Below are 144,179 nucleotides of genomic sequence, written 5' to 3' on the forward strand. Positions count from 1 at the left end.
AAGAAAAAGTCTAAAACTTCTTAATTTGTAGTTATATCCGACGAAGAAAAAAATTGTCACTTGTGTTCTGACTGTCTGTCTGTCCGTCTGCCTGTTAAAACCCCTTTTTCTCAGGAAAGTGTAGCTGTATCAGGTTGACATTTATATCCCACAGGAAGGTCTGTAGTCCCTTGCAGGTGTAATAACCATAAGCTTCTAAGTCAATGCAGTCTTAAGATATAGCTATTTGTGTCACATATTTTGAAACTTTCATCCTCACTCATCGAAACCTATAGGGTATTTCCCGTTGTCTTAGAGACATAAAATTTGGCAAGAAAACAGGATTAGAAGTACAAGCAATGGAAAAATCCTAAATTATTAAATTATATTTTTATTACACTTCTTTTTATGTCTGACTCCGTGTCAACACGCCTATTAGGACGCCTTTTTCTCAGAAACGCGTAAACATATCAAGTTGAAATTTATGTCACAAGCTAAGGTCTATGGTCTCTTCGCTGTGCAATCAAAGTAAATTTCTAAGTCAATGAATTCAAAAGACACAGCTATTTGCGTCACATATTTGGATACTAGCAGAGTATAGGGCTTTTCTCGTTGGCCAAGAATCATGGAATTTGTTAAGAAGCAAGGTTTCCCAGTACAAGTAAAGGAAAAATATCAAAGCTGTTGATCTGTTATTAGCTCACACGAAAAAAAAAATTGTCACGTATTAACCGATTGTGTGATTATTCGTTGGTAGGACACATTTTTTTTCATGAAGGGGAAGATGTTTACAGTGATGTCACATATTAATGTTCATGGTCTAAGGTCTATGTGGAAAAGTTCGGCCAGTGTGGCCACGCGGTTAAAGGCACTTCAGTCTGGAACCGCGCGACCGCTACGGTCGCAGGTTCGAATCCTGCCTCGGGCATGGATGTGTGTGATGTCCTTAGGTTAGTTAGGTTTAAGTAGTTCTAAGTTCTCGGGGTCTGATGACCTCAGATGTTAAGTCCCATAGTGCTCAGAGCCATATGAACCATTTTTTTTTGGAAAAGTTCAGGTTCAAAGTCAATGCAATCAAACGACGTGGCCATCTATATCACATATTTCAATTACCCTCAAACACATTCATCAACAGCTAGATGGTAGTTTTCTTCTTCCTAGAATTATGAAATTTTGAAGAAGCAAATCTTACCCAGAAGAATGAAGGGAAAAAATCAGAAAATTGTTAATTTATAATTATATCACACGAAAAAGTATTTCTTTTTCTCATTTGTTATCCGACGAAACAGAAAATTAAAACACTATCGAAAGTTTCGAAAATCGTAGAACCTATTTCTTGTCAGCATCAATGTCAATAACACGCAAAAATCATTGAGGTTGTGACGGGACAGCCTTCTCTAGCATTACATTTCCACAACAGTAGTTGTCGACACCATTAATATTTTTCGAATTTTGGACAGGTCAGTATTATCTCAGTTGCTTTTCTGAAAACTTTCATACAGTTTTATACACGGTACGTTATATTTCACGCTAAAATTTATGAAAACGAATTACTTTATAGAATGTTTTAGTCTCGATTTTATAATCGATAAGTGCTAGTTCCGAATGTACAGTTGAAATTATTTCTTTAGATATATTTGAAATTACGAACTATTGGCACACTTAAAATTTCTATGATTAATTACGCAATACTGTGATGGTTCTACGTTTATTTTCTTGATTCATTTATGAAATAATAATCGAAAGTAATAATGTAACAGAAACTAGTAGACATTCATTTGTTACGAAAAATTGCAAACCCTTTGGAACATGGTTATTTCCGCAGAGTGAGAGAGTCGTACACATGTCTCAGATGTGATCGGACATATTTTTGTATTTTGTACGAACAATGTGATTTCGGCTTTGTTAGTTTGAAAAATCAGAAGACTGTATGACATACTAAAATGTGAAAAAATAGATTTACGTAAAAATAAAAATTCTGCAAACAACAATCCTCAAATTTATTGAGATCAATCAAGCAGCGACAACATAAAATATGACATTTACAGCTTCAAGGACGAGGCCCCTAGACAAGACCAGTTGGGCCAACTCAACATGCAAGCTAAGTAAACCAGAAAGATTATTGTAATACTCGCTCCTCTCAAGTTTTCACAAAAGACTTTGCTTATTGTGGACAATAATTTCAAGTAGGAAGGAGGCGGGGTAGATTGTAAGCTTCTCGATTCCCAGGAGGAACGAACCGGCAGTATACATAATTACACTACTGGCCTTTAAACTTGCTACAGCACGAAGATGACGTGCTACAGACGCGAAATTTAACCGACAGGAAGAAGATACTGTGATATGTAAATGATCAGCTTTTCAGAGAATTCACACACGGTTGGCGCCGGTGGCGACACCTACAACGTGCTGACATGAGGAAAGTTTCCAACCGATTTCTCATACACAAACAGCAGTTGACCGGCGTTGCCTGTTGAAACGTTGTTGTGATGCCTCGTGCAAGGAAGAGAAACGCGTACCATCACGTTTCCGACTTTGATAAAGGTAGGATTGTAGCCTATCGCTATTGCGGTTTATCGTATCGCGACATTGCTGCTCGCGTTGGTCGAGATCCAATGACTGTTAGCAGAATATGGAATCGGTGGGTTCAGGAGGGGCCGTGCTGGATCCCAACGGCCTCGAATCACTAGCAGTCGAGATGACAGGCATCTTATCCGCATGGCTGTAAGGGATCGTGCAGCCACGTTTCGATCCCTGAGTCCACAGATGGGGACGTTTGCAAGACAACAACCATCTGCATGAACAGTTCGTCGAAGTTTGCAGCAGCATGGACTATCAGCTCGGAGACCATTGCTGCGGTTACCCTTGATGCTGCATCACAGACAGGAGCGCCTGCGATGGTGTACTCAACGACGAACCTGGGTGCACGAATGGCAAAATGTCATATTTTCGGATGAATTCAGGTTCTGTTTACAGCATCGTGATGGTCGCATTCGTTTTTGGCGACATCGTGGGAACGCACACTGGACACGCGTGTTCGTCATCGCCATACTGGCGTATCACTTGGCGTGATGGTAATGGGTGCCATTGGTTACACGTCTCGGTCACCTCTTGTTCGCATTGACGGCATTTTGAACAGCGGACTTTACATTTCAGATGTGTTACCACCCGTGGCTCTACCCTTCATTCGATCCCTGCGAAACCCTTCATTTCAGCAGGATAATGCACGACCACGTGTTGCAGGTCCAGTACGGGCCTTTCTGGATACAGAAAATGTTCGACTGCTGCCCTGTCCAGTACATTCTCCAGATCTCTCACCAATTGAAAATGTGTGGTCAATGGTGGCCGAGCAACTGGCTCGTTGCAATACGCCAGTCACTACTCTTGATGAACTGTGGTATCGTGTTGAAGCTGCATGGGCAGCTGTACCTGTACACGCCATCCAAGCTCTGTTTGACTCAATGCCCAGACGTATCAAGGCCGTTATTACGGCCAGAGGTGGTTGTGCTTGGTACTGATTTCTCAGGATGTATGCACCCAAATTACGTGAAAATGTAATCACATGTCAGGTCTAGTATAATATATTTGTCCAATGAATACCCGTTTATCATCTGCATTTCTTCTCGGTTTAGCGATTTTAATGGCCAGTAGTGTATGTTTGTGCGCAACGCTAAGAGCGCGAGTTCTACTCGCAGCTGGCGGAAAAACCAACAATAATTAACGTAATCAATTAAGGTATTGGTTGTAGAACAAAAGAACAGCTCACTCTAGACAACGACTTTACATGAAGAGATCGAAACCTGTTGTCAGGCGAGCGAGCCGATGATTGTGCGGCGCTGGCAGCGGGCGAGGCGTACTCACCTGCGTCTCTGGGATCTGGCGGGTGGAGAAGCGCTTCAGGAAGGAGTCCTCGCGCTTGAGGGGCGGCTTCTTCTGCGCGGAGGTGGAGATGGCGCTCGACAGCTGCACCGTGGTGCGCAGCTTGAGCCAGCGCTGGTTGCTCTTGGTCCTGCAACAGCGAGTCTCGTCACATTCTGCACCCAGTGCGCCCAGATCCACCGGAACTACCTCGCCGCAGGCCGAACTAGCGTCTCCACTTGTATCCCCCAAGGGAAGCATACACCGATTTGGCTCGTCCTTACCGCGGTTGTAGTATCTAGTCGGATGTAGCCTCTACTACTCTAACACGATAATCTTTTCTAGCCTTTACAGAAGGTTCAGAGACTTACGAGCATATTCAACAACATTCAAAGAGCACCAGCCATCGAGAAAAGCGTTAGCGCAGTGGGCTGATGTGCCGTATCACAAGTTTGCACATGATGCGCTAGACTCTTGTCTTTTCTCATAATGTTTCACCAAACAGTACTTGTTTAGCTACTAATAATAAATACTCATGCATGGTCTTACAGCGATAGAAACAGATAAAGTCTTCTGAAGCCTCCACTTGCGTCAAGTCGTTAAAAACCCTCGAACTTTCGACTGGACGCTCATCAGCCAGCATCGAGAGGTGACTGTCATGTGGTTAATGCTGTCATTCTCATGCAGGGTGTTTCAGTCTCTCTGCGTCAAGGTTCCAGTGGTGCTCAATCACGTCATGGGGAACAAAGTTTGTTAGAGACCAAATGTTAGCTGATGCTTCCCTGTGACGCTTGTTTTTTATTACTGTTAGGCCCCCGCGAGACACCGAACTATCAGAGTCTACTAGCCCGGAGTTGCATCTGCGAACTGCCTACCACAGAACATTGACAGACTGATTTTCAACAAGAACACATTAAGAATGAATGCCTCCAGGCTGAGAAAGATATTTTAGAAGGGAATTACAAACTTCAAGTTTCCTCGGTCTATCGCCTTCCTCGGAAAGCAGATGACTGGATTGCACGCAACATACATTCCAAAAGCTTCCTGCAGAGTGCCTACCCTCTCCAGTCTCTCACGGGTACAACCAATATTAAAAAGACGTCTAGCGTTATCGGAAGACGTTAGCGGACATTTTGTGACGAAAAAAAGTTGTTCCCCTTGACGTGACCTATCGGACCTAGAGGCTTTATGCAAAGACTCTGAAACACCCTATGTAGTCACGCTACCTCCTATGACCTTACTAGAAACCAGTCCATTGCCATGCTTCTTTATTCTTTCGATAGCTGGATTCCAAGCTGTTTTTAACGCTAGACCGCAGTCTTTCTTGAGGATGTCGTCAGGAAACTTTATCTCAATCGATTCTTTTATAAAAACTTCTCACGACACTCTCGGTAAAGACGGCGGTTACAGTCCGATAAAATTTCTAACATTTATACAGTTTAAATAAAGCATTACATGTTCACTGTAAAAATAATATACTACCGAAGCACAGCTTGGGACTTGTCTATCGGAAGGCTAAAGTAAGCGCGGCCGATTGAGCACCAGTGACGTCAAAGCCTGCAGCATGGCTGTATAATGACGGCAGTAACAACCACACGGCAGGCACTACTTGACAGTGACTGAGGAGCAATAGGACGAGAGTTCATTGGACGCAGCTAGAACCTCGAGAAAATTTTTATCAATAATAGTAACAATACAAATTGCAGTGTTAGATTTGTGGAGAGGTTTTATAAGGAATCGTGATAAAAAGAGACATTTATGTATCGATACATCCATGTATCGTGATTGAGTCACTTTAGGCTATATCTGCCTTCTGCTGTATACATTTATCGTCATATGAAAAGTTTTTGAAGCCTATGCAGAATGCGTCTACGTTGTTACAGGGACAAAGATAATTTCAAGAGATTACATTACGCTTCACTTTCTGGTGCTGTAACCATTTGACAACTCCCGTATTCGTATGTATGTTTAAACGCGTATGGCTTGCGTCAGAACCTATTTCTGAACGATCATTCTTTTAAGATGATAATGAGGTGTGTTTTCTGCTATTACTAATAAAAATTAAATCAGCTTTTCTCTAACTGGCATTCAGAAAACATGCCTGGTCCAAGTCTGCATTATGTGTTCTATATTTTTATGTTGTATATACCACCTCAAACGTGATCAGGCTACCAATGAAGAAGTGTAAGTGTTACGATTTCACTGAGATAAATTTTCAGTACCGGTACGCATTTATCATTTCATCACCTTTTCTTATCATATCTCGATTAGGCTATGATTGTTTCACCACAGTTACCACAACTATTATTGTTCTTTTTCGAAGCAACTTTAGTGCTTTTAGCGATATAAGACTTTGGAGGAAGATCGGTAAAGAATGCGACGAGACTCGAAGTACGGGAAAACTTATAATGTGGCACTGCAGCCGGTTGCGCTAAAGCTACTCTTTAAAGGCTGACGCTCTCATATTCAGTAGGATCGTGAATTTTGTTACGCGAGTTCTCAAAATGTTCGGAGTATCACATCGTACTATAGCAGCATTTGTGACTTATAAACATGTGCCATAATCGTGAAAAACAGGTAACACATTGGGTATATGCTTCTCTTCCTACTGAACGTGAGGTGGTCTTTACGAATATTCCCAGAAATTATTACACATTCCACATTGAACTACCAGTAGACGGACGTCTTTCACTTCGTTACCTTAAATGAGCCACTTTTCTTGGTGAACCTTAACAAAGGAAGAAAATTGTTATTGTCGTACGTGGATGTCACAGGAGAATAATATCTACAACCTTTTTAACCACTCAGCGTGCAGTCTGCACCAGTCCATCATGTAACAGCTATTATTCTTCAACTTCGTACTAAATGTAATAACATGCAACATCTAAATCGTGGTCTTGGTGTCTAAGACACTGTGGCGAACTCTGTACAGTAGTGTTGTGTCTGTTCCTAAACTATTATTTACGACACCAACGATCACTTAAGTAGTTAGTTCTATAGTGAAAAGGCCTAGTGTTGTAAAATCCCCCTCACTAAGTGTAAACTATTGTTCTTTATATCTAGTTTGGAAATAAGTGTTAATGCAAGCATCTAGCAAATTTAATCCCATATTATGCACGTAACTCTCTCTAAAACCATTTATTTATCCAATTACAAAAGTAAGATCGACAAACTGAGCAAAATTTATACAGACTTACCTCTAACTGGCTTATCGCCATAAAAAAGTCATGCAGGCATCAAACTATTCTATCTGAGATAACACTAATGCAACGATAATGCATCTAACTTTTGTAAGTCAGGTAGAAAAATTAATCACGGCTGAAAATTTTAACGACATCAAAACCAATAGAATGGATCTCCTGTGTGGATTCCAGGAGACAATCTGTAAAGAGACTTAAGACATAAGTATGTCGTCAGCGACTAAGGCTGCACCAAGTCTTACTACAGGGCAGCCGAAAAGGCCTTACACATTTCTGTGAAAGTTACATCCCCCCGTTAGTGTACGAATTATCAGTCACTAACGGGAAATTCATTTACTGTACCCAGACGACCGCGACTGTGAATCTGAAATAAAGGACAAGTTCATAGTAAATAACAGAAACGTAACAGTAGATTAATGAAATTGAATTCTTTGTACACATTTTGAGTAAAGTTTTTTCTTAAGTAATTTTCTGCTGTAGTAAGGCATGAAATATAGATTACCTATGAATTGTATGCCGTAAGTCATTCAATGAGACTACATTAACGTATTGTTTCATGCAATACTGGTCTAACTAATTATATGTGGGGAAACTAGGAGCGATTGGAATATGGGTCAATCTGTCTCCTTATTCCCGTCTGTCTGTTACGTAGAAGTAGACCCTATTTTCAAGGCTGCGTGTGACTACAACGCATTCTTCGGCTGCTGGAGGAAGCTACTCCTGCAGAAAGACAGCGACTGCAGATTATGCGCAAAGGGATACCAGCCATTTTCTGTGTATAGTGCACTCAACCTCACCGCATCGTTACATGGGAAATGGTTTGGTCGAAGAGCTTCGGTAGCATGGGCTCCCCGTTCACTGTTCCTGAAGCCGCTGGACTGCTGGCTATAGAGATGTTGAAAATAATTGGCGTACGCCCAAACCGTCGGCAATGTGCAGACTTGACAGGGAAGAATGTACGTGAGGCAAACCGAATGGAGCCAGGTCTATTTGAAATCACTGCGAAGAACAGCTGAATGACGTTTTAATATGTTTGGTAACAAGTGCCTGTAGTGTCTACTTACGCATAACGTACGTGGAGATGAGAGAACCAATTGACCTATGCATGTCACATCAAACACCATTCAGCCGTCTAATTTCCAAACAGTCTAGACGGCTGAAAGGTGTTTGATTTGACATCCTGTATCGAACAGCCGAGTCCCGCGATCATCTGCGAAAAGATGGACATACAGAAACTGACCCATATGTCAACAGGCATTGGTTTCAGACATATCATACAGGAGTTTTTCTTATAGTTTCGACCAATACTACCTCTTGCAGAAATATATGACACATCCTGTATTTGAAGAACTGTTTCACGAAACAGTCAAAAACTGATGTCATATTGGTTTACTGACAACGAGTTTCGGTCAAGTGACGGATACCGTTACATCAGATAAAAGGAAGGTCCCTTGGCAAGAAATAGATAACTTATATAACATGATGCATCTGATAATAATTACGCACATGGCGCCAAGGAATCTTCTTTTAACCTGACCTGGTATCCGTCAATTAAAGATGGTCAATTGACCAACACTTCTTGTCGATGACTAAATATCCACTCAACATATTTTGCAGATTTCGTAGCCCCTTTCTTGAAATACGTTAGTCATGTTAATCGGGCAAGAGCTTACGACAGTAGGAGATGTGAAAGGAGCTTCTACATGATACCTGAGGCGCTGTAAATACATTTCTGGTGTATTCCCGTAAGACTTTATGGGAAGAGTGATGCGATTTCATTTTTTTGAGAGACTTTACTCGATGACAATATTGCGTTCTTTTATTTTCTGGTACTCATCATTGACTAAGTAGCCAATTATTCTTCGATAAATGATCTGACAACTGTGCAAGATAATATGTGACTTAAAGTGAAAATAAATATATTGTTAATATTTGCAACAATTTTTTCTCAGTTGCTACTTCAATTATGTATTCCACGTAGATAATGTTTTGTAACAAACGTTTTTTTCTTTTCTGCTTTTCCTAATCAGACATGCTTCATCTATTCGCACTAGAAATCATTGGTGCTTTTCAATTTTGTATTCTTTTTATTATACACATCAATTCTTTTGAAAGCACTAGATACTCGCAGGTTTCGAACTGATGGTGGGTTGGATTTTCACATTTCTCTACATATAAGCAGTGGGCAATGTGAAATGTTAAATGTGTCCTGTCGTCAATTAGAAAACTATGCAGTATGTAGCTAGTGTCAGCTGATGAGTGAATGAATACATGAAAAGAATATATAGTTGGAAATCACTGATAAAACCTCGTATGAAAGAGCGAAACACGTTTTGTTAGGATAAAATAAACAATGAGTTACAAAAAACGTAACTTTTCTAATCGACAAGATAGACGTAATTGGAAATAAATATTTGATTTTATCACCCATTTTAAAACGCCTTGGCGTTAGAAACTAATTAGATATAGGATTTTGTGAAAATGGTGTAAGATGTTTTTTTGAGACATTTATGCGTTACTAGCTTTTGGTAGTGGCTTGTGACTGAAGCCGCGCAATGATTTATGGTTGCTTGGGTACCACTTTGTTACGGCATTCCTACCTCGAATTGGTAGGAACAATGTCTCGACAGGAAAAGTATCTGGATCAGGGTATCAACAAGCACAGGCGCCTGTTACAAGGGTACTGCTTCCAAGAGTCAAGCAGAAGCCGCACAAAGTAGTACAGCATGGCAGGTGACATTGTGGAAGATTCCTCATAAATTATTCCTACACCTCCGAACTGCTACTTTTTACGGCGTTTTTCTAATGTAGAACAAATCAACTGACAGGCTCTGCGCTACGCTGCCGTACGTTTTATAGCAAACCCAAATGTTTGGCAGGGCTGTTATTCCTCGTGCGCGGGCGCGAGGGCGTGAAAATGGAATCTTTGGTAAACGTAACGTAACTGTTTATTGTGTACCCGTAATACTTCGCGAAGTCCTTTTTATCTCGGAGAATATTGGGAGATAAAATCAAACGGTTTTCTGTATAGAGCCCGTGTCTCGTAACAGTTGCTTTGATTGAAGAATTCTCACCTCCGTAGTGTTGAATCAAACCAGATGAGTGGTATAAAAGAGCAGGGTCAGAAAAAGAAGTTGTACGACTGTCATGTTTGAAAGACTAAGAAGTACTTCATTGTACGATGGTGGTGGCGCAAGTTTTCAAATACATACGCCTACACACACACACACACACACACACACACACACACACACACTCACGACACATAATTGAAGACAGTAAACCGAAGAGCGATTTTTTTCTCGAGTCATCAGTCTTCTGACCGGTTTGATGCTGCCCGCCATGATTTCTTCTCCTGTACCAACCTCTTCATCTCAGCGGAGCACTTGCAACCTACGTCCTCAACTATTTGCTGGATGTATTCCAGTCTCTGCCTTCCTCTACAGTTTTTGCCGTCTACAGCTCCCTCTAGTACCATGGAAGTCATTCCCTCATGTCTTAACAGATGTCCTATCATCCTGTCCCTTCTCCTTATCGGTGTTTACCACATACGCTTTTCCTCTCCGATTCTGCTCGAAACTTCCTCATTCCTTATCTTATCAGTCCACCTAATTTTCAGCATTCATTCGTAGCACCACATCTCAGATGCTTCGATTCTGTACTGTTCTGATTTCTTCACCATGTTTCACAACAAAAAAATGCTGATCACCAAACGTACATTCTCATAAATTTCTTCCTCAAATTAAGCCTTATGTTTGATACTAGTAGACTTCTCTAGGCCAGGCATGCCCTTTCCGCCAGTGCTAGTCTGCTACTGAGGTCTTCCTGGCTCCGTCCATCTTGATTATTTTGCTGCCTAGGTAGTATAATTCCTAATTTCGTCTTCTCTTGAACATTTCTTTTATTTCCATCATCTTCGCTGTACAGACTGAACAGGTGGGCCAAAGACTACCTCTGTCTCACACCCTTTTTAATCAGAGCACTTCGGTCTTGGTCCTGCAGTCTTTACTTTCGGCTTGTGCGTATTGTATATTACCTGTCTCTCCCTATAGCTTACCCCCATATTTCTCAGAATTCCGAACATCATGCACCATTTCACATTGTCTAAAGCTTTTTCTAGGGTGACGAATCCTATGAATGTGTCTTGAGTTTTCTTTAGTCTTGCTTCTATTATCAACTGCTACGTCAGAATTGCCTCTCCCGTGCCATTAACTTTTCTAAAGCCAACTGATCGTCATCTAACACATCTTCAATATTCTCTCCATTCTTCTGTGTGTCATTTTTGTCAGCAACTTGGATGCATTAGCTGTTAAGGCGATTGTGAGGTAATAATCACCCTTGTCAGATCCTGCAGCCGGTATACCACGAGACTAATAGAATCTACAACGTCAATAGTCGTTAAATTAAGACTTCTCTCGATGATTTTAGAAATTCTAATGGGATGTTATCAATCCATCTGTCTTATTTGATCTTGAGACTTCCAATGAACTTTTAAATTTTGATTCTAATACCGTATCTATTAACTCTTAACATTTCCGCTTATAGAGGCCTTCAGTTTAAGCTTTCTACCTATCGGCTCCCTGCTCTGAAACTGAATGTGGATTTCCCGTTGTACTCTTACTGTTGCCACCCTTGCTTTTGATTCCATCGAATGATGCTTTGACTTTTTTATATGCTGACTCAATCTTTCCGACAATCATGTCTTTTACAATTTTTTCACATTTTTACGCGGACATTTCGTCTTAGCTTCTCCGCAATTTCTACTTACTTCGTTCCTTCGTTACTTCTACATACTTCGTTCCTCAGCGACTTGTATAAGGGGCGTTCAAAAAGAAACGAGCCGGAGGCATACTCACAGAAACCGGTACCTGTACGTTAGAAGTATTGATTCAAATGGCTCAAATGGCTCTGAGCACTATGGGACTTAACATCTAAGGTCAACAGTCCCCTAGAACTTGGAACTACTTAAACCTAACTAACCTAAGGACATCACACACATCCATGGTCGAGGCAATTCGAACCTGCGACCGTAGCGGCCGCGCTGTTCCAGACGGAAGCGCCTAGAATTGCTCGGCCATTCCGGCCGGCTAGAAGTATTGACCCAGGCTGTTGAGACACTTGTCCCACTGTGACACAAGGTGGTGAATGGCCGTCCCATAAAATTCCCGGGGCTGCGATGTTAACCAGTTCCGCGTGTACAGCTGGACGTCGTCTTCCGAGGTGAATAGTTTTCCACTCAGATTTTTTTTAAGGGGACCAAAAATGCGTAATCATAGGGAGGGAGGTCCGGACGATATGGACAGTGACCGAGAACCTCTCATTTTAATTTATGCAGGAGTGCCGTGACTGTGTTGGCCGTATGAGGCTTTGCATTGTCGTGGAGCAGATTGTCCCCACGAGTGAGACTGCCTGGTCGTTTTGATATGATAGCTTGGCGAAGGGTGGTCATGTTTTGCGAGTTAAGCTGAGCATTCACTGATGTCCCGTTCTGCAGGAAGTGAATCAGAAGGGGGGGGGGGGGCACCTTGATCAAAGAAGAACGACAACATAACCTTTCCTGCGCTCGTGTGGACGACGAATTCCAGCTGTATGTGTGGAATTGGTTAACATCGCAGCCCCAGGAATTTTATGAGACAGTCATTCATCGCCTTGTGTCACAGTGTGACAGGAGTCTCATAAGCCAGGGTCAATACTTCTAACATACAGGTACTTGTTTCTATTATTATACCGGAGGTTCGTTTCTTTTTGAGCGCCCCTTATATTTCTGTAATCCTAATTACTTCCTTCATTCACCGTTCAAGTGAAGTATTTCTTCTGTTACCCGTGGTTTCTTCGCTGTTACTTTTTTTGTATCTATGTGTTTTTCTTTTCAACTTCTGTGATTGCCCCATTTTAGTGTTGCCCACTGCTTACTGAGGAGCTATTCTGTGTCCAGTATATATAGCCTCGGAGAACTTTAGGATTATTTCTTCATTCCTTAGTGCTTCCATATCGCATTTCCCTCATTTATTCTTTCTGATTACTCTATCATGGTTAAGCCTTGTGTTCATGACTACTAAATTGCCGTCCTAGGTGTATCTGCTCCTGGATACGCCTTACAATCCAGTTTCTGAATTGGAAATCTCTGTTTGGCCATGATGTAACGTGACTGGAATATTCATGTATCTTAGCCGGCCGAAGTGGCCGTGCGGTTAAAGGCGCTGCAGTCTGGAACCGCAAGACCGCTACGGTCGCAGGTTCGAATCCTGCCTCGGGCATGGATGTTTGTGATGTCCTTAGGTTAGTTAGGTTTAACTAGTTCTAAGTTCTAGGGGACTAATGACCTCAGCAGTTGAGTCCCATAGTGCTCAGAGCCATTTGAACCATTCATGTATCTTTGGAGTGGCCGAGCGGTTCTAGGCGCTACAATCTGGAACCGCGCGACAGCTACCATCGCAGGTTCGAATCCTGCCTCGGGCATGGATGTGTATGATGTCCTTAGGCTAGTTAGGTTTAAGTAGTTCTAAGTTCTAGGGGACTGATGACTTCAGATGTTAAATCCCATAGTGCTCAGAGCCATTTATTCACGTATCTCCCGGCCCTTTCCAAGTATACCTCCTCCTCTTGTGATTCTTGAATGGAATATTCAGAATTACCAGCGGAAATTTATTGCATAACCCAGGTAGTATTTCTCCCCTGTCATTCATAGTAGCAAGCCCATATTCTCCGGTAAAATTTTCTTCTAATCCTTCCCGTACAACTGCATTCCGGTACCCCATGAGTATTAGATTTTCATCTCCCATTACGTACAGAATTAGCCTTTCTGTATCTTCTTATAATTTCTCTATCTCTTCATCTTCAGCCTGCGACATCGGTACGGATACCTGAACTTTCGTTGATGGTATTGTTTCGCAGTCAGTTCAGATGAGAACAATCCTATCACTTAACTGTTCACAGTAATACACTCTCTGCCCTACCTTTTTATTCATAACGAATCGTACTCCCGTTATGACACTTTATCCTGCCGTTGATATTAGCCTATTCTCATGTGACAAGAAACTCTTGTTTTCTTTCCATTTCATTTTGATGACCCGTACTACATCTAGACTGAGTCTTTGCATTTCCATTTTCAGACTCTTAAGCTTCCCTAATACGTTCAAACTTCCAATAGTCCACGCCCCGACTCGCGGACCGTAGTCGTTTCGTTAGTTATTCAGACTTTTCATCATGGTTACCTCGGCACCTCGTCCCTGGCAGTCGCCCCCCCCCCGGCCGAGATTCGAATGGAAGCTATTCCGGAATCTTTTGCCAATGGAGCGATCTTCATAACACTTTCCCCATGCCATGCTACATGTCCTGCTGATACACGTTATGTGTCTTTAATGCAGTGATTTTAATTGCTTTCTGCATCCTCATCAATTATTCATTGCCGATTCCTTCACCTTTAGTCGCTTATTCCCACCCCAAGGGCAAGTGAATGCCCTGAACTTCTGTCTATTCCTCTGCCCTCTTTGGGAAGGCTGTTGGCAGAATGAGGGCGACTTCCTGTGCCGAAAGGCGTCGGCCACCAGTGGTGATGATTTTTATTCAAAAGTTAAGGCGTGACCTGGTTCGAAGAACGTTTAGATTACTAAAATAAAGACGCTACCCCTAGACCAGGTGTGTCAGCGAGTACCGGATAGAGCAGCTACGCCTCCAAAACAACAGAAATTTTCAGTGTGATATTCCACGTTGTGTATTCCATGTTTTCGGCCGCCGGATCTGAACGAGAAAGCCGGAAATTAAAACCACTGTATCTTGTTACAGCAGGTAGAGAGTGTATCGAATAATCTCCATTATTTTTACAGTATTTTACTGTCCTTGTTTCAATCAAGAGATCGTAATGATTTATGGATTCTGCCCACGCAACTAATCATTTACGTCAATTAAAATTACCACAACCGGAATTGTTGGATTATGTTTTCTCTTCATATCGGATCCACTTAAAGAAGTAAGTTATTCTGTCGTTTAGTGTGTTGTTGCTTTATGACAGGTCATAGTTGAGTTTTCGTAAGGTACTTTTTAAACCTGAAATCGCTCAGTGTACTCACCTGCTGTCGAAATCTAAACCGTAACAAGACCATCAGGAGTACTTCCTTCTGTTATTCTAGCTGTTTGTTTATGAAATATGATTTATCTCTTGGATGCTTTTCATAACCGATTCCCAGTTTGTTGCCGGATAACTAACTGCAGTGTTACGTGGAGAATCGTAATCACATTACTTGCTATCGATGCAGTTTCGTATCACTGAAACAATAGCTACAAGGTCTTGCGTTCAATAAATGACTTGTAATTTTTAGAACATCTTATCGCCAAACAAGGGTCAGTTACAATAAAGGAAACGGATCATTATAGTCGAGGCAGAGGTAACAGAAGAATATATTAACCGTAATATCCTCTTTGTTCTTTGAATCCCGTAAACCCTAATCGTTGTAAGTCGTTCTCCACAACTTTTCTGTATCTTATACGTGGTACATTATACTCCTATAGCTGTGATGTACGTGGTTAGCTTGATGATATACAGGAGTCGATATAGAAGAGATAAGGTATCCGGTATTAGAATCAAAATTTAGAAGTGCTTTGAAAGAGTCAAGATGAAATAGGGCAGAAGGGATGGACAACATTCCATCATAATTACAAGGTAACACACATATGCTCGTTTAATGTTTTATTTATGGCCATAAAACAAGGTACTAGAAACAGAAAATTATCGAACAATTATATGGAACATCTTTAGCAGAATAGAAGACAGATTAGTGGAGTAACCTCCCGAACAGGACAAGTTAAAATCGTAGTAGAAGTAGTATAGAAAGAAGAAATGATAGATTCAAGTGCCGTGTACATCGAAACCATCTAACTCGCATAGGAGAAGGATATCGGCTAGTTTACGGAACCATCTGTGCATTCTTCTGGATCCGGAAGGTAAGTACGGATTTTACGCCCTCCTCTCCCAATTAAATTACGCATATCCGCCTCTAAGAACAGTTGTGTGGAGCAATTTTTGCCTAGGAATGATGTCATTAATGCAGATTGTCAGGATGTTGGATGCAGAAAATGTACCAAGTGCGTTATTAGACTTTCATTTGGATTTCAGTCTGAAATGTGCATGCCATGTGGTTGTTAAGAGATGAGTATTCACATACCACTATCTCATCAGTTAATTTTATTATAGCAATAACTGGCCATTAAAATTGCAACAAACGCCAAAATCGCAAGATACGCACTTAATCACAACATGCTTCGATGTGTAAATTATTAATATTTCAGCGCAGTTCCACCAACCAATTAGGAGTAGCTCAATGTGCATTCTGTATACATATATACTCTAAGTTGAAAATAATAAAGCGACACACCACGAAGGAATTATCCAATTGAGACAGAAATCGATAGATGTAAAGGACATATAAAGTCAAACAAATGATTACAATTTCAGAAAAATTTTATGATTAATTCTGGAGAAAGAGCTGAGCAAATCACTAACGCATTGGTTCACCCTTGCCCCTTATGCAAGCAGTTATTCGGTTTCGCTTTGATTGACAGTATTTTTGGCTCCTGAGAGATATTGTACCAAGTTCTGTCCAATTTTTATGGCAGATCATCAAAATCTCGAGCTGGTTTGGGGCACTGTCCATACTGCTGCAAACGTTGTCAACTGGGCAGAAGTCAGACGAGCTTATTGTCCAAAATAGACTTTGATTTTGGTTTAAAAAGTGGTTCAAATGGCTCTGAGCACTATGGGACTTAACATCTGTGGTCATCAGTTCCCTAGAACCTAGAACTACTTAAACCTAACTAACCCAAGGGCATCACACACATCCACGCCCGAGGCAGGATTAGAACCAGCGAACGTAGCGGTCACGTGGTTCCAGACTGAAGCGCCTAGAACCGCAAGGCCACACCGGCCGACTTTGATTTTGGTAAGCATGAAGACAAGCAGGAGAAACTCTCGTCGTGTGCGAGCGGGCACTATCTAACTGAAATGTAGCCCCATGGTTGTTTGCTACGAAGGGCAACAAGGAGAGTACAATATCGTCGTTGTATCGCTGGGGCGTTTCCAGGCACTTCGACCTGGAATCTCATTGAATGGAGAAGAGTTGTCTTCAGTGAGGGGTTCCGCTTCGAATTTAGCCCCGACAGCCAGCAAGGATGTCTCTGGAGACGCCCTGGACAGCAATGGAATAGCAACCTGACTGTCGCCTACCTTGTGGAAGAAATAGAAACAGACCAGTACGTATCTGAATTCGGCTGTAGCAGGACCGTGCTCTACTGAGACTGCGGCTTATTGTTTCTCTATTTTTCACGTCACCTTGGTTGCGATACTAAGAATTTCATAAGAATATGAAATCAATGAGTTTCGTACGGCCGTATTCAATGTCATATGGGATATCAAATGCTCTACGCGAATAGCGCCCGACGTTAGATACATACTGCTCCCTCGGTCCGCTACGTAACGAACCTTGAGTCTGGAAGGGGCAGTAAGAAGAGGATCCACATAGTCAGTATGAAGACGTCTGGGGCACCACAAACCATCGGCACTGCGACCATTTCTGGAGTTTCCCGTAACGCAGCAGCAGAGATTTGCTCTAATCGTGGTGTAGCCCCAAGAACACTGAACACAGGTGTGGCACGAAGTCCTCTCCGTGTACAGCATCCCTGTGGATGTAGCTAGGCGTGGACGTTCTGCAGAGAACAACCGTGACCAGGAAGTATTCGTCATCGTCTCACAAGGCTAGCTCCTAGGCTGAAAGGTTTGAGATGCTGAGGGCCTCTATCTTGCAGGTATCCGTGACATCACCTTGAAAGAAGGTAACTCAAGATCGCATGTGGCCAGTGCTGTCCTAACTTGCCTGATTACAGTGAGTCTTCAACTGTTACCTTGGCCAGCACGTCCTACAGATCTTCCTTGGATTGAAAACACATGGTGGTGAATTTACAAGAGATTGGCACGCATCTACCCACCAGCCAAGACGACTGCTTCACACTGGCATAGAGTAGGAGAGGCATGGCAAGACAAGCTGTATCGTTCACCCAAGTCCAGCTGATACCCACTCTCACTAGAGCCATTGTTGCTGCCCAAGGTGGAAGTTCTGTGTTCTTAATGTCGCACTTTGTGTACATCCAAATCGCCTACACATTTAATCATAAACGTATTTTCCCTGCTATACTTATACGTACAGTATGTAACATTTTGCTGTGAATGGCGTGTGATGAAAGTAATGAGAAACTTCCTGGCAGATTAAAACTGTGTGGCGCACCGAGACTCGAACTCGAGACCATTGCTCTCCTGGAAAGTAATGAGGCTGACAACATTGTGAGTGATCTGGCAATGCTGTGTTGCTCTACTTCTCTAGACCGATGTGCTCGTCCATTCCAGATTCTCGGAGTTTTACTTTCGTACAGCCTTCTTGTGATTTTTGAGAGGGTCATCAGTAAAGTCGTGTTTTTGACTTGTCTTACGAAACTCGAACAGCAGAATTTTAAGCAACTTTATGCTATCAAATTTTGTGCTACACTTGGGGGATCCGTGAGTGTGATCTCTGGAAAGTTCCTACAGACGTTTGGGGAACATTCCTGATTCAGAGCACACGTTTTGCGCTGGCTCAAATCATTTTTGGAAGGCCCAGAACGCTTCCAAGATGAATCTCGCTCTAGGAGAGATCAAAACAATGCTAATTTGCTTATTTAACGGTAGGGGTATCGTGCGTAAGGAATTTGTTCCTCCAGAACAAAGTCAACCAAATGTGTTATAATAGTATGTCCTTGAAAGGCAAAGAAAAATGGGTGAACTGAGTGAGATCGGACATTACAGGCAAGTGGATGCTACAGTATGAGAATGCCCCGAGTCACAAGCCTGCTTCCGTTACGGAATTTTTGACTCAAGGACATTATTTTTGTTTCACAGCCCCTCTGTTCACCTGATCTGCGCCCTTGCGACCTTTTTCTTTCCCTGATATTGAAAAATGTCTTAAAAGGACAGTCATCCTAAGACTGTTGAGAACATGGGAAAGAATGTGACCGTTGAAGGCTGTCAGCGCTGCTACCAAGAAAGGGAACAATGAGTCCGCCGGTGTATAGCTGCCGAAGGGAACTTCCTTAAAGCGGACGATAACATTGTTTAAAAAAAGTAAAAACTCGGGTCATTACTGTGTCATTACTGTGTCATTACTCATCTCATACACTTTGTATGCTATTCTTCATGGTGTCGCAGTTATAATGACAAACATTATAAACTATGCAAAACTGTTAGTTTATTGAATCTCAGTAATTGTATATCACTGCGACGCAGAAGTTTGAAATTTGGCTCAAATGTGTTAACAACATTCGTATCTAATGGTGCAAAAGCGTGGCGCCTTGCGACGTCACTCCCGGACACGGTGACGCTTCAAGCAGCAAGATATTGATACATGCGAAAAGAACGCTAGAACTCAGAAGTTCATGTGAGGTGTGAAGTGGTTAACGACGTCACACTGGTACCAGATCTCACCAAAACTCTCCCGCCGCAGCAGTGGAAGTGTCACACGATTAGAAGGTCGTGACAACCCCTGTTACCCACATGGAAGTCAGAACCGCGACTTTCAGCGTTGAAATCACGCTGTTTTCTTACTGGTGGCCGAGGGAAACATTTCAGACACAGTGCCATACAGTATCGACACTGGAAGGCCTTAGGGGGAGACATAAATGGCGTCAATGGAACGACTCCTGCCCTTGAGGCGTTGATCACCAGGTATTTCTCGCCCGAAAACGACAGTTCGCAGTGTGTTGAGCAACCTTTTACGCTGCTGTCACCTCCCGACGCCCGACGCTCCAACTCTTCTCTAAGGATAATATGTAGTTGGATCCCCATTCAACGTGGTTTCAGATTTCGCTCTCGTATTCAGGTGGAATAATTAGGAAGCAATCAAAATAAACTCTACGAAATTTGAAAGTAATTCGAAGCAGCAAAGGACACCTATACATCTGAAGCCCTCCAGTGTCGCGCCCTTTTGTGATGTAACATCGGGGGTCTTGGGGGGGGGGGGGGACGCTTGCTACATTAACATATACGTGAGTAATGTGACGAATTCAATGGCACCAATCTTTATTGAGAATTTTAAAAATGTGCCTTTGCATAGACGACCTGCGTAGTAATCCTAAGCGCCTGCATCAGGCAAGCATGAGGAAATCGGAGGGGTATCAAGGGGTTTCTAAAAAGCATTTGTCATTTACATTAGCATAAATTCGTGGTGAAATGACTGGCAGTTTCTCTCAATATTAGCAACTGTGACCTACTGCGTATAACAAGGCGAAAAATCCAAATTAATGTACGAGTACAAAATGAATGCCCAGTCATTGGAATCGGTAACATCCGTCGTATCTGGGTGTGACTATTCGAAATTATCTCAAATGAAATGATCAGATTACAGAAGTAACGGACAAGGGGAACTCTTGATTGCGGTTTATTGGTAGAATCCTGAAGCGATGCAGTCCTTCACCAAAGGAAGTTGCTTACAATACGTTAGTTCGTCCAGTCTTATTGTTCGTCTGTATGGGACCCTTACCAGTTGGGTCTGATTCAAGAGGTTGAGAATGTTCAAAAAAGAGCGTCAAGATTCGTGACTGGTACATTTAGTCATCATGAGAGCGTTACAAATCTCATTAAAGTTTGAAGTGGGACACACTTCCACATAGACGAAGCGCTAAAGGGAAGGAGCTGCTCACTAAATTCCGAAATATGATCTTCGCCGAGGTTGTAGAGCATATATTATTACCACTAACTTTGAAGTCGCGCAATGATCACCATTCACAGATAAGGGAAATTAGAGCGCGTACTGAGGCGTTCAGACAGTCGTTTTTCCCTTGCGCGATCCGCGAGTGGAACAGAGGGATGGGAGAAATACGTCTTTGGCGCGAATTGCGCCCTCCGCCACACACCGCTTTGTGGCTAGCGGAGCATATATGTAGATGTAGATGTAGACATCATCAGCCATTAGACCGCGTGTTAGCTTGGACTATGGAATTATGTGTAGATAGTAATATATATGTTTTGTATATGTATATGACGTGTTCTTGCATATGCGTCGCTGCAGGTTTCGTCCCTGTAGGTTGCTACGAATAAGTCATAAGCTAATTCGGAGTGGTCGAGAAGCACCTGTGGAAAGGCTAGACAGCAGCTACTGAAACGAAATGAACACCGGAACATACTGGCATCTCGTAGTACAGTCAGCTTCCTTCTCCGAGGAGACCAGACTCACCGAAAATCGTATTGTGTGCTTCCACGGTGGCCCTCCACTATCTTCTAACATGACGATGTAAGAGGACACCGCACTTTCCTCCGTGCAGCTTCCAAAATATATTTGATCTCGTAAAAATTTCTGGGTAACAAATGTGATGTTCCCGGAGATTCACGGATACAAAGCTATGTAGTTCATGGTCTCCTCTGTCCAGTGCTACCAACTACAAACGGCTAGTACTCCATAATTCAAGAGTTTTCTTGATTTTCACTGTGTCACCTTGAAAAAGACATTTTGTAAATATTCTTTCCTTATTTGGATATCTTGCACATACGGTTGTACACGTTTCCGGTCTGCACATAGGCTGGGGTATCCTTGTAAGTTGTATGCCAAACCCGGTGTGACCAGCAGCAAAGTAGACTGCTGTCTCTGACCTCGTTGCAGACCGTGCAGACACACCGCTGGCTACAAATTGCTGCATGGTTGCAATTAACGCCTGAGGCGAAATCCGCGCGCGCCTCTAAAGCCACGCTCGGTAGACTCGAATGAATAACACGCACTGTTTCACGAACAAACAACGTAGCAGCGCCGTGGGCGCCGATGCGGACGCAGTATCAAAGCAGCCTGCTAGACACGGCTGCTAGTTAAAGAGAGAACTCTGCACGCGGTCTAACAAACGGTCTGCACGTGGTGCTTTGCCTTGCATACAGGAGAACACAAGGCTCCTATTTGGCAAAGTATTTTTAGTTTTGAATAGTGTGCTCCTTTTGTGGTGTGCCTCACGACAGATCAGTGAGGTACTGCGGAAATGAAGCCATTGAGAGCGTTAGTGGGTCATAGTGGTCCCTGGACGACTAATTCGGTAAGCCGATTGATCGTGACAAGAAAAGGTCCGGAGATCGAGTTTCGATCTAATATACCGTTTTAATCTCCCAGCTTGTTTCAAAACAGCAGATACTCCACTGTTGAGAGAGGCAAACAATTTGGATAACGTCTAACCGTTGACCAAGCCGTTCCCCCGCAGTATTCTTTCTTCAAGTGTTAATAATTCTGCTTGGTGCGCAGGAGAATTTCGTAGAAGTTTAGAAGGAAGGAGAGACGTACTGGTAAATATCAGGCTGTGGGGGTGCGTCAAAATCTAAGCCTAGATAGCTCAGTCGGTTTCACATTAAAATCTTGGTTCTGGGTTCGTGTTCTGGTGTGGGACACAGTTTTAACCTACCAAGAAGTTTCTAAACGCTGCACATATCACTGCAGCGTGAAAATTCCTATTGGAAGCGTTCATCAATATTCATAGAGATATTGTACACGCTCAGTCTTGATCACGTATGAGTAAGCAGCATTCGGTTATGAGACCAGTTTAGCAAGTAAAATATATCACCATAAGACAGTAATAATGGTCTAAGATTGTATCTTCACCTTGTATACTACGTTAATTGTCCCCTTTTATTTTACTGTCCGGCTGCTCCCCGCAGTGTAACATAAATTTAGTTGGGAATGATGGAGCTGTATCTTAAAATTTAAAGTCATACTGAATGATAATCGAACATTCGACCGTGGCAGTTTCAAAAATATGAAAAGTTTCAAATTCTTGTCGGATCAAACTGTCATCTGCGCACAATGTTTCTGCGGTACATCTGGCCGCTATCATCAGATGAGAAAAGCAAAGCTGCTGTCATCAATAACTGATTCAAACCGGGAACGACGGAACCTTTATATGCAGCGGAAATACAAAAGTATATGCGCTAAGATAATCCGCAAGCGCTTAAACGTTGCTTGCGCATTACCTTTGCGCATGCGCTTTTGTATTCGCGCTACATATAAAGGTTCCATCGTTCCCGGTTTGAACCAGTTATCGGTGAGAGCAGCTTTGCTTTTCTCATCTGATGATGGCGGCGACGTGGACTGCGGAAATATTGTGTTCAGATTACAGTTTTGATACGGCTGAAGACCCGACAAGAATTTGATCTGTTAATACGCTGGGAAAGTCACATATGAAAAGGTTCCCAGAGATCGCTAAAAGTCCCAAAACCAGTTGATTAATTCAATTATTTAATGAAGCAACGTGTTTCGAGGTATAAAACTCATCTTCAAGTTATAATGGCAATACTAAAACATTTAACAAAAGTACAACAAATGTTAAAGTTGTTCTGTACAGTCATGGCATGTGCTGTGGTCATACTGTGTAGAAAGAGAATGATAACCTACTGTGAGGGAATATTACTTTGTTCTAAGAAGTAATTATTCACTTCGTTCACATGAAATGGCATTTTTCTTGTGGTGTGTACAGGTACCTCCATTGATATGTCCCCTTGGATGTTGTTAATCACTGTTCATAAACTTGAAACAAATCATAACCTACTGTGCACTAGAAACCATATGGCAATCAAAACAAAGCTTATATAGATTTGGCTATTGATATGTGGATACTGTTTTTGTCAGCTCTTGTAATCTCTTCCGCACATCTTGCTGTCAAATCTCAAATCTCTTACGCTGATCGACGAAATACGTGACAATAACAGAAACTGCGATGGTTAGATGTTGAAAATGAGAATTTTAAATTATTTCAAGTAATTACAAAGTATTGCTGCAACAAGGAACCATTTTTTTAATTTTTACCTATTTACTATTTTAATAGTAAGTAATTGAAAATGGCGAAGGGATTTGAGTTCTTGAAGTCTGTAATATCATTTAGGATTCGTTTTTCCAATTTTGGGCATGGATAGCTTTCCATTTCCTCCAAGATGTTCATTTTCAAGCTCTCCTCTAAATCGCACAGCACTTTAACATCATTGCAACACTGTGTTTTGTTTCGTCTGTATGTTTCGCTGTAGCTGATTTGTCACTTCTATCAATTCTGAAATACTCAATGTATTGTTTAAAATGGGTTCTAAAATTTCTTCCCGTTCGACCAACGTAGCGTTTGTTGTAATGACAACAAGTTAATTGATATAGTCCTGATTTGCTCTGTTCCTCAGCTGGTTGTGAGATGCAACGGTTTCTTCCTTAAGTTGTTGGTGGTGGCAAAATTTAACTGATATCTGTTTTTATATAGCTTGGCTATTTTGTCTAAAATAATTCCAAAATTTTTTTAGTTAAATACGGTTCGTAAGGTTTTGTATGTTGTGTGTGGTGGCCGCATCGTTTTGTTTGCTTTTCTGTTTGTTACACATTGTGAAAGTACATCTATTTCATGTTAGTGATAGCCATTGTTATGTGCAATGTAGCTAACTGTGTTCATCTTTGTCTCGTAGACAGTAGCCGTAAATGGGAATTTCTGTGCTCTGTTTAATGTCTATGTTTGTTGGTTTTCGTGTGCATTGATGTTCAGGGTCTGGTCTGAACTAATTATTAGACATGACCTCAAATCATGTTGCTTCGTTAAATAATTTAAATAGTCAAAACCTTTTGTGGTTGGTAGTGTCTCTGAAAAATGATTTCATAGATTTATATTTTTCACTTCTTGACTTTTCGAACACAGTGTTAATCAGTAACACCTTTTCAGATATCTTTACTACTAATACCGGTGTGAGAGGAGATTGAATTTTCTCTCCACTATTGTTCAGTGCACACAATGAGGATATTACGAGGAGGGTTCTTGAAGAGTCGTATGACGGAACAGTTGTAGGCGCAGAAAAACTAATAACCTCATGAATACATATGACATTGTAGCAGTGATTGCAACAGACGAACATTAGCGGGAAACTTTTATGGGAAAATCGGCCGAAAGCAGCAGGGAATAGAGATTTCGGGCCTAAGATCCGTAGGCGCTTTTCGATTGCGAAAAATTCTACAGCAAAACTTGATCGGGTCTGGAAGGATACCTTGGTAATTGTCAAGACAAATTTCACCAACGTCCGAACTCTAATCTTAGCTACCGCGACCTATGCGGCAGAATCTTGGACGGTAACGCCGGCGGATCGTCACAGAATTGATGTACTGGAAATGGATGCTGTAGAGGATTACTTCGAATACGATGGAAAGCAACTCGAATTAAAGAACAGGTCCTGAGGCAGCTCGGGATCAGAACGAGACCGTTGGCTTTTTTCAAACAAAACCAGTTGAAATATTTTGGCCACGTTGCCAGAAGACAAGTGGCAATGGGAAGAGGGAAAAATTGATGGTCGAAGACATAGAGCACACGCACAATTGCGGTGGATAGACCAGACTAAGATCATGACCGTAATTGACTTGCAGCAAGCAAGTCACCACCTCTTGGACAGAGCTTCGTGGGCACAGGCCTTCAGGGGATTACCACTTGATGATACTACACACTTGAGTAGGGTTAGACCAGATGGAGAGGGAGAGAGATTTATGTTTCACCTTTTAAATTCACAATCTAAGACTGAATCACCTATCTCTTTTAAATTGACTCCTATTTCTTCGTCTGCCACATGAGACAAATCTACTCCCTCATAGAGGCTTTAAATGGGTTCTTTCCACGTATTTGCTCTCTTTTCCTCATTTAGCATTGGAATTCCCGTTGCACTCTTAATGTTACCACCGTTGCTTTTAATGTTACCGTATGCTGAGGCTGTCCTTCCGACAATCATTTATTTTTCGATTTCTTCACAATATTCATGGAGCCATTTCGTCTTAGCGTCCCTGCACTTTCTATTTACTTCATTCCACAGCAACTTGTATTTTTGTATTGCTGGGTTTCCCGCAACATTTTTGTACTTCTCGTTTCATCGATCAACTGAAGTATTTCTTCTGTTACACACGATTTTCCTCGCAGTGACCCTCTTTCTACCTACGTTTTTCTTCCCAACTTCTGTGATGACCCCTTTTAGAGACGTCCATTCCTCTTCAACTGTACTACCTACTGAGCAATTTTTTATCTATGTCCTCAGAGAACTTCAAGCGTATCTCGACATTCCATAGTACTTCCGTATCCCACTTCTTTGCATATTGATTCTTCCGGATTAATGTCTTCAACTTCAGCCTACTCTTTATTACTACTACATTGTGATCTGAGACTAATCTGATCCTGGGTATGCCTTACAATTCAGTATCTTACTTCGGAACCTCTGTCTGATCATGGTGTAATTTAACTGAAATCTTTCCGTATCACCCGGCCTTTTCCAAGTATACCTCCTCCGCTTGTGATTCTTGAAGAGAGTAATCTTAATTACTAGCAGAAACTTATTACAGAACTCAATTAGTCTGTCTCCTCTCTCATTCATTGTTCCAATCCCGTTTTCTCCTGTAACATTATCTTCAACTATTTCCAGTCCACCATTACAATTAGATTCTCATCTCCCTTAACGTACTATCTAACCCTCTGCGGATCCTCATATACTTTCTCTCTCTCTTCATCTTGAGCTTGCGACGTCGGCATTTATATCTTAAGTACCGTTGTCGTTGTTTGTGTGCTGTCGATTCTGATAAGAACAACCATATCACTGAACTGTTTACAGTAACACGCTCTGTATCCTACCATCATGTTCGAAACGAATCCTACTCCCATTACACCATTTCCTGCTGCTGTTGATATTACCCCATACTCATCTGACTAGAAATTCTTGTCTTCTTTCCATTTTTCTTCACTGACTACTACTATATCTAGATTGAGCCTTTGCATTCACCTTTTCAGGTTTTCTAGTTTCCCTACCACGTTCAGGCTTCTGACATTCCACGTCTCGATTCGTAGAACGTTATCCTTCCGCTGATTATTCAATCTTTTTTTCACGGTAACTTCCCCCTTGGCAGTCCCCTCTCGGAGATCCGAATGGAGGACTATTCCGGAATATTTTGCCAACGGAAAGATCATTATGAAACGTTTTCAATTACAGGCCAAATGTGTGTGTTAATTCATAAGGGACCAAACTGCTGAGGTCATCGGTCTCTGTTCTTACACACTACTTAAACTAACTTAAACTAACTAAGGATAAGGGCAACACACACACACACCCATACCCGAGGGAGGACTCGAACCTCCGGAGAGACTGACAGCACAGTCCGTGGCATGGCGCCTCAAACCGAGGGGCCACTCCGCGCGGCAGTTACAGGCAACATGTCTGTTGATACACGTTACGTGTCTTTAATGCAGTGGTTTCCATTGCCTTCTGCATCCTCATGGCGTTGATCATTGCTGTTTTCTTCGCCTTTATGGACAGTTTTACACCCCTAGAACAAGAGAGTGCCCTGAACCTCTGTCCGTTGTTCCGCCCTCATGAGAAGGCCATTGGCAGAATAAGGGTGACTTCTTATGCTGGAAGTCTTCGGTCGCCAGTACTGATTATTAATCAAATCTTAAGCAGTGGCGGGATCCGAATCTGAGACGCTACGCCCCTATTTTGCTCGTTGTACTTGGTCGCAGCGAACGGAACGTCACATGACATCCGTTCAAGTTCGTTGTTAATCCCCTCACTCAGTTTTTTTTTATTATTTTTATTACGGAGACCAGCCAGCCCTCTGACCGAACACGCTGAGCTACTGCGCCGGCTTTCTTGGACAGGGGTGCTCTTACGGTACAGAGAAATAATCACTGACAAATCGGCTTTGACGTGACCAGTCATGCCAAAAATGCAAATCTCTGTGGTCTGGTCTATCCGGACCAATCGGGAATATCGGTGCGCCGTGTCATCCTCTGCAAGTGGTGTCGCTGGATGCGGTGTGAAGGGACAAGAGGTTACCCCACCGCTCTCCCGGTTGTTGTGGTCTTTCTTGATGGATCCGTTACTTCTCACTCAAGTAGCACCTCAGTTGGCATCAAGAGGCTGTGTGCACACCATTCCAGTCCTCCAAACAAGGAAAAATTCCTGGAAGTATCGAGAACAGAACCTGTGTCCTCCATAGCAACCAGACACGCTGATCACTTAGCTGCGGAAGCGGAAAACCAGCAACAGACAGGAATTTAAAGTTTCCCCAGCTCAGACAGTTAATCTGAGACGGTTATCTTCAGCTGATTTAATTACTAAATGCGCTCTTTGCTAATAGCTGGGGCACGTTTTCTTAGAGGTACATGCTCCCGAGCGCTTGTCGTTAATTTTTTGTCGTCTTATGAACGTGGTGGCTCCACTACAAAGCATTTATAAGCTACGGTTATTTAAAAAATTCAACTCTCTTTTAAATCACCCTATCCGTATCATATCATTAGGTTGGCGCATCAGTTCGTAGCGTTTTTCCATTAGTTTAATAAACACTGCAGATACATATGAGACTTCAGTTACCAATAATACATTCTCATTCACTATTTACAACAGTCAACACCGGAGTAACTTTTTGATTCCCCGACTCTAGAAATCACATTGTTTTGAGCCTAAGAACTCGTCGAGCCATGTTCAGAGCGCATATTCATCCGGAAAAGAAATTTAAAAAAAATGGTTCAAATGGCTGTAAGCACTATGGGAATTAACATCTGAGGTCGTCAGTCCCCTAGACTTAAAACTACTTAAATCTAACTAACCTAAGGACCTGACACCCATCCATGCCCGAGGCAGGATTCGAACCTGTGACCGTAGCAGTAGCACTGTTCCGGACTGAATCGCCTAGAACCGCTCGGCCACAGCGGCCGGCGGAGAAAAGTTCCTTGAAGGTTATTCGATAGGGAAAAAGTGAAAATTTGAGGGCACGCGATGAGCTGAATAAAATGGGTGCGCGAAGACAACCCAAACAAACTCTTGTGTAGTGCCTTTTGTCTGTCTAACAATACATGGATGGGCGTTATTATGGAGTAGCAACACTTCAACTGTCTTCCTGACAGTTTCTCTTGAACTGCGGTTGCAAGACGTCTCAGTTGTTGACAATAAATGTCAGCAGTGACGGTTACACCTTGGGAAACCAATAGGTAATACAACACACCATCGTCGTTCCATCAGTCGCATAACATTATCTTGTGTGGATGCGGGCAGGTCTTTGTACGGGAGTTGCTGCTTTGTTTAGACTCAACCTTATCTTTCTTTTTCTTATGTTAGCATAAAGATATCATTTCTCGTTACTTATAATGATACACCATAGGAATGGTAGGTGCTGTTCACAAGCCAACTGATTATGAGCAAGCAGAGTAGCGCATATGGCTACTACATACATACGATTTTTGAACCATCCTCATTGCGTGAAAGTAGCACACAATGGTGGGATGATCACAGTCCATCACATTTGGCAGTTCTCGAGTACACTGACGTAGACAATCGTGGATTAACGCGTTTAAACGATCTTCATAAGATCCCGAAGATCTTACTGAGCGTGGTTATTTAGTTACCTACATGTTCCATGGGATATTTTGCACGAGAGGTCGTAATGATGCGGAATGAGTTATTTCACATTCACATTACAAATCAATCTGTACGTTTGGTTACATTTGTTTTACTCATTAAAGTAATAGAAATTCTTCTACAGAACAGAAGGGCTTGTCAGGGAGAAACTTTCTAAAACTGTTTTTCAAATTTTACTTTGCTGTCTGTCAAACATTCTGTATCACTGGATAAGTAGCAAACCTTTTTGTCCCAAAAGCAACCTTAACGTCGGACAATGAAGGTTATTTTTCCTTCTGGTGTTGTAATTATATACTTCATTGTTCCTTACGAACTGTAGTAGATTATTTATAACAAACTTCATGAGGCAGTAAATATACGCCATATTATGGATTTGTCTCTTCGCAAGAGTTACAATGATTCTAAGTGCAAATGTGACTAAACTAAGTTGGTTTAGGAGTTCCCAAATGTGTTTTTTACAATTTAAATTCTTATCGATATGGGCACCTAAGAATTTTGAAGTTCGCGCCGTATTTATTATTTCCTCGCCATATGTGACTTTTATCATTGGTGTAGTACACCTAGATGTGCAAAACCGAATACATTGTGCCTTTTTAAGTTCGAGTGTGAGACCCTTCCCCGAAACCAAGTCAGTATACTTTTAAGAACAATGTTTACCATTTCTTATGCCCTGTAAGAATTCTTGGATTGAATACAATGCTGATGTCATCTGCAAAAGGGACTAATTATGCTTGTCGTATATTAGAAGAAACATTGTTACATATATGATGAACATTAGTGGACCTAAAATTGAGCCTTGGAGAACCTCATAAGTGATTTCTGCTTAGTCAGAGTTATGTTCCTGAACTATATTACTCGAATTACTAAGTACAAATTTCTGCCACTAAGGTCTAAACCATCCTCCTTAAAACGAGAAAACCATCTTCTCACCGTGCTCTGTACAATGGCGTTATCCCCATACCTGGTGTAAATGCTTATGGCTGCTTCCGTATAGAATTCAAACGAAAGGATATGTCTATGTCGAAAATGTTCCGATTTCTCCATTTGGCACTCCATTTTCTAGCGTTCACAGCTCTACTGTTTACCTCCATATGACTAAATGACTCTATGTAATCTCAAATAGCAAGAGTGAATTACAAATAAATATTACAGTCGATAAATCAACCAGTAGCAGCGGCAATGCCAAAATGCAAAACAAAAACGGTATGAACTTACGCACCAGCCTACTAGCTGGCCGTTTATCTCCGCTCGGTTTATGGATTTTCCTTAGTCCGACGTAGTAATGATTCAGATCACACTTTTAGCTCTATGACCGTGCTATAATCATTCTAGTATTCGCATTCAGTTGTTTGCTGCGTTAACCAGGGGAAACCAAAATCATGGTAGCCGGACAGTGACAGGAGTCAGCACTTCCCAATGGCGAATCCACTATCTTAAGGAATGTACCAAGACAAGCATAAACAGAACAATATAAATTCCGTAATTTTGTTTTGTGTTGCTACATTCAGTGTTTACTCCCCGAGACGGCAGTCTTCTACGAAAAGCAACAAAGAAAAGAAAATGTTGGAAAGTGGGAGTAACCATATGATAAAACATAGCATTTTCGGCAATATAGGTAATATTTAAAGTGAAAGGAAGAATGATATGTTCGGAAATGACTGATGTTATTTTACGTGTTGAAAAAATAATCGTTAGATACATGTTTCACGGCATTTCGCGGCAATACTCTTTTCAGCACCCTGCTTATTGTTTTGACACACTTCTGTACTACTTTCTCTATACATTTTGCATTGGATGCGTTTCCAAACTGGGAGAGTTTTTTGTGCAGTAAGTTATCTTTCTAGAAGATATGTATGTTTCGCGCTACCGTCATTTTGTATGTACAAGTTATCCCCTAGTTGGAGGGACTTCACACTCCTTTCACATGTCACGGCGAAACATTATCAAGTGTTGTGTGGACTGTAGACTTGGAATTTTTAATTCGTTGATGGCGCTACAGGTCAGTTTACTTACTTGGATTTGAAAAAAAAAATGGACTGTTACTTACGTGTTCAGGTCAACAAGGTCAAACTGACATGTGAAAGGAGTGTGAAGTCTCTCCAGCTAGGGGATAACTTGTACATACAAAACGACGGTAGCGCGAAACATACATATCTTCTAGAAAGATAACTTACTGCACAAAAAACTCTCCCAGTTTGGAAACGCATCCAATGCAAAATGTATAGAGAAAGTAGCACAGAAGTGTACCAAAACAATATGCAGGGTGCTGAAAAGAGTATTGCACGTTTTGAGAAGTGGTAGAACAGGTCACAAGAAGACAAAAGCGTAGAATAAACGTGGACTCAAAAACGTACCGTATACCTGATCCTCTTCGCCACTGTGAAACACAATACCTTTGCTATTACGAACAACAGAACGCAGTAAACAAAAGAGGACACATTCCTCTCTTTTATTCGTGGCTACAACATTTTTTAGTATCGTTACTGCAAACCGTATTCACATTTCTTGGTAAGTGCAGCGTGCACATTAGTTCTAATGGAACCTCGTTGTGTTTTAATAAGTCTGTGTAACGCTTTTACTTTGTAGCATTATCTTCGCAGTTACCAGCATAATGGAAACCAATTATTCCATACGGTAAACATCTGGCACGATGTTCAGGGACGGCTCACAAATGCAGGTCGTATGTGACAGCAAGCAGATGACATTAGAAGCTCTACCATTTTACAGTAACAGAGTACTACGTTCTCATTTGTGTAAAGCATTCGGTAACAGCAAAGAGCTTGCTGCAGAAAAGTTGTGTTTCAGAGTCGTGAAGATAAAGATGTGTTTTAGCTCTTAAAATATACATTTTCGGACCCATGTTTACTGGACTTCTTTGTCTTGTTTTGGTCCATGCTATCACGCATGTAAATATAGACTACTGACGCTACTAACACTATATACATTTTCACTGTAATATTTTTTTTTCATTTTCTTCGATCCTTCGGGTTTAACTTAAACAACTTTAGTCATAAGATGAAAACTTGCATTGTAACATTCGCACCAAGAAGTACGTCTTCAGCTCACGTTACTACCTGCAAAATAGTGTCGTACTCTCACTCCACAGCATCCTACACAAATCACTGTTTTATTATTTCATTGCATAAAATGAGGTACTGCCTTCAATTTTTATGCAGTAACTATCAAATTGCAAAAGCGTTGCTCATATCTAATTCAGTATACCATCTATTTCTGTATTTCCCATACAGGGAACATCTCTTACTCCCCAATGATAGTTCACAAACCTTGATTCTATTTCAATTCAATAATCCCTAATCAACATCCAGATAATTAGAAATGTTCAAGTAAAAAAGGGTGGGACATTTTGTCGCCCAAGATTTTTTAAATGTAATAGTGTCGCATTAGTCTGAAATTCTTTAGCGAAACCAAGGAAAATCTGAATGGTAACAGGCATCAGAACTCCAGAAAGTAATCCAGTGTTTTAAACATGGCTCCATTCAGGGATATAGGTGTTTAGTGATAGAAATTGCTGTAAAAGAAAGTGTTCAAGAGGAATTTTTTTTATGGGGATAGGTTTTTCTGTCGTTAAGGACACATTTCTGTTGTCTCCAAGACTCCGAGATCATCGCAAACTGATCCTTCAGCATTCAGAGGCAAATTATCATCTGAAGGGTACGAGGTTTCCATTCATTTTTTCATGAACATGTCGTGCAACAGTTCTCAGATAGTGTAAGTTACTAATTGTGGGACACTCTGAGGAGCGGGATGGATGTAAATAGGTACTAGTGGATCAATAGTCAAATATTCAAAGTTTCTTCGCACTTCTGTTTAATACTAATGTTTAGTAATGAATTCATCACGAGACTTCGCTGGTATTGAGAATGGCGGAAATCATCCCACGCGTTATGTTAATTATTTATTGCTGGATGTAACTAAGATTTATAATGTTTGGTTAATACCCATTTTCTGAGGAACACCTGCATGCAATTGTCAGTTTTAAAATTCCGATTTCTGTGCAAATCTATTCATTACTGTCATTCCGTAACGATAAGTGTGAAAAAAAACTTACATTCTGTTGAGAAATCAACTGATGCTGGCGAGCTGAACGAAACGCCACTTAAAATCGCATCATACTGAGTGGCGGCCAGATCTTCACTAATTAAGCTGAAAATTAATGTAGCCAACGTGAGGACAACGTGGGGAGTTGAGACGGCTCATAAGAGAGCTAATTTAACTCCAGCAGCCTCATGAAAAAATCCGATAAGCTGGAATAGTGTCTTCCAGGATACAATTTTGTTTCTTAATCTGCTCTATTTCTTCAGTTAATTTTAATGGCAAAATAATGGCATTCAGAGTACTATATATTTCAGTCCACCCTCAGTGGCCATTGTCTGTAAGAGACATGTAAACGGTTGCGAGCGACGCAAAAGTAGCCATTTCGATTCCTACGGTCGGATGACGTTACCATTGACCAATGAGTGGAGGAGAGATAACAACACATAGCTGGTTATAATCAGATGGCGCTCTATCGTTTTTTGTTAAATTACAAACTCCTCCATAATGGTGTGCGAAGTGAGAGAAAATTAATTAGAAAATATTCAGGGTGTTTCATAGTCTTTGCATCAAACGTCTGGCGGTAATGAATCACAAGAGGGGAATAACTTTTGGCAGACAAAATGTTAATTACGCTTCCCGGTGACTGTAGATGTATTTTTATTCAATTCATCGGTCCTGAGACGACAAAATTTCACTGAACTAGCAGGGTCTACTAACCAGGCTTGCTGCATCTGCATGCTATCTACCCCAGTATATTAACAATTTTCAACAACAAAACTTTAGAAATCAGTATGCGGAGAAATGTATTTTAGAATCGAATCATGTATTCGCTCTACCACTTTCGCGCAGGGGAGATGATTGAATTCATAGGCAACACACAACCCAAACTCATACTGCTACACATTTTTTACCTTTCCAGTCACCTGTTTTCTGCCTGGTTTTATGCGGTCCGTCGCCAATTCCTCTGTTCTGCCTAACATTTCATCCCAGATAAGAATTTTTAACCTACTTTCTCATTTATTTCCTGGATGTATTCCAATCGCTTTCTTCCTTTACAGTTTTTGCCCTCTACACCTTCCTGTAGTACCAAGCATGCTAATCCCTTATTTGTTCACAAATGTCCTACTTTTCCGTCCCTTCTTCTCGTCTCTGTTTTCTATTTATTCATTTCCTCCCGATTCTGCGGAGAACCTCGTCATTTCTTACCTTATCAGTCCCCTTTTTTTCACCATTCATCTGTAGCACCATATTTCAAATGCTTCACTACCAAACGTACATTCTTAGAAATTTCTCCCTCAAATGAAGATCTTTGTTTGATACTAGTATACTTCTCTTGAACAGGAATGCACTTTTAACAGAAATAGTCTGCTTTTTATGTCGTTCTTACTCCTTTCATCGCAGGTTACTTTGCTTGTCTATGCAGCAGAATTCCTCAACTTCGTCTACATCTAATCCCCAATTCTGATGTTAAGTTTTTGCTGTTCTCATTTCTGCTAATTCTCATTACTTTCGTCATTCTTCGATTTCCTCTCAATCCATATTCTGCATTCATTATACTTTTCATTCCATTTAAAACATCCTTCAATTTTCTTCTCTTTCACTGAGGATAGCAATGTCGTCAGTGAACCATTACCATTGATATCCTTTCTCCATAAATTTTAATTCCACTCTTTAACCTTCCTTTTATTTCCGTCATTGCTTCTTCGATGTATTGATTGAGCTGTAGAGGCGTAAGACCACATTCCTGTCTTACACTCTTTATCATCCGAGCACTTCGTTCTAGGTTTTCCAGTATTACTCTTCCCTCTTGGTTCTTGTATATATTGTATGTTACCGGTATTTTCTATAGCTGACCCCTATTTTCCTCTGAACTTCGTACATCTTGCATCATTTTACATTGTCGAACGCTTTTTTCAAGTCAACAAATCCTGTGAATGTGTTTTGGTTTTTGTTCGATCTTGCTTTCTGTAGTGCTGGCAGAAGAGCCAACACTGTTTTTCTAGAGGAGGCCGCAATGCACGCGTTTAATTACACGCTGACTGGCGTGAGGTCTGGAACAGGACAATATCTTGAGAATTGCAAATAAAGTACGTAGTTGATATAATACTGAACTTTAATTCACAATTGTAGAACATCGCTCTTGATGATACATGCTTCACATAATAAATATCAATTGAATACGGCGCCTTGCTAGGTCGTAGCAAATGTAGCTGACGGCTATGCTAACTATCGTCTCGGCAAATGAGAGCGTATTTGTCAGTGAACCATTGCTATGAACGTCGGCTGTACAACTGGGGCGAGTGCCAGTACGTCTCTCTAGACCTGCCGTGTGGTGGCGCTCGGTCTGCTATCACTGACATTGGCAACACGCGGGTCCGGCGTATACTAATGGACCGCGGCCGATTTAAAGGCTACCACCTAGCAAGTGTGGTGTCTGGCGGTGACACCACACTTTCTTTATCAACCGCATCGCCAGAAATACCTCCGTGGTGCCTTTATCTCTCCTAAAGTAACACTGATAATCATTTAGCACATCCTCAGTTTCCTTTTCCATTATCCTGTACATTGTTTTTGTCAGCAACTTAGATGTATGAGCCGTTAAGCTGATTGTCCGTCAATTCTCGCACTTGTCGACTCTTGCGGCCCTTAGAACTGTGTGGATGGTGTTGTTCCGAAAGCCTGATAGTATTACGACAGTCTCACATAATGTACACACCAGCGTTAATAGTCATTTTGTTGCCACCTGTCGTAAATCGTCCAGAGATCTTTTAAATTCTACGTGTCATACTGGATCCCCCATCTCTTCCCTGTCAACTCCCGCTTCTTCTTCTTCTGTCACGTCATCAGGCAAGTCCTCTAATAGAGAGCTTCAAAATAATCTGTGCACCTTTCCGCTCTCTCCTCTACGTTTAACAGTGGAATTCCCATTGCCCTCTCAATGTAACCATCTTCCCTTTTAATTTCACCAAAGGATGTTATAACTTTTCTGCATACTGAGTCAGTCCTCCTTCATTTCTTATTCGATTTCTTCACATTTTTCGTATAGCTATTTCGCCTTAGGATTTTCTATTTATTTGACTCCTAAGCGCCTTGAGCCGGCTGGGGTGACCTAGCGGTTCTAGGAAGTTGAGTCCCATAGAGCTCAGAGCCATTTAAGCGACTTGTATTTCAATTTTTCCAATTTCCCTCAACATTTTTTGTACTATCAAGTGACGTATTTCTCCTGTTACCCATGGTTCCTTAGCTATTACGTACCTTGTACCTATGTGTTTCTTACTAACTAGCATTAAAAGACTCGTAGTGTTTCCTAGAACTATCAATGAACGTTTTGTCTCTATCTAAATTTATTTCACATGACGTGACCTATCACTACCAGGTATCTGACGCAAAGACTTGGAGACCAACGTCCTGTATATTTGTTCGTCTGACGAGAGTTTTTAACATTACTTCTCTTGCTCAAACCCCTCCCCTTTCCTCCGCTAATCCTTCTCACAGGATTCCAGAAGCGTGCCAACATCCTGTTTTACTCTCTTCTTTTAGTTATTCCATACTTACACCTCGTACACAACACTACATTGCGTCGAGTATATATTTTGCAATGTCTGAGCAACACCCTATGTTTTCTTACCATTATGTGACATGATGAAGAAGGGACTACTGAGTTTGGGATGGGAGACCCCCCAGCCATTTAATAAAAAATTATGACTTTCAAAAACCGCATTCACATCATGACCCACGACACAGACCTAAGAATTCAGTGTCAGAGGAGACCCACAACTAATACTCAATATTCTAATAGAAAATGTATCCAGAGCTGTTTTGTGGTTATTCCCCTGACAACAAAATGTGACAGATGGTTTAAAGCTCGCAAAGTTTTCAGAAGTGTTGATTTTCACTGTTTTTCTGTGGTGTTATCAGCCAATGAAAAAAACTACCAAGAATGTTAATATGAAAACTGTTTTCAAATATGTAAACGCTACAAGTGTGACAGCAATAAAATTTGTGCGAGTCGTAACTAATATTCCACAAAAAGATCTCCCCTTTCATGGGACTAAAATCTGGGCCAGCCCTCCCACCCCCTACTCCACGCAGATCTTTGGTACTGACTTGAATGGTTGATTGGGTTGCAAGTATGCTCATTTGACCGGTTATAATATACCTTTATGTTTACAGTGGCAACAAAGCGAAAGAGTTAATCGTCCAACAGTTTCTTTGTCGACTGTTACGATCAAACAGCTATTCTTCCAGTAATGAATGAATCTGTAGCATTTGGACTGAGATTGGAAAGAAGTGTATATTACATGCCTGCAAATCTCTGTTCCACAAGTCTTACGTTCTAACGAGTGCATGATCATCACAAACAAAGCGCTAGTGCGGTTCAGAAAGAACTGGAGAAAAACCTGTGTTGCTAGAACACCAGAATGCGCACAGACAAGTGCATGAAGTGCCATACGGAAACTGTGTGATACCTTAACCACGACCTCAGCACAACTTAACCAACCACACGTCTTAAGTAAATGAAGTGATTATTGTTTTATGAGGTAAATGGCTCTACTTCAAGCTAGCAAAAAAGCATCAATAGTCCGAAACAAACTCGACCAGAAATGGCTGAAATATGAGATCCTCTTTATGGTGATCGAAAGAAGGAGGTATAAGATAGTTGCCGAACAACAATAAAAGAAGTAGATCTATCGATCAGATTTAAGATAATTCCGGCTAAGGAAAACTATATGAAAAGTAAATCTGAGGGAGTGGAAGGGCTCGATAAAGTATATACTTTTGCCGTCCACTAAAAGATTAAAGAAGTTACAGGAATGGCAAGTAGGAAATACCAACGTTTAATCAAATATATGAAACGCAACATAATTCTGGATACCTCCAAGAAACTTAGAAAAGGAGAAGAATACGTAAAGGGACTTTTTGAAGACCATAGAGACGTGCTGAAAGAGGAAGTAGCAGTACAGTCCACAAATTAAAAATACGCACTGAAATGTGCAAAAACTAGGATATCCCCTGGTTTGGACGACGTAGCAGCGGAACTCCTAAGGCTCATAGAAAGTGATCAATTGCAGATACTAGCTGCTTTACATCCTGTCGCCGGAGTTCACTAATTACGAAAACGCTTTTGACAAAATGAGGTATGATAAATGGGTGAGTGCGCTGGACGAAACTGAAATCGGCCTGCAGGATATTAGGATACTTAAAAACTTATAGTGGCATCAGAACACAGTTATCGGCTGCGACAGATAAACATGAGAAGATATTAAGATAATGCGAAGAATAAGACAATGTAGTTTTATGTCAGAACGCCAAGTTAACTGTTATATGGAGGCAATCTTCAGACAAGCTGTATCAGAAATAGATATGAAAGTCTATAGAGAATTGATTAATGAGAGACGGTATGTTCACGACACACTAATATTGCCAGAAAACATTTTGAAGAAATTAATCGAGTCAGCAACGATTTTCATCTCAAAATGAAATTTAGCAAAACAAGATACATGATTATCCATAGCCACTGAAATGGTATCAAAATATAAATATCTCGGCATATGGATCAATGGTGAACTCGATCAAACGCAGGAAATCAATATCAGAACTGAAGAACTCACAGCTGTCATTTTTAACAGAGGATTCTCGTTTACGAACTGTAAATTATACTTGAAACTAAGCCTCCGAATGATTAAATGTTACGTAATCACGGTACTCTCGTATGTAACGGAAGAATGGACAGTTAATAAGGCAACAATGAAGGATACGGATGCTTTCAACGATAGTGATTTGGGGAAACAATCAAAACCATACATCTAACATATTTAGATGATACCGTGAGAGGAGGAAGAAGTATAATATTTTAAGACTGATGATGGAAGGGAAGGTTGTAGGTAAAAGATAAACATTGCGGCCACAGAACTTGGGAGAGTGGTTTGGATACATTTCCATACAACATTTTAGATCCAAAAAGCCAACAACTATGTTAACCATAATGATAGCCTACCTCCAGAGGGTGACCGATACTGAAGAGGAAAATAGGTGGTGATCTTGTTTCATGGAATTGTATAAAAAGATTTCTTCGGCAGGATTTATTTCGTACACATACTTAGGAGAACAATGTTTCCATATTCGATGGTTAAAGCATAACTGCTGTTTAAATACTTCAGAGTAGTAGAAGAGACTGACATGATTCTCCATTTAGTTTGTAGGTATAGCGTACTAAATATTTTCGACTACACGAAGCACGTCCAGTAATACAGTAGAATAATCTGTTTCCGGATGTCCACCCCGATAGCTGAGTAGCTTGCAAGGACAACTGATACACAAGCTAACGACTGATCTTCGCGTGAAACTCTGCTTCACCGCATTTAATCTTCACCTGGCGACGGTCAACGCAAGGAGAAGCCCGAAGCCTTTACGTACCATGAGACGATTATGATTATTCATAGAGACAAATTGAGTAATATATGAATGATTGATATTAGTACTGTAATTAGTTATATTTTGGTCACGATACAATTTATATGTAGGTTTTGCACTACTGAAAGTTTTCTAATACGTGGTATTATCTTGTAGTCAGTGCGATGGAATGCTATGCTAAGGGTCCCAGGTTCGATTCCCGGCTGGGTCGAAGATCTTTCGCTTCTCAGGGACTGGGCGTATTACTGTCTTGATCATCATCTCATCCCCATCGACACGCAAGTCGCCGAAGTGGCGTCAACTAGAAAGAATTGCACCAGCCGACCGGTCTACCCGACGGGAGGCCCTAGGCACAGGACATTTCATTTTCTTCAATTTCCGGATTTTTTCCTTTCTTTGGGGGAGGGGGAGGAGGGGGAGGAGGACCAAGGAGGCGCTTATTTTGTCTGATCTTCCAGTAGACGAAATTCTTCTGTTTCTTAGAGTTCACATAAACGAGTTACTGTGGATCTGGACGTCAACTGATGGATTCAGTGCAGTATGTTACACTGTTGGGAATATTCCATGATTATGGATTTTTCCAGAGAGCAACCAGTAAGCATCTTCCTAGTTATCGGTACTTCTGGTGAGGTATATGTCATCAGGTTTCTGACATGGATGATTTCAATGGCCACTACCAAGACCATAAATTAAAAAAGAGGGCTTGTGGTCGTAAAAGGTGTCACTGTACACTGCTCGCCCAATAAGAACTGATACTGATTTTTAACTCTGGTGTATCCGTAGTCACTACAGACATTCTTAAGAATGTTTTGTGGAAGAGAAAGGTGTGTGCGAAGTTCGTCCGCACCCTTTAAGTTCCGAACAAAAGTAACGGCGTGCAGTGTACGCCGCAGTCTTGAATGAAAAGGAAAACACGTACAATTCATTTCTATAAAATTCAAAAAGGCTCACAAGACTTGATTTTATCACTATACACCTACTACAGAACGACAACGTGCAAAAATTCACGTAAAGGGTCAGCGTTTTTACGACAGAACAGATGTTCAAGGCAACGTGACGCGATAATTGATCAATACCCCAAAGCAGGACTTTTCTGACTGTTTCGCGTTGTTGTGTGAAGGTTCTGTGCGTTGTACTGAATTGGAGGGAGACTACACCTGAAGCATTAAAACCATCCTCTTAATTTTTCTGTATTTTTTATTGATTGTTAGGGCTTTCTGTTGTAACACCTTTTCATATCAGCCGCGTTGCTCTGATGATACTACAGTGATTAAGTTTTATTAATTATGTTGATTGAGTCACTGGACCAAGTAAGCATTATCAGAAATACGTACACTGAGATAAGGCATCACATGAGTTTTAAAACTGAAAATATATCCCATGTATAATAATGGTCTAGCTATACAACAATTGTTCTTTCAATTACAAATATTTTGAAATATAATTAGAGAAGTGGTAAGTAAGATGCAGTTATTAGAAAAGTTCCTCAATATGGAAAGATAATTATCACGTAAATACACATGACCTTCTTTTGATGTATCATTTAGCATCTTAATATATTTATTCGTAAATAGTGACACTGATCTAACATCGTAAATCACAAACTCCAATTGATCCTTTTAAAAAGCCATGGTCCTTAAAAGTAGCAAAATTATATGACAAGTATGATAAAGTTTATCATAGCTATATTACAAATAGATTAACTATACTTCTTTTATACTACAATAATAACAGGCTGTAACACAAATAACACGTAATAAAACAAAACAGGCATGAGTTCTGAACAAGCAATTATGAAACACATAATCACCAGAAACACAATTAAGAACACCCATATATGTACCTAGAATAAACCAGAAAGATTATAAGACACCACAAGAGAATAAAACGTTCCAAAAAGAGATGAAAAACAGACAGCGAGAAAACGGTATCTAACAGGGACCAATTCAACGAAGGACGACCAAAGCAGCTATATACCCGTAACATCAAACAGTCCATAACAGTCCTGATGGAGAGAAACAAATACATAACACGAGAGAAAGGAAGGTAGAAATATACGAAATGAGATTCAATAGAGTGTTTACGTGTATATACACATATGCTAGACAGGCGGAAGTGGTACTCACGAATCTGTACAGTTAAAAGGGCTTTCTTCATTCAAACATGCCTCAGAAATCATTCAGATTTCAACGACAATTAAGTGGCGTTTCGCTTATATCATATTAAGCAGTTGCATTAGTAAAGTACCTTTTTCACGAAGTAGACATGTTAGTTTATCTAAAATTATAAGAAATTCTTTCATATTATATTAATGAACAACTTGCAAGAAAATGATTGCACTGTGAGTCTATAAGTGCGGGGCGAACATTGCAGAAAGTTCATGAAACGAACCTGACGTATTGTGGATTTGTACTGTATCACAACCACGTACATAAGAATTCCGCCTCTCCTATCATCATGGTGCTTGTAACCCATGAGCAGGACGCATAAGCTCAACAAGACAATATTGACTCTAATAGGCGCTACAGTACTTCTGCAGAACGGTGATGCAGCTATACACAGAGTCAAATAAGCTGCACTACCAAAATGGTTTAAAGGCAGTGTTTCATTGCGTACTTAGTGAGACATTCTGCAACAGGAAAGAACACAATGCTAAATAGTAACTTCCGGCTCGTGTTAATCTTGAATTTCTTCCTATTGTATCTGGGATATAAATGGAGACAGCATACAAATATTTGTCATAGTTTGAAGTCAATTATTTGTTCATGGACCTTCCTGTGCCTTAAGCATGTTCATATTTTCAATTACAGAGCTGCTATTTTATTCTTACTTAACTGCTTCGTAAAAGAGCCTGCAGTAGCTCATCTAAATAACTATGTAAGGTGTAAGGACGTTATATACGAGCAGTGTACCGAAAATAAACCACTTGAATAACGTACTTGTTAATTTTATTGTCAGTGATTGTTTTTGTTCTTTCCTTTGTAAAAACCTCTCAGCCGTAATAGTGAATTACGCATGCCTTGACAGAAATCATTAATAAGTGAACTGATAAGATTCGTCCTCTTGAATTTCACAAACATATTCCAATCCTGATATACATATATACAGCTTCCTGGGATCATAGAATGGTCATTAACAAGTGAACTGATAAGATTCGTCTCGTTGAATTTAACAAACATATTCCAATCCTCATATACGTGTATACATCTTCCAGGGATCATAGAGTGGCCAGCTGGAAACTTGTGATCATCGGACTTGTCTGCTGTTGAGATGCATGACAGCTACAGTCGTGAGTTTTTCTTTATGGCAGACCATGTTAACGGCAGCCCAAAGTTGATGGTATAGTGACCATGATAAAGCGAGATTAGGCCGCTAGACTACTGTGAAACTTTAAGCATCTAATCTACAGGAGTTCTCTAACAAACGATAAACGGCTAGTGTGTCGTGGACTTATATTACATAACAGGTTGTAATGTATTGTGTTACGGAAATGTACAAGAAACTCTTGATGAACCATACACTAATCAGACACAAATACAGTTGAGTAATTGCAGACTTCAAGAAGTGTAATTCCATAAACTGGCACACCGTATCGTATCCTGATGGAATGAAACACTAGGGGAAGACACAGCAACGACGATGAAACAAGTTTTGACAGACATAATTGCTTGATGCATAAACTGAGTAAAGATACATTTTGATGCTCTCAATCTCAAAGGTCTATAATATTGAAGTGGTTATTGCCTTTTACGGAACATTGTGAAGAAAACAGTAATAAATGCAGCCATTGCTAGTCTCACTGATGCCAGGGTCCTAACCAAACCAATACCAGAAGCAAAAAAACAGTAATAGATGAAACGTAGCGATAGTAACAGTGTAATATTAATATATTAATTATCAGTAGCATTTAATGTAGCATTGGAATCAAGTAAGTTGTCGTATAAAAAAGAACAGTCGCTAACAGCAGTAATGGTAGCAGTGATGGTGTTGGCGGTAGTAATTGTAGTAGTAGTTTGTAGTTGTTGTTGTTTTTTATGTTACCATGTTTCACAGAAATAGTATAATAGTGACCTATCTAGTACAAGGTACAATCATTGAACTATACGAAATACAATTGTCAAACTTCTGAATGATTTGCGTTAGGACCTTCAAACTGCACAGTTCGCCGAGGAGCATGATGGGCATTAGTATGTGCTGTATGGTTCGGTTTAGCGACGATGCACATTTTCATTTGGATGGGTTCGTCAATAAGGAAAACTGGCGCATTTGGGGGACAGAGATTCCTCATTTCGTGATCTAGAAGTCTCTTGAACCTCAACGGGTGTCTGTGTGGTGTGCAGTGTGCGTCACGGTGTAATCGGTGCGATATTCCTTGATGGAACGGTGACTACATCAAGGTTTTGGAAGCTGATTTCTTGTCCATTATTCAAAGTGACCCTGATTTCGACAAGATGTGGTTCACGCAAGGCGGAGCTCGATCTGATAGAAGCAGACGAGTGTTTAATGTCATGGAGAAGTACTTTGGGGACCACATTCTGTCTCTGGGGTACCCAGAGGCAACTGACATGGGCCTCGATTGGCCGCCGTATTCTCCGGATCTGAAAGCATGCCAATCCTTTATGTGGAGCTATATTAAAGACAAGGTGCACAGCAATAGCCCCAAAATCACTGCTCAGTTGGAAACAGCCATTCAGGAGGTCATCGACAGCATCGACGTTCCGACAGTTCAGCGGGTCATGCAGAATTTCGCTATACATTTGCGCCATATCATCGACAATGTTGGCAGGCATATCAAAAGTGTCATAACCTAAATCTCAATATCTGTAGTAACGTTTACATGTTGAATAAAGTATGTGCATGCCGAAGTTTGGAACTAATTTACGTTTAATTTCGAATAGTTCAATAATTGTCACTCTGTGTATCTGAGTAGTGTTCGCAGCTCGCGTTCTCGGGGCAGCGTTCTCAATTCCCGAGCATGGGGTCTCGGGTTCGATTCCCGGTGGAGTCAGGAATTTTCACATGTTCGGAGGTGACTGAGTGTTGTGTCGTCTTCATCATCATAATTTATATCATTGCGGTCGGAGGCAGGCAATGGCAAACCACCTCCAGTAGGACCTTGCCTAGTACGGCGGTGCCTGTCTCCCGCAAAATTCCACTATGCTCTGTCAAGAAGCATGTGACTTCATTTCCATTTTCCATATCTAAATAGTAAAGTAGCAGTAGTAGTATAAAATTACTAGTCAAAGTTGATGTAACAGATAGTTAAATAGACAGAGAGTAGTAGCAATAGTAGTTGTAGCAGTAGAAGTAGTGGTCCGCCAACTAGTAGTACTCGTAGTCTAAGTAGCCTATTTACTACTAGAGGTAGTAGGAATAGTTTCTGTTGATGACGTGTTGTCATTTTATAAGCGTCTGCAGACATTATTGTTCAATTAGCACCATGATTTGCACGCGAAAACAATATGGGTCGTTCGTTTATTGTTATGCCTGTCAAATCAAGACCTAAATATAATTACATACTAGTAAACGATTCAGGACAGACAGTTCTGCAGACTGAAATTGGACTTATAGCAGTAAAGGCCCGTCTTATTCGTAATTTTATATTTGCGCAGGTCGTTGGTGTTTCCTTGTAGAACTCTTGTATTAACTATCCACACAGATAAAAGTCCAGTTCATGATTTCCAAATCATCGATCTAACAATCTCAAAATTTTCTGTCCAGAAAGCCTATAGTTGTCTATGTGAAATGAAAATGATACCTATCATACTGATACTACATGGACTCCCTTATTTACAGTGGAATCTCTTTCAGTAACTGCGGCAGCCTATCTGTTAGAAACCAAGGGTACCAGTGGCTATTTAGAGTTCTATCTACAAAATAGTGACCAACTACACAACTCCTGAAAATATCCAATAGTTGTTGTTATACCAAGGATCACTTTGTGGTTTTGTAGACTTCATTCAGGAAACTCTGACTGATTTTTGAAGTTATAGTAATGAAACTGTTGGCACAACGAAATTTGGAAAGGATGAAATGTATTGGAACGTTGTAATCGAGGAACACTTCTTTGGCTGATTCAGCCGACACATTTGAGCTTGCACTTTCACAGAGGTTAATGTTCTCTTCCGTTGGCTTCCTTTGTTTTTCAGACTTTCGTCATCCTGATCTTTTATTACTGCATCGTGGGCATATGTCTACTCTGCCGGCAACTCACATTATATTCAAGTTATGTGGGCAGCCTGCTTCCTTACAGATGACATTTGAGGTCTGACACGTAACACGCAGCCACCATATAGTGAATGAATCGCCAGCTGAGATCGTTGGTAAAACGGACTTCTTTCCTACGGATACGTGAGAGGAAGCAAGACTATGTCCTGGAGGCGAGGGCTGGACTTAGGCTGGCACGTGGGTCGTGAGTGAGCTTCCTGGACCAGGTGCCTAATGCTAATGCATTCCACCATTTGCGATACTCCGGACTTGACTGTGTTTTTGTTGTACTGAGACTAAACATGGGACTGTCCTGTCAAGGCTAGAGCACTTTTTGGTCTAGCGCTTTGAGTAATTACCAGTAAGTAACTTTTTTCAACAGCGTTTCTTTCCGTTCTAGAGATCTTCTGCCATTGGATTATATTTATGGGAGCTCTATCCTGTCACCTGCTTCATGGACTTGTCATGTTTCTATGTTTGTCATTAATTTGGTGGTGAAGGACTTTTTCTCATTGTGAACTCTGACGCTAACTGGTCCTTTCCAGGCCTTGTTCCTGCATTAGGTGCAGCAAGAACTTTTAATTCAGAAATTTATGTACTCCATTACTAGACCTTCTGTCTGAAATGCTGCAGTGTTCAGACCACAAGAGTTTATTTGATTCATGAGTGTTTCAAGACTAGTATCCAAGAAGAAAGTAGTCTTCCCTCGATTCAAAGAAACGCTGTTTTCATTGTTCAGTGCAGTGTTCAGACCACAAGAGTTTATTTGATTCATGAGTGTTTCAAGACTAGTATCCAAGAAGAAAGTAGTCTTCCCTCGATTCAAAGAAACGCTGTTTTCATTGTATGACTGGGCCTCTACATTTTGAACCGTCTATGACGGAGAGTTAGCGTTTCATATTATAGGTAATGTTCGCCTTAAATGAATACGATAACAATTTTTTCGTATATGTCCTGAGAGGCTGAATAGCTTCACAAGCATGGTGCTTGTTCGGTACAGCATAAGAGCACACACCGATGGACTTCAAGTGCACAGGCAAACTCTCGAACCTTGCTTCAGTTACGTGTTTGCTTACACAGAGTGGTGGACATTTGCGGGATGTCAGCCATATAGCGGTTTGCGACACTGTTGTGTTGTTATTTTTTGATTACGTGCCAGCCATGTTTTACCCAACCACTATATAAATGGCCTGTGCCTCCCATGACTGTTATCCGAAACACTTGCTGACGCTACTGTAAACAAGTACAGAGATGACCGCTGACAACGCATAGCACGGTCAATACTTTCGGATCAGTTGTGTTTGTATTTTAAAGGGATCCAACCCGCCCTCGACAACAGCACTGCAGTGCGGTATTATCCATAATCAAGAATACCCCTGTAAGTGGAAAACGGATGAGAATATTGTGGAAGTGGACACATTCAGGTGAAAACGAGCTTGTATTCAAAGCTGTACAATTTTGCCAGGAATGAAGAAAACCACAAAAAAGTATGTCTACAGAAAGCAATCTCGAGGGTGGCAAAATAATAGGTATGTCAGAAAGAACAGTAAAAAAAAATTCTGAAAGACTTTAAGAAACTGCAAACAACCGGCGGAAAAGACAAAACTCTCAAAAAAAAAAAAAGTTCCAGAAAAGTACTTTCTGTAGAAGACTTTCATAAATCACTTACCCAAAGAAAATATTTGGTTTTAATGGGCACAATAAGGAGATCCAAGGTTGAGAAGCTACTTCTATTCTAAAAACAAAGATAAATTCTCAGAGAGAAGGGAAAAATTTCTGAAAAGCTTGAAAGAGATGCGATTTTGTTTCAGAAATGTAAAAATAAGAGAACCGTCCTAACAGAATGATCCGATATCGTTGCAAAGCGTGCAAAATACTTCACAGCAATCAGAAATAATCAAAAGAGGCTAAATAAAACAGTGCTATCCAAAGACGAAAAGTGGGTGCATACCAATTACAGCTACCATGAAAAAGTGCTGTCAGTGTGAAGAAGTTCCACGTGTGATGACTAATGGGAGTACAGGCGATAGAAGTATTGTTGTCTACGTTGCAGGAGCAATGGGTTTCATAGAGGTAGCCTAATTTTTACGATACGAAGTAGAAATCCCTAGATTATCACGGTGATACGAATGGGTAGAATTATCTCAGCTGGTTAGAAGAAAAACTGATTCCTAACATCCCACCTGGTAATATGCTGTCCTTCATAACGCACCGTATTGCACTATTCAGACAAATAAAGCCCCCACTACTGCAGCTCGTAAAAAAGACACAACTGAGTGGCTCATTCAGAACAAAATAGGTTTTGAACCGAGTTCAACAAGAAATGAGCTTTTACAACTTGCGCGTTATAATAAGCTAAGGCCTGTCACTAAAGCAGATGCCGTTTTAAAGCCTAAGAAATATATTACTCTGAGATTCCTATATTTTCACTGTGATTTGAAACCCATAGAGCTAATCCGACATATAATGAAAGAAAGAATTAAGGGAAAAACATGTCTTCCGTTAATTTGACTACTCTAAAAGAAATAACAAATGAGTCTTTGGCTAAGATTGTCCAAGATGATGGTTGAATGCTTGTGAATTTGTAAAAGGAACTGAAAATGAAAACTGGCGCAGAGATAGGTTAGTGGAAGAACCAGTAGAGAATATAATAATCAGTGTTTGCTTAGAGAGTGAAAATGAATCTGCAGCACAAGACGACGACAGGACATGGAAACGAATCGGACGGATTCCAGTGAAACGGGTAGAGCACATCAGTTTCTGATGTACTTAGTGGCCATAGCTCTAGTACATTCCTCTTGTTATGTATAAATATTTCTTTTATATTGGGTAAATATCGCTGTAAATTGCATGCGTATTTCCATACGATAAATAAATAAAAATAAGCACATGAGAAACTTGGCGCCTATCCATTGTGTGGTGGACTGTTCACTTCATAACTCTTAGCGAAGTATCCTTTGCGTAACTGTATCTGTGCTAAACTTCCTTTCCTCCAGAATTCCCATTAAACGTTGACTCGCCATAACCCGACCGAAGCGCTGTAAATTCCAGTTGCAATAATATTGTGGTCAACTAATAGTGTCACTGAAGTCCTCTTCGAACGCCCTTTCCAGTACCACAGGTTAAGGATTATAGTTCCACCAAAGATACAGTAGTAGTAGCATAATAATTCGGTAGCTGTGCAGGATGTTCCATAAGTGCATGCAAAAATTTTACGGGGCATAGGGGCTGCTTCATTGAACAATTTGAGCTATGGAAGCTGGGGTCGGAGAAACCAGCTTAAGGAGTTAATAGGAATAAAATCACATTACTATGTACTTTTTATTTACATTAGTTACACTGAACTGCAAATACCAAAACTGACACAATGAACGTACCACTTGTACTTTTCCTAAAAAAATGCGCTGAAACTGACGGCCATCGACCTCAAAACAAGCATGACATCGGCGAACAAGATTCTGACGCAACCTGACAAATATCCCTGGTGTATTTACAATAACATCACAGTCAGCTACATTTCTGGCAACTAATTCCATCTCTGTATATAAGGCATCTCATACACAATTGATTTTAGGTATCCCCATAGGAAACAATCAATAGGATTCAGGCCAGGTGACCTCGCCGGCCATAGAATAGGACCTCCCCTTCTACTACAGGGACGAGGAAATACAGTGTTGAGATGGTTGCGGACACCCACACTGAAGTGAGCCTGTTCACCGTCTTGTTGTATCCACGTCCTCTCGCGGACACCCAAGGGCGCGTTCTCCAACAACTCAGGTAGAACTCTTTTCACGAACCTCAAGCACAGGTGGAAATTGAGACGACCAGGTAGTAGATACTGCCCAATGAGGTTTTCACCTACAATGTCGGCCCAGATATTCACAGCAAAACGTACATGATTTTGTGGCTCTACTACAGCGTGAAAGTTTTCCTCATCCCATACATGGATCTTCCCGCTGTTCGATAAACCATTACATTACATGAGGCCTCGTGAGTAAGCAGCATGATTTGGAGGAAATCTGGCCGATAAATCCACCGTTGGAGCAACCACTGACACAATGAAACCCTTAGTGCAAAGCTGGTCACAAACAGTGCATGAACTCATCATGGGTGATAAGGGTGTAATTGTTGTTCGTGGAGTACTCGCCACACATATGTATGAGCAGCGCCAATTTCACGTCCAATACGACGAGTACTTGTAGTGGGGTCCTTTGCAACATGTTCCAGCACCTTGTCTTTAAAATCAGGTGTGCGAGTGGTCCTCATGTTTCCAGGTCTCTCGTTTATTGTTTCCAGTGAACCAGTCTCATGCATTCGTCGATCGAGAGAAATAAATAATCGTCGTGTCGGATGATGCCTGTTACGGAATCGTTCCCTCTACAGCCTTTCCATAGAGAGAACATTGCAAAGCACTTCCCCATACACAAGGTGTACTGGTACTGCTCCATCGTATTGTATTGCACATCTTTCAATGGCACTGAGTAACGAATGAGTATGTCGTTGCTTTATAGCACGTTCTACAATGGGATAATGTAAATACGATGAAACACAGCAAATTTATGAACAAGTAAACAAAACCTGCATCATGACTTCCCAGAACTCAGGCTCGTCCTCCTTGCTTCATTGCAGGAAATAAAGAATGTATACGTAAATAAACAGCACACTACGTGTGAGCTTGTACGGATGCTAGTTGTAAATAATGTGGAAAACAGTAATGCTAGACAAAATGGTAGACTAGTTTACTTCCATACCTCTCTAAGCTGGCTTCTTCGACCCCAGATTCCCTACCACAAGTTGTTCAGTGGAGCATTCTCTATGCCTTGTTTCATTTTTGCACGTTCTTACGAAAACAATCTGCAGGCCTCATAAAATATTGGCGTATTCCTGAATATTTTAAACGTTGTCAGCTATGACTTATGGAAGATCACTATTCAAAGTAATTATTCGCCTTGGACAGACACGAAAGGTCGTAAATATTCACAAGAGGCAGTAAACATTTTAGGTGGTGGTAGTTTGGACTAACATTAATAAAACATTCCAAATAACATGTGGCCATTTTTACTGGTTGCGAAGATACAGCTAATAGCTGTATGTCACCCAAATAAGTACACACAGAATGTGTTAAACAAAGGCAAATTGTTGAATGCACTTTCGAATTCTCTTCACAAGACCACGTTCCGCTCGTTAGGGGTCATTGTAGAGTTATTCTATGAGAGCAGCAGTATCCATCATACCATCTATCAATCCGTCTTTTCTGTTTGCATTTTATTTACAAACTTCTCCTTTCAGGCCTCCTCTCAGGCAGTAATCTAAAGCGGTGAGGTTCATGAACCCAATAAATGTGGTCACTTATGCCCATTCATTCTTTCGGGAACAGTAAGTCACCTGATGACCTGATGACTAGAAGCTACACCGACCACATCGTGATGGAAGAAGATACCCTTGCAGGTAGTGGAAGAAACCTCTTTTATTATACTGGAGGCTCGTTTTAAGGACCGTCTAGTAAACTGGCCCTGAAAAACGATGTGGTAGAGCGTAAGACCCAAGCGCTGTTGAAAATTTCTATTAAGTAAGCACAACTTCGAAACATGAACTTAAGGCTACAGGGTACTTATAAATGGTGAAAAATACAATTTTTTTATAGTCTTTCCTGATTACATTGATATATATATATATATATATATATATATATATATATATATATATATATATATATATATGCATTATAGGGCTTCAAATGAAAAATGACCTAAGTATAACAAATTTTAAAGTTACATTGACGTATTCTGCCGCGCCCCCTTTATTTCTGTTACAGAAGCAAGTATTATTTCGGAAAGAATTGCGAACTTTCTGTTTCCAGCGATTATACGTATGATACATTGTATGTGTCGGTAACAATGCAGGTTTCTAGTGTCTGTAAATGAATATCTTTGCTAGTATTTACTTTTGTTTCGATGATGCAGTTTGTTGACGTGTTACTCAATGTTTGTTGCGCAAGTGATAGATATATTTGTGGAAGTACATATCCTTTAGTGTGCAATAAATACGAACTATGCCACATATCAAGAAATTCCACAAACGTAAATTCCGTGGTAACCAGTTCACAAACAAAGCAAGCCACACTATTGAAAGTAACGTATGTATCAGTTCTTCAGGGAAGAAACTCCTACATGGCGCCCTTCCTGGTGATCCAAATTTTTGTGTTAACAATGACGCTGTTTGTAGTGGATTTGTTGTTGTTGATGTGGGCATCTTATCTTCTTTGATAAGGGAAGTGGCGAAATGTAAACAATGTGATGGTGTAGGCTGTCTGGAAATATCTGAACAGCAAAGTAGCAGGAAGGGTTTAGCGTCAAAATTAGTTGTTCTGTGTAGATCCTGAAATAAATCTACCTCGAAAATGACTTCGAACTTTGTGCATAATTCATATGATGTGAATTTTAAGTTAGTGTATGCAATGCGCGCAGAAGAAAAAGGAAACAAGGCTGCTTAAACGTTTTTTGGTTTGGGGGACCTTCCTCCTCCTCCCAGTAGGTTCAGAAAGTACATTACTTTTAGGTACCTAGACAGTTGTGTCTAAAGCATCTATGAAATGTATAGTAGAAGGAACTGTAAATATTGGTGGAACTATGGACATTGCTGTTGCACTTGTTGGGACATGGCAACGTCGAGGACATCGTTCACTGAATGGTGTTGTAAGTGCTGTTTCTCTGGAGAATGGAAAAGTTGTTGATGTTGAGTGCTTGTCTAAGTACTGCCACACCAGCCATGGTAACACCGAAGGACAAATTGAACATCAGTGTTCTAAGAATTATGATGGCTACAGTGGAGATATGAACTGTTATGGTGCTCTAAAAATATTTCAGAGGTCAGTGTCCGTTTATAACGTTAAATATACGAAATAACTAGGCTTTCAACAAAATTAATGAGTTCAATGTTTATGATGATACCTTAGTAATAAACCTGGAGCGTTTTGGACATGTGCAAAAGAGGATGGGTGCTAGATTGAGGAAGCTAAGAATAGAAATGAAAGGAAAGTTACTATCCGATTGAAAATCTCTGTCTGGGCGAGGCAGATTGACAGAAACTGAAATAGACCTTCTTCAGAGTTATTATGGACTGTCCATTAGACAAACTGCACCTCTGAATGATGTTACAGCAATGAGAAACGCTGTATGAGCCACCTACTTTCGTAAGTTTTCCACACATGACCACCCTGTTCACAGACTTTGCCCTAAACGAGCAGATTGTTGGTGTGGTTACCAAAATGCAAAAGCAAGTGGTCAATTATACCACCATAAGCATTCTCTTCCTGAGGCTGTTATGAATGAGATAAAATCAATTTTTAGAGATGTGAGTGACCCTGTTTTGCTTAGTAAATGTCTTCATGGGACACTCAGAATACAAATGAAAGTTTCAACCATTGCATATGGGAAAGATTACCCAAGAATGTTTTTGTAAGACTAAATACATTAAAAGTTGGTGTACTAGATGCAGTGATATGATTCAATGATGGATTGATAGGAAGGTTGGAAGTCCTGAGAAATTTAGGCATAAAATGTGTCTCTAATATGGAAGATCAATTGCTTGTGTGTGACAGACAACCGGTGCATGAAGCTGAAAGATTCACTCTTCAAGTTACCAAAGAAGCAGGAAGTACTAAAAGGAATGCCAAGAGGAAGCTTCAAGATGAAGAAATGCTGCAGGATGAAGACTAAGCTTCAGGAATGTCCTGAGGCACAGTTTAATTGGACTCATATCTTCATTCGCAATTTCCAACCAGCTGTATTTTTCAGAATTCAGGTACAAATAATTCCTAAAGTTTATAAAGCATTGGTCTAATTTTTTCTGTAACTTCCAATAGTCAATAATTATGTAGTAGATGTAAGCTTTATTACAAAATTAACTAAATTATAGAAAAATTAACGTTTTTATTAGGAAGAAATTTATAAAAATTAAAATCTAAGATGAGATATTTTTGTATCCTTGTAATAAACATAATAGGTGGATTTAAATAGGTCTAGTACCCCAGCCATCATGTCATGCATATCTGGTAAAAATTTGGTCTCCTTTGAATGTATAACATTGGATTAACAGGTACTTCAGTTTGAGGAAGCATTTTAGAAAAAAAGAAAAATTACATCAATTTCTTTATAAATTTTTTTAATAACCGTAAGCAGGTTCATTAATATTCAAAATACTTCTACTTGTTTAGAAAGTGTGCTGCATTACCTGTTACCAACAAAAAATCTGTAAAACATATACATTATAAACAGTTCCTGAAAGAGATAGGTGTTGATTTTTACGTAACATTGAGCCAGAAAAGTACCCTGTATCCTTAAAATGACAATTGATATATGAACCCACAGTATATGGAATACCCCCATGTGAAATAAAAACTTACTTTTTTAACCAACTATTCCTCTGTAACTAATAATAATCTGAGCCACATTACATGAAATGTTTCATTCGAATTAATCTATACTGGCACCTCGTAAGGTAATACTTATTCCTCCTGTACAATCCTGTATTTGAATTGGTCTGTCCTAGCTGCCTCATCGTGTGCTCACTACTGCGGACCAACACGGTACGGATATGGTGATGATGCTGTAGCTGACCACAGTAAGTTAGCAAATACCTCACAATTGCTTTGCAGATTACAAGATAGCCCTGCTATGAGTACTGGAACAGAAGTAAGGAATTACGAACTGTAACATGACAAAGGACAGCATCCTGCGGGTGAATTGTTACTATATTTATTTAGTCGCCACAATCGTTATTTCGGCTTATTAAGCGATTTTCCAGTGATAGCTGGAAATAAAATGGTTTAGAACATCGTTCCTTTTAAGGAAACATGTACTTGTGTCATCCGTCTATAAGTAGTCCATGTGTGTAAAGATCAAGAATCTTCGTCTGATAAAAGAAAAGTGAAGCACCAATTTAACATCGCAGTCGTACATATTAGTGGCGGGTATGTAAAAGATTAAAGTTATAATTTGCTGTGGGATACAGAACAGTCATCAGAGTGCATTACAGTTGTTCGTGTTTAGCATGGTTACCAAACCTTTTAGGGAACGTTAGATGTTGAGTGTGCGCCATGAAGGACACGGACATGCCCCGTACTTGTTTGACGCAACGTTATCAGCATCTAACGGAGTCTGACAGGTACCTCATTGTGTGTTTCCATTTGGCCTTATAGTAGTATCATGTAATATTCAGGTTTTTGGCGCATTCTTGTGTGATAGTGGCCCGATGTTGGAAGGGATGTGAAAGTGAGGGCAAGCACTCGTGCCGTCAGTGTTCTGGTGAACCACGTCTGACCAAAGAGGGTCACCTTACTACGCGTGAAACACGTCGTAACCCCTTCATATCTGCGAGAACAGATAATGGACTCCCGATAAAACTCTGTTCCAACCCTCGCCATTGTTCAAAGACTAGCAACAGACGAACTAAGGAATGCCGTCTCATGCGTAGGATATCATTAACACCACAACAGAAACGGCTGTGTCTGGAATGATGCAGTGACTGGGAAGCAAAGACTTCTGATGAACGGAGCGTCATTGTGTTCAGCGATGTATTGCGGTTCTGAATTATTGTGGACGACCATTACAGACGAGTATACCGCCGACCTGGGGCAAGATCCCGTTCTTCAAAGGCTTTGGGAAGGCAGAGCGTCATTGTGTGGAAAGCCATCAGGCGTCTCTTCACGGCTGGCAGTGATTGACAGCTGTGGCGTGTCTGTGAACTGTCTGAGAGATGTTGAGGCACTCTGTGGCCAACAAGATCCCTTGACTGTCCCTACAAAACACGTGTGAGACAAGATCAAACGTCAGCTCCGTTCCATTGACAGGATACCAAGGTGCAGAACAGCTATGGGCTGGCTAACCTGAGCAGAGGATGTTCTTCTTCGGTCTTCTCCATCAGGTTGGTTAGCAGCTGTTCCCACCCATTTCTGTCTTCAACCCCCCTCTCGAAAACGGTCTTGGTGGTGCATCTGGTATTTTACATGATATAGATGAAGTATTTTAATCTGAGTCTGCCTGTTACCTTCTTCGTTTCTACAGTTCTGGGGACACTATCATGTCTCAGCAGAAGAACGACTCCTTCTGTGTTTGATGAGTTTCCGGGGACAAGGCGTCTCTTCCTCCACTCTGTGGAGCACCTCTTCGTTTGACATCTTGAGCATTCTGCGGTAGATCCAAATCTAGAAGGCTGTTATTTTATATTACCTTGCTTCTCCAAGTGTCCGTGTTTCACTTCTGTACAGCAGCAAATTTCAAACAACCATCTCTCTCAGGACTTTACAGCTGTATTTCTCTATGTTTCTGGATGTGAAAAATTTTCTTATCTCATTAAAAGCAGTTTTTTCGTGGTGGATTCGCTTGCAATATCTTTCCTTGATCTTCCGTCTGATGTAACTTTACTCCCTAGGTAGGCAAAGGATTCGACAGTTTCCAGTCGTCCACTGTTAAGTGACCACTGCGCGTTGGCGTTTTGTCTACTCACTGCTGAGGTTTTTGTTTTGCCTTTATTAACTTTCATATTAAAGGAACAGCTGAGGATTGATCCCAGCTGATCCAGCATCGCTTCTAATCGTTCTGTATCTTGACTTAGCTGGGCGATATCATCAGCAAATCTCAGCATGTCTGTTTTCTTACCGTGTATTTTCATTCTTGCTATAGCTCATAGTTTCTCCATAGCTTCATCTATTGTCGTCCGAATGTATCCATTGAACAAAATAGGAGAGGCGAAACTGCTCTGCCGTGCGCCCTGCTAGAAGAGGATGAGACGGCTTTATGACACCCTTCCCAACCGAATCAGTCCGCACATGTGGGCTAAAGGTGCAGGGCAGTTTTAGCGTTAAGAGGGCTCAAACTCTCAAGTTCTTTGTAATTTTGAGTCGCGATTAGAATTACAGGCCCTCTGAACCCGCGAACTTTCATTTTGTTTGCTCCCCGTCTTTTGGGTGCTCCACTTTTTTATCAATCGGAGTACATAATAAGACGATATTACTTGACATGCTACGTTGTTTTATGCAGAGTATTTCCGAAAGAGCGTGCAAATGTTTAACATGACATAGAGGATGCTCCACTGAATAATTTAAGACAGGAAATCTGGGGTCGGAGAAACCAGCCGAAGAAGGTAATGGAATAAAATCACATCATTGTGTACTTTTTTACTTACGTCGGTTAGAGTTACCTGTAAATACCGTCTCTGAAACAATAAACGTATGACTTGTACTGCATCTTACAGAACGTGCTGAAATTGACGGCCATTACCCTCAATGTAAGCATGACATCGGCGATCAATATTCTGGCGCACCCTAACAAATGTCCCTGGTGTGTTTCGAATCACATCGCAGGCAACTACATTTCTGACAACTAACTCGATCTCCGTATCCACTGGGGTCTCATATACAAGTGACTTTAGCTATCCTCATAGGAGATAACCAAGGGGATTCACGTCAGCTGACTTCGCAGGCCAGGGAATAGGACATCCCCTTCCAATCCAGCGACCAGGAAATACAGCATTGAGATAGGTTTGGAGATCCACACTGAAGTGAGGCGGTGTACCGTCATACTGTGTCACGATTCCATCACGAAGAGCCAAGAATACGTTCTCTAGTTACTCAGTTAGAACTCTCTGAACCAACCTCAAGTACAGGTGGCCATTCAGTATGTCAGGTATTAGATATGGGCCAATGAGATTGTCGCCTACAATCCCAGCCATGATATTCACAGCAAAACGTACATGGTGGTGTGACACTATTGCACGATAAGGTTTTTCTCATCCCTTCATGACTGTTCATGATCAAACGAGGCCTCGTTAGTGAACACCACGATTTGGAGGAAATCTGGTTGGCCAATACATTGTTGGAGCAACCACAGACACAATGCGACCCTTGATGCAAAATGAGTCACAAGCATTGCATGGACTCGTTGTGGGTGATATGACTGTAATTGTTGTTCGTGGAGTAGTCGCCATTCGCTACTATGTTCAGCGTTCATTTCATGTGCAATAAGACGAGCACTTGTAGTGGGGTCCACTGTAACATATTCCAGCACCTCATCTTCAAAATTGGGTGTGAGAATGGTCCTCATGTTACTCGTTTCTTCTTTCCTAAGAACAAGTCTCCCGTATTCGTCGATCGTGAGAAATAAATACTCCTCGTGACGGATGATGCCTGTTAGGGAACTGTTCCCCATAGAGCCTTTCAGCAGCGAGAGCATTGCCCCACACACAAGGTGAAAGTCAGTTAGTTCTCCGAAACTGTACTGTTAATGCTTCATTGTATTGTACTGTACATCTCTGAACAGCACTGAGTAATGAATGGGTGTGTCGTTGATTCATAGCACGTTCTGTAATAGGAGAAGTTTCTGAATAGCTCTGAGTAATGAATGGATCTGTCGTTAATTCATAGCACTTCCTGTCATGGAAAATGTAAATATGGTACAACAGGGCTATTTTACGGACATGTAAAATAAACAAAACCTGCATCATGATTTATTTGTGATCAGGCGCGTTCTCCATGTTTCCTTGGAGGAAATGAAGAGTGTGCACATAAACAATACAATATTTTGAAACAAATGAGCCCTCTGTCACAATTTTTTTAGCCTTATTGAACAGGTTTCAACACTTCTAAGAGTGCCTTCATCAGGATGTATACATTTAAAGTGGTCTAAAACATAATTACAAATTTATGGGAAGAAAAAATTTATTTATGTAAGAAAGTGTACTTACTGGCTAACAATACAAGATAGAGACAGTACTTACATGTCACGCATAAAATACATAACAGGCCAGAAGGGCTTTAGTCACAAAATATTTAAAAGGAATGTGTGAAGGCGAGCCTCTAAGGGCTGCTCATACCTGTATAGCCACAGGATGCAACGGACTGAGGCGCCCAAGTTAACAAGTGCGGCAATGAACATGACATTCCAGCGAGAACGTCATCTAATAGCCGCAGGTACAACTTGGCTACTTAACATTCAAATGTATACAGGCGAAAATTATAATGAATATTATTCAGCACATAATGTAAAAGGCAATATTTTGTTTAACGGTGACAGATAAAGTAACATTTTGTCTACATCAGATCTTAGAAGTACGGTTTGAAGCATAAAAACGTCATTATAAAAAATGTAGAAAGGGCTGTAGGAAACGATATAACATGAAATACAGCCAATAAACCTTTTAATAAATGAAAAATTATGAGATGACTTAGATGGAAAAAAGAAACATTTTGGTGAACTCCATGAGGAGACCCGAAATTACACGTCAAGTAACGCCTTTATACCGTGGAAGATATTTTTGTTACGCAACTACAGCTTCTAATTGAGAGTGAGGCTATCATTTCAAGAAATATGTTTAAAAATATCAAATTCTTGAAGAATATCTAATCTACCCCCTTTCTTCTCGGTGTCCAAGATGTTGATATCGGAAATAGCTTTAGGTGCGTGACCTGTAATCAGAAGATGGTCAGCAAAAGACGAATTTTGGGGACTAGTGCCATTTTTTCCCAAGAGGTGTTGTTTGTATCTGATTGTAAAGGCACGTCCTGTTTGTCCTATGTAGTAAGAAGAGCAGGTATCGGAGAAAATCTTATAGATGCCAGAACTTTCTAAAGGGGAACGAATCGATTTTAAGTTATGAGTGACTTATTTTTTGAAGTTGTTATTGGTAGAAAAGGCAATGTTGCAGTTGTACTTATTACGCAGAAGACGTTGGATCTGATAGGAGATTTGCTCCAAGAAAGGAATAGAAAAATATTTTTTTGGGTTAGATTCAATGTAGAGATGCCGAGGGTAGTAATTCTTTTAACAGTTTTCTTTCTGAGCATGCTGGCTACTATGCCAGGTTTATACTCGTTATGAACTGCTATCGTTTTGAGTAAACTGATTTCGTCGTTGAACTTTTCTTTCGAAATTGGAACTGAAGTAGCTCGGTGAATAGCAGAGTGAAGGAAGGAATTTTTATGAAACTGTGGATGCATGGAAGACGCAGGAATGATCTGATCAGTATATGTTTCTTTACGAAAAGTATTGAATGAGATTTTATTTTCTTCTGTTGTAAGCTTCAAGTCAAGAAAGTTTAATGTGCGGGCCTCGTTTTCAAGAGTTCGATGGTAAAAGATATTTTCTCATGATGTTCCCTCTTGAAAAGATTATAAATAAGGTCAGTGCCATCAGCAGGTCCTTTGTAGATGACTAAAATATCATCAACGTATCTGAGATAGGAGAGAATGCCTAGTGATGTAGTTGAAAAACAGTTAAAACATTTTCTTGTAGAGAGTTGATGAAAATATCGGCAAGAATACCAGCTAAGTGATTTCCCATAGCAGGACCGTCGGATTGCTGGTACAATTGTTCATTAAATTCAAAATAGTTGTACCTGACTACGACTGTGATGAGATTCATGAAGTCAATGATTTGCTTGTCTGACAAATCGTTTTTGAAATGACGTAAATGTTTTTGTCCGATTGTAAGCGTTTCCTGTACAGGGACGTGAGTATAAAGACTTTTGATGTCTAATGAAAACAACTTAGTGTCTGAACTGTATTATAAATCTTTTATTTTATGGAATATGGCGTGACTAATGGGACTGGAATAATTGTTCTCGAAAACAAATAATTTTTTCAGAGTTTCATGTAGAAATTTGGCCAAATCACGATACGCGCTGTTCATACTATTAGATATTACCCGTAACGGATGGTTAGGTTTATGAAGTTTAAATTGAGACCAAAGTTTCGGGGGCTGAGGATTCATGTTAATAAGCATTTTCTTCTGAAAAGGTTTGATTAGAAATATTGCCTTATTGATACCCGACCTGACTCCTTTTTGTAATTCAGGAGTCGGATCCTCATGAAGTTCTGAAATATTATTGTCACTAAAAATCTAAGGTTTAGGAAATACATTCAGAATTGTGAGCAATAACTAAAGAGCAACCTTTGTCAGACTTAGTTATGAGAGCATCAGCTTCTTTAACTTTATTATTAATGGAAGTAACCAATTTTCTATGGTTATGCGTAACACTATGAAGAGAGGCTGCATTTTTGCGTAGTGTGTTAGCTGGCTTGTTATTTATTTTATACGTGACATATAAGTACTGTCTCTGTCTTGTATTGTTAGTCAGTACTTACACTTTTTTACGTAAAAAAAGTTTTTCTTCCCATAAATTTGTGATTTTATTATAGACCAATTTAAATGTCTAAATTCTGATGTAGGCACTCTTAGAAGTGTTGAAACCTGGTTAATAAAACCAAAAAATTATGACCGAGGGCTCATTTGTTTCAATTTAATTTTATAAACGGTCACTGAACAAAGCAGCCATGTTCAAAACTTTGCAATACAAAGTAAACTTGTGCGCATATTAGTTCTACATATTGCGGAAAACAATGATGCTGGACAAAGCGGTAGACAAGTTTACTTCCATATGCTCTTCTGCTCCAGGTTCCCTGCCTAAGTTGTTTACCGCCGCTTTATCTATGTTCTGTAACATTTTTGTCCGCTCTTATTGGAAAATCCTTAAATAATGAGGGCTCCTGTCTTGTTATACGGGTGCAATAATTCGACAATTGTGGCATACGAACAATGTCTTCTAAATACTCGGACACGCTTCATAATTAGCTATCATTTGAAAATGAAATCATATGCCGGAATCACAATCACGGTGAAAAAACAAATTTATTAGCAATGCAGGCAGTAAATGTTGACCTTTCTAAAGTATTGGGTGGAGTTGGACTCAGGTAAACATTATATAAGTACTGAAAATTTGTTGGCTTTTGGGATACGTTCTTGTACTCGCTGTTTCACGGGAACGGCGAAACGCCACTTGATTGTTCGTGGAAATGACTATACTGGGGTGAGAGGACACACCGAATGGCAGGCAGTGGGAGGCAGGCAGTTGAGCAACAAACCGAGACAGGAGACAACACACTCCAGGCAGAGAGAGAGGGAGAGAACACAGAGAGAGAGAGAAGGAGAGGAGAGAGAGAGAGTGCAGGCCGAGACCCGGGTACCTCTTGATCTTGCGCAGCCGCGTGTAGAGCGCCATGACGGCGCGCACGTTCCGCCACTTCTGCTCGCCGACGCTCCTAGACCTATCTCGGCTGGGGAGCGACGGCGGCCGCCCGTGGCCCGAGCCGGAGGCGCAGTCCGCGTCGAAGCTGCAAAAACAACAACAGCGGCGGCGCGCCGCGTCAGCGCACCCTCCGTCGCCATGGCAACCGCTCGGGACGAAGGCCAGCTACCTACCGTCCGCAGGGGCGCTCCTCCCGACTGGCAGCGGAGAACGCCCTTCTGCTTGACAAGCAATATTCAACGCAGATTCTCGCACCCTGGAGAGCAACGTAGACCTTCGTATGAAAAGCACGTGGGAGACGCACTTGTGCATGGAATTGTCAGACTGTCATTTCAGATTCGGATTTGGAAGTGACAGTAGGAGTTTTTAAATGTTAAGTTGCAACTGTTGAAATTTCAGAAAAAGGAGCTTTTAATTGTAATGGGCGATCAAAAGGTTTCCGTTTGAAGACGTTACGGAAATGAAAATGCAACTTAGTGTGACTCAGGTGCGTGTATACGGGGTGGTCCACTGATCGTGACCAGGCCAATATCACACAAAATAAGCGTCAAGCGAAAAAAATACAAAGAACGAAACTTGTCCGGTTTGAAGGGGGAAACCAGATGATGCTATGGTTGGCCCGCTAGATGGCGCTGCCATAGGTCAAACGGATATCAACTGCTTTTTTTAAAATAATAACCCCCATTTTTATTACGTATTCGTGTAGTACGTAAAGAAATATGAATGTTTTAGTTGGACCACTTTTTTCGCATTGTGACTGATGGCGCTGTAATAGTCACAAACATATGGCTCACAATTTTATACGAACAGTCGGTAACAGGTAGGTTTGTTAAATTAAAATACAGAACGTAGGTACGTTTGAACATTTTATTTCGGTTCTTCCAATGTGATACATATACCTTTGTGAACTTATCATTTCTGAGAACGCATGCTCTTACAGCGTGATTACCTGTAAATACCACATTAATGCAATAAATGCTCAAAATGATGTCCGTCAACTTCAATGCATTTGGCAATACGTGTAACAATATTCTTCTCAACAGCGAGTAGATCGCCTTCCGTAATGTTCGCACATGCTTTGACAATGCGCTGACGCATGTTGTCAGGCGTTGTCGGTGGATCACGATAGCAAATACCTTTAACTTTCTCCACAGAAAGAAATCCGGGGACGTCAGATCCGGTGAACGTGCAGCAGGTGCTTCGACAACCAATCCACCTGTCATGAAATATGCTATTCAATACCGCTTCAACCACACGCCAGCTATGCGCCGGACCTCCATCATGTTGGAAGTACAGCGCCATTCTGTCACGCAGTGAAACATCTTGTAGTAACATCGGTAGAAAATTACGTAGGAGATCAGCATACATTAAACCATTTAGATTGCCATCGATTAAATGGGAGCCAATTATCCTTCCTCCCATAATGCCGCACAATACATTAACCCGCCAAGGTCGCTGATGTTCCACTTGTCGCAGCCACCGTGGATTTTCCGTTGCCTAATAGTGCATATTATGCCGGTTTACGTTACCGCTGTTGGTGAATGACGCTTCGTCGCTAAATAGAACGCGTGCAAAAAATCTGTCGCCGTTCCCTAATTTCTCTTGTGCCCAGTGGCAGAACTGTACACGACGTTCAAAGTCGTCGCCATGCAATTCCTAGTACATAGAAATATTGTACGGGTGCAATCGATGTTGATGTAGCATTCTTAACACCGATGTTTTTGAGATTCCAGATTCTCGCGCAATTTGTCTGCTACTGATGTGCGGATTAGGCGTGACAGCAGCTAAAACACCTACTTGGGCATCATCATTTCTTGCAGGTCGTGGTTAACGTTTCACATATGGCTGAACACTTCCTGTTTCCTTTAATAACGTAACTATGCGGCGAACGGTCCGGGCACTTGGATGATGTCGTCCCGGATACCGAGCAGCATACATAGCACACGCCCTTTCGGCATTTTGATCACAACACCCATACATCAACACGATATCGAACTTTTCCACATTTGGTAAACGGTACATTTTAACACGGCTAATGTATCACGAAGCAAATACCTTCCGCACTGGCGGAATGTTACGTGATACCCCGTACTTATATGTTTGTGACTATTGGTTCAAATGGCTCTAAGCACTATGGGACTCAACTTCTGCGGTCATTAGTCCCCTAGAACTTAGAACTAGTTAAACCTAACTAACCTAAGGACATCACACACATCCACGCCCGAGGCAGGATTCGAACCTGCGACCGTAGCCGTCTCGCTGTTCCAGACTGCAGCGCCTAGAACCGCACGGCCACTACGGCTGACTGTGACTATTACAGCGCCATTCATCACAGAGCGACAAAAGTGGTCCAACTAAAACAATCATATTTCTTTACATACTACACGAATATGTAATAAAAAATTAGTGTTCCTATTTTAAAAAAACGCAGTTGATGTCCGTTTGACCTATGGCAGCGCCACCTAGCGGGCCAACGTTAGCGCCATCTGGTTTCCCGCTTAAAGCTAGACGAAATGCGTTCTTTGTAGTTTTTTCGTTTGATGCTTATTTCATGTGATATTTGGCCCGGTCACAATCAATGGACCACCCCGTATAGGCACAGACATGTAGGCAACATATTAGTATTGCATTTGTGTCTTTCCCACATGACGAAACGTGAAGTAAGGCGACCAGACAGGAGCAACGTACTGCTACTCTTTTCTAGGCTGCCGAAGGATGTACTCCAGAAGACATCCATTGGAGAATGTAGAATGTGCATGTGGCAGCATGTCTGTCGAAAACACCGTTGTGGAATGGTGCACCAAATGGTGCTGCTATTTCCTGGTAACGCATGTCGCAAGATTTCTAATGTCGTGACGCAGAAGGTTCGCCAACTCAAGTGGGAGACAGTCGAGCACTCACTATGTGTAAGTTCTGATCTCCCGCCATGGAATTACCCCTCCTTTGGTCCCTTAAAAAACGCTTTAAATGGTCAACGATTCCTGCCTGGCGAGGATGTGCATTAGGTCATTACCGACTTCTTCACGCAGCAGGACACGATGTTCTACCAAAAGGGTATCTTCAGCCATGTGCGTTGGTGCGATGATTGTCACAATGCTTATGGCGATTTTGCTTCATTGTCATACAGATTCTGGACTTTAAGGCCTTCGAACTGAAATTTTTTGATCGCCCCCTATGCAACATAAATAAGGATTGCTGTATTCATAGACGTTTAATCCAGGTAAATTAAAATTTTGTAAGTAATATTTAGCTTATGATTATCTCGTGGATAAGAAAAATTCCGTATGTTGTAACTGCATGTTTATTTTGTATGTAACCAAACATGATTCGCTTGTGTTGCTTGAGGCTTTCCCGACGGACATGTTGTATGTATGGTTCTCGGGCGAGACGTCGGATGTCATAGTGAAAACTCCACAATATTTCGTCGGCGCAACTGGCCGACATCTTCAGGTGCGACGAACACACTGCTAAGGCAGCACCAGGGCCCCTATTTATGCCAGTTTTAGGCAGGAAGTGCGCATGCGTGGAGGCGCCAAATTCGATGGCCAATAGCGCTTATTCACACTAGGCGTCATCACTTCCCTGTGTTGTGAAAAAAATTATCATTTATATTTTGTTAGGTGACCCGAAGTGTTTCTTGGCAGCATTTATGAACAAACAATTAACAAATATACATTTGTGATGTATCACTGCTTTTCATTTTACATTTGAAATGGTAATTAATGGACACCCTAGCTGCAAAGAGGCGTCGATATACTTCCTTGCGGACATGTTGAAAATGTGTCCCCCGACCGGGACTCGAACTCGTGATCTCCTGCTTACATGGCAGACGCTCCATCCACCTGAGCCACCGAGGGCACAGATGATAGTGCGCCCGCAGGGACTTGTGCCTTCCACGCTCGCCGTGAGACCCACATCCCAACAAGTCCACACCACTACATTCGTAGTGCGCCTAATAGATGTTTGCCCATCATTACTCGTGGCAGATTAATCTACCAAGTCCCGTACGAGTTCAGGCATAGCGCGTGCTTTCGCACAAGAAGGTCAATGGCCGGGAAGCCATATTTTAACTACAGGGTTATTACAAATGATTGAAGCGATTTCACAGCTCTACAATAACTTTATTATGAGATATTTTCACAATGCTTTGCACACACATACAAAAACTAAAAAAGTTTTTTTAGGCATTCACAAATGTTCGATATGTGCCCCTTTAGTGATTCGGCAGACATCAAGCCGATAATCAAGTTCTTCCCACACTCGGCGCAGCATGTCCCCATCAATGAGTTCGAAAGCATCGTTGATGCGAGCTCGCAGTTCTGGCAGGTTTCTTGGTAGAGGAGGTTTAAACACTGAATCGTTCACATAACCCCACAGAATGAAATCGCATGGGGTTAAGTCGGGAGAGCGTGGAGGCCATGACATGAATTGCTGATCATGATCTCCACCACGACCGATCCATTGGTTTTCCAATCTCCTGTTTAAGAAATGCCGAACATCATGATGGAAGTGCGGTGGAGCACCATTCTGTTGAAAGATGAAGTCGGCGCTGTCGGTCTCCAGTTGTGGCATGAGCCGATTTTCCGCGGGCTACGCGTGAAACATGCCCGCACGCGTTCAACCGTTTCTTCGTTCACTGCAGGCCGTCCCGTCGATTTCCCCTTACAGAGGCATCCAGAAGCTTTAAACTGCGCATACCATCGCCGAATGGAGTTAGCAGTTGGTGGATCTTTGTTGAACTTCGTCCTGAAGTGTGGTTGCACTGTTATGACTGACTGATGTGAGTGCATTTCAAGCACGACATACGCTTTCTCGGCTCCTGTCGCCATTTTGTCTCCCTGCGCTCTCGAGCGCTCTGACGGCAGAAACCTGAAGTGCGGCTTCAGCCGAACAAAACTTTATGAGTTTTTCGACGTATCTGTAGTGTGTCGTGACCATATGTCAATGAATGGAGCTACAGTGAATTTATGAAATCGCTTCAATCATTTGTAATAGCCCTGTTAGAAATGAAACAAAGCTGCATGGTCATCAACGGTAACTGCTCTTTCGGGAACAGATACCACCGTCATATATATATTTTACATTTCTTTCCATGCGTCCATCTGTTCTTTTGTAGGCAACAGTGGCACACAATATAGATTTCCAAGTAGTACTAGGGTACATTCATTACTGACCTTTACAGTGTGCATCTAATACCTATAGAAGAACCAATGATTACATGAAAAGAGCAAAAGACTAAAAATAGGTAACACATCACAGCCATATGTTTCTGAATATTTCCAAAATCCAAATGTACTGCCAGGAAGTACAGTGGACTCTTTCAAGTGGGCACATGTACTCTTTGCATCTTTTGCCTGCAGAAGAACTGATGAGTACATGAAAGTAACAACAAAATGAAAGTAAACGATAAATCACAACAATGTATTTGTAAGAAAATAGACAGCTGAAATGTGCTGCTAGGAAGTACAAAACACACTATCAATTAGACACCTGTAATGTACGCTTATAGTGTCTACAGAAGAACCGATGTGTACCTGAAAAGAACAGCAAAATGAAAACGTGATCAATCACAATCATATATTTGTAAATAGATTGATTATTTATCTGTGCTGTCAGTGGGCACCAACACTGATCTTCTAACAAAATATGCATAATTAGATAATTTCCTTTATATTATGGACTACTTGTAAAGGTTAGTATGGTTGGGTGAAATAAGTCTGGTTCGTTAAAAAATAAATACTCACTTTACTCATTTTAAAAAAAAATCGGAATTTGTCTTTACTGTATGATAAACTTAACTGAAGAAACAACTGAAGGAGACTGTTTGCAAATATTAAAAATTAAGGGTACGTGTCTGCAGCGTTAGTACACACATATGTTAATCCCAACACCACAGCACAGTATCACGCCGCTACAAGAGCTCACACTCCACTGCTCAGTGTGTTGCACCGTTCCTCTTTCGTTGCTCCAACCGCCCGCTGCAGTGTAGTGGTGCCGGTATTTGTACTGATTGTTCGAAAATTCCAGTTACAAGCTGGTAGGACTTGTAGTGTTTCCACAAACACCTATCACTACAGGTGCATTCACTGTCTGCAAACTTAATGTGGTAGTTCAACATGAGGCATTTATGCATATCCTAGTGGCGTCTTTTGACTTGACGTGAGTGTGTGAGAAAACGTGACCATCCTGCATTGTTCTTTAGTACGACACTTTCTGAGCACTCATAGGAACCGATGAAGTTTGTGTACCCGTTCACTGATTACTCACTGGCAACAGTTAAAGCTGTGTCATCCGTAGGAGAAAACACCGGAAGTAATGTATAGTGGAACTAACACGTAAATGTACCTGCTGGGAAGCCACATAGAAGTGTGACACTTATACAAATATGTAGTTAAAAGTGTTTGACTGACGAATGAAGTCGCTTACAGAATTCTCGTTAAATCCTCTGTCCACCGATACGGGACGTTTATCAGCTTATCTGAACTGAAGATATAGGGAAGATTCGAAGGAGAGAGAGATTCCACAGTATTTGCTTGACAGTCTAAGATTGTCACAGACGTGGGTCGCTGACTCTATATACTTATTTCATTTATTTAGTTTGTTGTTTATTTAAAATGATCTGGTTGGGGCCATTACATCCTGTCTTCATATATTACTTCATATATTACTCCAAAGTACGTTGGTTAAGTGCACAGGTATGCCTGGAAATATTTTGTCATTTAAGACTTGCTGTTGTCGAATTGAATTTATAAAGGAAAAAGGAGTGCAGGAACGAAAATTAGAACGTACAGAATGGAGTGCAGACTTCGCATTTTTAGTGGACTTCACTGCACCCGCCCCACAGTAGGGCTTGCAGGTAACTTCTTTCTGATTTAATGAGGATGCATTTAAAAAAGAAGTCGCATTGTAGAAGGGACATATCCTGACAAAGACAACCCACTTCCCAAAGATTACTGGCGTTAAATAAAACGTGAGGTTTGAAAAATTAATTGTGGCCTTGAACGAATTACGAGGAGAGATTTATAAAGATTTTGGGGACAATCTGCTCACGTGCAGATGTAACTGATTGACCTGAAAGGGAATTCCTGTTTTAAAGACAAATCTATTTATGTTGAAACTGTACGGAACTTCAACATGGCTTTCTTCAGGCAGAGCCAAAAACTGTCCATAATGAGGTTGCCAAAGTGCAATAATATTTCTATCGACATATTTTTCTGAAAGACTTTTTTCGATAACAAACCTAAATCAGTCGCGATTACGTGACAACGTGAGTGCGATACTTTGTGAAATTGTCTGCATCTGTCCTTATATCGACAGTTTGTACCAGTTAAAAATTGTATTATGTCTTCAGCGAGTCAAAAATAATTAAATAATACTGAACCTTTTTTTCTTTGTGACCTACGTTGTTGAGGAATGTGAAATATATTACTAAGTAGTATGTAGTCCGACTGCCTTGTCTTATAAATACTGCACGTTCACAATTTTCCTTCCTTCCCTCTCCTTGTACTCAGACAGCGAAAGACAAGGCCTTGGCCGCCCTGCTGTAAAGCATAACAACCATCACCTCAGGACCGTAATGGATAACATTAAACCTCCACAGCTGAAACAGGCTTTACGAATACAAAGTGCACTAAGCTCTCAACAGGTCTCTGTGCTGTATATTACATTGAAATATCTGAACTCTGCAGTCAATATCATTTGACCCCACCGCTTGCACCTGATTTTTTGGTATGGGGCCATATACTACTCGACTATTTAATCTGCTAATTAGGCACGTAACAGCGAAACTGCAGAGAGTTCCTTGAACAATTTTCTTCAAAATGATAGAACGGCATGTCCTCAAATTCTGCTGTTAGAACAATACTTAGTCAAAAGCCTCGGTCACCTCTTTCTCCTACGATATTGCAGTGCCTTTGTTATCTGAGTTACGATGCTAAGTTCCTTTGGCATTTCCCCAGCCAGTAGAGTGATAGTAGACTATCATAACAGAATGTGCTGTCGGGAGTACAAATCCTCCCAGCGCGGATGGCAGCGTTATGCCTTCAGCATCGTGCATTAATCCAGTGTGTCCACTCTCCAAAGATCGGTAGAATGTACGGCTATGTTTCTTTAACTAGGTGAAGCCACTGATCTATGAGCCATCAGATAGCCCTGATTGTTCTAGGATTTGAACTGGTTTCGTCACAGCGAATCTGCTCAATTGGTGCCATCGCCTGACACTTCATCGAGTCTCCAAGGGTTGTGGTTTCGAAGCGAGTCCCGTACTGGTACAGCGTTACAGGCCACCGCAGTATTCGGCCGCCACCTAGCTAGGCCTTGGTACACCAGCCTGACGCAGTGACTTGCACCAGCAAGACCACATCCCCACTGCCTGTCACTACTGTCTCAGCACAGCACACAGCTGAGGTACGGCACTCAATGCCTGTTACCCACGACTGGTACCCGCCCTGCTACTGCCACTGTGTTGTATGAATGCCACCAGTAATAAAAAATGATCCTACTACGTAAGCATTCTCCTCTGCACACTCGCCACTGTACTGGAAGCCCGTCCCACAGTTTCCCACACACGCAATTTCGCAAAGAAAAAATAGAGGAGAAAGTGTAAGAAGGGGTGCTATTGTAAATATGGCCTTCTCTGACCAAGCGTGTATTGTGGGGGGAGGGGGGGGGGCGCTGCTGCTCATTGGCCGGGAATGTAAACGATGTAGCTTGTTGCAGATAGCAGAGAGCAGTTTGAACCTTTCTTTCAAACAGCGTGGATGCTGCGTCGATTCCTGTAAGGCCCGGCTTTTGTTCTTGGCAGTAAACCTTTGTCAAATATGTGAAATAATTTTCTTTTCATGTCCATATGAGTAGTTTAAAGTACGTTCAGAGTGTTATTCGGAAAGCAGATCCTACGTTACTCCTAGAAACATTTCTTTAGTCACCCATGTCTTTAGATAACAGGGTACATCTTCCTTAGATTAGGTCGGTGTAAATAGGCCACGCATTTAGATACCGCATTGTTTCTTAGGGACTTAAAATGCAGTTTCTCTGTTCGACGTACGTTCTGTCCCCAACATTAAGAAGGGAACCATCACTCGAAGTCCCATAGCAGCAAATGTTGCACAGCCTCATTACTGCAACGCCATACGAAAATCAGCAGTTGACCAAACAACTTGATGAAAGTGCTGTCGAGAAGGGACTGTTAGTGAGCAGGTGTGAGAAGACCAACGCTTTCATAAAAAGAAAATTTATGCTTTGAAACAGCGATAGCTGCTCGGATATCAGCGATAGGGATATACCAGACTTCAGTGATGTAATCTGCGTGTTTTGTAATGATAGTTCTGGAAAGATCCATGCGGAGAATTGTGGGTTGAATGTGTCCTTTGCCAAACGTCGAAGCAGGGGCTTAAGCACCAATTTGAGCTTGCGATTTCTGGAAATAAATTTCGATTCATCGTCAAATTGAAATGCTTAAGTACAAAAGCTGCTCTCTGTAGACTAAACTACAGTTCTGTATTATTTTATCTCGTTTTATTAAAACATTTGAAAATATTTTTGTGAGCTATTTTGGGAGGATTCATACTTGCACGGCTACTTTTAGTGCTATTTTACAAACTTTTACAGACTCTTGATTTTGGGATATAAATAACTGACAGTAGTCATAGTTTCGCCTCCCGCCATTATTTAACTTGTTATTAATGTTAATGAAAAAATAGATGTTTCTCAAAAGAAAGTAATTTAAAGTCAGAAACAAAATAAGATACACATATTTACATCTTTTCGTCTAATCAGGGTCATCTACTGTCTGTATAATGTTGACCCCAAGGTTTTTGGACATACTGTATCAAAAACAATGAAAAAGTGGTTCATTAGATTTGTGAACGAAGGCAAACAAATACAAATTTGAATCTAGGACGCTGATTCATTATTTATTCGCAATTTCCATGTAGGTCACACGCATCTTTGTTCAAATTCCATGTTTCAGCCATCAGCCATCATCATATGAGAGGATAACATTGTCTTGACTTACAGTTAGGTTTCACGCTTCATTTCCAACGTATATCTTCTGATCCCAAAAAAGTTATTCTAACCGAAGTATAGCGAAATGCTCTTGAAGAAGAAGAAAAAAAAATGGGAATACTGCATACTTCGACCTAAGCAATAAAATTACTTAAGCGAACATACAAAACAATTCTAAACCAGCAGCGTAGTTCTAATGATAACGTTACAGGCTTAGGTCCGCATTTTCTAAGAACTCTTATTTGTACGTTTTCATAGTCGAAACTTGTTGATATATAGTTCGTTATGTAAGTGTGCGATTATTAATTAATAAAATTTAAATACCTACGGCATACTCTTACTGTTCTTCTGCATTTCATCTACAAACTTTCTTTGGTGAATGACTCTTTTAGAAAACTTATAGGAATTGTGTACTCTAATAAATTTGTGTATGATCGTAACAAGTATTATCCACAGCTAAGAAGAACGGGTGTTCCAATTATGCGTCTTTGAGTCGGTTGTGCAGTGTGATGTTCTATAGACTAGTATGCACCATTCTAAAAGCATTTTCGGTATTGTAATCATATCATCATTGTAATTATGACTGACTTAAATAGGTTAAATCGTCTCACCTCTCCAGTGTACTGATATTTAAAAAATAAAATTGGTTAAATTATTTTTACTTCTGTAAATGTCGTGTCAGTGTTTTTACTGCTACTCTGTATGGAACAACTCAGATCCATATTTCGCCACCTTAAACGCTTCCTTATATTCAGTTAAATCAGCACCAATGGAAGTCTCCTCTTGTTCGTTTCTTGCTGATGCAAGCTTCGCTGGAACTTGCTCCTTTGTCACTGATGCTGAACACAAAAAGTATTATCAGCTGGGACACCGAAACAGAGAAGAATGAAACACAGCAAGGTCGACGACAATGACCTCTACTGGTAAGGCAATATTTTTCCGACGGCCAATCATACAGACCGTGGTCAGCGGCAGGGGGCGGGGGGGGGGGGGGGGGGAAGGGCTAAGAGAGTGGGGTTTGCGAATGTTTCCCCACTCCTCGCAGGCAATCCTTCCAGCTGCCTCCTGTGCCGGTTTTCAGTCTGTTACATTTTCTGTTGCTCGAGGATTCATGTATTCATTGTCTGTCACCAGGGGGTACCGTTGACAGGGTAACGTAATCTGCTAGCCGTTTTAATTTTCAGTCATCTTCATGGGCTAGTTCTGGGGTTGTGGAGTATTTTTAATATTGTGGAGGACGAATAGCGACTTGTAAGAAGCCATAAAAAAATGTGCATTTCCGACCCTCTGGGATACCTGTGAAATGCCGATATTTAAATCATTTTTTTGAAAGAGAAACACCTAGCTACACAGGCTTTTTCATTTCCCTTACAGCTAGGAGTGCGGGGGGGGGGGGGGGCGGTAGCGAGGTTGAGGGTATGACGCCCCTTTGCCCCCGGTATGGGCGCCCGTGCAAGCGTGTTTTATATCAGCTACCCTAACTCTCGGTTATGAAGCAGCTTGTGGCTGTTACAGGCGATTCCGTATAATACTAGCATTCTAAAGGCGTTTTTCATTTCTATAAACTTCTCTCACTTTACGGTTGACATGATCGCATGTATCCTGTGTCATTTATCATGACTAGAGGTACATGTACGACACAATATGGCCACCTATTTGCATACAAATGCCTACTCAATATGGAAATCACCTGTATTGACTAGTGTCAAGACAACACTGCACGAAGTAAGGAAGGACTTAACACGTCAAGGCAAATTTCATGTTATATTTCAATAAGCGTTTTACGTTAATCAAAATTACATAGTAATGGATCTACATGTAGTTTATAGAATGTATTGAGTTACACTACATTGTCATTGTGCAAGTCTACAAATTATGTAGACTGTTGTCCGTTTTTCCTCACAATATGTATCAAACTGGTTATAGTCATTTATATCAGGAGTTTATTCAGCAACTGTACCTCTAAAATAGCAAAACAACCCCATCGTAACCTTTTTGACAATTAGTATAATAAAACTATCGACTGCGAGACCTTACTTTGGCTTGAATTGGTTATCAGTGCAAGACCCGTGAATAAACATGTATTAACGAAATTCGTCGAAACTGTTTCCAAGATATTTATTTAAAAGTTTACTATCCCGCTAAATGAAAGAAGATCACATACCTAACACAGTATGCAACAAACTGCCGTCCTTGGAAATTAGTCATGCCATCCTTGATGTCGTTTATATGGCAGTCTTTATCTATTCTTGTATAATACTGCGCGCTCGCAAATGTATGTATGTGTGTGTGTGTGAGTGTGTGTGTGTGTGTGTGTGTGTGTGTGTGTGTGTGTGTGTGTGTGTGTGCGAGCGCGGGTGTGCACATGTAGGTGTGTGTCTTTCTTTACTTAAAACTGAAATGCAAAGAGCGTCAATCGGTATTCGCTAAATATTTGTGATAAACAACAATTTCAAACCAACGAGAGTAATCATGAAACAAAATATAGAATTCCGGGAATAACATAAGTTATTTCAGTGAGGGTAATAGCTACGAAAAAAGGTGTTAACGGAATCACTAATCTGATAACCTGGATTGAAAGCGGTTGTCGTGGAGTAAATCACGAAACAAAATATTGAATTCCGGGAATAATGTAAGTTATTTCAGTGAGGGTAATAGCTACGAAAAAGGTGTTGACGGAATCAATAATCTGATAACCTGGACCAAAAGCGGTTGTCATGGAGTAAAAGTAAAGACGCAAAACACTAATCACATCCTTGCCAAACACACAAATCAAGACAGGGAAGTCTTCGAGAGAAGGAGATCCTTATCGCTTCTGAAATCATGGAACTCTGGCGGTAAAAATCGCACAAGATGTAACACATAATTCATTAATTCATTCATACATCATGCTTTAAACGTCCCACTATGTTGGAGAAACTTGAGTGATACGGTATGACTCAAGATATAAGTTATGAAATAGACATAGCCATTTGTAATTAATTCTGTGTACTAACAATCATCTGTCACTACAAGCCTATCATCAAGCGATTAGCAATTGTGCTTGAAAGCACATCTGATAAAGAATGGATGGCAGCATATTTATCTGCCTTTGTTCACCAAGTTCTTGGTGATCAAAAGGAGGGGTCCAGTCCTGCACACAGTTTTATTTCTACTGCGTATCGTGCTTCGCAGCTCGTACAACATAGCTTTCCCAGTTTTGTGAGTATTTTCGACCCCATTGAGCAACTTTCCTGATCGAGCACTTATGAGTCCAATGAACGAAGTGGCGAGATGCTTACAATAGAATAGAGGACCCATTCGTCACGGGAATGAATTAACTTCTATCGCTTCACGAAGTGGGCATCCTCAGTATCTTTAAAGCGACCCTGAAATACTTCGCACGGTGGACAGTAAGGATGCAATAAAGATGACTGATAACAGTTTAAAGCCGTTCGTTTCGAGAGAGGCACTATCGACCGGGGCGTGATAAATACCGCAGCAGTTTCGGGATCGGGAGTAACTACATAATTCACTCTGGGTGCTTTACACGTCATCGTGTTACCGCGACAATTATTTGGAATGGATCTATATGGAATAAATGCAAAGAATATGTCCGTTGCATTGATCATTGAACGGGAATAATGGCTAGTTGCTATTTGTGGCTTTAAAAAGTGCTTTGATTTTGTTGGAGATTCTACCACGGTCTTTCGAAGTAGGAGTGATTTCAGGTGTGCCGCAGGGGAGTGTCGCAGGACCGTTGCTATTCACAATATAGATAAATGAGATTCTACCAAGGTCTTCCGAAGTAAGAGTGATTTCAGGTGTGCCGCAAGGGAGTGTCGTAGGACCGTTGCTATTCACAATATACATAAATGACCTTGTTGAATGACATCAGAATGACATGGACTGTCAGACCAATTGTGTGATTGGATTGAAGAGTTCCTAGATAACAGAACGCAACATGTCATTCTCAATGGAGAGAAATCTTCCGAAGTAAGACTGATTTCAGGTGTGCCGCAGGGGATTGTCGTAGGACCGTTGCTATTCACAATATACATAAATGACCTTCTGGATGATATCGGAAGTTCACTGAGGCTTTTTGCGGATGATGCTGTGGTATATCGAGAGGTGGTAACAATGGAAAATTGTACTGAAATGCAGGAGGATCTGCAGCGAATTGACGCATGGTGCAGGAATGGCAATTGAATCTCAATGTAAACAAGTGTAATGTGCTGCGAATACATAGAAAGATAGATCCCTTATCATTTAGCTACAAAATAGCAGGTCAGCAACTGGAAGCAGTTAATTCCATAAATTACCTGGGAGTACGCATTAGGAGTGATTTAAAATGGAATGATCATATAATGTTGATCGTTGGTAAAGCAGATGCCAGACTGAGATTCAGTGGAAGAATTCTAAGGAAATGCAATCCGAAAACAAAGGAAGTAGCTTACAGTATGCTTGTTCGCCCACTGTTTGAATACTACTCAGCAGTGTGGGATCCATACCAGATACGGTTGATAAAAGAGATAGAGAATATTCAACGGAGAGCAGCGCGCTTCCTTACAGGATCATTTAGTAATCGCGAAAGCGGTACGGAGATGATACACTCCTGGAAATGGAAAAAAGAACACATTGACACCGGTGTGTCAGACCCACCATACTTGCTCCGGACACTGCGAGACGGCTGTACAAGCAATGATCACACGCACGGCACAGCGAACACACCAGGAACCGCGGTGTTGGCCGTCGAATGGCGCTAGCTGCGCAGCATTTGTGCACCGCCGCCGTCAGTGTCAGCCAGTTTGCCGTGGCATACGGAGCTCCATCGCAGTCTTTAACACTGGTAGCATGCCGCGACAGCGTGGACGTGAACCGTATGTGCAGTTGACGGACTTTGAGCGAGGGCGTATAGTGGGCATGCGGGAGGCCGGGTGGACGTACCGCCGAATTGCTCAACACGTGGGGCGTGAGGCCTCCACAGTACATCGATGTTGTCGCCAGTGGTCGGCGGAAGGTGCACGTGCCCGCCGACCTGGGACCGGACCGCAGCGACGCACGGATGCACGCCAAGACCGTAGGATCCTACGCAGTGCCGTAGGGGACCGCACCGCCACTTCCCAGCAAATTAGGGACACTGTTGCTCCTGGGGTATCGGCGAGGACCATTCGCAACCGTCTCCATGAAGCTGGGCTACGGTCCCGCACACCGTTAGGCCGTCTTCCGCTCACGCCCCAACATCGTGCAGCCCGCATCCAGTGGTGTCGCGACAGGCGTGAATGGAGGGACGAATGGAGACGTGTCGTCTTCAGCGATGACAGTCGCTTCTGCCTTGGTGCCAATGATGGTCGTATGCGTGTTTGGCGCCGTGCAGGTGAGCGCCACAATCAGGACTGCATACGACCGAGGCACACAGGGCCAACACCCGGCATCATGGTGTGGGGAGCGATCTCCTACACTGGCTGTACACCACTGGTGATTGTCGAGGGGACACTGAATAGTGCACGGTACATCCAAACCGTCATCGAACCCATCGTTGTACCATTCCTAGACCGGCAAGGGAACTTGCTGTTCCAACAGGACAATGCACGTCCGCATGTATCCCGTGCCACCCAACGTGCTCTAGAAGGTGTAAGTCAACTACCCTGGCCAGCAAGATCTCCGGATCTGTCCCCCATTGAGCATGTTTGGCACTGGATGAAGCGTCGTCTCACGCGGTCTGCACGTCCAGCACGAACGCTGGTCCAACTGAGGCGCCAGGTGGAAATGGCAAGGCAAGCCGTTCCACAGGACTACATCCAGCATCTCTACGATCGTCTCCATGGGAGAATAGCAGCCTGCATTGCTGCGAAAGGTGGATATACACTGTACTAGTGCCGACATTGTGCATGCTCTGTTGCCTGTGTCTATGTGCCTGTGGTTCTGTCAGTGTGATCATGTGATGTATCTGACCCCAGGAATGTGTCAATAAAGTTTCCCCTTCCTGGGACAATGAATTCACGGTGTTCTTATTTCAATTTCCAGGAGTGTAGATAAACTCCAGTGGAAGACTCTGCAGGAGAGACGCACAGTAGCTCGGTACGGGCTTTTGTTGAAGTTTCGAGAACATACCTTCACCGAAGAGTCAAGCAGTATATAGCTCCTTCCTACGTATATTTCGAGAAGAAACCATGCGGATAAAATCAGAGATTAGAGCCCACACAGAAACATACCGACAATCCTTCTTTCCACGAGCAATACGAGACTGGAATAGAAGGGAAAACCGATAGAGGTACTCAAGGTACCCCCCGCCACACACCGTCAGGTGGCTTGCGGAGTATGGATGTAGATGTAGATGTGGGTAGAAGGTAGAGTGCTGTTGTATTATTATCTGTGTCGACGATATTTCTCGAGTCAGACATCTCTCGATATTTATTCTGTTCTGCTTTGATGCCTTACATTTGTAGCATAATTTTGTGATTATGTTGGGGCCAAAATCATTTCAATAGGCTTTATAACGAAGTACACTAAGTTCTTTTTGAATTGTTGGCTTTTATAATGGTAGGTTATTTACTCTATTAGTCATTGAATGGAAAATTGCTAGTTTATGAGCCACTGGATGACCGGAATTGGCCACACATTTGATAACTATAGAAAAATACCAATGCTGTCAATGTTATAAATGCCAATTCCTGTCATCTAATGGCGCTGAACTAACAGTTTTCCTTTCAGTGATTGATCGATTAAATAACCTATCATTAGAAAAGCCAGAAATTCAAAAAGAACTTAGCATACTTCGTTATATAGCCTATACAAATGTTTTTGACCCCAACATAATCACAAAATTATACTACAAATGTAAAACACCAAAGCAGTACACAAAACATAGCGAGACGTGCCTAACTCGAGATGTATCACCGACACAGAAAATAAGACACGTACCAGTAGTCTACCTTGGTAGGATCTCCAAAAATATTTTGCACTTTTTAAAGCCATAACTATTCAACTAGCCTTCCGAACCAATAACAAACTTTCTATAAAATTACGTTCCGCCACCACTAGAGCATGAATCCTTTCTGTCAATGAACAAACGCTACGCAATAGGGAGAAGTAGAGAGAGTTCACAATTTTTTGCATCATTAGAAAACTACTGCTATGGCTTTAAAATGTCCACAATATGTTTCGGGGAATGACTGTTGTCGCTCAAAAGACGAATATAATTTAACGCACCTAAATAGGGAATAAGATAGCTATTGACAAAAACGTTGCTAAGTAATCGTAATCGTTATATAAATTTAGAGCAATTTGCAGTAGAATGACCACGTAAACATATTTTTTTCTAAACGAGGACAGAAAATTTTATTGGGCGAATGCTGAGAAAGTTTAATTCTTACAGAAGAGCTGTTATTTTCACAATTCTCGACCGACCGGCTCTTCATTACTCTTTATCACTCTTGGCCTTTACAAAATTGGATGACCGGAGCAGTTTTTAATTACCTGCTAGAGTAATTATGGATTTGTTTGATCCGCTTCTGTCGTAGAAATGCTGAACTATTATTGGTGAAAGATGGGACAGAAAAGACACCGTCAGATACACAAGGATTAATTTTAAAATTTAGATATCATACAAATAAATGTTCATGCCATGAGTACCACAGTTGCTGGTTCTGCTCTCGAAAAGGATAGCCTGAGTGTGGTTCGCAGGCAGTTTTATACCTTACTCTCACAAAATTTTACCGATCCACAAATTCATGTATTTTAATGTTTCATGTCTTTCACTCGAAAAGGGACAGGGCATTAGTTCTCTCGCAGAACCAAAATTCAAACCACCGCTCGGTCATCCTTATTTACGATTTCGGTAGTTTACCTAAACGAATCAAAGCATGCTAGTTTCCCCGAAAAAAAAAAAAAATCCACGGACGTTTCCCTTACTTATATCTCAGCTGGCACTATGTCTCTTCCTCTTTTCAGAATTATTTTAGAAGAAAATTAGTGTTACTGTTAGAGGAAACTGATAGTTAATTGCTTACTGTATCTTCCGAAATTCACGATCTTATTTCATGAAATTAGCTTAAAATCCGCAACTTGTCGTTTCATTCCTCATGCCACTTTAGGCACATCATTTCGCTCTACGTACTGTAGTCTTTGTGTCGCAAGTGTAACGGGAACATATCAATATTTTGGTGGCGCTGAATGGCACGACTGCTTTACTTCTATTCAGCTGAAGAAGGAATTCAGAAGTTATACGTATAAATGCTCTACTTCCTATGAAGGTGAATAACATTTAGGTCTCGACAGCTACGTATGAGTGAACAACGCAGAAGTATTTGTAATGAGTGTAACTTCGGTATTAAGCAATTGAATAATGTGTATTGAAAAGTGCGCAGTTTGCAGACTGACATTACAGTGGATTAGTCCGTCAGTTGGTGTGCATTTTATAGAATTCTAAAAACAATTTTATTTTTGTATGCACGTAAGTCATTGACCAGACGTTTTAAAAGTAAAGAGGCAATTGTGGTGACTAATCTCCGTTTGAAAATAAAGCATAAATAATAGCACTGACGATGCTGCATATCATTTAATACTTTCTAGTGGCACGCCGCCTGTCAATGTGTTTTTCGTACACAGTAAAAGCCTGATACAAGTACGGTAAATGTCTGCCGTAAGGGTGAAAGCAAAAATAGTTCAACTGAAGTGTGTTGATTTATAAAGGATTATACGAAAGATGTACTATAAGAATGTACTCAACTTCGTCTATTCTCAGACAACTTCTCAGTTCAGAAAAAGATTCACGTTCTCTGCAGACTGACTGATTATGGGAGATTAAAAAAAAATCAACGTTAGTTTCCTGTGAGAGGACACTATTTTTTTATACTCTCATAGGTATTTTGGCATTGTAAGAAAGGGTACTATGTTAAAAGGACAGATTGATTAACAAGCATGACGTGACAGAGGTAACTCTTAGAAGTTCGAAATCAGAGAAATTTCTTATTAGGGGGCTAGCTGCTATTGGAATACTATACTTGAAGTTATAGTGGCAGGCGTTCTAGAGGAAGACAAGAATTTCTGAAGAAACTCTAAGTGTTGGAAGATAAGGGATGGTGACGCTCTCTTAGCAGCATTTTTCCACCTTTTGCTTATGATAGCACAAGAAATCGTTTCAATGACTTGGAAAAACGCCAGTGTTATCTGCCACACCTACCCCTACTTTCCTATGAAGAAATTTTGAAGTGCCTGTAAAGAACAAAACCCAAGCCGACGATTGAAGGTCTGTCAGACACTCATTATTGTTAGAGAATGGTGCTGTTGTGAAATGTAGAATTGTAAGTATTGTATTGTATACAATCAAGATAATGTTAAAGTGAATAAAAAGGTATTTTATATGTACTTTTTAAAAGACATCAGTTTACACCATTTAATAATTTATTACGATAGCAAAATATAAAATTACAGATTCAGTGTCTTGTCTGGCAATCACTTTGCATCATATAACATAGCAATACCAATAATGATGCCCATACAATGTTATTATACAGTTTAAACAGTTTTTCTCAATTTCGCACAAATGTGTGTCTGTTGGATTAAGCTGCATTAAAAATATACGATTACCAGTATTTCGGGTATCGCTGATATGGTACGGTTATTTTACTTCTGTACAGCTGAAGAAGGAATGTGGATTTTTATTAGTAAATGGTGTTATTTCATTCATATATTCACAGTGGGAGCGAACAATGTAGTCGTATTTGAAATGGTTGTAACAACAGCGTTTTCATTTGTTGGTGAAAGGGTATCCACACTATAGAAAATGGACACGAATTACTATTTCCAAGTGAGGAACGTAAAGAGCACAATCTCATTCAATTTCACTTATTTCACTTTCGTCCAGTTCCCTAAATTACAATGCTATCGAAGTTAGTAAATCGGTACTTGATTCCAAATTGAAATTTGGAAGTAATTGACCGTTCCCGCGTCGTGTACTTTTCGCACTGCAAATCCTCGCTAGTGGCAGAGCGCTTGAATGAAACGTGCAAAGGAGAACAAAATACGAAAACAACTATTAACTCTACTGTCTAGACAAGAGTAGTAATAAATTCTTAAGTTAGTCCTACTAACGTCATCTACTATACGCTGGCATCCCGATTAGCGATCAATGGAAGCCGTTGGGTAATTAGCTGTTGTGTTTGACATCTGATGTCAAGACTGTTGTACCCTCAAACAATCGGTAGCAGAAGGCAATAACACTCCTGAATAAGTAACCCACAGAAACATCAAAACGATGTTCTAAAATCCTTAGGTGCCCACTGATACACTGATGGTCACGTATGTATGTACATGTTTCGTTTCATAATAAGGGAGCTGACGAAGGATAAAAAAGATAAGGAGAGATTATGTTACCAAATAATGAGGCGAAGCTGCAGTTTTGGGGATAACAACCCATTTCGACCTTCAAAAGTAGAGACTCTAAAATGTTACCTCTGCAGAAGTATTTGTCAAAGGACTCTGAAATATTTATATCATCAGTGGGGTTATATTCTTGTAGTAATGAGCGACCTACACTTACTTCATGGTGTTATAAAATTCACTAAACTTCACTATTTGTTTATTTTTCATTGTGTGCCTCAGAGGGTAAGGTGGGTTGAATGCGATACACTACTGAACAGGAAATGAGGTAGAGGTGCCTCCTAATGAGAATATTTTCGAGGGGTTTCTCAGTTCCGGCATTTTCCATACTGCCAAAAGAAACTTCTCGACTACCTTGACACAGAACCCACTAACCACGAAGCACTAAATACACAGAAAACAACGGCAGATTAATACCCATATTGATGAGAGGGTTTACTAATCAAAGGCATGAACCTCGACGAGCGGGAACTGGAAACGTTCTAAATGCCATTTTAAAAAAAAAAACAGTTTTCAATGCTATTATGTTCTCGGCGGATACTCTGTTACATGTCGTTAGACTTATCCCAAGTCATATAATGGAGAAAATGATTCAAACGTTCGTTACTAGAAGGTGCTAGAGCTTCGTGCCAAGCAGTGCCTCATTCAGGAATTCCAAATGTCACATTCCGGAGTCTTTGTTGATTTAGGCACGATTGTAGACTCAGCTAACGCTGTCAACCAACTTATATTGTTCCAATGGGTATTACTGATTGCTTTAATTCTAAGGCTGCCCCTGGAACATTGTAATCAATACAGGCTTGTAAGATCTCGAAATTCAGTGTGATCAAAGTGTCTCACACTCATCTATTTCATACATCCATTAGCAGTTGTTACTCTGAATCAGAAGAAAAGAAAAATGTCGATGTACTCAAAAGAAGAATGACAATTACAGATCTGAAAGACCAGTTGTGTTTGTCAGTTGCAAAATAGAAATAGCTGTTCATGATGATACATTTTTTCCTCAAAAGCGCAGGGACTTTTCCAATAAACTTTGTAATCCCTCTTGTGAAGAAAGGAGATGTGTAAGAAACAGATGTGTTTTTGTCATGAATTTAATTTTGTTATTCTCTTTTTAAAAATACTAAAAAAATGAGAAATACGTATTTGGTGGCTAAATGAAACGTGTTATTGTCTCTTGCATTGAAAATCGTCTTTTTGCTATTTAAAGCCACCAACTTGATGATGCGGTAAATATAACCGCCTTAATAGGTTATTAATTTTTTAATGTGCCTTATTACTTTTGCAGTTAAGAGATGGACAGCACAATTCTGTCGTATCGGTATACCTACTCAATATTTCAGGTACACGTATGTCATATGCAAAAGAGATACATGTTTCATGCTTCTCCTGTCAAATGGGAGACTGGTACTTAAAACGTTTCCCACTTCCACTCTTCAGTATTCCGTTTCGGGTCACATCATTTCCACATCATGTCCAATGCTCGGAAGTTGATTAGAAACTTGCTAAACGGTCCAAGTATAGGATGTCCATGAAGTTCCACATCATTTCTAAAGATCTTAACGGGGGAAACTGTTATAGATAGAGAATTATGGTTTGTTGTGGAACGTTTATCAGCTCTTGAAGCTCTTTCCTTTGTTCTTTATTACAAATGTTACTTTAAATGCAACAAAATGCCGACAGACCAGTAGACTGAGCAATGTGTTACCTGATAGGCAAAAAACAATTTTACGACATCTGTACTACGTAATTGTCGATGCTGTGTGAGAGAGCCTCCACCGCAGAACAACCATAATTTTGCGGTTCAAAGTCTTTGAAGGAATTGGTAGTGTCAAAGAATTTCCTCGAAGAGGACGTTCCTCTGTATCTCAAGCAGGCACTGAGAGCATGCAAACCGCAGTTGAACGCAGCAGCTTGAAGTCATTTGTCAGGAGGATCAACTATAACGTATTAGGTAAGCGTTTAGGCAATTTTGCGTGCAAAATGCAAATGATCCAGGCACTGCTACGAAACGATCTTGGGCATTTTCGTGTTCTGTGCTACCCTGCATAGATGCTGATAACGACTATTTTTAGAAGTGCCTTTTTTCACACAAAGCAACGTTCCACATTTCTAGACATGTTAATAGCCTCATTGTGATTTGGGGCTCCGAAAACCCACACAATTGAAAACGAGTGTGTTAATCCGAAATTTAGTGTTTGGTGTGGCCTAATGTATAATAGGATCACTGGACCATTTTTCTTCGCAGAGAAAATCTTAAAGGGAAATATTTAACTGGACACGCTCGGACAGCTTCTTCTACCACACATATAAGTGCTGCCGCAGTCCATAACCTTCGAGAATGATACTACGGCGCCTTATGGTGTTTTGGACGAGAGAGACGTGCTGTGTGACACATTTCCTGGGAGCCGTATAGTTCGTGATGGTCCCATCACACATTTCTCAGCTATCCCGATGTCATGCGCTCTTAGACTTTTTCCTGTGGGGTTACGTCAACGATTGTATGTACACAACACCAGTGTATGACATTGTTACCTTCGCACATGTGTTCAAATAATGGTTCAAATGGTTCTGAGCACTATGGGACTTAACTACTGAGGTCATCAGTCCCCTCGCACATGTGTCAATGAAGGCAACCAGAAGTGTTGATGCTGCAATGTTGACCCGTATGTGGGAAGAACTCGAACATCACCTGGATGTTTAATGAGCGCTGAATAGGTCACACATTGAAATTCTGGCATAAAAAAAAGGAGAAACAAACTTCGAGCCCTGATAAACGTGTTACGAAATACTACTATGATCTACCCTTCATAGTTTCCTAGTTATTTTGTTTAAGAGATAAAGGGACCTTATAGACACTCTGTATTACGATTAAGCTTCGTAAGTTTCTGACAGGCACCGGTGCTGGTTCAATGTCTCGGAAACTTCAGAAGAGCTACATAAGAATGTATAAGTTAATGGAAACTTTTATTCGTGCTATACATTTCAACTGCAAATGCAGGTACATCCACAGAGGACGAAATACTGATGTTGATCCTCATGGAGCGCGATAGACAGCACAAGCAGAACACAAATGCATCGCTACAGATAATACTCTCGTATTAGAACTTAGGTGCATATCCTTAGAGGACAGGGTGGCCTGTTTGAGTTCCGGACCGTTATGGAACACTGTGTTCATCAGTCAAATCACAGCGAACTGAAATGACGGGAATGAAGTCTGCAATAGGGACATTTTGGGATGGTATTTCCAGTTCAGGAACTTTCCTTACAACCCGCTGAATCTACTGAAAACCTTGGTTGTAACCAGGCATTGGTTCTATTTAAAAAATTGTTTCAAGCATAGTTTGCTTCAGACAAAAGTATGAAGACTTAGTGTGTGTATGTCAAAGTGTGTAATAGAGTGTCCTCGATGTGTGACGGCTACATGTGTGACCTGTCACATAGGTATTACTTACAATTTTATCCCGACATGCAGTTTTCCAACCTAGTGCACAGCACGACTAGATCCCACAGTTGTCTTCATAACCTAACTGTACATTATATGCCGAAAAGTCTGTAAAACGAATTCCTCACGCTGGCCATGGTGGCCGAGCGGTTCTAGGCGCTTCATTCCGGAACCATGCGGCTGCTGCGGTCGCAGGTTCGAATCCTGCCTCAGGCGTGGATATGGGTGATGTGCTTAGGTTAGTTAGGTTTAAGTAGTTCTAAGAGTAGGGGACTGATGACCTCAGATGTTAAGTCCCATAGTGCTTAGAACTATTTTTTGATTTCCTCACTTATTGCACAAAGATCCGTCTCGCAAACGAAATGAAAGAACTACTACAGCTAGTATCTAAAGAAATGTTACAAGTCGTGGTGGTTGGTAGATTGGTGCCACGAAAGCACATTATGGTCATAAACTCATATTCGAGAACGCTTCCTTTGCGTGCTAGTGTAAGTGAAATGACGAGGAGGAAATAGGAAATTTGTATCACACAAACTAGGCAAGGAGCAAAGGAGTCAATGTACATTACTGTCAGTAAATACCAGGTTAATTTACTTACAGAAGGTGCTCAATATGACAGCCATCAACATCTATACATTTTTATCATCGCCTGATGATGTCTTACTGAACTCTGGAAAGATTATCGACATGTCACAAATGACTGAAACTGCTACTTGAATTCACGCCACAAGATCTTGTCGTGATTCCACGAGTGTCTCATACACAAAGTTTTTCGTGTACCTCAGTAATAAAAAACTGTTGGCGCCAGTTACGGTAAGCGAGGGGGCCATGGGTTTGGCAAGACATCATCAAGCGATACACAAGATGTACCGACACTGGTGGTCACATTGAGCACCTCCTGTGAACCAATTAAGCTGGATTTTCCTGAGGTCATGCACGTTATCTCCTTCATTTTAACCCAATTTGATGAGGTTCAAACTGCCAACGTTCTCTTCCACTTTTCAGAGGCGTTAGCATGGAAAATAAGCGCTTTAGAACATACGTTCATTAGCAAAATATTTTCACGTGGTACCCAACCACCGCACTTTTCCACATACCTTATGGTACACCACCCTGCATGCTTTAAGTTAGAAAAATTCTCGGGTAATAACCATTTCGCATATTTCAAACAAAAGCCATGTCAGTCCCCTAATTTCATGACCGCCTCTGACCATGAACTAGGCATCTGTGTTTCCACAACGAAAGAAAAAGAAGAAACATTTTTACGCTCCTTCAGCAAGATGGTCATTGGCAACTGACGAAAATTACAGGTTGGGCCAGAATGTAGAAATAAATCGACTATATCCACTTCTATGAACGAATTTCGTTTTGTTCCTTGTGTTAGGGCACAGAAAGAATTTGGAAGGAAAAACATTTGTATACCAAGTCGGACGAGGCGAAACCGGCAGCCCAGTTAGTGCTTAGAACAGCTGTCGCTTCTGTACTTCTTGTTCCCTAGTGGTAGATCACATATTCATGCAGCAACCTAAGGCGTTTAAAACGAAAATCTTTATTATGACTGTCAGAGGGGAATTTTCATAACAAGAGTCTGTCTTAACGTTCGTCTTTTGACAAAAATGTACACATTTTCATGAATTTAAACTAAATGTCATCACAATGTTACGACACGACGCGCGATGTGCGAAACTAATGCCTACTTAAAGGGAGTTACAACAGAAATTTTTTTTTGCACATTTTGGAATTTTTATCTCATTATAAAATCTGCATTTTTCCGAATATTGAAACACGTATGTAACGCAGCAGCGATGGCGAGGCATTGTAGCATCTGTGACCAGAGAGTATGCGCTTGACCGCGCGAGTGTTGCGAGCGGTTCTCAGTCAGTAGTAGTCTTTGCGAGTTAGTTGTCGCTATGCAGAGTAGCAGTCAGTCAGTCGTTGCGAGTCTGTAGCTCTGTCTAGTTGAGAGCAGTACTCAGTCTGTAGTCGTCATGCAGAGCGGTCGGTCAGTAGTAGCAGCCCAGTGCGGTTGTGTGATGTAAGCGGTCGGCGACAATGGTCAAGATGAGGAATAAGGTATACTGTTAATTAATATAATCATTAGATAATGAAAAATTTTATTTATTGTAATTATTCTCCAACAAGTCTCCCAATAATAATTTTTTATTTCAAAAGCATTTTCTCAAAAGTTTAATTTTTTTGAACTAAAGATCTCGTTGCACTTCCCATTTCATTCCACTTCTATTGAAGGAAAATTTCACTAGAATCAAAAAAAAAAAAAAAAAAAAAAAAAAAACAGAATATTATTATTTCCAATGCAGTTCCTCCAAGCGGTGCGCAACAACAAGAGCAGATATGTGACATCCATTTATTCCGAGGTAAGACTTTAATTCTGATTGTTTTTACACAGGGCCAAAAACCGATATTTCGGTTTAATTGAATTTTCTTGTCACTGAATGGACTTTAATTTTTGAAGGATTTATAATTGAGTCAGATTGCGAATTTCACATTTGTTGCCATTGTCAGTACATTTGATTGTAGGCAGGTTACGCATAGAGCCATGTCCATCAGCATTTCTAATTAGTATCGTTATTTTCTTTTAAAATTTTTGTGGGGAGGTTACACTTGGCTCCCCATTTCTATTAAGTATTGGTATATTTTCTTTCTTTTAAAATTGCGGTAGGGAGGTTACACTTGGCGACCCTGCCAGGATCGTATTTCGTTGAGAGTCTTTTGAGCGACAGTCAGATATCTGCTCTTATTTGCTTAGATAATTAGGATTTGGCGCAACGCTTTTAATAATATTGTGACTTTCTTTCTACAGGTCAACGGCAATTTGCTGCTTTGTTGTATTTGTGTGTTGCTTTTGCATTGTGCTTATTTGTTTTGTGAAAAATTTTGACTATTGTAAAAATGCCGCGAAAGACTGTGAATAGTGTATCGCGAAGTATTGTGAATGAAATTACCGACTTAAACAACGTGACCGATAGTAATTGTGATACGCAACGTAATGATGACAATCCTGCGTTCACTAACAATCAGTGCATTCCAACCACTAATGATGACTTTCACCTTAATGATGAACAAACGAACTCAATTGTCTCGTCTGTTAACTTGACGACAATTGATGACGCGGAGCGGTCTACAGTAATGAGCGCTGCCCAGCCTAACACACCCGGTGTGAAAAATTCTCGTGACAAACAGACAAATTTGTCTAATGAAAGTGGTCAGTGTACCGAAAATATGACGGACTCGAGTGAGAAACGTTTTTGTAAATTACAGAATGACCAAATGGTCATACAAAGCGCAACAATTCCATGTACACGAGCAAACAGCACGAATAATAGAGTAGGGAAAGTTACATTGGATCAAATTGCGGCATTTGTACAACTAATGTCTGAAATACTGAGAAACGAGCGCAAACAACGTGAATTAATTGATGAAAGAAATAAACAATCGAATGAAGATCAAGACGACATTAATAAAAAAATCAAACAACTTAGTGAACGGAATGAACAGATTAATGAACAGCTTGATGCCATTGCCGCGCATTATTATTATAATACAAATCAATTACGTGAGGATACCAAGACTTGTGCTAATAACAGTAATAAAAAAGTTGGCACTGTTGCACAAGAATCAAGTAGCACACGTGTAGGTACAACAGAATCACATAAAGACAAGACTAATGAAGTCACTGAACAATGTTCAGCGAACGAAACACAGTTACATGAAATTAATGCAGTCACTGAAGAATGTCCTAAAAACGAAGTACAGATTCGCGACGAAATTAATTTGGAGTCAGTGGAAGTTTCACACACTCCGAATACGGAAGTTGACGAGAAATTTGCACGACAAATCAACCAAATTGACAAAAGTGTTACAGTAACAGAGTTGAAAACTATTTCAGTCACCAATACGTCACAGAATCCGCCACCTTGCGAGCATTTATCAGAGTCACGCAGCGTGTATAATGTGAGCAATTTACAGCAACTTCGCGACTTAAAATCCGAAAAGCCACGCGACTTAAAATCTGAAAAGCTACGCAACTTGAAATCCGAAACGACACAGACGAACAGATTCACACACAAACCTGAACGTGTTTTCAAATTCAATGACGAGAACGTAGATTACGAGCAAATTTTATCCGCCAGAAAATGTAAAGAAAGTAATAACGACAGCGTTCAGGCACACGCTTTGCACTGTATACGACAATTTATCTTTGTACATTCACCGCTATTACCTGTAATGCAGAAGCTAGCTTTGAACCAGATGCGACAATTTATTTTTGTATTTACAACAGCATTGCCTGTAATGAAGAAATTTGAATTAGCACGAATACAACAATTTGCCTTTGAAATTTTACCGCTATTGCCTGTAACACAAAAGCTAAAATTTATTTGCAGTGCGTAAATGACCTCAGGGGATTCATTACGCTTTAATGAATATGTGCCGTAGCGAGCATAGGGCCCCGAGCTGTAGTAGTGCTATTTCATCTTTAGTTTTCTGCACTGCTGCCTTCTCTTCTACTATCCTTTATATCTATCGAAACTGCTCTTTAACTATTGCTCTACCTAGTATTAAGAAACATGTAATGAAAACCGGATATGACAAACCTTTACCGAATGTGACAATTTTCAGTAGGCACTCCCGTAATGACAACTACCGCCGTAATTTTAATTACAGATAAAATCGTAATCATCAGTAGGTATAAAATTTTGAGCAATCGGAACCACATTTTTGTAACAATAGATGTTTTTCACCACAATAACATGAAAGTCAACCGCTTAGCATACCTAACCAACAATGCAGTCTACAAGGTCAACCAAACTTTAATGTTTCGCCGCGTGCACGTATAGTCCCACCCCCAACAAATAGTAACGCATGGCAGCAAAGAAATAACTACGTACAGGCAACACACCATTCCAATTCGTATCGCAATACGCCGTATAGAAATTACTATCTTGACAGACGTAAGAATAACGAGCACAATGTTCAGCGTACATTTAATAACAATCGATCTTTTCAGCAGCAACAACCTTGGCAACAACATATTATGATGAATGAAACAGACAATAGGTGTCATCCATAGCGTAACACGTCAATAAGAAATAAAAGAACAGTTCGTATAGTGGATATGCCACAACATTCTCCCGTAAATAATAACACGTACGATAAATTTTAACCAGATACAGCACAGATTGCATATTACAGTAACGCAAACATTACTTTTGACACGCAGAATTTTGTTCACGAGAATGTTATTTGAAACACACTTTGTTGAATGCTCCACTATTATCGCACCCAGATCTTACTAGAAATTTTTCCATTGCCACCGACAGTTCTAACACCGCTTTAGGCGTACACATTTTCCAGGAAATTGAAGAAGATGGTTCAATAGTAATCAAAAACATCGCATTTGCAAGCCGCATTCTGTCACCTGCTGAGCGAAATTACTCTGTTACAGAATTGGAAACATTATGCGTTGTCTGGGCTTTTACGAGATTTCGGCACTTTCTTTATGGCAGACATACCACCGTTTACACAGACCATAGAGCTATACAATTTTTTGCTTTCAGCTAAATTTACTCACGACAGATTAAGTAGATGGAAACTATATTTACAAGAAGTTAATTTTACGATTGTTCATATTCCCGGCACACAAAATGTTATAGCAGACGCACTATCGCGTTCTCTCGGCAACAATCAGCAAGACATCGCAACCAACTTCTGCAAAGCAAATTTCAGCGTCATGTACATTCAACAAGTTGCATTTGAAAATTTCATTTCGTCGTCATTACGAGACATAGTATTCTTTTTTTTTCTTTCACATGCTTTGGTCAGCTGCACGAGCTAATGCTTCTGTCCGTCAGCTGTGTTGTCTTCTGCTGTCACTACCAATTTACGACACTCACAAAACACAAACAAATGTTTTTCAGCAAATGATTAATTTTGACACGTGCAAACTATTACGGATAGTAACAAAGTAGAATCGGAACACAAAAGAACATGTCCGACCTCACTACCATGTTTTTGCTACATCTTTGTCGCTGTTGAACTCACTTCAACATTTGTTACTTTCACTCCATTACGCAAAGCTACTGCTAAAACTGTTTCAAATGCATTTATAAAACATTTTCTATCTCATGTAGGGCATGTAATGAAAGTAATTTCCGACAATGGATCACAATTTCGTAGTAGTATATGGACACGCATGTTACGAGCTAGAAACATTTCTCCGATCTATATATCCAAGTACCACGCTTCTTCGAACCCTTGTGAAAGATTAATGAAGGAAATTGGTAAGCTGTGCAGAATATACTGCCACAAAAGACATATTGATTGGGATACACACATACTCTCATTCCAAGATGTAATTAATTCCATTCCAAATGAATCCACTATGCTATCTCCGACTGTTATACTGAAAAACGTTGAACCACCGAACAAAATTAAAGAATTAATAGAATTCCCCAAAAATCGTCGCCTACGACACCACGAAATAATTGACATTGCGCTGAACAACATCAAACGTGCCGCAGAGCGCCGGAGAAGACAGCAAAAACAGGTTTGTACACGCCGCGACTTTCACGTTGGACAGAAGATATTAGTACGTACACACTATTTATCCAGCAAATTAAAAGGTAAGTGCAGTAAATTTGAACTTCTATACGCAGGTCCGTATCGGATTCGCAGTATCCCTCACCCCAATGTTGTACACGTCGAAACTTTGAGAACCAGAAAATCGAAAGGCAATCACCATATCTCAAACATTAAACCGTTTATTGAGTGAAACCACTGTATGATTCAACACACTATGATGCCATTTACTAATGCAATTAATTCACCTGACTACTTATTGATGATTATCGTATTTTTTTTTCTTGGCAAGTGCCCGGCAAGGTAAGGTTAGCAGGTCGCTCTTCTTGTCGTTACACATCAGACCGTGCATATTTTTCCAGATGAATTTACACATTTACGACTATTTCTGCAATTATATTTATGTGACTACTTATTGATGACTATCGTATTTTTTCTTGGCAAGTGCCCGGCAAGGTAAGGTTAGCAGGTCGCTTTTCTTGTCGTTACACATCAGACCGTGCACATTTTCCATTTTTTTGTGTATATGACTGTACTCCAGTTTTGTTTGTATGCACTATGAAATAGTTAAGATATAACACACACCAGTCGACTTTGACATTTTTTTTTTTGCCTTATGACATCTCAACATCGTGACTGTTTCACATTTTTTTGCTACTGCATTGTATTATTCTGTGTACATTTTTTCGCATCCGAACACTGTCAATGTCTTGGACATATTACGTTTTCTGTCATGTTATGCTGTATGGTTAATTGTGTCACCATAAACCAGTCATTATTTAGTGGGTATAGGATTTAAATGCAAGACATTAATCTTTGTTCATCAATTTCAGAAAGGAATGATGATTCTAAGAAATAAATTTAACATAAATGGGAATTTCACCTACGGAATAAACGAAAGGAGATGCAATAACTTTATGAGGAAGAGTAAATGGATCAGGATTAACAAACATTAACAAGACTATACTGTACTCATCACAGAATAGCAGTCTTAACTAATTTTTTCTTTCAGATTACAAGGTGATTGATGCAGGCTGTCAGACTGAACTACACATCTTAGTTTTAGTGATGAAATATGCTAGAGATAAGGAATAGTTAGGTAATGAGTAATGAAGTGATTTTTTGCAGATGATAGTGAATACTGATGAATAATGATGAAGGAAATGGTATTATGAATAATGAAGTTTTTCTCTACAGGTGATGATAATGGTGAAGTTATGATGATATGGATAATGAAGTTTTTTTTCTTTATGCCACGTAGTTATTTAAGTTTTTGTTGCGGTTTGCTTTGACAGCAGGTGTTACATTGCATAGTAGGATGACGGAAAGTTTTGGAAAGGACAGCTATGGAACACATTTTATACACATTTCACTACTTGTTAATTCGAAGTTCACTACTTTTCAGCATAGTGTGCGTTTCTTCTTTCAGGTCAATAATCCGTTTTTGTATTTTTTCCAGGAGAAGTTTTTCATGACACTTACTAAACCTGTTACTTATTATACCTGTTCTAGTACTTGCATTTTTATATTTTTTACCCATTTGTGTTTATCATTTATAAATGTGATCACATGTACTGCCTTGTTACATAATCTTGCTACAGCTGACTCATGACGAATGACGTTACCTATCCTCATTTGCAGCAATAGGTCAAAAGCAAAAAGTATTATGCCTCAGCAATTAATTATCGATCCCAACGCAATGCATTGCTACCAAAAAAATGTATTACCAGTCCCACATAATGTCACTAGTTTATGATAATTCTGAATAATACTGATCAACTCTGAATAGCACGTCACTCGAGTAATGACCTCTTAATGAGACTATATTCAAAATAATGCTTTGTCACTAGCTAATAACTGCCACTGTTTATTGTAATGCCTGTGATTACTAATGATTTGACTGTAATTAACTGATTTTAATAATGACTTTGTAATGATCTGAATAATACTGAATGATGAACTCTGTTTTATTCTATTCAATACTTGATGGCCACTGAGTGCCAATAATTAATGTCAATCAACGAAATTGTTATTAATTATGCCATTAATTAACTCTTGTTTTCAATGTTCATACTTTGTAATTGGAAATAAATGTGATTGTTTAATAATGCTTTGTAATTAGAAAAAGACTAATGATTCTTAATAGATTGGAATGACACATAATTAATTAACTATGGTACTGTTTAATAATGCTTTGTAATTAATTAAGGCTAATAATTCTTAGTATATTGAAATGACAAATGATTAATTAATTAACTGTAATTAGACAAATGATTAATTAACGACAAATGATTAATTAACTGTAATTATACAAATGATTAATTAACTGTAATTAGACAAATGATTAATTAAAAACAAATAATTAATTAACTGTAATTAGGAGAAGGTTAATGATTCTTGATTATACTCTGTAACTGAAAAGAATGCGATTATTTCATAATGCTTTGTAACCAGGAAAAGAAGGCTACTGATTCTATGTAAAACAATTAATGAACATTTTTCTGTAATACTACATACTTGGTACAGAAATGTTCAATAACTGGGCTATGAATGCCACGAACTATCAATGAAGACTGTAATTGTCAATATTATGTGACTTGATGTCCTTCACCTCATAAGCTGACTACCCTGAATTACTGCAATGTCCATTTGTCCTGTTTATCCCAGTGATCATGGAGCACTATATTTGGTTTTGCACTAATTCTACGTTGGTGTGCCTTGTAAGAGTGTGGTGTTGACACGACATGCTGTCCACCACCATGAGCGATGAAGACATTATTATGGTCCCACTGTTTGGTGTACCTAATGTACTGCCAAAATGAAAACATGGAACATTACTACGACAGTTCAGTGTCTTGGCTACACTGATAAATTCTGATGGGAAAAGAACTTCAAGTTGTGTCACTTGGTGTTGTACTACTGTGGAAAGATATGGACTTTCAGAGCAGCTGTGTGCAATCTAAAGTGCTACAACCATGATGCAATCCTTCCCTTTCCTATCCTGATTCTTGTCACATAAAGAAAAAATTTTTTTTTGGTAACATCATTTATGTTCATAGGTTATACATTTTTCGATTCGCTAAACTCCAGTGTGAGTACACTTATGTGACTGGTCGACATGATGTTTGCCATTATGTTTATTTGTTGTGAAAATACTAAAGACATTTTTCAGTGCATGTGCACTTTGGACATGAATTTTTTTTTGCCATTATGTTTATTTGTTGAGAAAATGCTAAAGACATTTTTCAGTGCATGTACACTTGTCAACATAATATTTTTTGCCAGTCTGTTTATTTGTTCTGAATATGCTAAACAATTTTTTCAGTGCCTGTGCACTTTGTTATCTGTCAAATAATTTGTATATACTTTTCTGATTTGCTACTATGTTTTGTACTCACATTTTGTCTTTGTCTGATATATTTTGTACTTAGTGCGTGTGCACAACATTTACTTTATGTACTACATCTAATTATTCTTGCCAGTCTGTTTATTTGTTCTGCATATGCTAAAGAATTTTTTCAGTGCCTGTGCACTTTATCTGTCAAAAAGTTTGTATATACTTTTTTCTGATTTGCTACTATGTTTAGTATTCACATTTTGTCCTTGTCTGATATATTTTGTACTTAGTGCGTGTGCACAACATTTAAATATTCTGTAAGTTGTAGGATTTTGTTAATTAAAGAAAAATTTTGCCGCGCTTGGCAAGTCCAAATGACTCACCATCGCTGCCAAATTTTTGCCCCCCGAGTGGAGGGTTATGAAACACGTATGTAACGCAGCAGCGATGGCGAGGCATTGTAGCATCTGTGACCAGAGAGTATGCGCTTGACCGCGCGAGTGTTGCGAGCGGTTCTCAGTCAGTAGTAGTCTTTGCGAGTTAGTTGTCGCTATGCAGAGTAGCAGTCAGTCAGTCGTTGCGAGTCTGTAGCTCTGTCTAGTTGAGAGCAGTACTCAGTCTGTAGTCGTCATGCAGAGCGGTCGGTCAGTAGTAGCAGCCCAGTGCGGTTGTGTGATGTAAGCGGTCGGCGACAATGGTCAAGATGAGGAATAAGGTATACTGTTAATTAATATAATCATTAGATAATGAAAAATTTTATTTATTGTAATTATTCTCCAACAAGTCTCCCAATAATAATTTTTTATTTCAAAAGCATTTTCTCAAAAGTTTAATTTTTTTGAACTAAAGATCTCGTTGCACTTCCCATTTCATTCCACTTCTTTTGAAGGAAAATTTCACTAGAATCAAAAAAAAAAAAAAAAAAAAAAAACAGAATATTATTATTTCCAATGCAGTTCCTCCAAGCGGTGCGCAACAACAAGAGCAGATATGTGACATCCATTTATTCCGAGGTAAGACTTTAATTCTGATTGTTTTTACACAGGGCCAAAAACCGATATTTCGGTTTAATTGAATTTTCTTGTCACTGAATGGACTTTAATTTTTGAAGGATTTATAATTGAGTCAGATTGCGAATTTCACATTTGTTGCCATTGTCAGTACATTTGATTGTAGGCAGGTTACGCATAGAGCCATGTCCATCAGCATTTCTAATTAGTATCGTTATTTTCTTTTAAAATTTTTGTGGGGAGGTTACACTTGGCTCCCCATTTCTATTAAGTATTGGTATATTTTCTTTCTTTTAAAATTGCGGTAGGGAGGTTACAATATGAGAAGTATTTTTTTTTAGTATAATGTACACAGGTTGAAAATGTTAACATTTTTAGTGCATTACTTCAAAGTCTAATAAAATAAGTAATTTTTTATATAGAAGGCTGTGGAGTGCTGTGTTATAAAGGTTAAATTATGTATTTGTGTTGGTAGCACTGTGAAAAACAGTATCTTATCGTTTCATAGTATAAACACGCATTGTATGTCGAAGTCCTAACATTTTTTTCTCGGAAAAAAGTAAAGCAATTAGAAATAATACTGAGGATTTATTGAAAATGAAGCAGGCAGTATGGGACACCTTCTTCCACAGACTGTCAACTGGTGAAAAACCAATACACAACCTTTGGCCTCCTGGACCTGATTCATGGTGCAATTACCACAACTCCCAGTACTCAAACAGTTCATACAGCCATAAACATTTCAACCCAGCAGCAGTCATAGATATCATAAAACCTATTTACAGAGACCTGGAAAATCCTGAATTACTGAAGAAGTGTCTGCATGGTCAGAATCAAAATCCCAATGAGTCGTTCAACAATCTTATATGGACTCGCCTACCGAAAAATGTTTTTGTAGGAATGAAAGCACTAAAGTGGGGGATCAGTGATGCTGTTATTGCTTTTAATGATGGAAACATTGGTAGGGTCAAAGTGCTACATGATATGGGAATTAACCCTGGAGCAAACTGCATCAGAGTACTTGAACGGATGGACAAGTTTCGCATTGACAAAGCATAATATGCAGCACAGTTGGCCACTAAGAGTCCAGAAAGAAGAAAAGAAGAAAAAACTTGGAAAACGATCAAATGGATGATATACCGTATGCTGCAGGATGCTTTTGAGTGACAAAAATAAAAACTTAAGCATATATTAAGTGAGTTACAGTCTTCTGAAACTTTGGTAGCCGTTCCTGAAAATTTACATTTTCTCTTGTATTTTTCCCTAAATCTCAGAAACCACTTCTGGTAGAGTATTCAAATTTTCAGGGGGTTATAACAAACATATCCTGAGTCTACTGAACTAAAAGAAGAACATAAAGTTATGTATAATTAAAATTATTTAGGATAATGTACAGGAAATGTACACAAAATTTTAACGGTGTAATTAAAAAATTATATTTCCGAAAGTAGTGGCTGATATGCAATTATTGTAGTTCAGCAGACTCAGAACATACAGTTTAATGTCCTGTAAAAGAGTCATGTCAATGGCTAGAGTGGTTCTTGAAATACAGGGAAGCCAAGTCACTAAATTTGACATTGTCAGGGTAGGGCGTTATTACTTCCCTACTACTCGACTGGCAGCACGACGGTAAGGAATTAACCGTAGTGACACATTTGTGAAAAACCATTTTCTACATTTTACAGTGTTTTATTCTGTGACGAATTTCGTCAACACTTACAGCGTTGGAGTACCTATTTACTACTGGTACCTTCTACGGCTTCGCCGGAAGGTACATCTGTCCGAGATCCTGTAGAAACGTTTCAAGTAGTGGAAGGCGAGGTTAAAAACGTGTGCGGACGTAAATGGGTCCTCCATGAAGGTGACCACCATTAATGGAACGTATTACCTGATGACAATAAAACGTCTGTTTTAAAATGCTGGTCCGTTGTCACAGAACTCATCAATCTCGATAAAAGTTGTCGCTGTATAAGACACAGTTCAAGAAGGTAAAATAATTTTCTACTCTCTCTTCTCTCTCTGTCACTCTCTCTCTCTCTCTTCTCTCTCTCTCTCTCTCTCTCTCTCTCTCTCTCTCTCACACACACACACACACACACACACACACACACACACAAGAACACACGTCCACACAAGAAACTTGTTGATTTTGGGACAATGTACAACACTGTCCCAGAAATAAACTGAAAACTGTTCCAATGCCCCGCTTTTAACCACGGTTTTATTGAGATTTCCCTTGGATGTAAGGCAAATACCGTAACGGGAAATCACTTCTAATTTGTTTCCAAAAAGAGATGTCTTTGTCTCACCACTACCAGTTCGCCTGGTTGTTGCCCGAAAGAACTGAATCTGTGTCATGGGTCGGATCTAAAAGGAGCCTCCTTGGGACAGAGAATAAAAAAGGAAGTAGCGACATATAGTTACTTGTCAAAGCTGGAAATGCCGCCATCGTAATATCAACGTAGTATAACCGAAGTTGAGGTGTAAGATATCTTTATTCCTTTTTTTTTAATATTGTGGTGCACTCCTTGAATCAAAGGCCCACAGGCAGCATGTAGGAGTATGTTCCTCATGTTTAGGCAAATGAATTGTGAAAGATTACTGAACATTTAGAGAATTACCTGTAACGTCTTCGTCAGGCGTCCAATACTTAACAGTGAGCCACCCCCCCATGTTTATAGTATATCTATAAGCACATAAAGTAAAAACTTCAGTTTTTTGTCACGAAATGAGCAGACAATCACTGGTTGGTAAAGACTGGAGGGGCTAAAGTCATTTTCGTTCTCTTTAGAATCTTTATTCAGTAGTAGTAAGTTTAGTTAATGTTCATCCGAAATGATTTAGTTTGTGTTGAAGTTCCACGTCGGCACAAAAGGTAAGAGTTAAATTTGAGGTTGTATGCCTATCACAAATCCAATGTCCCTGATTCAAGCTTCTACAACCGTGTAAATGAGTACTTATTTCAACTTAATATATTATATGATGTTCTTGGTTATACTTAATAACTAACACTAAGCTCTTGTAATTAATGTCACTGTTTTTAAGCCAACAAGTTCAACCTAACAAAATTCCAATCCCATCCCACTCTCGTCATTTTAACAAAAGTAGTTTTACTTTGCTGAATGTCATTCTGGAATATTTCTCCCGAAAATATCTGAATTTTAAACTGAACACAGTGACAGGTAATTAACACTTCTCGCCACGCTAGCGCGACTGATAAAAAACCTGAGGCTCTTGAACTGGACGAAAAGTTCCTCTTAACTTGTTATTGCATTAACTACGCGTGAATTCATTACCCTAATGAAAATACTTATTTCATCGCATTTTCACTTCTTATCTCCCTTTCACATTTACCCCACTTCAAAAATCTCAGTATTCGATAGAACTTAGTTTCACTCAAAATTCTGTCTACGTCCAGCGATGACACGGTTATATAGTCGACACTCTGGCGCTATCAACTCGCGGCTCCTCGCTGTAGTGTACATAGTCTACTGTGTACGTGAAAATTTGTTTCTTGACGGAATCTGTCCTTTGTTAAGAATTTGTAACTTCACACAAGGGTTCAGCTTAAAGTAATGTATGCCCTCAGTTGTGTGTGGAAAAAAAACTGTAGTATAATATTTCCAATATTGAGATGACTCTATGGGCACGTTTAGAAATCCAATAAATAACTAAAAGTTTAAAAAAAAAAACAAAGAAGCTAGCTGCTCGTATTAACTATTGAAAATGCCAAGCGCTTCGATCTAATACCTAAATTATCAAGAGGGCAATGCCCAAGAACTGATCGTCTCCCAGAGAACTAGGTATCCTGTGGTAGCTTTACACGCCATCTGATGCACATTAAAAGCTGTGGGAGACCATGATTCTTGGGTGCTTTACTAAAGAGTCTTCTTCCATCTAATAGAAATAGTAGTAATGCAGGAAAATCCAGTTTACGTGACCTGAATCTAATTCTAAGTGGTGGGTACCCATGACTCAATTTTGCATTTTCAGACTTTAATAAATTTAAACTAAACCACAAAAAATTGGTCTTCTGTGCGTGACGGACTTTTAGTTTTACATGTGCAACAGGTATGGTAAATATTCTAGACACCACGACAGAAAGCTTAGTGTGCATCCTACTCAAATAAAACGACATTTTCGGACGTAGTATGGGAGGGAACCATCGTCCCGACCAACTACTTTGGTTTGAGATAATTAATTTGTCGAAAAATTTAGTATCTGCTACGGCTAACTGACGCCTGTGTTGCAGGAGGGCTTTTTCTGACTCCACAGTAGTTCGTATGGGAAGCTATGAGATGGACTTAGCAGCACCGTGGCGAATACGAAGTCAAGAATGCTTGCTCAACAAAAATATTTTTTATTACGCGACGGTACCCTGTAGCAGATATAGATTCAGATCACGGATCACATTGTAGTAATGATGAAGAGTACGCTGAACTTCAAGAGATTGGCAGGAAGAATCAATACACAAAGAAGTGGGACACGGAAATACTAAGAAATGACGAGATACGCTTGAATATCTCTGAAGCAGTAGATACAACAATAAGGAACAACTTCGTATGCAGTATAGTTGAAGAGGAATGCAAAAATCCGAAAGGGCAGTCACAGGAGTTGTAAAGAAAGGCATAGGTACAAAGAAGGAAAATGCGAAGAAACCACGGGTAACAGAGGAAATAGATCAGTCGATGGTGGAAAGAAGAAAGCACAAAAATGTTCAGGTAAATTCAAGAACACGGAAATACCGTCGCTGAGGAATGAAATGCATAGGAAGTGCAGGGAAGCTAAAACGAAATGTGGCATAAAAATGTGAAGAAATAGAAAAAGAAATGAACGTCGGAAGGACTGACTCAGCACATAGGAAAGAGAAAACAATCTCCGGTAAAATTGAAAGCAAGGGTGGTAACATTACGAGTGCAACGGGAATTCCACTGTTAAATGCGGAAGGGAGAGCGGATATGTGCAAAGAGTACACTGAAAGCCTTTATGAGGGTGGGAGGGAGGGGGGGGGGAAGATTTGTCTGATGTGACAGAAGAAACGGGAGTCGATTTAGAAGAGATGGGGATCCACTTTTAGAATTTAAGAGAGCTTTGGATGACGTAAGATCAAATAAGGCAGAAGGGATGGATAACATTCCATTAGAATTTCTAAAAACATTTGGGGAATTGGCAACAAAACGACTATTCACGTTGGTGTGTAGAATGCGAGTCTGACTTTCGGAAAAGTATCATCCACACAATATCAAAGACTGCAAGAGCTGACAAGTGCGAGAATTATCGTACAATCAGCTTAACAGCGGATGCATCCAAGTTGCTGACAAGAATAATATACAGAAGAATGGAAAAAAAGGGGACGTGCTAGATGACGATCAGGTTGACTTTTGTAAAGGGAAAGCTGCCAGTAAGGCAATTCTGACGTTGCGGTTGATAATGAAAGCAGGACTAAACAAAAATCAAGATAAACCCATAAGATTTGTTAACCTGGAAAAAGCGTTCGACAAAGTGAAATGGAAAGTAGGGGGATGTTATACGGAGAGAAGGGTAATATACACCATGTACAAGATTAAAGAGGAAGTAATAAGAGTGGACGGCCAAGAACGACTCGCGGATGACATTGCTACCCTGAGTGAAAGTGAAGAAGGCTTATAGGATCTACTGAGTGGAATGACCAGCCACTGAGTACAGAATCTGTACTGAGAGTGAATCGAAGAACGATGAAAGTATTGAGAAGTAGCAGAAATGAGAATAGCGACAGACTTAACATCAGGCTCGATGTGCACGAAGCAAATGAAGTTATGTAATTCTGCTACCTAGGCAGCAGAATACCCAATGACAGACGGAGCAAGGTGGACATCAAAAGCAGACTAACACTGGAACAAATAGCGTTACTAAGAGAAAACTACTAATATCAAACACAGGCCTTGATTTGAGGAAGAAATTTCTGAGAATATACTTTTGGAGTACAGCATTGTTTGGATGTGAAACATTGACTGTGGAAAAACCAAAGCACAAGAGAATCGAAGCATTTGAGATGTAATGCTACAGACGAATGTTGAAAATGAGGTGGACTGTAAGGAACGAGGAGGTTCTGCGCAGAATCGGAGAGGAAAAGAATATGTGAAAACACTGACAAGGAAAAGGGGCTGGATGATAGGACATCTGTTAAGGTACCAGGGATTGACTCCCATGGTAATAGAGGGAGCTGTAGAGGGCAAAAACTTTAGAAGAAGACAGAGACTGGAATACATCCAGTAAATAATTGAGGACATTGGTTTGCAAGTGCTAATCCGAGATGAAGAGGTTGGCACAGGAGAGGAATTCGTGGCGGACCACGCCAAACCAGTCAGAACTCTGATGCCTCAATAAAAAAAAAGAAAGCAAATTATTCGACGCTACGCATACAGAACGTCCACAGCTGTGACCAAACTGGGAGCATCGTTTGCCCCCTTACGCGTCTGGCAAGAACGTGTAGATTCTCCAAGTTGAGCACACGCCATGGTGTCGCCTCGATGAATTAAATTCGAAGCCCGAATATATCAGGATTAGCTCGTACAGGAACAGCTATCCCTAGCAGGTGGAGCTGCTCGATGACTGGCGCAGACTCTACCGGTCGAGTGCGCGGCACCGAGTAAGTGGTTGTACCAGCTTTCTTGAAGCATTTACACTCGCTGGGTGTGTCATGCCAGGCAATAGGCTCCCATCACGTATTTGGCTGAAGAAGTGCTGGATTCTGCTACAGCAATCTATTTATCGCCGACGGTAGAACGCCGCGTCTCAGGATGCTGAACGAGCACTGTTGCAACGTCCAGTTCCAGAAATACATCGATGGCTGTTTCGTACATCCCTTGTCTTGTTCTAAAGGCCTTTCTCCTACAAAAAAGCGGTAGGTGTTCCATGTATTTCAGATGATAAGATGCATAAGGTACGGCAGGTGTTGGCAAGGACTCTGAGAAGCTGAATGCGCACATTGGCCAGACAGTTGTAAATACTGTGATCAGCATTGCACAAAGTCTTGCATCAGAGGTTATGGTTTATGCCTGCAAGGTACAGCGGTTTCGGTTAACAAAGCCGACAGACAAACCTCATTCTCGACGGTTTTCAGTCGATATGCTAGCAAAGATTGACGCAAACAAAGACCTTTCGGAACATATTTTTTCTCAGATGACTCGGCTTTTCATCTAACACAAAAACCATACCGTCACAACGTCCGTAAATGTGGAGCAAAAAGTCTTGATGTTATTTGTGAAGTAAGACGAGTTCCTATATCAGTGTGTTGTATGGACACATGCACAATTACATTTTTTCAGTGAGTCTATTGTGAACTGTGACGTTTTCCTGGACATGTGGCAAGAGCTCTCTGTGTCACAACTGGAACATCTGCCATCTCATATCATACTCCAGCATGATAAGTCACCACTTCACTATTTACTAAATACTGCACATTTATTGTCACGACCTCAGTCTTCTGAAGGGCTTGATGTGGCCCGCCACTAATTTTTCTCTGGTCCAACTTTTCATCTCATACGTTCTCAATTATTTCTTGGATGTATCCCAATAGCTGCCATCCTCTACAGTTTTTACCCTCTGCAGCTCATTTGAGTACAATAGAAGTTAACCCCTTATGTCTTCATGGATGTACTATCATCCTGTCCCATTTTCTTGTTAGTGATTTTCAAACATTCCTTTGGTTGTCGATTCTGCCGAGAACATCCTCATTATTCACCCTATAAGTCCACCTAATTTTCGACATTCTTCTGTAGCACCACAACTAAGATGCTTCTGTTCTCTTGTGTCACGGATTTTCCACACTGGCACACAATGCTGAGATCCGAACGTACATACTCAGAAATTTCCTTCTCAAATTAAGGACTACGTTGGATTCTAGTAGGCTTCTCTTGGTCAGAAATGTCCTGCTGCCAGTGATAGTATGCTTTTTATTTTCCTTGCTCCATCCGTCATGTGTTTTTTGTTGCATAGGTGGCGGCATTCCGTAATATGTACTTCGTAATCACCAATCCTGATGTTAATTTTCTCGCTGTTCTCACTTCTGCTACTTCTTGTCAGTTTCGTATTTTTTCGATGTACTCTCGAACCATATGCTCTACTCATTACACTGTTCATCCAGTTCAGCGGATACTGTAATTCTTCTTGACTTCCACTCACGATAGCAGTGTCATCAGCGAATCTTAACACTGATATGCTTACACCTTGAATTTTGATTCCAGTCATCAAGCTTTCTTTTATCTCCATCATTGTTTCTTCGATGTATAGATTGAACAGTAGAGTCGAAGGACTATACCCGTTTCATACACACTTTTTAATTTGAGCACTTCGTCCTTGGTCTTCCACTCTTATTATTCCCACTTGGCTCTTGCGCATGTTGCATATTACCTATCTTTCCATATGTCTTACTCCTAATTTCTCAGGATTTCAGACATCTTACACCACTTTACACTATCGAACGCTTTTTCCAGATCGAAAAATCCTATGACTTGTTTGATTTTCCTTTAGCTTTCATTATCAATCGCATCGTCCGAACTGCCTCCTTGGTGCTTTTACCTTAATTGAACCTAAACTGGTCGTGATCTAACACATCCTCAGTATTCTTTTCCATTCTTCTGTATATTATTCTTGTCAGTAACTTGGATGCGTGAGCTGCTGTTGATAAAGGAAGGAAGACCAAAGAAAAAGAAGACAAGATCATAGGATATCCATAATGAGATTTTCACTCTGCAGCGGAGTGTGCGCTGATGTGAAACTTCCTGACAGATTAAAACTGTGTGCCCGACCGAGACTCGAACTCGGGACCTTTGCCTTTCGCGGACAAGTGCTCTACCATCTGAGCTACCGAAGCACGACTCACGCCCGGTACTCACAGCTTTACTTCTGCCAGTATCTCGTCTCCTACCTTTCAAACTTTACAGAAGCTCTCTTGCGAAACCTGCAGAACTAGCACTCCTGAAAGAAAGGATACTGCGGAGACGTGGCTTAGCCACAGCCTGGGGGATGTTTCCAGAATGAGATTTTCACTCTGCAGCGGAGTGTGCGCTGATATGAAACTTCCCGGCAGATTAAAACTGTGTGCCCGACCGAGACTCGAACTCGGGACCTTTGCCTATCGCGGGCAAGTGCTCTACCATCTGAGCTACCGAAGTACGACTCACGCCCGGTACTCACAGCTTTATTTCTGCCAGTATCTCTCGCAGGAGAGCTTCTGTAAAGTTTGGAAGGTAGGAGACTAGATACTGGCAGAAGTAAAGCTGTGTGTACCGGGCGTGAGTCGTACTTCTGTGGCTCAGGTGGTAGAGCACTTGCCCGCGAAAGGCAAAGGTCCCGAGTTCGAGTCTCGGTCGGGCACACAGTTTTAATCTGCCAGGAAGTTTCATCATAGGATTTGTCGACGTGGAAAAAAACATTCTACAATGTAAAATAGTGTAAGACGTTCGAAATCCTGAGAAACATAGGGGTAAGATGTATGGAACGACGGATAATGTACAATATGTACAGGAGCCAAGAGAAAACAATAAGAACGGAAGTCCCAGGAACGGAGTGCACGGATTAAATAGTGTGTAACGCGAAGATCTAGTTTGTTACCCCTGCTGTTCAGTCTATATATCGAACCAGCTATGATGGAAATAAAAGAAGGCTCAAGAGTGAAATTAAAACGCAAGGTGAAACTATATCGCCGATATGGTTCGCTGATGACATTGCTATGCTCAGCGAAACTGCAGAAGAATTACGGGACCTGTTGAACGGAATGAATAGTCTCATCAGCCTTGAGAGTAAATCGAGAAAAGGCGAAAGTAGTGAGAAGTAGCAGAAGAGAGAACAGCGAGAGACTTAACATCGGGATTGATGGTCGTGAAGTACATGAAGTTAAGGAATTCTGATACCTACACAGCAAAATAACACATGACTAAAGGGGTAAGGAGGACATCAAAACCAGACTAGCACTGGGAAAAAGAGAATTCCTGGCCAAGAGAAGTCTATTGGAATAAAAAAAAAATCTTAATTTGAGGTGGAAATTTCTGAGAATGTACGTTTGGAGCACAGCATTGCATGGTAGTGAAACATGGACTATCCGAAAAGCGAAACACAATAGAAGGATTTGAGTTGTGGCCATACAGAAGTGTGTTGAAAATTAGGTTGACTAGTAAGGGAAGGAATGAGGAGCTTTTCCCCAGAATGGGCGAGGAAAGGGATGTGATGATAGGACAGCTGTTACGTCACTAAGTAATATCTTCCATGGTACCAGAGGGAGACGTAGAGAGTAAAAAATGTAGAGGAAGACAGAGGTTGGAATATGTCCATCGAATAATTAAGAACATAGATTGCAAGTGCTACTCTGATAAGAAAAGATTGCTACAAGAGAAGAATTTGTGATGGGTAGCATCATACCAGCCACAAGCCTGATGACTAAGAGAAGAAAAAGAAAAGAAATACATGTTCGTTGTTGCGGCGTTTTGATGTCGGCGGTCAAAATCTTTAGTGGTCGTGTTGTGTACCATTGTATTTATCACTGAGCAGTCTCACAATGGCGTGGCTGTGTTTCCCCAGACCTTTTCTAGGTAAGTTAACATTACACACAGAAAAATGTGAGAAAAATATGGTAGTACTGAAGCGTGTGTGTAGGCATCAACTACCTATTGAATCAGAACGATATCCACTAAGTTAACAGATGGACAGTAGCTTCTTTTATACCAGGATGTCTTAAATGTATTGGACTAGAGGTGTCTTATCGCTAGAAACGGTTTACAGTTTTCAGAATTACTTCTCTCATTTAGAATTTTATATAAATTTTTGTATTATGTATGAATATGTCCATTTCTTCCATGATATCCATCTTTACACTTTCTCAGTTTTATGTGAGACATCCTGGTTGTCTTCGATTTTTAACGTGTCGTCTGTGTCTTTAATATGTGTTGCTACTACTGATGTGTCAAAACAATTTGTACCAGACCATATTTCTTGCAGAGCGTCTACACCTGGCCACCTTGGCCACGCTGAGCCATTTATTATTACGTAGCGCAGTTTTAAAGTTATTGAAGTGAAAAGTTTAAAAATAACACATGTCTTCATGACATCAGATGATTCAAAATAACTACGAGTTCATCACTAACTTTTCCTGGTGACTTTAAAACTTTTCTTAGTTTTATTCTGTGATAAGCAGTTTCCTCCTAACAGAATAAAGCTTAATTAATTTTTTGATATTTTAATTTTCTTAGGACAGCAATTTAGTCACACGAAAATGCCCTGCTTTTCATGTGAGTGGCGAATCTGGGCAAAGCTATAGCTTTGTAATGTACGGTTTTGGTCAAATCACATGGGATTAAAAATATTCCTCATGAACCGCATGCAGAAAATATTGCTTCCACTACCTCATGTCTAATTGTACTCGATGAAGCTCCTTGTAAAAGCTTTCCATGTAATGGATGCTGCTCTAGGGATATTTCCATGAAAGATCACTTTATCAGCTAAGAAAATTTGAAAGCTGGAATTTTTGTTGGTCCTCAGATTCCAAAATTAATGAAAGACCATCAGTTTGAGCATGCATTGAATACTAGAGGAAAAGGCGCATGGTTTCCAGTCAGGTGTGTTACTTAAAACTTTCTGGAAAATGAAACAATAAAAATTACAATAACATTGTCAAAATCATTTTGGAAAAATTCAAGAAGTTCAGTTGTGAGATACACTCACATATTTACCACTTCCCTGAAGAGCTGGGCGTTAAGGTGAAGAGCAAAGAACACGATTTCACCTAAACATTAAGAGGATGGAGAGAAGGTACCAGGAAACATGGAATGAAAGCATGGTATCCGACAATCGATCGATGCTGAAAACTAACAGTACATATGAAATTTCAAGGAAGAAAGGAAAACAATGGGAAAGTTTGAGACATAAATGTTTTAAAGTCAAGTGCTTGTAGCATTTTTAGCATGTGCCTAAAGAGGAAATCCATGAGTATGAAAATGTAGATCTTGATTAATATTTCATTGTAACGTTCGCGCTCTAGTTACTTAAGCTTTAAAACATGAGGTGTTATTTTGTGAAAAATCCTGAAGTTACAGAACAAAAAGAAAGTAAATTTCAGAATCTGCTTTATAAATTCATTGTAGAATTGAAATGTTGAAATAAATTCGAAATCTTTCTTTAGCGCTTTGTGTGATTCAGCTGCTTATAAAATGGCCTGTAACGCTTGTCTAGATTGTTACATAAGACAGACCGGAAGAACCATCAGTACTGATTAGGAATAAAGGGGGCTAATATGCATAATTCGCCCTTTACGCGTCATTTTCTTGTTACAGGCTACAAACCACAAAGAATCGATCAAGTTTCTGTCTACCAAAAAGAAAAGAATGACTATACTCTTGACATTCTTGAGTAACTGAAGTTTTAAGCGTATATCTCTCAATGATGGGCTCATTCTCTACGAACAACTACAATTAAGAAATGGAAATTTCCTTGATGCCTTTAGAATGCTGTTCGCAAATATTTGGCACACTGTCCTTCCTTAGCTGAAGGTCTTTACACACACTTCTCAAACTTCGTTTTCCTCCTCTTTTAAATGTTTTTATTTTAGTCCATAGCTGTCATTCCCTCTATGTTAATTCTACTGATTTGAAGCGTGTTAATTCTATCTACAATAGGCAGATGGCACGTACAACTGATGTTTCATCTTTCATACATTACCTATCTTTATACTAATCTTACTAAGCTTATCTCTTTATGTAACTTTTTTCATTTATAACGTAAGTTTTCTTAATTCGTGTCGCTCTAAGCTGTTCGTGACACACAGGTTGTGCGCAGTGCGACGTTTCCACGTTGCGGCGAAATCAGTGGACAAGCCTTTCAGTCTGACACCAGTACTAGTGGTTTGCTATACTCGTGGTTTTACTGTTGGCTTTGTAAGATAACTTTTACTTATCTGACTTTAGCATTTTAGCTCATATATTTTTACTACTTCTCCACTCAACGTGGATCTACGAAACCTTTTCTGTATTTATACTTTTACTGCCATTTAAGGCTTTAGATGCGGGTGTGATTCTCCTATGTTAATTAAGGAATTTGTGCAAGTAACTGTAAGTTATTCTGATGAATATACGCTTAAGTGACATCGAAACCGGGTAAGTGCAATAACTTTTGTGCAATCTATTGGCATTTTCATCCTTCATTAAGAATTAAATACGGTTCTAGAACGTCAGCCATGTTCAAGACTGTACGATAGTAGAATATCTATTTTTTAGACTTAACTTGTCAAAAGTCATTCAAATTGCAGCTCAGTGTAATTTACGAACACGTTGTATGTCGAAGTATACAGGGAGTTACTCATAAGAGCCTTCAGGGTTCAGAAGACGAACGTGCAATAACTTCAGCCTTAAAAATTTTTTTCCTGTTGGTGACTTCAATAAAATAATGAAAGGAAACAAGTTTATTGCTTACTAAATTTTCCCCATTGATACAGAGATTAGGGACAGCATCAATTTCATGCTTGCCGTTCACTGAACTGCCGAATCCATACGTGTTATGAAAATGGATATAGAGCAGGTGTGAATGTATGAATGTAATAATATGTTCCACATCTCCTACTAAACCAATGGGCCGATTTCAACCAAATTTCGTCCACATATCACTTACTGTCTGGAAATCATCGGTGTGGGGGTGAACTATGAAAGGGGTTGGAGGCGAAAAAGGCGAAAAAGCAGAGTAGCTGACGATGTGCGGATTCTCATACCTCTGTCATCGGGTATTTGAGAATGAGAGCACTTACAGACTTACACCAAACTTTACACATTATTTCAGCCTTTAAAATTTTTTTCCTGTTGGTGACCTCAATAAAGTAATGAAAGGAAACAAGTTTGTTGCTTACTAAATTTTCCCCATTGATACAGCATAACTGAGGATTAAAGCATAATGTTTTAATTTATTACTTCTTTACTATCAACTGTAATAGCGATGCATTTAGCAGACGGTATTCAGCTATACCGCTGAATGGAACAAAAAGAATTATATTTCTGAACGACACATATTTCAGGGGACATAACATCATAAACACCGAGACGCGTGGAAAATTGCCGCATCGTGAATGACGTCTTAATTTATTACTTCCTTACTCCCAACTATTCACAAGAAATTTCGCAGGAAGTAGCCATATATACCACTGGATATACCTGCAGACTTACTATACAGCACGTAGTTCAGGAGATACGGTGCCATAAACGACAAGTTGCGTGAAAATGAAAATGCAGTGAAAAATTCACTAGAAATACGGATGAAATATGTGCGTAAATACGTGTAAGATATATTGCATATATGGGAAATACATTTGAAAGTTGTGTATACGAGCAAAGCCTCTGGTAAGAAGCTCACCCTAAATACCTGAAACGGTTACAATAAAATTTGGTACATATACTAGTTACAAACAGCAAAGAAATGCTGTGGTTATAAGAATCATCAGCCTCCTATTGGGGCGAGAGTGGAAATGAGTGTTTGGCGTCATTGACCGAGAGGTCCCTTACTGGGCAGATCGGGCCGCCTTGTTGCAGCTCTTATTACATTAGACGCCACATTGGGCGACCTGAGCGCCGGATGGGGATGAAATGATGATAAAGACAACACTACACCCAGTCCCTAAACGGATAAAAATCCCCGACGCAGCCGGGAATCGAACCAGGGCCCCTTAGGACGGCAGTCCGTACGCAAACCTTCTTTTCTTTTTTTTTTTTTTTTTTTTTTGTAATCTCATTTTGCTCGTTTTCATTCGTTGCATCTGCTCGGGGCCGATGTCACAAGACACCCGTTTCAGCTCGTCGTTGATCCATTAACTCAGTTTTTCTTTTATTACAGAGGGCAGCTAACCCTCTGACCGAACACGCTGAACTACCGTGCCGGCGCCTTACCATTCAGCTATCGGGGTGGATGGGGTGAGAGTGATAACATTGGTGGGAAGGGGGGAGGCGGAGAGACAGCAAGAAGGCAGGGAGAGATGGGCACACTAAGGGGGGAGGGGGGTGATATTGACAGGCAGTGGGAGAAATGGAGTGGACAGAAGAGGATGTGGAGAGGATGTGGACAGAGAAAGGAAAGAGGAGAAGATGGACGAGAAAGGAAAGAGGAGGAGATTGACAGAGATTGAAGAAGAGATATGGAGAGGATGCAGTGAGAAAGAGATGAACAGACGGAGGGGAAGGTGGGAAAGGACAGCCATTGGGAAGAGAAGGATATGGACAGAGAAAGGAAGGAGAAGGAGATGAGCAGGATGCGTGTAAAGGATGAGATATAAAGAGAAAGGTGGAGGAGGTGATGGAAAAAGGGGGGAGCAAGGAGGAGAGGGACTAAGACTGGAATAAATCCATAACCGGGCCATTCCGGGTCTTAAGCTAGTTACCTACACGGACTGTACAGCACCCCTTTTAGGCTATCAGTTCGCTGTGCGCAAATAATTGGATGCCCCTAGTTCAACTATTTCACAACATTTATTAGGAATCGAAACTTGGAAGGATGTTCTTGGGTTGTTTGGGGAAGGAGACCAGACAGTGAGGGCATCGGTCTCATCGGATTAGGGAAGGACGGGGAAGGAAGTCGGCCTTGCCCTTTGAAAGAAACCATCCCGGCACTTGCCTGGAGCGATTTAGGGAAATCACGGAAAACCTAAATCAGGATGGCCGGACGCGGGATTGAGGAAGGATGTTCTATCCACTGATATGTGTCATTTTTTCTGTATATCTAGTAGTTTTAAAGTAGTCGTCTTCTGATACGCTGGAGGTGCTTACGAGTAACTCTGCGTAAAATGTTGTCAAATATGTAACGAATAAAATACAGTCTGAAGCTAACACTGTCAAGCCAAGAACGTCGTAGTGAAGATCGAGCAGGAGAAAAGTGCCCAGCTGTGTGAGTGAGGCAGTCACACCGTCCTATCGCGTGGCCATCACAGGACTAGAGCTACCACTAGCACTACCACCGGCCTGGTCGCCAGTCCCAGCGAGTCGCGACGGCAGCTCGGCGACTACCAGGGGGCAGGGAGGGGGCGGGGCTGGCCAGCCTGGACTTACGGAGTGCCTTCGCCGTCGTAGCTGCCGGTGGTCTGGCGGGTGGGCGCCGAGGAGGCGGAGGGCGTGACGGCGGCGCCGTTCTTCTCGGGCAGGCTGCTCGTGGACAGGCTGTGCGGCCTGTCGGGCCGCGCCAGCGGCAGCGGCTGCAGACTATTGAACCTTAGGAAGCTGCAACATCCCGGCCGCTCTGCACGCGCCGCTCTCCACCCTGCTCTGGCTCGCCACTAGCGCTACCGGGGCCGCTGCTGCAGCTGCTGCGGGGGCGGGGGCGGTCTACAGGCGCTGCGGCTAGCTCTCTCTTCTACGCCAGCGACTGTCTACGTCTCGTCGTCGACAAAGCAATTGAACTGGTAAATCTCCAACTACGTGTCAGCAAAAGGATTATGGTGGAGGCCAGAAAAGGCTCGAACGCTTTACAGAAAGTGTGGTACAGTGGTATCGAAGTGATCCTCTTCAACCAAAGTCGGTGCGTCGTGCACGCTGGGCAAACTCACTCTTCCGTGGCTCTCAGGATAACGGTGCCACGCACACACACCACCAGATGACGTGGAACTGACGTAATCGCGCTGCTTGCGACTCTGACTGGCCGACGCGTCTTTCTAGGCAGCCACTATTTAGAGCATCACCCACATGCAATACAGGAACAGACTTATCTACGTTAGCACAGAAGACCATAGTGAGACCATTACACTGACGTAGCACGATTCTGCTGAAACATTAGTACGATTCAGAGACTATCACAGTGAATCAACATTCAATTCTATTCATTTCTGTCAAGAACACCATAGAAATTTATTTTTCTTTGAGTCATCAGTCTTGTAACTGCTAAAACCTTAGTAAGATTCAGAGACTACCGGACTGAATCAGCATTCAAAACTATTCATTTCTGTCAAGAACACCACAGAAGTTTTTCATTGAGTCATCAGTCTTGTAACTGTATTGATGTAGTCCGCCACGAATTCCTCCCCTGAACCAATTATTCTGAAATATCTGTTGGGTGTATTCTAGTCTCTGTATTGCCACACACTTTTTGCCCTCTAGTATTAGGAAGCTCCCTAATGTTTAACACATATCCCATCATCATGTTGTTCCTTCTAGTCACTGTTCTTAATATGTTCATTTCTTCACCGACTCTGCGAAGGCCTTTTTCATTCCTTACAATAACAAACCATCTGATTTTCAACATTCCTCTGTAGCATCACATCTCAAAAGCGTTCATTCTTTTTTTTTTTTTACGGCTTTCCCACTGCCCATACAATGATGTGCTCCATCCGCACATTCAGAGAAATTTCTACCTCCAATTAAGGCGTATATTTGATACCAGTAGAATTCCCTTGCCCAAAAATGCCTCCTTCGCCTCTACTAGTCTGCTTTATATATCCTCTTTGGTTCGTATGTCACGGATTACTTTGCTTCGAAGGCAACAGATTTTCTTTCTGCTTTATATATCCTCTTTGGTTCGTATGTCACGGATTACTTTGCTTCGAAGGCAACAGATTTTCTTGACTTCGTCTACTTCATGATAACCTATTTTAATACTAAATTGCTCGCTTCTCTCTTTTCCGTTGCTTCAGCTATTCAAAACTTAGGAGAGCATAGTACAAGTTTCATCTTTTTCTAGATGTATCATTGTGTGTATTTGCCACCTCCAGTACCCAAACTTCAGGAAGTAAATACACGGAAGGCTCAAAACATTACGAACACTGATTGAACAGCGAATTTATCTACCAATGAAACGCAATATAGCAGTGAGTCCGCATAACATGGATCCGAAAACCCATTTCTAGGATTCCACAGAAGTGTGTCACAAGATGTCTATTCACAGGTCACTTAATTCCCGTAAATTATTGGCCGTTGGTTTGTGGGCGAGACGCTGGTGCGAGACAGTGTTCCCGTTGTGTTTCCTCCCGTTTACGTCAGGTACATTTGGTGGTCTAGACATGAATTTGAGTTCACAATAATGCTCCTCAAAGTACGGTAGCACGAGCCTGGTCTTAGGACAAGGAACTTACCCTGCTGGAAGATGCCCGTTCCGTAAGGGAATACCTCAAACGCGGTCCACAGTTATGTACACGTAATCTGCAGCTGTTCATGGTGTCTTCTACCACCTCAGGTCCAAAGGTAACCCACTGGAATATTCCTAATAGCATAATATAGCGCACCCAGCCTTTATCCGTGACGCGGTGCACATATCGAGCAGCGGTTCGTCTGAATAACAGCGTATCTGGTCTCCACCATCAATATGCCGTAATAAGGAACGTGTTTCATCCGACCAAGTGACACGTTTAAATTAATCAGTAGCCCAGTCTCGAAGACCGCGTGCTTACTCCAATCGTACTGGACAAAGTCTTTGAATCAATGTAGGTAGATGAAGGTGTCGTCTTCCTTAGTGCCCCAAGTTCAACAATGTACACTTAACAATGTGCTGCGAAACACTTGTACCTGCAACAGCATTGTACTCTTTCGTCAGAAGCAGCACGCACACAGCTGACCACGTCCGCTGTTTCCACGATGCGCGTTCTCTGGCACCAGGTCATAACACTCTGCCCCTACTACTTCCCCAATTGTGGTGTGTAATGGAGTTATAATGACCCTCTAACCCGTCTCAGTTCCGCTTACGTACTCTTCTTACCGCGTCAGGTGTCATTCGATCTCTCGGTTTGAAGTGATCATCAGCGAGTGCATTTTGGGGTGGCAGTATCAAACAATGGCCTTAATTTGAGGAAGAAATTTCTGAGAATGTACGTCTGGAGTATAGCATTGTATGGACGTAGACATGGACTGTAGGAAAACCGGAACAGAAGAGAATCGAATCATTCGAGATGTGGTGCTACAGACGAATGTTGAAAATTATATGAAGTGATACGGTAAGGAATCAGGCGGTTCAGCGGAGAATCGGAGAGGAAAGGAATATGTGGAAAACAGTGATAAGGAGAAGGGACATGATGATAGGACATCTGTTAAGACATCAGCGAATGACTTCCATGGTACTAGAGGGAGCTATAGAGGGCAAAGCTGTAGAGGAAGACAGAGACTGGACTACATCCAGCAAGTAATTGAGGACTTAGGTTGCAAGTGGTACTCTGAGATGAAGAGGAATTCGTGGTTGGCCGCATCAAACCAGTCAGAAGACTAATGACCACACAAACAAACAAACAAACAAAAAATTAGTACTGGACGTGGTTTCCGTTTCTGATGCAAGTCTTCCGACTCTGACAACGATGCTGCTTTTGCAGTTCTTACTTCCACTGCCAGTGAGTCATTCTGGTAGGCAGCCTCATTCTTTTCAACGCTGATTCCATTGGTCCTGCAATTTGCAATTCCGCTCCATGCATGATTTCACTCCATTCCATCGTATGCTTATTTCAATTTCCTTCTTGCCCCGCTTCTGATTCAGAAATGCCATTCTGTCTGTCATCTGAAGCTCCATCTTTATGTCAGAGTGTGGATTCAATGACTACCTGGGCGCCCGGAACGCCTAACACAGGTACCTGAAATGTGAGGAAGCCCAGCCAAGTAGCGTCGGCTAAGGGATAAGTGTCTTAAACCGTTTTACTCGCAGAAAAAGATGGATGCGTTGAACTGGTAACATCTTCTAATCATTACGCCACGCACCGAAAGCCCACACAGGTTCAACCGGGACCGTATCCCGTATTGAGAAAGAATAGGTAGTCTCTGTTGCCAAATGGTTTACTATTTATTTAATTTGTGACGCGTTTCACTCTCAGAGAGCCATCGTCAGTCAACTGGGGAGAAAACAAGTCGCTTCAGTACAAATTTATGAGCCAGGATTCAGCTACAATGCTACATTCTCAGTTAAATAAAGCAACTGGGATACCACGACCTGAGTTGTGAAAATAACGTAACCAAAGACAAACTCGCCGGTTAAAAACACTAGAGTACTACTGGCAAGAGTACAGAACGATCTGTAATCACAAAAAATGGCACGTCGTTCAGTATAACATAAAGGACACATCCACCTACGGTTATAAATAAGAATATGTTTCAAGGCGAAGTGTGGTAACCGGAGCAAACATAAGAAACCAGGTAAGTAAGGTTGGAGATAAAGGAACAAGTACTGAGAGCTAAGAGACCTTGGCTCACAGAGCGTATCAATAATGTAAAGAATTAAATCTTACGAGAGTCAAATTTTACCTGTATTGCGCGTATTCGCTCTTAACACAACGCAGGTCATGTTTACAACACAGACCAGATGTACAAAGCGTCCTTATGGCACCCAGTTGAGGTGTCATGTAAATTTTGCTGTCGTGCCATTTTTGGTGATTGCAGAACTTTCTTTACACTTCCTAGTGCTCCTACAGTGTTTTTACCTGGTGAGCCTTTGGTTGCGCTCTTTTCACAACTCAGATCGTGGTTTCCCAGTTCCTTAATTTAACTTTATAGCTGAATCTTGGCTCATAAATTTGTGCTGAGGAAACCTGTTTTTTCTGCAGATATCTTACGATGCTCCTGTGAGAGTGGAGCGCGACACAAATTAAATAAATAGATCTCAAGAGGCTGCTGTAACAAGAGCCGAAAGATGGAGTGGTGTGATTTTCAAAAACTGTAATTTAATTGTTCCAGCAAAACTGAGCAAAATAACTAGAGGGTTACTTTCTTAAAACCATGTGATTTTTTCCCATTGTGACGCAATAGTTTGATATTTGGTTCCAAGGTGCCTACATACTTCCTCTGTAATGGTCTAAAAGTCACCCCTGGACTCGGAAACGCTTCAAGCAGCAAAGTGTCGATGCATGCGAATTAACGTTAGAATTCAGTAGTACGCGTGAGTTGTAAAATATGTTGGTGTCACATTGGCACCAAATTTCACCACTATTCGGCCCGATGCCACCTTAGATGTGTTACAGGGGAAGGTGTCACTTGCACACCCCTTCTTAGCCACAACTTATGTCTCTATGTTGAGGGTCAGAACCGCGACCCCTAGCACTGAAGTCAATTGGTTTTCTTATCGGAGGACGACGAAAAGGTTCCACACACACAGTCTGACCCATGGCGAGGTTTTTTGCGGCGCCTTTCGAGTTCCTGGTGCCAATAGCTCGATCTGTCGTGTGATGTCCCTCTGCGTTAAGGCCACGAAGATATTTTTTCGAGGTTGTCGATAGGGATGGGGCGTGTGTTGGCATGGATAATTGGGGATTGATAACGGGGCGAAGAGGACGGGGTGAGAGGTCCGCCCGACGAGTGACGCGGGCACATGCGCAGTCGTCTTGCTCACGTAGTCCGGCGAATGGCTGCTGAGCATATTTGTGGGCCGATTTGAATCCGTGGCTGACTTCGAGTGCCGTCTTCGTGTGTAGCCTGGGCAACCAGCTGTGGCGGGTTTCACACCGGTGAGAAAGTTTGAAGCCAGTTTTGCTTTGCTGAATTCTGGAACCAGCAAGCATCAACTTCGATTCGTGAACTTTAGTAAAGTTTTGGATTTTGAAGTCTTAACTGTATTTTTTTTTTATTGGCATCTATATATCTGTTGCGATCACTGTGATTTCTTACATGATCTATTTTATCACCAGTTGGTTCGTTGAATTGTGGCTTTTGTTTGTTTTCCCTGAGTCGATACTGGCCTCGGTTGTTTGTTAACAGGATATCTAAAACTGTGTGAGCCGAATGTGTTTCCTGGGCCGGAGCGAAAACATGTTTCTTCTATGCTGTGGCTGGACAACTCCCCTTCCCCTTCCGTCATAACGCAGTACCTGGATAAGTACCATTCTCTTGTAATACGGCAGGGTGCCGGTTTCGAGTTACATTCGGGCATTGCAGACGTCATCGCTCTGGGTCTCAAAATTCGCAATTGTAAGGCAATGTAATTAGGTTTGGTAGCCTAACTTCCTTTCGGAGATTTCGCCGTCCTTGTTGAGGCGGTATCTTGCAGTGATGCAGGTGTTTCTTTCACGTAATTAACCTTGCTGTGTTAGTATTTTTTTCTGGGCCTTAATCTTTCGCCTTACGTCCCTTTATCCATAACTTATCCATAGTAGCTCTGAATCGACACGAAAAGTTCTCAGAGGCTGCATAAAGGGTGTGAATCACACAAATCTTTTCGTCGTCCTCACCCATTTCGCGTACGAAAACGACAGTTTGCAGTGCGATGTGCAACACAAAGAACAACCGGCAGTGCTGGCAGAACCCCTTCCAAGACGACTGAATCTTCCTCTATGTACATTATTTGTCTGCTACCTTATCGAACATGACCTGACCCCCATGAGCATAGCGTGAACAGAATTTTTACTTTGGTACACCAGAACCAGTAAGGTCCGTTGAAAACCGTTCGGCGAAATTTGAACCTCATCGTAAGCATAAAACGGTTTATGAGCTTTTTCTGGCCTCATGTGCCCATTGCCGAGGGCGACACCGACATGTGCGTGAATACTAAGTACTCCACGATTCGGCACCAACTGCGAACCTTTAATGAGCAGGAAAAACACTTGACATATTCCTGGGCACCTGGGGACTGACAATCTCTTCGACAACCTTCAGATTCCGCAAGCCCACAAGCAGGCGCTAGAGCTACAGCATAGTGAAACTAAAATGCAAACTAAGAATCGGTCAAGCGTTGCCTCTGCACAGATATATTTTTAAAGTGCTCAACAAAAATGCTCTGGTGGCCACGAGGGTATTGACGAACTGGGAGGTACTATAGGTCTTCGGTGTTTTATTTATGTATATTTCAATGTCGCCCCCACACGCGTGAACACGGCACAGAAGCATGAACATTTATACTACTTCTGACCAGGTTAAAATTTCGACGAATGGTATCCAACGATCCATACTGAATCTTACAGACCAGGGCTCATATTTGTTCCAGTGTACCAGAGTAAAAACCACGGTCTCATTATGCTCCAAATGTTCAATTTGGTGGCAACTCCACGACGTCTATAGAGAAGGATTCAGCGATCGAGGATGGTGGGGTTCAAATGGCTCTGAGCACTATGGGACTTAACATCTGAGGTCATCAGTCCCCTAGAACTTAGATCTACTGAAGCCTAACTAACCTACGGACATCACACACATCCATGCCCGAAGCAGGATTCGAACCTGCGACCGTAGCTGTCGCACGGTTCCAGACTGAAGCGCCTAGAACCGCTCGGCCACACCGGCCGGCCGAGGATGGTGGGGGCTGCCAGCAGTGTCAGAAGCTGTTAAGAATGTCTTGCTGTTGCACATCGCACTTCAAAATGTCGTTTTCGACTCAGAAATGTGTGAGAATGATTGACGCCCTACATACCACGTCCTGAGGCATGTTCCTCTCGATTCTGAGAGACGGCGTGACCGAAAATTTTTCCTCGTCCACCTGTAATAAAATCACGTGAATGGTGGAGGTAGCCGTTCTAACGTCCATCACAGAACTGTCAAGAGAATGGGGAATCTGTGGGTAAGAAAGAGGGTGTGTGAGATGGCCTTCTCATCGTGTCAGACGTCCACGATGGCGTTGGGAAAAATAGTGGTGAAAAGTGGTGACGTCATCAAGCCACTTTACACCTCACATGAACTTCTGAACTCAGGCCTCATTTTCCCATGTGACGACGCTTTGCGTCCGAAGCGTCAACCAGCCGAAGAGTGAGGTCGCAGGACCCCATGCTCTCGCGCCATTACAGAGGACGGCTGTAGCATCTTAGAACTAAGTTTCAAAGTTCTGCGTTGCAATGGGGGTAAATGACGTGATTTCAAAAAAGTTAGCTTTAAAATCTTTTGCTCAGTGGAAAGAACGATGTATCAAATGTAGTCAGTTACACTGGAGCCGAACGTCGCTAGAAGTGTTAATAACCATCCGTGGGTCCTTAATTGCCGACAACTAACTCTCTTTGGTTGAGGTAGGTTGTAAAGCGTATACATGCTTCTTCGCTCTGTGAAACCATTCTACAACCGCCCAAAATAAGATCCGTCACCAGCAGTGTATGTGAATAAACCAAATTGGTTCACAGCGTCCCAAAATAGTGGTAGGCTGGTTGCAGGAGTGTCCATTTGATTTCAATGGGACCATGTATTACCATTTTGAACAGACGTATGCTTTGTAAGGTAGTGCATGGGAAAAGTTTCATATTGATTGCCAATAGCACACTGTGCGATAAGCTTGCAATGAGAGGTGGCTACTGATTATACACTGGGGACCATCTACTCGTTTTTGCAAGTCTCCACACATTAATGATCGCCACGTTCGGCCATGACGGCATCAATTTCAAGTGAATGAATGTTATCATCGTATGCCATTGTCGCAAAACTTCGTGATACACCCAGAATGTAAACGATTTTGAGAGATGAAGACGTGAACAAATGTGACGCCTTCCGCATTTTGCTCATTTTATATGCCCTACATGGAGTCAAATAGCCCCTGAAAGGCGTAACGACATCAGTGACATATACGAGGACAGCATATGACTGCTGTGAGAAGATAGAAACAGTATTTTTCCATCGTGACAGCCATTGTTAATTCAGTCCCTCATCAGTCTGCCATACTGCTGAGTAGCAATTTGCATCGTCAAAATACTCAAAATTGGAATACTGCCTACCCTAATTATCTCACGCAAAATGGTATGCGAGCCCGCAGGACGAAATGTACCTCTCTAATGCAACAAATGATACAATAACAGAATAATAGATAGTTAGAACAACGAGTATAAAACTGAATTTGAAGTTTAATTATAGGGACAGAATGTCTGGCTGTCCATTGTCCGTCAAAGAATTTCAGCGTGGAAGACGGAATAATTGTGATAATCTCCTCAAGCGACTCAGAGATAGACGTCCTATGCTTCCAATGTAAATTTTTCTCTGTCCGCTAGGCTTACATCAGTGTACAGAGAGTATACTGTCTCTAACTTTCCATAATTGAATTCTGCTAAGTAACTTGTGGACTTCATACTCTCATATGTTGTCCACAATCGTTTGAGACGCTTCTTCATTGTGGCCGTGGCACAGACACATACAAGCTAGTGCATTATAACTCTCCCCCTCATCATCACACAATACGGGCAAAGGATATATCAGCAAACAATAATATTAAGGTGAATGTGTGACTGACAATAGTCTTTCGTTCATCGAACATAAAAGAAAAAAAATCTTTCACAAGACGTGAAATTTAAGCCTTTACGTCGTTAATTTTAGAATGATTTCGTTTTATTTTTTTCGCATTCAGTTTGATGTTAGAAATGATTCAGTTAGTGGTGTTAATTTTACAGAATGAAAGTTAGTTCATATTATAAATTTTGTTTTGTTAGCTAATGGTGCTAAGGTACTTTGTAGGATCGTAAAATCTGGAAATCTCTGCTCTCTGTAAATGTGCAAAAACTTATGGGGCACATTTTATGATAACTCCTGGATACAACTAATGATCAGACATCGACATTTCCAAGTTCTCAGTTTTACTGAAACGAATGACGTGACTAAAGAAATATTCCTCAAAATATAATATGAAATCAGTTATCCACCTTTTGCTTCACACACTTAACATGTTGTTTAAGAAAAACATTTTACTAGTGATGAATTCACTTACTACTGCTGTAGGTACATGTCCTTACCACTGACCTCATCATGTCAGCGTAACAAGGTGTCTTAGGTGTGATATACGGTGTTCATTACTTTTTGTACTTTTGATATCCTTCATAACGTCAGGATAAAACATGGATACAGTAACTAAATACAGACTAATAAATAAGCTGCGTAACAAAGGAAAAAGCGATTTAAGGCGCTACTTTGACGTAATACTGTGCAATAAAGCCACTTCCAAGCCGTAGTGGAGGCAAAATTCGAGTTAAGTTACAGAATCACAACTACGGGAAACAATTAATTACTGCGTGTCTGACGCTAAGGACAGGGAAAGAAGATAAAGAAACGAACAGAGACAGAAAAGAAGAAGAACAGCAACAGAAGATCGTTGCACATGACTTACATCGTTCTAAGGCATTTGCTGAGCATGGAAATGGTCGTACAACGTCACATATCTGCCAGAAGATGTATAGTTGTACCCCTGTCAGCCGTCTATAGAAGGTATGGTTCTTAATACAAAAATACATTTCAAATATTTGAGACGTGACACATTGTGACCTCCTTCCCATTATGATGAAATACATACGGATGTCACTTTACTCGCCACAGCAATGTTAACAATGTATGGACGGTACCTTCTCTCATAGTAGCTTCTCTATGGTAACAATCATGTTTCGTTGTCGTAAACAATTTTTAAGCTGTTTGCTACTAGACGTATTGCAGAAACAAATAAAAGTGTAAATTTGGAAGTAAGCTGGAAAGCATGAGTATGTAACAGAAATTGATCTAAATGAAGTAAATAAAGACAGAGGAAAGAAGGAAAAAGAATGAAAGAAACAGCACATAGAAGTTTAAAGTGAAAATATCTAACAAATTCCATTCAGAATACTACTAAACATATTTGCATACAAGAAAATTTAAAATAAATCAATAAATGACATTTAATTGTAATTCAAAGCCATGCCAATAAAAGAAAAATTAATGAATGTTCTGCGTTATTCCGTCAAGAGGTAATAATAACAAAGAAGTTATTTAATCAGCAAGAACAGGCTTGTTTACAGTATATTAGACATTATTAAGACTTAGTTATAATAACATATTGCTTATAAGAATGATATATTTCTTATCTTTGTTAGAATGATATGTTACTTACACAAATGTGTTGGATGATTAAATAATATGACATTTATTCAGTTTTTTAAGTAGGACATGGGAAGGAATATCAGGAAAAAACAAAATAAAAAGAAAAAAATGCTTATTACACAGGGAAGCCCAGGGAACAAAGTCCTATTCACATGACGAAATGAAATGAATTTTTTTGTGCTGGACAGGTCTCTATGTGAACCTTACTTAGACGAATACTGAGATCAGTAAAGTAGAAAAGCTGGGAGGGAAGAAACAGAGTATATATATATATATATATATATATATATATATATATATATATATATATATATATATATATATCGTCTACTGCCACGTGACATTTTTAAAAATTTTAGCCCACCTAAACTCACAGCCATTACGATGTATGTATTTTTAATTTTTGACTGAACGCTGCTGAAAAACTACAACACAATGGTTTGGGAAATGGTATTTACCTAACGAACTTTCTTAAGTTGCACATTGTTTAGCAGCCTTGACAGCTCTTCTGATAGGTTTTACTTATTTAATTTTAGATTCCTGCAGCGAAAGAGGCCCATTTAGTGCCTAATGCCCTGTCGCTGATTGGAAATTCGTTGTAGAAAATTGCCTGCCAAAGTTTTAGCAAATAGGACTGAAACTGCCATCTGAAAAGGGATACTTTTAAGTCTGAAACAGATCATATTGTTCCATTGCTTAAAGATGATTAAAAAATTTAGTGCTTCAGATGGTACACCACAACAGCACCAGCCACACAACGTTATTGGTAGTTGGTGGTCGGATATCCTCTCTGTCTCAACCCCGTACCCTTATTCCCCAACCCCATCACCACCACCAGAATGTTATCTGTATACCCCATATGTATGTATCTAGACTTATCTCAAAGAAAAGTGTGAAAACGTTTTCGAAAGTGTGTGATTCGTTTAACTGATGGACTTGGGAAACCATCCAAAACCACTTCCGGGATAGCTGGAGCACCGACCGTCTTCGTTAATCTGCAGGGGGAATTCAGTGTACAGGCCCCACTACTCCTCGAATCTCGGGAGCGGTGCGCTGTGGCGCGGAGCTATCCAGAGGGGTCATGAGGAGCAAGCATGGTTTAAATAAATGAAGTTATAGGAGCTAATACGAGTCGTAGCTGTTGCCATTCTAATACACTGTGTATTTCTGCACAGTTGCGAAATGACACCGTTCACCGAAAATACAATATGAGAGTTAATGATATTAGTTGCTTCTGATATTCTTATGCATTCTGTTAGAGTCATTGATTTTAAACGTCATTATAGCACCACTGACAAAACAGTTATTAATGGTAGCAAACTTTTCCCATTTTTTTAGAATGGCAGAAGATATCAATGAAGGAGTAGTTAATGTGACATAAGCAAAACAGCGGGGAGGATGTTGTAGAGAAACTAGTTCAGTTTAAAAGAACGTGAAGAATTAGAAACCTCTGCAGTGACATGGTAGGAAAAAAGATCACTAACGAATTTTATAGAAGTCCATTGTAAAAACTTTTATCTCGGTGAAATTTTTGTAAGAAGACGGGGATAAACAGAATGCCGAGTAATGAAACGAAATTTCTTAGGAAGTGAAAAAAAAGAACAAGGGTATATCACAAATGACTCAGAATCCAACGAACATATGAATCTATTCCTTGAATGACAAAGACAAAGGTACACACGGAGAATCCAAAGTCAGCCGAAAACTTTCGGAGGTTAGCACAGCCGTTTGCAGTTCTGGTGGAATAAACAGAATATACAGTTGGTCTTTAGTGTCTAGCTAGTGAATAATTCAAGCGACTTGTTACCCCAGTTACCATGGCGGACATACTGTTATGAGTTAGCGAAATTGTCTTTTCTTTCTGAAATACTGTGAACACTGACGCATTTGGATAGAGTAATTCCTAGAGGATACCAATAGACTTCTTCTGGGGTTATGGCTTATTTTAATGGCGTTTATTTGGCACTGGAAAAAAATCAAACGCACGCACAAACACAGTCGCACAACCTTCTCCTCCCTTGCCTTCTTATCTTAAATATCTACATCCTTGTTTAAAGATTCAGACCCAGAATGTTGATTCCTCACTCTTTACTACACGTTGAGCATACGATAATTCCACTCTTACTTACATGATCACATATTGCCGTGCGACCTTGTACATATTTAGAAATAAAATAACCTGAAGAAAGTTGAGAGGGCATAATTCAAGCATATAAGAGATTTTGTGAAGATACTGGTTTTCGTGACAATCTCTTCTGCCCCAAAACGGAACATTTACACCTATTTTTCGGCAGCCATTTGGTGTCTATTGTAACAAATGCTTCTTAAAGTACCTCGAACTCTGTGTATCAAATGTTGTTGAATATATGAAGCGCCTAAACTTCTTTGCTGTGAGTGCCTCAGCCGTTGAACCTATGTGTCAGTCTGATGTTCTTGAACAAGTGAAGCAATCCATGTTGCGATGCCGTAGAATCTTAGTTACGCCTTCAAAACACGTAACAGCTCCAATAATCAAATAGTTATACATACTGGAGCACAGTGTTGCACCGAATCAAGTTTTTTTTAACTGTTTTATCTATTTTTATACACGTTTCAGTGGTTTACGACTGTTGTTGTGCTGGCCTTGGAGTGAAGAGATATGACAGCTTTAACTGTATAGTATCATGAGGTAATGTAAATGTTATGTCTATAAACACGACGCACAATCAATGTTGTTTGCGCTAGGATGTAGTTAAGCTCATTGCAGCACAAACAGAGGTAGTCCGAAGGACAAACCGAGCACAGTAGTCTGTTAGGATCTTTGGGAGACCCTACTTTCATTACCTCAAAACAGTAAAATCTCTAAGCAGCCTTCGCAAGTTTAAAGGTACATGTGAGAGACACGCTGCAGACAACGCAGCCATCAGTTCACTTTGCGAAACCTGAACCACCATTTGGGAAGGTAATTGGCGCACTCATACCAGAAGGTAAGAAGTAGAATCTAACACACACCCACCCACACACACACACACACACACACACACACACACACACACACACACACACACACAAACACAAACACAGAAGATGTACCACGAAGGAATTATCCGAATAGGACGGAAATCGATAGCCCTGATGTACTTGTACAATCATACATACAATTACAAATTCAGAAGAATTGGATGATTTATTCAAGAGAAAAAGCTTGACGAACTGAGCAAGTCCATGATGCGTTGGTCCGCCTGTGGTCCTTATGTTAGCTGTCATTTGGCTTGACAATGACTAATATAGTTGTTTCATGTATTGTTGAGGAATATCGTGATGAATTCTGTGTAACTGGAGTGTTAGATCGTCAAAATCCCTAGTTGGCTGGAGGGCTCTGCCAATAATGCTTCAAAATTTCTCAATCTGGGAGAGATCCGGCGATCTTACTGGCCGAGGTAGGATTTGGAAGGCACGAAAACAAATTGTAGACAAGTTGTAGAAATTTTCCCCGCTTGCTGGGCGAAATGTAAGCTCAGGATGGCTTCCCACGAAGGGAGCCAACCTTGGGGTAAAGTATCGTGGACGTACTGCTGAGTCAGAAGTGTGGCGCAGATGACAACCAAAAGTGTCGTGCTATGAAAAGAAACGGAAAAGCAGATCATCACGCGTCTGCTGCACAACTGCTTCCCTAAAAACATTAAACAAATAACTGAAGTGCATGCTAGAATCTCCGTGTTGCTACACTCGGTACGATGACAGGTACCAAGCAGCAGCCGATATGCTGTAAGCGTGTATGTCCTTATACTCAGCACATCGGCTCTCCGCGGTCCTAGTAATTTGACCATCATATGAGAGGCCAGAACTACAAGGAATACGATAGACATCTGCCTCATGCAAATCAAGGTTATCCTTAATCGAATCTAAAAGGACCCTAATATTAGATGGTGGTCGGAGAACACATTACACATAAAATTTCCGTTAAATACGAACAGTTTTTCCAGAATGAGATTTCCACTCTAAAGCGGAGTGTGCGCTGATATGAAACTTCCTGGCAGATTAAAACTGTGTGCCCGACCGAGACTCGAACTCGGGACCTTTGCCTTTTGCGGGCAAGTGCTCTACCAACTGAGCTACCGAAGTACGACCCACGTCCGGTACTCACAGCTTTACTTCTGCCAGTACCTCGTCTCCTACCTTCCAAACTTTACAGAAGCTCTCCTGCGAACCTTGCAGAACTAGCACTCCTGAAAGAAAGGATATTGCGGAGACATGGCTTAGCCACAGCCAGGGGGATGTTTCCAGAATGAGATTTTCACTCTGCAGCGGAGTGTGCGCTGATATGAAACTTCCTGGCAGATTAAAACTGTGCGCCCGACCGAGACTCGAACTCGGGACCTTTGCCTTTCGCGGGCAAGTGCTCTGCCAACTGAGCTACCGAAGTACGACCCACGTCCGGTACTCACAGCTTTACTTCTGCCAGTACCTCGTCTCCTACCTTCCAAACTTTACAGAAGCTCTCCTGCGAACCTTGCAGAACTAGCCCTCCTGAAAGAAAGGATATTGGTAGAGCACTTGCCCACGAAAGGCAAAGGTCCCAAGTTCGAGTCTCGGTAGGGCAGACAGTTTTAATCTGCCAGGAAGTTCCATATCAGCGCACACTCCGCTGCAGAGTGAAAATCTCATTCTGGAAACATCCCCCCAGGCTGTGGCTAAGCCATGTCTCCGCAATATCCTTTCTTTCAGGAGTGCTAGTTCTGCAAGGTTCGCAGGAGAGCTTCCGTAAAGTTTGGAAGGTAGGAGACGAGGCACTGGCAGAAGTAAAGCTGTGAGTACCGGGCGTGAGTCGTGCTTCGGTAGCTCAGTTGGTAGAGCACTTGCCCGCGAAAGGCAAAGGTCCCGAGTTCGAGTCTCGGTCGGGCACACAGTTTTAATCTGCCAGGAAGTTTCACGAATAGTTTTGTTGGAGATGCTAACAGCGTAAGGCAGAAAGGCCGTGGATCTTGATACCAACTCGGTATAATGATCATTGACCCGATGCATCGTTAGTTCATAGTGTAACGCAAGTCCGATCAGTCTTTTACTGTATGCATCCTGACGAAAGGTAACCTCAGGCTAGGTTAATTCAGCTGACAGACGCTCAGGATCTGAACTGACGTAGGACCTGTGGACCAAGGTACGAAGTACTCCTTCACGCGGAGCTGGATGTTGACAACTTATCATCCTCTACATACAAGTCAGTATAAGCAGGCTTCCTATAAACAGCATATCCCAACGTACCATCAACCTTCCTCTTGACCAACACATCAAGGAAGGATGGCAGCCATACTTTGCCACTTCCGTCGTGAAACAAATATTCGGGTGGTTTCAATTCAGATGTTCTAAAATGTTCAAATTGTCACTGCCATGACGGCAGACAACGAAAGTGTCGTCTACTTTCTAGGTTCCAGTAGTTGTGGTATCTCATGTGTTGGTCAGACTGTCAAGGTAGAGGTTTTAAATTCCCTTCCACAGCGCTTCATTATTGCAATTTTGTCTCGAAATTCACAGGATATACTCTATTCGAAATATAGGTGGTCGTCGACGATGTCACCTGACTGCATTCCCATAAGTTATTTTTACACTTTACGCGCCGAATGAAACTGAGGGCTCATAATCTTCGTATATGATTTGTCAACATGTTCTGAGACCAATTTCAGCCAGCGCACTTACTCCACGCTCGGTGGAGAGGTGCGTCATCTACTGATACGTCTCACTTTTCTGTATGTCTTGCAGTCTTCTTCTGAAAGTTCGTTGGCACTTACGAATTACCTTGTACATACAGCGATATGATGCCGTAGTTGATGGAAGACATCTCACTAAACATAAGACTCTCCATACGGTACCAACAACATGTATATCCCGCATACTCTTCACTGGTAATTACAGCCATCTTAACAGAACGTTGGATTATTCCTTTGAGAAGCGGAAAATGGCCCGCATACTCTCCAGACATAACATTTGATATATTTTTACTGTTCGAACATGTTCCAAATTACTTACGTCACTGAACTCCTCTTCGAACGCAAATTTCAATGACCAAGAAAATATTATTTATTTTCATTGTAAGATGGCAAGAACTATGCCCCTTACATGAAGTCATTAAAGATCACCTAACTCACGTTGAGCGAACACTAGGGCTGAACAAAATGACTGACAAGGCACAATGCATCTTGTAGAGGGTATAGCATAGACGTAGTGAAATAATTAATGTCGGGTGATGGTTTTAAAGTAATTCACATGACATGAAAACTTGGTGGAAACGAGTCGCTTTACTGGACGCTAGTTTACCCCAGGGAAGTATTTGACCGTGGCTGGCTTGGGGAGCGGCTAAGGGAAGCGACAATAGGCAGCTTAGGGTGGCTCAAGCTCTGAGAAAGCGGTAACGGTGCGCGGCCTCCAGCCGCCTTAAGATGAGTGACAGTGAGTGGGTTGTTGACCCTGACTCCATGCTGGTGTACCGGGAAACAGACGGAGAACTTATACGCCTGTTGATAAATATCCATCATCCCGTTTTCTGTGAAACATGCGACAAAGCCACGCAAGCTACGGTGGAGCGGTCAACAGAGGTCAAAATATGCATGTTCGTGACTATAGCAACCTCACGCTGAATTCACGGTCCGCAGAGCCTGAAGAAAATCAGGTGAAGAGCGACAGCATGAAATACGCCGGCCTCCGATGGGAACGTAGGACCAAGGAATTTGAAGTAGAGTCAGAATTCCGGAAAACTTGGTGTTTGTGCAGATGCTTACCTTGATGGGTGGCCTGGGGGGAGCTAAATAGAAGAAGTTGAGAGGAAGGGAAATTTTGTGGGAATTTGTTCACTTCTTAGAACAGGCATTGGTCGGCGCTGGGAAGCGACGCATAATTAACGCGAGTTGTGCTGCAATTGGCGGTAGTGATTTTGCTGGAGGGGAAACCGAGGCGAAGAGCGGAAGTCTCAGTAGAGGTCTTCCGTTCCCAGCTTGCCTACAGTGCGGACGTGGCGTTCTTTACTCAGCTTGCCTGAGAAAGAGTGAGCATCTCTGCAGTTTAGGACTTAGCAAATGGAACAATTGAGCTTGGAGATAGAAAGTTTTGGTTCAGCTACATACTGAGCAAGGTAGATAGGAGTGAATAGACGAGCGCACCCTTGCAGCACCACGAGGTCGGCCGACGTCCACACAACGACGCCGCTCCGCCACGCTGTAGTCGGTGATATTGCGACCGCTCCGGTCACTGATTAATTTGTTGAATCACGTCGGCAAAGTTTCCACGAGGGTTTCATGGGCCGTGTACTGTAGAATTCTTCTCGCACTTCTCGTTACGCCTGTGTCAGTCGATAGGAATTACTTTTGAGTTATCGAGCTTTACTCCACGCAAACGCAATATATTACCACTGCCTAGTAGGAGAGTCATGTAATGTGATGATTGAAGGTCGTGAGTTAAAATAAATTTGTGACAATCGACTGCATCTGTTTTCAATCAAGTAGTTGAAATCCCAAGTCACTTTCTTAATTAATTTTGTGTTCAACATTTGCATCTGGTGTTCAATAGCTGCGTATAACATCAATGTGCACCCCTTTTTAATTAAAAGTGATCAATTCTGAATCAATTAATGTCAACACTGCCACCGCAGTTCAATCAGGAGTCACAGGGCGTTATTACTTTCTTTGCGTTATCCGATATTGCGGCAGTTTTGCACTCTCTGTTCATCTGTTAGTCAATTAGCTAGGGTGAACCCACGCCAAAACCAGATAAGTGACGGGTGGGGTGTTACATCATAAAAAAGCCTGTTTCGTAAACACGCAACTTTGGACGTCAAAATTACTCTAGTATGCCAAAGAATTTGTCTCATGGTCTGATATAACTTAAAGAAAACTACTGCTTCTTATATTTAACCGATCTTGATATCTTTGGCGCGACCTGTCTTAGCTGCTTCAGCCTGTATATCGAAAAGAATCGATATCATAAATTCTTTGATTTCTAGAAACGCTGCCGGTAAGATATGCATAGTTAAAACTTTATTTGGAAACCCGAAACGGAATCTCCATCAGGACCTCTGTTTTTAAACACTGTGTTCGTGACGTAAACTCTATCATTTGGTTTACTTTACAGAGGCCCAACTAGAGTGGTATGCAAGTGAGTAGGTGAGTATGTTATTCTTCCCCGAGAAGGACTGAGAGTACTTCTCGGTGCGACCATTGCTCTCTGTCTGTCTCAAGTCACACACTCGAGCTATTTCCTTCCATGGCCACTGTTTCCGTTTCGCCAGTCCCTAGAAAAATTTGTATGCTCACAAATATATCGTTGTCCCTTTTAATCGCAATAATTGTCGTATTCGCTTTATTCCCTCTCCCCGTCCTTATAATAAACAACGGGGAGACTAAATATGATTACCACACCTACCCTAACACGAAAATCGACGCTGTATGTTCCACGCGCATCCTGAATCACACGCTATGGCGTGACACTATTGGCTTGTGCGATTATGCAGAGTATAGATGTAGATGTACAGTGAGTACTGTAGGGTGTCCTTATCTCGATCACGCCCAATAGTTTTTTGTTAAGAAGCAGTACAAAATATTATAATGTATTTAGATACCAGTGAGTCGTTAACCAACATGATTGTCTTTCTTCTAACATTATTCCTTACGAAGATGTGAACAGAAGTCAGTCTTTTTTAAACAACACAATATATTTTTTTTATTCGCATTCCACTCCCTCTTCTCATAACCGTTTCAAGAACGTATCACACTGTACCATTTACGTAAGCATGACATTATTAAAAACCTAACTCAAAATTTACTTACGGTCACCTCTACTAGCACACACTGGACATGCAAGATGAAAATTATTGAACTACATAAAAAAGTAAATTAATTACAAACTACAGCGTGCACACATTTTATTCAGCATGTAAACCTTACTACAGAAATTCGGATTTAGGTTACGATGTTAGATACATCTGCAATCATTGGCGATGACGTAGCGCAGACAAACAGCGAAATTCTGCGTGGCCCGCTGAAGTGTCGGAATATCGATGCTGTCGATGACCTCCTGAATGGCTGTTTTCAGCTCATCAGCGGTTTTGGGGTTATTGCTGCACACCTTGTCTTTAATATAGCCCCAAAAAAAGGGGTCGCATGTGTTCACATCTGGAGGATATGGCGGCCAATCGAGGACCATGCCAGTGGTCTCTGAGTACCTTAGAGCCAGAATGAGGTCCCGAAAGTGATCCTCCAGGACATCAAACACTCTCATGCTTCTATGGGGTCGAGTTCTGCCTTGCATGAACCACATCTTGTCCAAATCAGGTTCACTTTGGCTAATGGGGATGAAATAATCTTCCAAAACCTTCCTGTGCCGTTCGGTAGTCACGTGCCATCAAATAAGATCGCACCGATTATTCCGTGACTGGACATTGCACACCACACAGTCACCCGTTGACGGTGAAGAGATTTATCGATCGCAAAATGCGGATTCTCAGTGCCTCAACCGCGGTAATTGACGAACCCATCCAAATGAAATTGGACTTCGTCACTAAACCAAACTATAACGCGCAGACTATTTTCGTGACCAACTGTGCAGTTTGAACGTCCTAACGCAAACCGGTCAGAAGGTATGACGATTTTATTTACAGTTCAATAGTTGTCACTCTGTACCTCGCTAAATATACATGTTGGGGTTGACCATAAACAAACGGAAACACGAGGAAAATGTAGACTTGCATATCCCATATGGAGCAGCATTCCTACCTTATGTTCATTGCTGTACGCTCTACTCACACAAAACTGTAAGGGAAGATCGTTAACTGAATGACGAATGTGCACTTTCGTTGTGTTTGTATTTCTTACTGTCAACTCGAGCAAGTGGACGAGTTGCCACGGGTACTGTACGTTTGCTAGTACAGACCTTCAAAGCGAATTTTGTGTTTGGTTTTTTAGAAAGTAATGTTTACTTGAATGCTACACATTGTGACACACTTTTGAATGGCCTTGAGGAGAGGAAGTAGAGCACCAAATAAAAAATATAGCGTGCTATTTAAAAAAGACGCCATGCTGTTTAATGCCCTCCTTGTAGATAAACAACATTTTCTTGACACCTTTTTTTTTTTACTTTGCATCTGGTTAAACGTTATCGGTCGTCAAGATAAATGAGAAAACCCGCAATATAACCCATAGATCTATAATTATACTGTACAAGCCACTGTGAAGTCCATGGCACAGAGCACTTCTCATTGCACAAGGGGCGTTCAATAAGTTATACTACACATATTTTTCTGAAAGGAGGTTTGTCTTATTCAAGATTCCAATGCCCCATAATATTACCCACTCTTTTGGCTACAAAACCCAAATTTTCAATACAATCTCGACGACCCAGCACCTTAATGAGAAGGCCTGTATGCCCGCATGGTACCATTATACTGGTCGACGGTGGAGCCAACCTCTTACTATTATCCACGTACTGCTTCCCGCAGAGTGTGTCCTTCATTGGGCCAAATATATGGAAGTCGGAGGATATCAGATCCAAGCTATAGGGTGAATAAGGAAGAACAGTCCTGTGCAGTTTTGTGAGCTCTTCTCGGGTGCGCAGACTTAAGTGAGGCTGCGCGTTGTCGTGGAGAAATAGAAGTTTGTTTGTGTTTTTGTGACAACGAACACGCTTAAGTCATTTATTTAATTTTCTGAAGGTACGCGATACATTTCCAAGTCGATAGTTGCACTACGAGGGAGAACGACAAACAGAATAACCCCTGGAGATTCCCGCAGGACCATCGCTATATCTTTACTGGCTTCGAGTGCGTCTTTAAACATTTTCTTCAAAGAAGAGGTGATGTGGAGCTGCTCCGTGAGTTGTTATTTTGTTTGTGGTTCGAAGTGACGAACCCATGTTTCTTCGGCTGTGACGATGTTCGACAAAAATTGTCACTACCAGCCTCGTAACGTGCAAGCAGTTCCGCAGAGATGATCCTTCGTTGCTCTTCTTTTACGTTGCGAGGAACCCAGCTGGTACTCTGACTACCACAACTGGTCGACGAATGTGTCACCACTACCAACAGAGACGTACAGTTCAGCAGCGAGGTGTCTGATAGTGAGTGTGTCCGCACGTTCCAACATTACAGTAATCATATGTGCGGCTGGCCTGCACTCAAGAGATCAAACAGGTTTGCGCGATATTGTTGCGATGATGTTAGACGCCTAGCCCATCAACTCACCCTGCTCTTGTTCACAGCCGTGTCTCCGTAGACATTCTTCGTTTAATTCTGAATTTCCGCCAAAAAAGAAGTCAATGACAGCTCTCTGCTTGGAACGCATCTCCATTACTGACGCCATTATGAAGGCTACATACAGTATAGCGTCGTCAGCAATCGGAATTTCGTGAAACTATGGGGGCTGAAGTGGGAATATTCGCATTGTTCCACAACAAATTCCGTGTTTTTTAAACCGAAGTCGGCTGAGAAAAAAATGTGATGCATAACTTGTTGAACGCCGCTCGTAAGACTTACCTGGGCTCCCTGCCCTTAGATTCACTTATGAAGTGCACTATGAACGATTGTTTCAGTGCGTTTATGAGGGCCGTAACTAGTCTCAGTTCGTGATACCTACGGGGACATTGCACGTGTGTGTGTGTATGTGTGTGTTAAGCTCTTGTTAATGCATGAGTCGAAGGCTCTGATCTGTTCTTGTGTGATTCAGTGATGAGATAGAATATGGGTAGCTTTGGGTGTAGTGTGAGTGTGAGACACATAAGCTAAGTCCCTGGGCTCGGGTAGAAGGGTAGGAGGGTGTGGAGTGGAGCGTGGGGCCCTGGTGCGGAGCGAGGGCTCACCTCTGTCCGGGGCTACGGTCCGAGGAGGCGGCGCTGTCGCGCTTGGAGTCGTCGCCGTCGGCCTCGCCGTCCTCCTCGCGGGACGTGGCCAGCGACGGCGCCGTGGCGGGCGAGCTGCCGGAGGCGGAGGAGCCGCCGCCTCCGCCGTCGCTGCCGGCAGCCGCCGCCGCCGCCCCCGCACCCGTGCCGCTGCTGTCCACCATGGCCGCCCCCTCGTGCTGCGACGCCGGCTGGTGCTGCTGCTGATGCTGCTGCTGCGGGCTCGTCGACGCGGCACCCTCCACCTCCTCCACCTGTCCGAGAGAGAAACGCACCTGTATTAATGTATAGTTTCCTAATCACTGCAGTACTTAATATACCTTCAACGCTAATATTATTTACTCCAACAACGTTCGAAAGAAGGCGAACTTTAGTCAGTGAGAAGAAATCTTGAAAGGAGTCCCACAGGGTTCAATTTTTGGCCCTCTCATATTCCATAAGAAAAGGGACTTTTCGATGTGCACAGAATGTCGGTTAAAGAAAGTGCACAAAATTCATCTTGCATTTTATCATTGTTTCTGGCCGATGATCTAGTCAATAATGAAAGTCAAAGCTTTTTATTACGATATATTGATAATTTTTACTTATGGACTGTCTGACAGTAACTGAATAAAATACCATTTTAGTGCCATACGCGTTTCTCCTTTATTTTCTGCACGGCCTGAAATATGTGCGTATGTTTGCTATTTAATTTACATTTTGGTCACTGTACTCATAGGTTATAAACAGTTCTGGTGGTTGGTATTTCCTATTAAGTAGTAATGTTGTGAACTGCAGTTACAGGTTGTGCGGACGATTTCCTACATATTACGCTCCTGTGGTATTTCTGGTGCTGTTCTTCTTTTTATAAATGACAATTTGCGGTTTTTTTCCCACATTTCACAGCACCATGAACTGAACACTTGTTTCGATGCAATGTTTTGGTTTCTGTTGCCGACTGTCAGATATTTTTGCCAAAGATCGAATGTTATTGCCAAACTTTAGAGTGTAATTATTGAAGTACCTGTTATCTGTTCGTGTGACCAATATGTAAATTAAATAGGAAACATATGTACGTATTGTAGGCCACTGATGAAGCTTTGCAGAAAATAAAGGAGAAACGCGTGTTTTATTCAGTTGCTGTCAGACGGTCGATAAGTAAAAATTATCAATGTAACGTAATATTACACGCAACTGAGGAAGACAGGGCTACAAAAGATGACGATGTCAAAGCTTTTTGTTTATACGACCGTGTTCCAATAAGTAAGGTAAAAAGAACCCTCACGAGTGTATAAACGTCTCTTGCACGCTAAATTACACGTCGAGCCACAAGAGACGATGAACGCTTTCAATCGTCGATGGTAGATCTTCCATGCGAGCAAATTGCACGCGAAATCAACGTCTCCACTGAAGTGGATATTGTGCTCAATACAATTAATTACTCGCTATGCAGCTTGACAACTCTCAGACGTGAATCAGTTCAAGTGATTGAGACTGTCTCTCCAGCAAGTAATGCGCTACTAGCATAAGGACTTTCATCTCCGCAAAATATCGTCAGAGGCGAAGAAACGTGGGTGCATCACATGGCATATGAGGCGAAGAGAGCTTCAACGTCTTCCACTTCCTCCAGCGCCCATCCCTCTGCACCCCTCGCACCCCCTCCTCCCACACATCGCAAAACGGTATCCACGAAGGACGTTATGGTGACCGTCTTTTCAGACTCAAAGGATAAGCTACAGGTAGATATTCTCACCCACGGCGCGACCGTGAGTGCTGCGAGCTATTACGCCATACTGGAACGGATGGGGAACCTGATTCAGAGGAAACTAGTGCTATAGTTTTTGAAAGAAGTTGTGCTGTTTCTCCTAAAGACCCGATGCATATGGCATTGGTTACGCCTGATACGCTGCGACGTTTTCGGTGGTCTGCGTTAAGACAAACCCCTTATAGCATGTATATCGCGCCAAGTGTTACTCATCTCTTCGGATTATCAAAGAAGCAACTGACCAGTCGCAGCTTCAGAACCCATGTCGATGTTCAGGATGCTATTGTTAATTTGTTCCTACAACTGGTAGCTATTATGTGCTCGAGAGAATCTCATTCGCTTCATCTTAGCTATCAAAAAAAGACATGTCCTGCCCAACAAACAGAATTACACCGACAACACATCAACAGGTGTCAGGCAGTGTCCAAATTCTTGGCTGTAAGTGTTGATGAAAACCAAACGCATTACTGAGCTTCCTAAACAAGTAAGTTCAACAGCATTCGCTAATCGTACAGCTGATAATTTTCGGAACAAACAAAGCAACATCTTCCTTTATTTTCGATATTTTCATTCATTACTGTCTTATAATTTTATGGGTAACTCGGACTTCGATCCGAAGAATTGATTGAACTAAAGCGACCAGTGAGTGTAATATATATGCTCTCCTGTATTCATGGTGTAGATGCAAGTTCGAGGAATTAGGCATTTTAACCTCTCTTTTATTACTAATTACTAAAGCTGGCAGTGCTCAGAAATAAATTCAAAGTGCAGCCAGAAAAAGATTTTGTGAATAAATCTGTCTATATCGCCGGCCGGTGTGGCCGAGCGGCTCTAGGCGCTACAGTCTGGAACCGCGCGAGCGCAACGGTCGCTGGTTCGAATCCTCCCTCGGGCATGGACGTGAGTGATGTCTTTAGGTTAGCTAGGTTTAACTAGTTCTAAGTTCTAGGGGACTGATGACCTCAGAAGTTGTTCCATAGTGCTCAGAGCCATTTGAACGTCTATATCGCTTAATACACCTGATAAGCCGGAACATTACGACCACGTACGTGACAAACGGTATGTCCACCTTTGGCACGGATAACAGCTGCGACGCGTAGTGACGTGGAAGCTACGTGGCCTGGAGGGAACTGTCACCACATCTGCACGCACAAGTCACCTCATTCCCGTAAATTCCGGGGTGGGGGCGATGAGCTCTGAATCCACGTCCAACCGCATCCCAGATTGGTTCGATCAGGATCAGATTAGGCGAGTTGGAGGGTCAGCACATCAATTGGAACTCGCCACTGTTGTCTTCGAACCAGTCCACCACACTTCTGACCTTGTGACATGGCGCATTATCTTGTTGAAAAATGGCATTAAAGTCTGATGTTGGTTCCGCCACATTTAGACGCCTATCCTGTTTTACCAGTCTGACAGCCTACGACGTCCGATATCTGTAATGACGGATGGCCGCCGAACCCCACGACATATGGACGTCGTTTCAACTTGGTTTTTGAAGACACTCACCACAGAACTCCTGGAACACTCGACATGTTGGGCAGTCTCCGAAATGTTCGTGCCGAGCCTCCGGGCCATTGCAACCTGCCTTCGGTCAAAATAATATAGATTGCGTGCTTTTCCCATTGCACACACTGACACAAAGGTGACTGGTACTACATGCACCATGCGTGTGTCGGATTAGCAGTCACTCCTCACCATGTGACATTTCTATCACCTGGGTGGGTTTATATCGATAGTAGGTCGGTGGACACAACGTTCTGGCTGATAAGTGTCAATTTTTTATTTGTAACTTCGTTTTGCCTACTGTCGTCATGACGAAAAAACTTAGAACTAATTAATCGATACTCAATGCCAGTATCAATGAAAATTATGCCTAAACATGGTGGGGTAATCGTCGATTATTCAGGTTAAGGATCCTACACACGCTTCACCAATTTATCAACACACCGACCAGCTTAGTAGCCTCCACACTGTCCGACCAACGGTATGCAGAGACCACAGCGCCGCCCTGTTCCTGTACCTTAATGTTAGTTGTTTATTTTACGTCTGTTGAGGCTGTGTTGCTCCACGTGCAGCTTAGTGCAAGGATCACTCAAAAAAAAAAAAAAAATGGCAGCAGAACATACTTGTTGTTCAGAGCTAGAATTTGGTGACAAAATCAGTCAGTCTCTTTTTTTACAAGCAATTCTTTCCGTAGCCTCCCTTATGTTATATAGCCCGACGCCAGCATTTTGTAAGAGCATGTATCTTCTGTTGGTTATAGGTCTTCTGCTGTATTCGTAGCCTCGTTTACATTGCATCCGAGGCGGAAAGACCTCTCCATTGGCCTAAGACTTCTACAGCAGTTCATACGAAATGGTTTTCCTTTGAACCTTATCGTCGTTTCTGACTACTCGTGGAAACCAGCCTCGGCACACCATTGAATATCCAAGAGTTTCAGTCTCTGCACATGCACCTCCGATGCTCACCGATAGTTTTAAAAGGAACTGTTGAGTTGTTATGCGTAGATTTGTATGAATAATGGCTCCTGTGCACGTCATAATGTCGGGAGCAGTGGCTGTGCTGGACACCCCAATCGTGGCCTCTCACGAAGTTCGGTTTCAGCTTTACCTGGTGCTTTGACGCTCTTAATGTATTTTCAACAGTACTTTCTCTGCATCATTAATATATGCTACACCCATATATTTATTGTTATCACCAGAGTTTCTTTATCAACAACCGAGAAATCAGAATGAGATTTTAACTCTGCAGCGAAGTGTGCGCTGATGTGAAACTTCCTGGCAGATTGAAAATGTGTGCCAGGCCTCGACTCGAACTAGGGACCTTCGCCTTTCGCGGGCAAGTGCTCTACCAGTTTCCCGCGAAGGGCGAAGGTCCCGAGTTCGAGTCTCGGTCTGGCACACAGTTTTAATCCCACAGGAATTTTCAAACCAAGAATTCAATTGCAGAGCGCTGGTTGCAACGAGCAGTGGCAGCCGGTTAACAAGTGGTAATGTGCTGTAACACACTGTAAACATGGTAACAGTATAATGGTATTTCTCGTTGAATGCGAACTGGTAATTGCACTCTAATTCGACCAAAATTCTTCTAATGCTTGCTGGTACGCTGATACAATGGATGAAAACATGTATTATAGAGTTCTCTTTGTGATAATTAGAAACCAGTGTCGAGTGTTGAAATGATGTCATCCATTCTACGATCAGCTCAGAGAAAAGACCTAGCTGTCTGGTTTTGTCTACACCTGCTCTGATGTGACATCATCCTTTCCAATACTACGAGTGAGTGATACGTTGCTCACAGCACCAAGTCAGAACTCTTCTTGGAAATCTGCTTGTAACTTGGTGCAAGCGTAGAGTATGAGGGATTTTACATGAGCAGTTGTAATGGTACAGCGGCCGAGTGGACAAATGCACAGCCTGGCTATTTGTAAGCTCGCGTTGAGTTTACACTTGTGCAGACTGTTAAATACAATTAAATTTTATAACTGATGGTTTAATATTAAGAGAAATAAAAACGGAATAAAAACTATTGATAGCGGTTGGAATTGAACAATTTAAGCTGACACACAGCAAGGATGTGCACTTGCCCATATTCAATTTAGTTAAGATTACTACGTTTGTAAGTCAAAAATCTGTAGATGGTGGTAAAAAAAGCAGTTGTATAAGGGTGTCCGATATGGAAGTGTTTTCTGTAGATGATCTGCTAAGGAGTGCATTTTCCAATAGATCTTCGGAGGAGAGTGTGAGATTTAAGGCGTTAGGTAGAACTACTCCAAATGTATATCTAATAACAGGAGGACGTGAGACAAGGCTCACCGATTTGGTTCAAACTGTGTGAGTAGAAGCAGGTAGGTCTTTCTAGTTCCTAGAATATTTCGTCTGAATCGGTTGTAGATAAAGGTAACACGTTCTCTAAGGATTTACGCACTGTGTGCGTAGTATTTTTTAGCAGCTGTTTATTTAAGGACAAAGTAGCCTAGTTATCAAGTTCGCGGACTGGCAGTTCGTTACCTCGTGTAACGTAGCAAATAATTTCGAGTTGTCATCTTGCTTGCAAGTGTTGCTTGCTATGGGGCCGGAGGAGAGCAGATGTTGGATCTCATAGTGGCACAGCTGAAGCTGGCTACTGGGCCAAGCGAGCCGTTTAATTAACTAATGGTGCGTGCAATGCGTTAGACATACCCTCAATGAATCTAAAGAAGTACTATTAAATAGAAATCGATCTTTTACGTGCTTTGTGTACCAAATTCTATGGATAACATAACCGTACAGTAAAAATTTCAAACTAATTACTTCAGTACTTTCGGAGATGTAAATTTTTACCTAAACACATAATAATCGCGATGTGACTATGAAACGGAGTTAGGGACTGTAACGTATTCATCTGTAGTATCAGTTGAAACTATAGTCTAGAGGACAGGTTCAGATACTCTTATTTTCTGGAATGGTCTTTAGTTTCATTACCACAGATTTCTGACTTAAAAGTAGTTCGGAGAATTATTATTTTATCATGTTTTGGTTCTTTGGGTGTTTTGGGGAGACTTAAAGAGTGAATCGAGGACATACGTTAAATGAGAATGGGATATCGTATTAAAATTATGTTAATTTATGCGTGAGAAACTTTGCAATAGGTTAATTTGTGACGTGTGTCTGAGTGAGCTTGATTTTGTAAAAGGCAGCTAGAAGGGACTTTCAGTATTAAAGTTATTAATAATTTATTTTCTGGAAAGAAATGGTATGTTGTTTTCATTAAATTTTAATTAGTTCTGGAATTAAGAAACTTCTAGTCTAAATTACTTGTGACAAAATCTGGCCGACATTAGAAATTCTGCGAGTATAGAATCTCTCGAGATGATCAGATTGTCAGTTCAACGTACCAGCCAATAGGAACCCCGCATTCCCGAGCGTCGCAGTATTGCTTTATGCCTCAGCTCTATGAATCGATATAGTCGCTCGGGAGCCGTCTTCTGGTAAACACCTATGTTAAATCGTGCTGTTCAAATCTTACCAAAATTAAGAAATTTCCGTGTTTGATCGATTCTCGTGTGGTTGGCGAAAAGCGACACCAGTTATGAGCATTTTGTGAAAGTCTGAGCATTGTTGGTGGCTTATTTTATGAGCCATTACAACATTTCATGTCGTATGTAAACTCCGCTTGGCGTGCTTCGTATAGATTACGAGATATTATCGCCGGCACTTATTTATAGGAAGCCAGCTGAACGTCTGAATGTGTTAATTCGCAAGTAGTAGTGGGTCAACAAGTGTTTATGACGTTTTAAGTATCGGAGAGGACTAAACATTTTCTGGCTTCTTTTTGGGTGTGAACGTGTTACAGAGACAGTTAGTAACATCACATAATCGATGTAGGGGTATTAAATATGGACTTGATAGACATTTTCCCAATCTTGAAGACAATAAAACAAGTAAAAGTAATTTTTTGACATTTTTTCAAACGACTCATGCAAGAATCCCGAAAGCTCAGTAGTTTGATTAAGTTTCAGCTACTACCCGTCGACTGAAGTTATGAGGCCTTTGTGTGGTAGTTATTTAGCCCAATTTTCGTCAACACTTCTTTTGTTGGCTAATCCACTATATACCATCGCAGGGTGTAGAGGCAGACAAACTGAAGCCTCTCCACGTACGTGGACAGATTGTTTAAAGGCTAATGACTGCACAGCCCACACCTGAATTCTATTTTTGCTATTAATTTGTTTTCGTTTCATTTTATTTTATTCCTCCCAGTGTTAACCAATTAAATATAAAATTCAAGTATATTTCAACAGTTCATTTATATATGTACTATGTAATTAATATATTCAATTCAATTCCCATTATTACTTCTTTTAAGTGAAAAGGCTTCATCCTCACACATGAGAACAATGGTAAAATTTTGCACGAGCCGTCACTGGTAAAGAGTGTCGTGCATAGTTGGTGCTTTGATGGTTCAGTAGCGCTTTTATCGGAATTTAACAAGTGATAAACGTGCAGAACAAAGAATTTCCAATACCTAAAAAAATGTTTTCCTATATGCATAACCGACTGGAAAAATCGAGACATTATTTAATGAATGACCCTCGCATAAAAAAGCAAGAAACGAAGATTTTCCTTGGATTTTTAAAATTTACAAACTGATAAAAGAGTGAGAGAAAGCCGTGAGAAGATAAATGGCTTCATTAATGGAAAAAGTTCTTCGATGCTTTGTTACTGAAGGAACAGGGAGCCGACGATATCCGCAATTATTTAAGAATCGACCTCAAATGCTTTTTGAGCTGCTGAACCTCCTGAAACTATATTTGACGAAAACAATAATACCGCAGTGAGAAACGCTACAGGCCGTGAGAAGAGATTATAGGCTATTTTAAGATTTATAGTCACTGCCAGAACTTAGGAAGACCTCCAGTTCAGTGCAACTGTATCTCTGCAGTTACTGTGTAGAACTATTCCTGGAACCTGCAACATCATTTACAGATCCCTAATGTGGTGAAATAGAAGATGAAGGATTTTTTGTAAAATGTTGCTGTAGAGACAGGTTTGAAAGTTCAGAACCAATGTGGCCAATTTTTGCAACTACCTTCCTCGAATCCAATTTAGTCTCTATTTACTTCTTCATCGATGGTTATAGGGCAATATTTCCCCTACATTATGGAATCTGAAGGTGACTTACTTCGGCAGAAACTGATAGGCATGACGATACTGAAAATATTGTGATTTCGACTTTTTTTCTTAAAATGAGAAAACATCATCACCGCCCTTCCCAGCGAGACAATACTGACGTTTGTAGAAATGGATTAATTCCGAAAATAACGTCTTGTAGCACTTAATCGTTACCTCTTGTATATTTCGTACTTTATTTTCCCAATAATATGGCCAACAAAAATTACGATTACAATAAAAAA

The sequence above is a fragment of the Schistocerca serialis genome, chromosome 9 (genome assembly GCF_023864345.2).
Source record: "Schistocerca serialis cubense isolate TAMUIC-IGC-003099 chromosome 9, iqSchSeri2.2, whole genome shotgun sequence".
Lineage (NCBI taxonomy): Eukaryota > Metazoa > Arthropoda > Insecta > Orthoptera > Acrididae > Schistocerca > Schistocerca serialis.